The following is a 139,270-nucleotide window of genomic DNA, read 5'->3' as shown; positions in this document are numbered from 1 at the left end:
TTAAAACTACAAAATTTTTCTGTAGTATCAATGACCTATTCAGGAGCAAGAACAATAAGAAGATAGAGTGCACTTCATTGATAATCTACCAATAATTTAACCTTAGTGGGAGGGCAACCACTCTAGGAAAAATAGCTGATTATTTCCCTCTTTGTAAGTTATAGTGACTTTTAAATACTGTTGTGTTAATAATGGGCTGCTCTACCTACTGAAGTTTATCTAACACGTTTTATCTGCCTGTCATCTATTTAAATGAATAGCTGGTACAGAAGAATATGACCTAAAATTTTTCATCAAGGGCTGGGTTTGTGGCTCAGTGGTAGAGCACTTGCCTAGTATGTGCGAGGCCCTGGGTTTGATCCTCAACACCACATAAAAATAAATAAAATAAAGGTATTGTGTCCAACTACAACTAAAATTTTTCATCAAAAGAATGTTATTTTCAGCTCCCATTTTTTAATACTTATCAGTTAGCATCACCCTATATACATGGAGGGTTTTTTTTTCTCTTCTTTCAACCTAAAATGCCTTTTCTCAGTACACATGCACATTAATTTTCCAAGTATACAGTAAATTCAAATTGGCTAACTGTGTACATTATGTTGAATCCTTATTTAGCGCCTCTAGTTCTGGACAACAAAGGCAACATGTGTTTCTTACAAATCAAATTGACAAGCTGTAGCATTTGTAGTGTATGAATTCATCATATGTAAGTCTATCTTATCATAATCACCATAAGTAATTAGTTTGGGTTAAAAAAAAAGTGAACTGCATAAATGCTATGATTTGAATGTGTCATTCTAAATTAATGTGTTGAACATTTTCCCCAGTGTGGTTCCTTGGAAGGTGAGGCCTTTTGGGAGGTGTTCAGGTTGTGAAGATGTGATATTAAGGATCTAAGAGAGTAGATTCTTTCTCTTCTGCTCTTCTACCATGTGACGATGCAGTAAGTTGGCCCATCTCATATGTTGGCACCTTCATTTTGAAATTCCCCACCAGGACTGTGAGAGAATAAATTTCTGTATTTCATAAATTTATTAAAAAGACTACAAAATTAACAGTTTTAAAAATGGGCAAAGAAGCCCAGCGCGGTGGCTCAGGCCTATTATCCCAGCAGTTTGGAAGCCTGAGAATCACAAGTTCAAAGGCAGACTCAGCAACAGCAAGGTGCTAAGCAATTCAGTGAGACCCTGTCTCTAAATGGGGCTGGCCCAGTGGTCCAGTGCCCCTGAGTTCAATCTCTAGTACCCCCCACAAGAAAAATGGACAAAGAATCTGAAAAAACACTTACCTAAGATATTCAAATGGTAAATAAACACTTGAAAAGATGATCATTATCATTTAGCCATCAGAGAAGTGCAAATCTAACTACAAAGACTAACCTGTTTAGACCCACTAGGATGATCATTTTTTAAAAAAATAGGAAATAATTGTCACAATGATGTGGAAAAATCAAAACCCTCCTATGTGCTGTTGGGAGGTCAAATGATACGTCACTGAGGAAAAGAAACCAGACGTTCCTCAAAAGCTTAGACATAATGTCACCATGAGACTCAGAAATTCCACTCCTAGGTATAATTCCAAGAGGTCTGAAAATGTGTCTCTCAAAAACTCTGCACAAATGTCCATAGCAACATTTCTCTCTGGACTTTCATGACTCTCTGTTCATAACCCCAAAGTGGAAATCACCCACATGCCTATCAACTGATAATGGATAAATAAAATGTGGTGTTTCCATACAAAGATTATTTAGTCATCAAAAGGAATGAAGTGCTGATTCATGCTACAACATGGATGGGCCATGAAAACATGGTGCTAAATAAATAGAGGCAAAGTCAGAATAACCACAGAGCATAGGATCCCATTTATATAAAATACTCAAAAGAGGCAACTCTATGAAGACAGACCAAATATCACCGTCTGGGGCTGGAGGGTAGGTACTGGAAGGAAAAGGAGAGAGACTACTCATGGACATAGGCTTTCTTTGGGGAGTGATGAAAATATTCTAAAATTGTTGGAGGTGGTGATTACATAACTCTGAATACTGAAAACCAGTGAATTGTTCACTTGAAATGAGAGAGCTCACACATGCATGACTTAACAACGGGGATGCATCCTGAAAATGCCTCGTCAGGCAATTGTGTCACTTGTGAACATGATGGAGTGTATTTATCCAAACCCAGATGCTATAGTGCACAGCGCCCCAGGGCTAGATGGAACAGCCTTTTGCTTCACTGTCCAGTGTGTAGTTGGTGGTTAACTGAAACGTCATCATGCAGCACAAGACTGTGAATTATAACTCAACAAAGCTGTTTTTGAAGAAAAGATTACATTCACAAATAGATTTTAAATAGATTTTAAGGTCTTTGCTGCATAGCTTACACACACCAGCTACTCCTTCCTGAGACACAAGGCGTAGACTTGAAATCATGGAAGCAGCCATATGGACTAAAGCAATTCCCTCAGGTCCCAGGACAGGCCAGCTAGGAGCCAAAGACTGGATACTCAGTGACTCTCTGCATCCCAGCCTTGGCCAGAACCAGCAGGGAGTGAAGGGTGCACAGAAACTATTTGGACACAATGATGGTGGGTCTGTCCCCTAGGTACCTTGCTTAATTGCTCACGCCTGTCTCCATGGCTATTGGCAGTGGTTTTACTATATCAATGAAAGATCTGCATAGGTCATGCTTTCGCTAAACAACTCAAATGTGTATAAGGGAGTTATCGACATCCTGCATTTGATTTTGGCTGGAAACACTCCTGTCCTATTTCTGGGACAATTCTCCCAAGGCTCTGGGGAATTGGAGGAGGGGGGACATGTCTTTACTTTCACTCCTCACTACCTTTTTACCATCAATTTACGTGCCAGAACCTGAGCCAAACTTAACGCCCAGAACCTTCTCCCCAGAGTCTGAATGAAATGCCTCAAAGCATCATAAAAGCAGAAGGGCAAGACTTTGGCTGATTGAATAAGGAGACTCCCCCTCGCCTCTCCCAAAGCTTCTTCCTTCCTGTGTTAGAAGGCAGGGATGCTCTAACACACTCCTCCAGGGGACAAGATGCACGTAGTCAGTAGTCATGGTTCCTGTGCATGTTGCCCCCAGGAGAGGAAACTCTTGGGGAAGAAAAAAAGCATCCCATGTTCATCTCCATCTTCATCACCATGATCCCCCCTCTCTGCCTCCCAAGAGCAGCACTGACCATGCGGCCTGAGTCAGTGGGTAATCACTATCTCCCCAACAGGATTGTAAACCAGTTGAGGACAGGAAGGACAACTTACTTTTCTTGGTATCTTCCACACAAATAGTTAGAAAACAAAACTTTGGACACATGGAGTGGTAGGATAAATGATGACCCCCAAAGATATCTACATCCTAATCCCCAGAACCTGTGAATATTACCTTAGATGGGGAAAGAGGTTTTGCAGGACCTTGAGAGGGCAAACTATCATGGGTTATTCACCTCGCCCCAGTTCTCCTCGCCAAAGTTCTGAGATGAAACTCGATTCCCTGCTTCTGCCTGCAGGTAAGACTGGAGTTTCTCTGCTTCTGCTGGTGGGTGGGGTCTGCCTAAGGTTGCAGGCCTCAGAGAAGTGTTGCAGCTCTTAACAGTGAGCCAAGCCCCCCAGAGCTGCAGCAGACCCCCCAGGAGCTCAGCCTCGATTTCTTTTTGTTATGTAAATTCAAAGAATGAAATCCATGGAGCAGGATGAGCCAGTCTAACAGTGAGATCTACTGATGACTACAAACTGATGACTACAAAAGGCACTCTTTGCAGCCACAGGGCCAGAAAAGACCCAGGTGTTCTCCCTCTGAATGCACTAGTCTAGGGGTTTATATAGCCTTGGGTCACTGCCATTGGTCCAAACTTACGTTAATTAGGGTTTTTAAAAAGGACCAATGCTATAGACCATATTTATGCTAATTAGGATTTGGAAACACACTAAGGCTATGCGTCAACTCTCAAGTCCCAACTTCCATTCAGGTCTGCCCTACTTCCATTTGTTCTTACAGATCAGGAAGTGGGAGATTGAGGTCATGGGATGGTCTGTGTTTGCAGGTTCCAGACTGCAGGGCTGTACAAGCTGTGCACAGACCTGGCCACCAAAGGGTAACAGGTTCATGTGCCTTGGCTTTCAGCATAGTGGGCTCCATGCAGCCCAGGCCATGCTTGTCCCTGTGCTCAGCCCTTCAGGCCACCATTCTGGGGCTTCACTGCCGGGCTGCTCCACTGCTTCTCGGCAGGGAACAGTAGGCCAACTGCAGGCTTGGCAGCCAGGGAGCCTGTCACAATCACAAGGATTGTAAGAGGAAGGAAGACTGCTCAGAGTCAGAGGAGGTGTGACAGTGCTTATGATGTGGGACCACAAGCCAAGGAATTGAGGCAGCCTTTAGAAGCCAGAAAAGGCAAGGAAATACATTTACTGCCCCAGAGCTTCCAGAAGGAACACTGCCCTGCCAAAGGTTTGGACCTCTGACCTCTGGAGCTGTAAGAGAATAAATATGAGTTGTTTTAAATCATGAAGTATGTGATAATTTGTTATGGTGGCAGCAATCAGACATAAATACAGATTCAGAGAGGCTACATCATGGAAATACAGTTGCAAACAGAAGAAAATAAGTCTAGCTAAAGCAAGCCAGAAAGCTGGGGATGTAGGGAGGGTGACCACATGACTGTCCAGTGACTCTCAGGTCCCCCAGTACACCTTTCCTTTGAGCATCTACTCTCGTTAGTGAAATATTTGTTGAGAGTCTACTGCATGTGAAGCACTGTGCTAAGTGCTGAGGAAGCAAAAACCTAGACAGGATTCTTGCTCATGTGATGCCTGATGCCCACAGCCAAGGACGAAGGCACAGCCATCAAGTCTTCACCCTGAAAGAGAGGCAACTCAACTGCGCTGAGGACTATGAACCAGAAATGACATGAGTAGAAATGACAGGCAGCAGAGGTGAAGTGACACATGAGCAGCAAGCCAGGGTCATGGGGTATTCAGAGCTGGAAGGAGAAGGTCACTCCCTCCTTGCTGGTGTCTCAGATGACAACAGAAGTTTCGTTCCCTCTTGATCTCCTGGCCCCATATGTAGTACGGCTACTGGGAGGATCATACAGCCATACCACGTGGGCTTCCAGAAGCACCCAGTCTTCTTTGGATGACATTCTGTTATTTTTTTTTCACTGTAGTAAGATAGGTAGGTAAGTAGATAAATAGATATTTATATGTATATGTCTTATATAATATATATATATACAAATATATGTATATAAAATACAACAGATGCAACTGTATACACAAAAAGTATCTGATATAATGTATGATGATTATTATTTTTTAATATTTATTTTTTAGTTATAGTTGGACACATTACCTTTATTTTTATGTGGTGGTAAGGATTGAACCCAGGGCCTTGCACATGCTAGGCAAACATTTTACTGCTGAGCTACAACCCCCACCCAAATGATTATTAAATATGCATATAATATAAACATGTATATAATTATATCTGTTATATTTTACTAACATAATATGCACATACTATGCAATGTGTTAATATATAACATGTATACATTAATAAAACAGTATGTGTATATTATACATATCATATGTATATATGCACATATAACATGTATATTGTATAAAATATGTAACATGTATATGTTGCATTTATAACATGTATATATTACATATACATATGTATATTGCATGCATATATTTGTATATAACATTATATTTCTATAATTATGTTATATGTATGTGTATGCATATATATGTACATGTAATATGTGTATATATTATGTGCACATTATACGTATATATGTACATATCCTCTGCATATTATATGTATATGTCTATATATAACACAAAATATGCCACTTTAATCTTTTCCTTTTTTCTTTTTGGCAGTAATGGGAATGGAACCCAGTGTCTTGCACATGCTAGGCGAGTGCTCTACCATTGAACTACACCCCCAACCCCATTTTGGCCATTTCTAAGTGTACAATTTGGTAGCATTAATTACAGTCACAATGTTGTATAACCATCCCCACTATTTTCAGAATTCTTCATCACCCCAAACCCATTAGACTCCAAACCCACTCAACAACTTCCTGTTCCATTCTCTCTTCAGCCCATGTAACCCCTAATCTCCTTTCTCTATGAATGCACCTGTCCTAGGTGCCTCGTGACACGTGGAGTCATGCGAAGTGTGCTTGGGGTCTGGTTTACTTCACTCAACACAGGGTTTTCAAGGCTCATCCCTTCCGGAGCAGGTGGCAGAACTTGATCCTTGGTTAAGGCCCAGGAGTATCTCATGGTCTGGAGGATGACTGCATGGCCTCATCCGCTCAGGCGCAGTGCTGGTTCCAGCTTTGGACAAGTCCCTCTGCTTGTTTCTCCTCCAGATTCCCCATCTGTAAATGGGAACATTTCTCCTTTTATCCAGATGCTTTTATTGGTGTATTATAATTATATATAGTAATGAGATCTGTTGTCACATATTTGTACATGCACACAATAATGTAATTTGGTCAATTTAAAAAAAAAAATGGGGGGGCTGGGGATGTGGCTCAAGCGGTAGCGCGCTCGCCTGGCATGCGTGCGGCCCGGGTTCGATCCTCAGCACCACATACCAACAAAGATGTTGTGTCCGCCGAGAACTAAAAAATAAATATTAAAAAAATAATAATAAAAAAAATTTTAAAAAAATGGGAACATTTCTTAAAAGCAAGGAACTGCCCAGAAGCCAAGGCTGGCTGATGGTATTTTAAGGCCATGGTGTAGATGGAGCAGAAGAGAATGAGATATGGAGTTCCAGGTGTAAGCAAGGCACCACCTGCCCAAACACCTCCTACAAAACCACCATCAGAGACCTGCAGTTCTCCAGCCCAGGGCTGAGGCTAGGAGGCCAATCCTCCTAGGATAGGCAAGCAGTGGAGTTGGCTAAAGCAAGGCTGAGGCAGGAGGATCTCAAGTTCAAGGCCAGCCTGGAGAACTTATAAGACCCTGTCTCAAATAAAAATAAAAGAGCTGGGGATGTGGCTTAGTAGTACAGTGCCCCTGGGTTCAATTCCCAATATTAAAAGAAGAAACAGGAGAATTAGAGGTGGGGGAAGAAGGAGAAGGGAAAAAATAAAAGAAGTGGCTAAAGCCAGGTATGGTGGTGCATACCTGAAATCCCAGCAGCTTGGGAGGCTGAGGTAGGAGGACTGCAAATTCAAAAACCAGCCTCAACAACAGTGAGATGATAAGCAACTCAGTGAGACCCTGGGGATGTGGCTCAGTGGTTGAGTGCCCCTGAGTTCAATCCCTGGTACCAAACATAAAAACAAATAATCAAAAATAAAGGTATTGTGTGCAACTAAAAAATAAATAAATAAATATTTTTTAAAAAAGAGGAATTAAAAAAAAATTGTCCTCCTTTAAGGCTCTGCCCCAGAGGGAACCCAGCTAACAATCTGCTTGGGAATTTGTGTGTACAAGCAGAAGTATATTTTTAATTGACAAATAAGAATTTTATACATTTATGGCATATTATGTTTTGATATATGTACACACTGCAGAATGAGCCAATCAAGCTAATTAACATGTCCATCTCCTTACACATTTTTTGTTGATTTTTTTTTTTCTTTTTCATTGTAATCTTTTTTTTTTTTTTCAGTATTGAGACTTGAACCCACGGCCTCACACATGCTAGGCAAACGCTCTACCACCCAGTCCCATTCGTTTTCATGGCAGTAAAATATGCACATAATTTACCATTAGTGACACTCAGCGCACTCTTATGTTGTGTAACCATCTCCACAGTCTAGTTTCAGAATATCTTCAACACCCTCAACAATCTGTCTCTCGTGTTCCCAAGTTTCAGGGGGGAAAAATATATCTTTTTAAAAATCTGATTCAGAATAATTCTAATATTCTGAATTCATTCAGTTCATTCTAATAACCCACATGGAGAACTCCCAGCAGCCTCTTGGGTTGGCAGTTCCCCTCCCTGACCTACCACACAGCCAGGACAAGATCCAAGAGGTCTTTGAAAGAGGGGACTCATGCATTCATGAGTCCCTGAGGATTTGATTTTGGGGAACCCTTGCCTGTACCCCTTGACCAGCTGATGACATCAAAGCCCTGCACATGCTGGCTGGGGGGTGTGGCCCCATGGCGGGGTGCTCACAAGTATCCCAAGTAGGTGAGGTTCCATGCAAGAGGCCCTGGGTCTGATCCTCAGCATTATAATAAAAATAAAAACAAAACCCTGCACATTATGACCACAGATGATCCAAGCCCAGTTCTCATTAGCAGGAAGTAGTCCACACCTTCCTTCCTCTCCATCCAGTGGAAAGGCCAGCCCTCTTCCAAAATGACATTATTAGGATGTATATGCTCTTTTACGAAATGACATTGGAAGGAGATGCAACATTTGGGTCTTGTTTTAATTTGGCCAAAATGAAAAATGACTTTGTTCCTCACCTAAAATTTTGGAAGATTCACTGATCTGTGAAATTAAATTCGGTGGAAACACCAGCCTATTTGTGATGAAGAGCATCCCCTGAGCGGACTGGGGAGGGGAACTGCGCAGGCAGGACAGTAGCACTGGCCTCTCCTTTCCATGGTCAGTTATCAAGCAGGTCAGCGCTGCAAAAAGTGAGGATGTTAAATAAAACCTCACGCCCATCACTCAGCCTCCAAAATGGTCACCCAAGGGCCATGTTCACATTATCCTCACCACCACCCCTACACCATTTGGAAGCAAAACCCGGATATCACATGGTCCCCACAGTAAGTATTTCAGGATAAATCTCCAAAGGCTAAGAAACATAATTGGAATTTGATATTATACCAAGAATTTCTTTCTTTTTTTGGGGGAGGGGTACTAGGCATTAAACCCAGGGGTGCTTAATATGGACCCACATCCCAGCCCTTTTTTGTTTTTTATCTAGAGACAGGGTCTTGCTGAATTGTGTAGGGCATCGCTAAGTTGCTGAGGCTGGCTTTGAACTTGTGATCCTCCTCCCTCAACCTCCAGAGCTACTGGGATTACAGGCATGTGCCATTGCACTCAGCCTACAATAATTTCTTTTCTTTTTTAAATACTTTTAGTTGTAAATGGACATAATACCTTTATTTTGTTCATTTAGTTTTATGTGGTGCTGGGGATCAAACCCAGTGCCTCACACATGCTGGGCAAGTACTCTACCACTGAATTATAACCCCAGGCTCCAATAATTTCTTAATATCATCAAATACCCTGTTAGGATTTAGGGGTTTTATTTTAATTTATTTATTTACTTATTTGTTTATATGTTTATTTATTTTTTGCAGTAGTAGGTGCCGTAGTCCGGCTGGGCAAAATAACCGAGAGGTGACAAGCAACTTGAAGGTTGAAGCGGGAACTACTTTATTGCAAGTGAACTCAGCGAGAACTGAGTGAGAACTCAAAGTAGCGGGCACCCAAGGTAGCAGGAGCCGCTTCTCTGCCGCACAGCAGAGGTACATATACCCAAATAATTACACACAGCTTAACTTAATTAACATCATCTAGATACACCAGTCAGTCCTTAAGGAATCTTCATCATCTTAATGGCTCCCTGGTGTTGCTTCACAAACCACTCCTCCTGGCAAAGTGCCAGGCGCCATCTTGACTTGATTTGCATCCCCAACAGTAGGGATGAACACAGGGCTCATAAATGCTAAGCAAGTGGTTTACTACTGAACTACACACACAGGCCTTTTTATTTCTCATTTTGAGACAGGGTCATGTTGAGTTATCCAGGCTAACCTCAAACTTGGGTTTCTCCTGCCTCAGTATCCCAAGTAGGTGGGGTTCCATATGTGTGCCACCATACCTGGCTCTGGTTAGGATCTAAATTTTCTTTCTCTCTCTCTTGTCTATCAGTTTGTTCAAATCAGTATCTAAATAAGATGCAGCCATTGCAATCAGTAGATATACTTCTAAAATCTTTTCATTCTTTCTTCTCTTCATCTGTTTCCTCTCCCTCTCATTTATCTGTTGAGGCACTGGGTGATTATAGAGTCACTTTGCACACACCCCAGTCCTCTGCACTTCCTATGGATGAGTAGTTGCATCAGTAGTCTTATTTATATTTGGGTTCAATATTTCTGACAAAAAAATAAATCCAAAGTGGTCCTCTGTGTGCCTTCCTACAAGACATGCAGCAACCCATCGACCTTCTGTGCTGTCACCTGCCAGTGATGCTCCAATTCCTTGGGAGCACTTCCGTCTCTCTCCCTGATGAGGTCATTGGGTGGCCAAACCCTCCCTGTTCACCTGGGACTTTCCCAGCTTAAACATATCAAGTTTTACATCCCGGGAGACCACTCCATCCCAGGCAAACCGGGACAGTTGGTCTCCACTGGGGGAAGCCAGGTTTTCAGGAAGTAATTCTTCCACATCCCCTCTCTCCTTGTATCATACTGCACAGAGAAGCAGGAGTCACCGTATGGACAACAGGTCCGAGAATTCAGCATCAGGCTGTGGTCCCAAGCAGACAGTCCTGGGTGCAGCGGCAGCTTGGTGGCTGCCTGACTGGCATCCCTTCTACCAGCACTATGCTGATTTCCTTAGGCAGCGCCCCCTACCCACAGCCCATGTGGGACAACAGCCCCAGATCCAGGGATGGGAGCCCAAGCTAGTTGGTACCTGCCATCCCCCAAGCCATAGCCTGGCCCAGTGGATTACAAAGGTGGTTTGCTAGGGACATTTTAGAAAATATTTCCTCATTTTTCCTCCTCCTCCTCCTTCTTCTTCCCTTCTTTTTCATCTCCACCTTCTCCTATAGCATAAATTTTCACTATTTTAAGCCTAGACGTCAATGAGTTTTAGTAAATTTACTGACTTGTGCCACCACAACACAATCTTGGAACATTTTCATCATCTCAGTAGGGTCCCTCCTGCCTGTGTACAGCAACTCCCCAGCCCCAGGCAACAACCAACCTACTCTTTCTCTATGGATTTGCCCTTTCTCAACATTTCATGCAGGTGGAATATGCAATATATGGTCTTTTATGACTCACTTCTTTTCTCTGGCCCATCTTCATCCATGTTGTCACTGCTATTAGTTCTTTATTCCTTTTTATTGTTCGGTAATGTTACATTGTATAGATGGATCATGTTGTATGTATCCATTCATCCGTTGAAGGACTTTTTTTTTTTTTTTTTTTTTTTTTTTTGGTACTAGGGATTGAACTCAGGGGTAGTTTACAACTGAGCTGCATCCCCAGCACTTTTTATTTTTTATTTTGAGTTGAGTTTTTAAGTTGCTAGGGCTGGCCTCAAACTTGAGATACTCCTGCCTATGCCTCCGGAGTAGCCAGGATTACAGGTGTGTGCCACTGTAATTAAAGGGACTGCACCCTTTTACATTGTTATCAGCCATGCAGACAAGGATTTCTGTTTCTCCCCATCCCCTCCATTTGTTATTCCACCTTTTTTAATGAGAGCCATACTCATGGATAGGGAGTTGTATCTCATCTCACTTTTTAATTTGCATTTCTGTAACTAGCTCTGTACACGACTGCACCCAGGGTAGAGGGGGACTCCCCCCTCCAGGAAGAGGTCCCCTCTAATCTGGGTGTGTGTGGGGGGAGCTCCCCACCATACCCAAAGTAGAGGGGGTCTCTCCCCCTCCAGGGGGAAGATCCCTCTAACCTGGGGGGGGGAGCTCTGGACACCACCACACCCAGGGTAGAGGGGACTCCCCCTTCCAGGAAAGAGGTTCCCTCTAACCTGGGTGTTCGGGGGGGAGCTCCCCACCACACCCAGGGTAGAGGGGACTCCTGCCTCCAGGGGGAAGGTCCCTCTAACCTGGTGTCATGGGGGAACTCTGGACACCACTGCACCCAGGGTGGAGGGGACTCCCCCCTCCAAGGGGGAGTCATCTCCTCTAACCTGGGTGTGTGGGGGGAAGCTCCCCCCACCACCACACCCAGGTTAGAGGGGACGACTCCCCCCCTCCAGGGTACAAGATATACCCCGGACATGGGAGGCGCTATGCCAACCCGACGGAAAGGTTTTCCAATTTCTTAATGCAAAATGAGAGTTGGCTTTCCTATCCAACAGGAATCCTCGGCAGATAAACTGGACTGTCCTCTACAGAAGAAAGCACAAAAAGGGCCAGTAGGAAGAAATTCAAAAGAAGAGAACCCAACGTGCAGTCAAATTTCAAAAGGCCATCACTGGTGCATCCCTTGCGGATATCATGGCCAAGAGGAATCAGAAACCAGAAGTTAGAAAGGCTCAAAGAGAGCAAGCTATTAGAGCTGCCAGGGAAGCAAAAAAAGCTAAGCAGGAATCTAGAAAGACGGCAATGGCTGCTGCTAAGGCTCCCACAAAGGCAGCAACCAAGAAAAGATTGTGAAACCGATGAAGGTTTCTGCTCCCCAAGTTGGTGGAAAACGCTAAATTGGCAGATGAGATTTTAAAATAAAGATGTATCTATAACTTTAAATAAATAAATATTTTAAAAAAATAAAAAATAAATGCTATCATAATTAACATATTTGCATTAAAGGCCACACTGTATATATTAAGTTATTTCATGATGCTGTACTATTAATACACTATTAATAACTAAACACCATAAGTACATAACATGGATTTTGTTATATACAGTACAAAAGACCACAAGGCAGTCACACTATTCATTTTTTAAGCTATAATATGGATACTGTATCAGTATTGAGGGCCACAAGGCAGCATGCTTATCCATTTTTGATGTTGTAATGTGGATTTCACATGAGTATTAAAGTCTGTAGGGCAGCTATAATGTCATTTTTATTGACATAATTTGGATAACATCTCAGTATGAAAGGCCACAATGCAGCTATTTTATTGGTTTTTGAAGCTATTCTATGGATATAACATTAGTCCTGAAGACCACAGTCCTGTAAACAAATTGTTATTTTAGTACAAATGTCTACAAAGCATCTCTTTTCTTAGATTTTGATATTATAACATGAATATTATATTAACATTAAAGGTCTGAGGGAAGCTATGGTATTAATTTAACTTGCTTCATATTGATATCAAAGTATTACTACAACCAGGATAAGTTATTAAATTAGTTTTACTTGCTAAAATATGAACATTTCATCAATATCAAAGCCACAGGGAAGGTATTGTATTAGCTTAGATTCTGTAGTTTGGATATTGTATTAATATTAAAGACCACAGGAGAGCCATAATAATATATTTAGAGGTCACAGTATGAATATTACATTAATAGTATAGCCACATTCTAGCAGTTACATTAGTTTATACTACTGTAGTATGAATATTATATTAGTATTAAGGACTACAGGCAGGTATTACATTAACTTTATATACTACAATATGGATATAATATTATATAATATGAAAGGCCAAGAGTACCTATTATATTAATGTTAGACGCTATTGCATGAATATTATACAAGTATTACAGGTCACCATGTGGTTATTTTATTAGTATTAATGGCCACCAAGTGTGAACATTATATTAATCTCAAAGTGCACAGGAAGCTATTAAACTAGTGATAGACGCTTCAGTGTGGATATTGTATTAGAATTAGAGGCCACAGTGTAGACATTATATTAACATTAAAGACCATGTGGCAGCTGTTATATTAGTGTTCCAGGTCACTCTATGGACACTGTACTAGTATCAGAGGCCACCTGTGGACACATTAACATCAAAGGTCACTAGAGATAATGCATTAGCATTAGAGGCTACATATGGATGACATATTGGCATTATCTCACCACCATATTCGTATTATTACACAGCCACGTCTGGGAAGATGGTGTGCACCCTCTGGTAGTCATTGGAGCTCAGCACAGGATGCTGCAGTTCAGTGGTGCACATGCACCCCATCCTAGCATTCCTGAAAAATGAATGATATTCAATACTGTATTTATTTTATTTAAGACCATGATTTTGGAAATTCAAACTGAAATGAAATGCATTATCCATGATTTTTCAAATAGTGGTGATTGAAAAAGTTTTTGAAAACTATTGAATGAAATTAATGTATACATAAACTGAAATTCCTACAAAAATTGACTCATAGTGGCCCCAAAATTGACTCATAATGGCTCATTAACAAACTAAGAGAAAACTGAAAATTTTCTAAAAGAAAATCTATGTAATCTTAGACTTAGTGATGAGAGTGTGTTTGTGTGTGTATGTGTGTGTGTGTGTGTGTGTGTGTGTGTTCTGGTACTACGGATCAAATACAGGCCCACACACATGCTGGACAAGCTCTCTAATACTAAGCTACATCCCCAGCCCTTAGTGATGAGTCTCAACTCACAATACCAAAAGCCAATGGACAGAAGAAAAATATTGATAATGTGGACTTTATAAGTCTTTATTATTAAATATTTATTTAAGTGGGGGTGTTGCATGCCTATCATACCAATTGCTCAAAAGGCTGAGGCAGGAGGATTGAAAATTTGATGCCAGACTGGGATGGGTTATAGGTCAGTGGTAGAACACATGCCTAGCATGTGTGAGGACCTGGGTTAAATCTCCAACACTACACACAAAAAATTAAATTTTTTATATTCCATGAGAAAGAGAACAAAAAGATAAGTCACGGACAAATACATTATTTACAAAACACATTTCTGAAATGGAATTTTTATTCAAAATACACAAAGAATTATTAAAAGCCAACAACAATTATTAAAAGAATTATTAAAAACCCAAATAAAATTGGTAAATATCTGAACAGACATATAACTAAAGAAAACACAAAGATGGCAAATAGTTATTCAAAATGATGCTCAGCATTGCATATCATTAGGGAATCACAAATTAAAATAATATTGAGGTAGCATGGCACAGCTGTTAGAACTGCTACACTCCAAGAAATGGCAGTGCATCAACAGCTGCAGGATGCAGGACACCGGTACTTTCAGGCATTGCCAGGAGAATATGTGGCACAGCCACTTGGGAGAACAGTGTGCCAGTCTTTCCAAAGCAAAAGAAGTCTAATCTATGACCCAAAATTTTGCCTATAAAATTATAGGCAAATTTTGCATTTAAACAAGTACTCTGAAAAATCATGTCCAAAAAAAAAAAAAAAAACAGGATTATGCACAGCAGCTCTGCTGATGCCAATCAGATCAAAAATCAGAATGTCCCTCCACAGCTGAATGCACAATCAACATAGAATAGAAAAGAATGAATCACAAACATACACATCCTAGCTAGTGTGCTGCTAAGTGAAATAAACCAGGCTGAAGAGGCTGTATGGCCCACCTTTTATGACATTCTAGAAAAGACAAAATTACAGTCAGGATATGCACAGGATGAGGCCCAGGAGGGTTCCCGGTGCAAGAGCCTCTGTCCACATGAAGTTAGGGCGCACCAACCTCCCTGTGCATGGAGGTGTTCAGCAACTCAGAAACTCCATAAGTCACTTTTTTTAGAGAATTTGGTGGAGAAATGGATGAAATCATGTAGATATGATGGATTATTAACTCAATCTCTAGATTCTTTCCCCAAAGGGTGGGGCAGGGGACTCAAAGTTCCAAGCTTTTAATCATTGCTTGGTCTTTCTCATGACCATCCTACAACCTGAAGCTGTTTTAGAGCCCACCAAGAGTCCTTATTAGAGCAAAGATCCTTCTCCCACCCAGGAGATTCTAGACAATTTAGGAGTTCTGTGTAAGGAACTAAGAACAAATGTTAAGACAAAAAGATTATTTTCATACCCTTATTACTTGGGGAATATGAGGGTTTTAGGAGCTCTGCACCAAGAACTGAGAACAGATACCAAATGTGTGTTTCTTATTATGTCACAGCCTATAATAGGGAACAATAATGAATTAACTGCTCATAAACAAACAATGAATTAATTACATGGCAGAAGCTAGGACCCAGGTTTCTCACTGCTGGAGTGAGAAGTTACAGATAAGTAAGGAGTGAAGGAAGAGGGATCTATGTCATAATGGATAAGAATCCACTTACTGCAGATCAATATAAACTCATGTTTATCTTAGTACAAACACAGATGGTTCCATATAAACACCTTTATAATGCAGGGGAGGATTATAACACACATACGCTTCCTTGCATTGCACTGAAGGTCAAGATGCAATGAGCATATTCAGCTGCCAGATAAAAGCTTTTAAAATCACTTTCTAATAAAAGGAGCTAAGGCTCTTTACACAAGTGGCTGATATTATAACTGAGACAGTAAATATATGAGTCAGGGTAATCTTCAAGTATAAGAAAGGAATTTGGGACAAAAACAGAAAATATGTTAAAAGACAACCAGCGGCAAAGGAAAGAACTCCCAATGGCTAAAGCAGGAAAGAACTGAGCAACAAAATACTATAGAATTTGATAACAAATGACAGCTCAAAGTAACTATCCAGACATCCACCCTGGACTGAACACATAAACAAATGGGGTCACCTAGAAACCTCGTGTGCAGAAGAATTCCAGATGATTGAAGCAGATGCTTGTCCACCGAGGAGATGAAGCTAACTCCCTACTCTATAAGTGTGGGCACTGCATAGGGACGTCCTCCAGAAAACACAGATAATATGGATATGTAGAGAACAGTAATTTCATAGTGAGAAACTAGTGAAAGACACAACCTCAGCCAATTGAGCACAGTCAGTTAACATGACGTTAACCTTGAGGACATGAGATAACAGAGCAGTTCTCCACCTCTGTGTGACCTGCTTCCTCCAACCCACAAGCCAGTCTAAATATGGAAAAAAAAAAAAAAAAAAAACAAGGAAACCCCAATGGAGAACAATTTTAAAAAATACCTGACAGGTTTTCCTCAACACTGTCAAGGTCATTGGAACAAGGAAGGTCAGAGAAACTGTCACCCAAGAGGAGTTATGGAGACAATGATGTCATGTGAGGTCCTGGATAGGGTCCTGAACAGGAAGCAGCAGAACTGAGAATCCAAAGGAAATACAACTTCATTTAGCAGTAACATACCAGTATTTGTTCTTCATGACAAATCATCTAAGATGTTAACACGTCCAAGATAGTACACATAAGTCATAAAAAGGGAAAAACCAGTTGAAGCTACTGGGGAAATCTCTGCATTTTGAATTTCTGCATAAAGATAAAACTAATGTAGGGGCTGGGGTTGTGGCTCAGCGGTAGAGCTCTCGCTTAGCATGGGGGAGGCCCTGGGTTCCATCCTCAGCACCACAGAAAATAAATAAGTAAAATAAAAGTATATTAAAAAAAAATAAAGCTACTCTAAAATAAAACCTTAAGATATTTTTTCAAACACCTATTGTTTAATTATTTATACAGTTAATTACAGGTAACTGACACTCAGCCAATTCTATATTTTATTATGAACACAAAGTTTAAAAATTTATGATGACACAAAATTAAATGACTCAAATATTTAATTCAAGATATGTGCCTGTTTTATATGTTTTATGTTGAAGTAATAACATAAACTTATTGAAGTAATGTGCAAACTGATTATTTTTTAATGCTATCACTAGGTCCTGGGTGTGTCTTTTAAAAACCTGATCACTTTAGAGAAAAAAAATAACATTATAGACACTTTTTCCATTTATGGCTAAACTTTCTCAAAAAGAGGGACTGTTAAAAAAAAAAAAAGTTCTAATTTTAAATTGACTCACTGTGACTTTGGATCCCTTATCCCAAATAATCCTTGTCTTTATTTTGTTTCTATGCATAGTATTTAGCAATAATAGAATCAAATATTTGCCACTGGGACAAATAGTCAAAGACAAGAAAAAAGTAAATGGAAACTGCAACTACCACGAGTGATGCCTCCCAAGCAGAAGAGTTCAAAAGGACACCAGCGTCCATCTCTTCCATGATGTTCTGCAGAAGTGGTGAGCCCAGAGAAGGAGCCCGGGTGGCAGCTCAGTCCAGGAGCGACCTTAGATGCTGCTATGTTGTGGGAAAACGCTGCACCTTCTAGAAACCACAAAGAACTGTATACCCAAACTCTTGAATGATTCCAAATTTAGTTGAATTTCTAAGTGATTTTGTTATCACCATAGCTTGTCATGAAGTTAATGATAATTAAAGGATGGATGGGACTTATTGGAAGAGTGCTTGCCCAGCGTGTAAGAGACCCTGGGTTCAACCCCCAACACCATCAAAAAAAAAAAAAAAAAAAAAAAAGAATTAATTTGTGCCTTATTTGTATAATCAAATAAAAATTTAATAATCATTGCTCCTTGGAAACATGTTGACCTAAAACACAGTTCAGACTATCAGAATCAAAATACTCTTTTTCCTAACATGAGCTAGCACAGCTAGACTATCATGAATAGCAGTGTCACGTAAAGTAAGTTCACATTAAGCAAACCATCAAAACAACAAAAAAGCTTTATTGACTATTGAAAAAAAAGAAAAATGAACATAGTTTAGCTTATGAAATTATTTAATATGTTAGAAACTTATGATATTAACATCAAAATCCTCCAGGACAAGCCAAACGCTTGGACACACAGCTATAATTCCAGGTATTTGGGACACTAAGGCAGAAGGATCACAAATTTGAGGCCCTCCTGGGCAATTTAGCAAGAGCCTGACCCAAAATAAAATGTTAAAAAGGGCTTGGGATAAATGTAGCTAAATGCTTGCCTAGCATGTGCAAGGCCCTGGGTTCATTCACCAGTGTCAAAAAATTCTCAGGACAGACATCTGATCATAGACCATTATAGCAGATGTAGAACAGGGCAGAAACCATTATGTCAACCTCATCAAAATAATTAAACTAAATCTGCACTTTGTTCAGCTTACAACACTAAAATGTCTAATCTCTGCTTCTACTCATTCAAATATAATAATCCTCTGAATATGGTAAAAAGTGTATATACTTTTCCACAATGAATCCAACAAATATAAGATACACTCAACTCTATTTTAAAAGCCACTTTATAAGCACATAGGGGCACCTATGTTAGGATATAATATAATCATGGCACTTCCCACATGAAATAACCCTAAGTACTAATAAATACATAATCTCAAAAGAAGAAATTCAAATTTTTGAAATCATAAGCATGTTGGTACATGTTGGTATATTTTGAACTTAACAGAGCTCTTCAACAATAATTCCTGACAATATATAAAGCACCATGCTCATTAGAAGGTCCATTCCCCTTGCCTGCAAGGAATAAGATAAACTAACTTTCTGATGAATGTACAACTTTAAAAAGACACATGATTATGCCTCCTAAATTTGAAAAATAGAAAAAGAAAATGTCTGTTTAAAAAGTTTATTTTAAGTAAATGTCTTGAATTACTAAAAAGCAGCTATGACTTATCTCTTACATTCAGTAATGATTTGAGTCCTCAGGAAATTTCATCTATAGTGGTTTTAAGCACGCAATATCAATAGTTGGCATTAAAAATATTACTATTCTGTTTCTATCTTCTAAAATTGATTTGAAAATTTTGGTTAGAACAATTTTATCAAAATTTGAGAGAGGGCTGGGGTGGTGGCTGAGTGGTAGAGCGCTTGCCTAGCACACATGAGGCACTGGGTTTGATCCTCAGCACCACATAAAAATGAAATAAAGATATTGTGTCCACCTACAACTAAACAATAAATATTTTTTTTAAAAATTTTGAGAGAGGTATATTGTGGTGTATGTGCATATTTATAAATACATAATCTTTAAAAATAATATCTCTGGATACTTCTGATGCTTAGGTCCTGTCAAAGACATCTTCTGTGTGGGGGATGGAGGGGTGTTGGGATCCAACTCAGGGCCTCTCACATGCTAGGCAAGTGCTCTGCCACTGAGCTACACATCCAGCCCCAAAAGATGTCTTAATAATTAGAAATTAATTAAAATCATTTAAGATTATCAAGAGAAATTTCAAATAAGACAATTCTCTCAATCAAAAACAAAGTAAACTAAGTATATTTTAAAAATATTGCTGATAAAAAAAATAGCAAAAGTTCACAGGATTAAGAATTTTGTGGAAATCTAGAAAAATGAGAAATTATAAATTGAATAGGAGGGGCTGGGGATGTGGCTCAAGCGGTAGCGCGCTCGCCTGGCATTCGTGCAGCCCAGGTTCAATCCTCAGCACCACATACAAGCAAAGATGTTGTGTCTGCTGAAAACTAAAAAATAAAATATTTAAAAAAAAATAAGTTAAATAGGAGAAATCTACTGCACAGAACTGGAAACTGGGAAGACATGGAGGATTTCCTCCTAAATAAAGACATTGCAAAATGATGCTAAAATAAGAAAATTACAAATCAATCAGTTAGCATAAAAAAGTTTGGACTGGTACTTAGAGATCTCTAGTTGGAAAAGACTCCAGGATCACCAGGGTTCACAGCTAAGTGTTACCTGAACTTCAGCAAATTCTGATTTTATTTCAAATGTTCATGATCTAGAGAAAAAAGAAAGAGGTAACTTTCCTAAATTCAGTTTATAGTATATCAAAGCCTAATACAATCAAGATATTTCATTCAATGTAAGATGCCAAAAATGTTTATACAACAGATATTATACCGTTACAAACATACTGCCAATTAGCTCACTGAGGGTGGCAGTGGGAGTGGGGGGTGGCAGCGGGGGTGGCCCCTTGTAGTAGCCCAGCAGAGAGCTGGGCCTAGAGAAGGGGTGGATCTAGATGAGGGGGAGGTCCAGATGAGAGGCCGGTGTATACAAGGAGTGGGGTCAAGAAAAGAGATGGGGGGGGCTGGGGATGTGGCTCAAGTGGTAGCGCGCTCGCCTGGCATGCGTGCTGCCCGGGTTCGATCCTCAGCACCACATACAAACAAATATTGTATATTGTATCCCCGGAAAAACTAAAAAATATTTAAAAAAAAAAAAAAGAAAGAAAGAAAAGAGATGGGCCTGGAAGAGGGCAGGCCCTGAAGGAGGGGTGGGAAGGTCAGGTCTTAGAGAAGGGGTGGAGTCTGAAGGAGGGTAGGGCCTGGAGAAGTGAAGGGCCTGGCAAAGTGCCAGGGGTCTGAAGAACAGCAGGGTGTCCAAAAGGACAGGGTCTGGAGGCAGGGGGTCTAGAGGGGTTCTAGAGGAGGAGGCTGGAGGAGGGTCAGAGGGACCACAGATGGTGAGGAGCAGCTGCCTTGATGGTCCCTAGCTCAGAGCCCTTCAATCTCCAATCTTCCATCACCATATCCCACCCAAGGGAAACAAGCTGGAGCTGGGTAGAGGCAGTGACAGCCACCCACCATCACACTAGTCACCAGCAGCCAGCCTGAATCTGGAGATAGTAGTCCCTGGGCCATCCACCACCACTACCCGCTCTGTACCAGCTGGCCTAAAAATGCTATGGAAGTGGCAGGTATTTATTACATAATGCTAAGAGGAGAGGAGCCAGGCGTGGTGGCCCACACCTATAATACCAGCTGCTAGGGAAGCTGAGAAAGGAGGATTGCAAATTTGAGGCCAGCATGGGCAACTTACCAAGATCATGTCTCAAAAAAGATTCAGGGAGGGGCTGTGATTGTGGTTCAGTGGTAGAGCGCTTGCCTAGCACATGCAAGTCCCTGGGTTCGATCCTCAGCACCACATAAAAATAAATAAATAAAATAAAAGTATTGTATCCAACTACAATTGAAAAATAAATTTAAAAAAAAAAAAGAAGAATCAGGGATATTCAGTGGTGGAGCACTTACCCAGGATACATGAAATCCTGGGGCCAATTCTCAATACTGCAAAAGAAAGAGAATGCAGTGTTTTTATAAAACCCATTTCCTTTTATTCTACCTTCTATGTCATTTTAATGCATTTTTTTTGAGAGAGAATTTTTTTAATATTTATTTTTCAGTTTTCGGCGAATACAACATCTTTGTTTGTATGTGGTGCTGAGGATCGAACCCGGGCCGCACACATGCCAGGAGAGCACACTACCGCTTGAGCCACATCCCCAGCCCATTTTAATGCATTTTTTAAATATTTATTTTTACTTTTAGGTGGACACAATATCTTTATTTATTCATTTTTTAACATGGTGCTGAGAATCGAAGCCAGTGCCTCACACATGCTAGGCAAGTGTGCATCCCCAGCCCTTAATGCATTTTTTAAACTATTTTTATTTAGCTACTTATTTTTATGTGGTGCTAAGGATTGAACCCAGTGCCTCATGCTTGCTAGGCAAGTGTTTGCCACTGAGCTACATACAGCCCAGCCCATGTTAATGCAGTTTCATATCCATGAACAATGAACTACTTGGCAAAAGCTATAGAGCTCTTAAACACTAAAATGTAAAGTGCTATTTATTATAGATCAATCAATCCAACATAAAGGATTTCTAAAATGAAGATGTAAGTCAGTGGAAAAGCTGGATTGGAAAAGCTAGAAAGCTGACTTTCCAGTATATTGGCACAGACATTGACTTCCTTAATAAGACCCATACAGTTCAAAAAATAAAACCGACAGCAAGTGGGAAAACTTCAAATTATAAAGCTTCTGAACAGCAGAGGAAACAGGAGTAAGAAGAGATCCCTTCGGAACAGAATAAAATCTCTGCCAGCTACTCTTCCAACAAGGGATTATTATCCAAAATAGATAAAGAACACAACACACTTAACAAAAAATTAATAACTCAAAAAATGGGCAAAAGAACTAAACAGACACTTCTCAAAAGAAGAAATAGCCAACAAATATATGAAAAAATGTTCAACATCCCTGGCAATCAGGGAAGTGCAAACCAAAAATACACTGAGATTTTATCTCACTCCAGTTAGAAAGGCAAACATCAAGACTACTAATAATAAGTGCTGGTGAGTATGTAGGGGAAATGTACACTCATGTTCGTGGGACTGTTGACTAGTGCAACAACTCTGGAAAGCAATATGGAGATTCCTCAAAACACTAGGAATAGAACCACAATATGATCCAGCTATCCCACTCCTAAGCATTTATCCAAAAGAACTAAAATCAGCATACTATAGTGATATGGGCACAATTCACAATGACCATGTCATGGAACCAGCCCAGGTAGGTGTTCATCAACACAGAGACAGATAAAGAAAATGTGGTATATATACACAATGGAGTTTACTTAGACATAATGAATTAAATTACAGCATTTGCTGGTAAATGTATGGAACTGGAGAACGTCATGCTAAGTGAAATAAGCCAGATTCAAAAAGGGTTAAATGTGTTGTCTCGTACATAAAAACTAGAGAGAAATAAGGAAATATAAAAGGGTATGATCCCATGAAGATGGAAGATAGGTCAGTGGAGTAGACAAAGGGGATAGAGGAGGAGGAAGGAGGAGGGATGGGAAAGGGAGAAACTGAGGATCAAAATTAATCAAATGATGCTATGTACATATATAAACAGACCACAATGAATTTCACCTTCATGTATAAAGCACCAATCTAATAAAATAATAAATATACAGAATGAAGACCAGTAAAGAAGGGGTAAAGGAGAGTGAGAAAGAGAAGAACGTAGAAGTACTAGGGATGAAATGGAGCAAATTATAGTCTATGCATGTATGCATACATCAAAATGAACCCCACTATTATGTATAACTGAAACCTGCTAATAAAAACATTTTTACAAGAGGGAAAAATATACATGTACTGCTAATTAAACTGACTTTACCAACCAAAGAAAAATCTGGTGTTTAGTTCCATAAAAGCCTTGAAATAAATTTTTAATAAATTCTAGGTTAGAAATAATACATTTACTTAAATAACTTTGTGAGCTTAACATAATTACTTTTAAATTTTTCAATATTTTCCCTGCTCCTTTAATACTGCAAGACAAAATGAACCATTAAAACATTAAAAAAAAAAACAAGTAATGTGGGGTGCTGAGGCCCCCCTCCCATCAAGCTCAGGACCTTCCCTGAGCGTTCCTCCTTTCTCCCTGCCAGGTTCCCCAGAAACTACCCCTGGGTCACTATGTTAAGATGAGGAGGGTCAAAGCCTAAGGAAAGAGCGCTTCTGCACAGTGAGCCTGGATGAAATAGTGAAGGAGAAACAGATCGGAGGCCAGGACAGAGCTCTCTCCACAGCCTCTCCACCTGTACCTAACCTGCCACCTGTTCCTCCAGAAGCTCCTAGAACATACCCCTGAGGCTGGTCTGAGGAAAGGGAACTCCCTGTGGCAGGGAAGAGGCATTCCTAGAGACAGGACCCAGGAGGGTCCCCAAGCCAGGCGTCTCCTAAGGTTGCTCTGAGAAGAAAACCCTGGACATCTAGAGACAGAGCTCAGAGGGGTCCCCAAGCCAGGCGTCTCCCCAAGGCTGCTCTGAGAGAAGAGCTCCAGGCAACCCTAGAGACATGACCCACAAGGGTGCCCACGCCAGGCACCTCCCTCAGGCTGCTCTAAGGAGAGAGGAGCTCCTGGTGTCCCTAGAAACATGACCCATGAGGGTCCCCAGGACGGGAGTCTCCCCAAGGCTGCTCTGAGGAGGGAGCTTTGCCCCTCTCTGTGGGGTGACCTACCATGTCCCTAAGCCTGGGCGCTCCAGGGTTGGTCCTGAGGAGGAAGCCAGCTCCTCACCCCAAGAAGAGGGCATCAAAGATGGCAGCGAGGCCCCACCCTTTGTGGCCACACCCCTCTTGGCCACGCCCAGCGCAGGGCGCTGTCTACCGCTCTTTGGCGGGTTCTGCTCCTGGCTCCAGGGTGAATCTCAGCTCCCTCTTCCACCCTCAGCTGTTAGTAAATAAAATTTGTTCCCACTGCTGTAACTAGGTCTAACAGTGTTGTCTGTGGCACATGAGGAGTGGAATCTCAGGAGAGGAGAAAAGAGAGTCCAGGAGATCCCCTCCCCGCTCCCCAGCCCTGCACTCCACCAGGCCAAGCGCTGCTGCAGCCAGGAACCAGGCCGGCAGCAGTCCAGACAGGCGCAGGTGACACTTCACTCATGCGCCCAAGGGCAGAAGGCCAGAAACAGACCACCACAGAGGGCCTTGGGAAGTGTGGGAGACAGAGGGACTTAGCCGGGGACTGCCCCCTTTTAGAATCAGGGGTTTTAAGAAAAGCTGTTAAATCCCAGCCCTGGGTGACCACTGTAGGGGGTTAGGAGAACCTGAGCTCAGTCCAAGCCCCCAGGAGCTTCTGGGAGTGTAATACTGGATCTGGGGGACCCAGAAAGACCACCAGCAGCCGAATCCGATGCACACACACAAGAGTCTTTATTGCAAGCTGGAGTCTGGACTCACAACCGTTTCTGACGCAGTCGTTCCGAGGAGCGAGCCCTGGACCTTTGTTCAGTGAGATTTTATAGGTTTTGGGGATACTGTATGGGTCACAACGTCACACAGCAAATCATTTCATACCAAGGGAAAATCAAACAACAACTCTTAACATTGATTAGCACATCCATTGGCGGGAACAATTCAGGTAAGTTCAAGAGGTGGTTAGTTCAAGAGGTGGATACGTTTTAACTGATTGGTTTAGGCTTCGAGGGGGGGTTGCAAGGTATACATGCTAAACTACATGGTTTCCTGGCATTCCAGGTATCTTTCCTGTCTTACGCTGATTGGTTGTTGCTAGGGGGTTGCTATGGGTCATCAGGTCATGCCTTAGGCCTCAAACATTCTTTGGTCTTTTCAGGAACTAGCGTTTCTGAGTCAGGGACATCTGGTGCCACAGGTCTTTCCTATTATTTAGCCAGGTACCTAGGAACGCTCTGTGGGTTTTCCTAGAACAAGGGTCACCCCCCACCTTGGACAGGCCCTGCCCTAAGGTAGAGGCTGGTTTTTCCAAAAATGGAGTCACATCAGTTTCTCATTTCCCTCTTGGTCTGGAAACTTGGGAACCAATCATGGTTCCCTCAGTTGGAGGTTTATTCGGGCAGGCCCTACATCTTGGTAGAATTCTCCTTCTGGGTCTAGGGCTTGACAGTGGGTATGTAGAACCATCATCTGAACTCTGTTCACTCTGTCCTTGACGAAAGCTACTAGCATGTTAAGACTACATGGGCTGAATGGAGGCGTGGGTGAGTTCAAAGCACGGGCAGGCATTCCAAGCAAGTTTAGAAATTGCACTAATTTATATAGTAAAGTCAAAATTAACTTTTTAAGCCTTTGTGACAAGATGGCTCCCAATCTTAAGAGGGAATTAGGCTGGAGATATAGCTCAGTTGGTAGAGTGCTTGCCTTGCAGGTCCAAGGCCCTGGGTTCAATCCCCACCCAGCACTACAAAAAAATAAATAAATAAATAAAAGCACTCAGGAGCTCAAATCCTTTGTCAAGGAGCTCTCCTGGTTAGCTCAGACCTGAATAGAGCCGGCAACATCTGCAGGTCACAGCTGGTGTCACTTCATCCCCTTTGCAGGTCTCTTGGGCCCTGGATGTAGCTGGGGTCACCTCAGTCCCCCTGAAGGTCTTGTTAGCCCTGGAAAGAGCTGACCCTCTACAGGCTTCTGCCTTTATTCTTGTAGTCTGACATCCCTTGAAGTCCCACCCCAGTGCAGACTCTGTTGATACAAAATCTACTTGGTCCATTGGAGTAGGAGACATAAATACCACCATTTTAGCTGGAGATTGGTTTGGTCAGCTGTCACTGAAGCCAGATTTAAAGATAGGTGTTAAACCACGACACAAAGAAAAGACCACCAACTCCAATTTAAATCAAATTAAAGCAAGCTTGTAATTCCGACCTGCTGGGGCTGTCTCTCCCGAAACCCATGGGAATAGAAGACAGCCCCGCAGCTCTCGAGGAGGGCAGCTTTATAGCACGGAAAGTTGCAAAAAGTGGGGGTATCTTGAGAACTCACAGATAACAGAATTTTGTAAAGCATAACACAAAGGCAGATAGTAAATTAATGGTCCAGCACTTAGGGAGTAAATTTAGATCCCAACATCAGAATTTATGAGGCGCCACTAGAGTATCAGAGAGGATTGTTATCTGGTCAGGGAAAGCCAGGCATGGGTAAGTCCAAGGAACAGGCAGGCATTCCAAGCAAGTTTAGAAATCGCAATAATTTATAGTAAAGCTGAAATTAACTTGTTATGCCTATGTGGTGAGATGGCTCCCAAACTTAAGAGGGAATTATGCTGGGTTTATCAATAGGTAGTTAGTATAGTTAGGTAATTTAGGTATAATATCAAGTCTAATAAAGAAAATGGGTGGGCTGGGGTTGTGGGCTCAGTGGTAGAGCACTTGCCTAGCAGTGTGAGGCCCTTGGTTTGATCCTCAGCACCACTATATAAATAAATTAAATAAATGTGTAGGGCCAGCCTCGACCTAAAGGAGGCAGATTTTAAAAGGCTCAATAAATTGAGATTTTGCTCCCAGTGGAACCCTTAGACCAGCAGAGTGGGTCTAAGGAGAAGCCCGCTGGGCCTGGACTGGACTGGAATTTTTATTGGGCTTAGGGCAGGAAAGGGGGTTTTTAGAGTGCCTGGTCCTATTGGAGTTGGGGTAAAGGGGAGCTGGCTAAGACCCAGGATTGGCCAGGAGAACCTGCTGATTGAAAAGCAGTTCCATCAGTGCCTAATTGGTGTTTCTTTCTGGCACACGCGCAGGTTGCTTGGTGCTTTGTTCCTAAGTCACCACCATGGACCTGACAGCTACCACATCTCAAGCTAATATCAGGCACTGTGTCCCTTAATCCTAATGTAATATTCATAGGATACCATCTCGAACTAATATAATAGGTGCTGTGAGATGAGTCCTTGCTTCCCCGTATGCTGAAGTATAACACCAGAGAAGCACGCCGAGGCAAATGGAGAGTGGAGAGAGAAAGGCTTTATTACAGGACAGCAGAAAAGACTTAACCCCGGAGCAAGAAGGGGACCTGAAAGGCAGAATCCGGGGAAAGGGAGGTCTTTCCTCTTTTAAATCTAAGGTCTTCTTTTGTCCTCCCACATTTCTGTCCTTTATTTCCCTCCATCCTACATGTGAGGGGGGATGCTGGTGGGAAGGCCAAAAGGTGAGAAACAGGTGGACTATTGGGCAGGGAGGAGGGATCTGGGCGGGAAGGACCTAGGGTGGTTTGATTGCTGGGAGCTATTCCATTAACAGTTCTTTAGGACTGGGAGGGAGGAAAGGAGGGGGAGGGAAGGGGAGAGGGGGAGGAGGAGAGGGATGGGAGGGGGCGGGGCCTTGGGGACTTTAACATTTCAATTCCCCAGGTGTTGTTCTGGTTCCCTCCAGAACTCAGATGGAACTCCATTTTCTTTATGGACTCCATTTTTTATATGGTCTCCATTTTCTTTATTGGACTCAATATTAGACCTGATTTACCTAACTACACTAACTACCTATCTTTAAATCTGGCTTCAGACTGACTCAGTTTCATAGGCTTCACTCCTAGTTCCTGGCTCTTGGCGTGCAGTGAGGCAGAACATCGTGTGGGAGCATGTGATTGAGCAAAGCCACTCTGCTCACAGCATGGAGAAGGAGAAAGGAAGCGTCTGTGGAAAAAACATCCCCTCATGGACACGCCCCCAGTGACCTCTTTCCTCCCACCTGGCTGTACTTCCAACAGTTCCCACCACCTCCTGCAGCGCCTCCACCTGGGGACCAAGCCTGCAATGCACAAGCCTTTGGGGAATATTCCAGATACCAAACTGATAAAAGAAAAAGAAAGAGCGAATTTGAAGTGCAGTGACAGAAATGATGCAAAGTGACCAACAGAAAGAAAACAAGTGAAAAAAAATTAACAGCTCATTTTAAGTACAATTATTCTTTCCGAAATCCTTCAGTGCACATATATTCTTCGTTCAGACTTGACTGACTCAATACAGCTCAGATGAAAGTCTCCCAAGCTTGATCTGTAGATTCAGTGCAATACCAAATTCCCAGAAAACTGCTTCTGAACCCAGAATGGGTGACGCTGACTGCAAGAGGACAAGCTTGACAAACTCCACATCTGGATGCCAGAACCAGTCAAAAGGCTGACACCGTGAAGAGAATGTGACACCGGTGAAGGAAGAGACAGACTCCAGTGGAGATGAACAGAGAGCCCAAACACATGCTCATATGGTTCATCTGACTCCTTTATCTCAGTGTCAAAGTACTTGGAAAAGGTAGAAAAGTTGGTGTATCAAAACTCAAACATGCTCAGTGTGCACACCTGTAATTCCAGCAACTTGGGAGGCTGAATTGGCTAGTATGGGCTACTTAGCAAGACCCTGTCTCAAAATTCTAAAAAAAAAAATGGGCTGGGGCTATAGATCAGTGGCAGAGTGCTTGCCTCACATGTGTGAGGCACTGGGTTCAATCCTCAGCACAACATAAAAATAAAATAAAAAATAAAGGCATGTTGTCTATCTATAACTACAAAAAAAATTTTTTTTTAATTAAAGGGCTAGGGATTCAACTCAGTAGTCAAGTTCCCCTGGTACTGGGTTTAACCCCCAGTGCCCAAACAAACAAACAAACAAACAAACAAATGCAACAATAAGAAAATAAACCCTCCAATTACAAAGAGATACAGATTGGAATAGAGATCTCACCAAAGAAGATATGCAGGGCTGGGGTTGTGGCTCAGTGGTAGAACACTTGCCTAGCATGTGGGAGGAACTGAGTTCAATTCTCAACACTGCACTAAAAAAAAAAAAAATACCATGTCCATCTACAGTTAAAAATATTAAAAGGAGGAGGAGGATGAGGAGGAGGAAGAGGAGGAGGAGGAGGAGGACATGCAGATGGCAAAGCATGGAAAGTAATGCTGAGCTCCACTTGCCATGAGGAGAAAATGACAAAAACAGCAAGAGGGCACTGCCATGCAGTCTCCACTGTGGAGGATGTGAACAACAGGGGCTCATGCATTCTGGGGGAGGGCACAGAAGTTGGCCACTGTGAAACAGTTTGGCAGTTTCTTACCATAGGGCTCAACACTCATGATACTAAGAATTCAGACAACTGCCTTGAAAACCCATGTCTAAATACAGCATGCAGTGGCACACAGCAGTCGTGTTCACAATGGTCGAGAACTTTAAGGAATCAGGATGTACCTCAATAGGTGGGTCAATAACAGAACTGCACAGCATCCATGCCATGGAGGCCTGGGGACTCTGAGCTCCCCCAGGCCTCTGCTCTGGCCCACACCTGAGCCACCTGGACTCCCCTTGTCTTTGTGCCTCACAGTGAGGCAAAGTGGGTTCTATATGGAGACACCTGTAGATGCAGAGGATAAACTCAGGAGAATGCAGGGACAAACCCAAGTCTGCATCTTTGCCCACAGAAGCCTCCTGGGGAAGGACAGCCAGACCTGGAGGCAACCCCAGGAGCCCCATAGGACCGCACCTACCAGGTAGAACCTGGAGGCAGCTCCTGGACCCACCTCTGATCAGCTTGGAAGACCTCATACCATACCTTCATTTCCCCAAGCAACTTCTGTTTATCTCTTTTCCCAGGCATCAACTGCCTCCTGAGCTTGGATTCTGTTAGTTTGTTCAGTCTGTGCCACAGGCTAGTCCTGATGCAGAACCTCTAAAATTCACTGTTCTGATTATTCCACAACATAATTTGGGGCGTTTAAGCTAAAATGGAGCCTGCCATCCCATGCCTTGATCTGAAAGCATGGCACCGTGGTCAGAATGTTTGCCTTCCAGATTTCATGTGTTAGAAACATAATCCCCAAAGTCCTGAAGCCCAGAAAGCACAGGGCTGGACAAACCACCCCTCCCACCTCCTCCAGCTGCCCCCCTTGCAATTTGAAATAGCCAAGATGTCCTTTTTAATCTCAGCAGGGAAGGTGGCTCAAGAAGGCATAGAAGAGGATGCTCCACGTGGTCATGGAGTCTCACCGGTGTCCACTGGGCCCAGCTGGCCCTTTATGGGAGTGAGGGTAGAACAGCTTGGGTCTACAACCCTCTTCTGAGGGAAGACTGGGACAAAGCCAGAAGGGTGGAGGGAAGGGACGGGCTGGCTGTCAGGATGCTGAGGATGAGGCCCCTCCCCACAGGAGCACAGAGGCTGAGAAGGGCTTCCTGCTTCCAGCTAGTCTCTGGCCACTACACAGGTGCCCCTTCCCAGGAGGTCCAGTTGAGCCAAGGGTCAGCTCCAGGGACTTTAGTCCATTTTCGCCAAAATGGACATGATGCAATGGAGTCACAGTTCTAGAACTTTCAGGACTGAGCCTGCGGCATGTCCAGAGTAGAAGGCAGCTCCTCCTGCAGTCCATGACCATGACCAGCTCCCTCACAGGTGTCTCCCTGCTGGGACTCTGCACCCTGTTGGCTGCAGGAAGGGCCACAGGCTGAAGCTGGGATGGGCCACGTACTCTGTATGTTTCCTGAGAGGGCTGAGGGCTGACACCCCCTGTAGCAGGCCAAGGCACAGTAGTCACTACTTCTGACCTGGGAGTCCGGGGGAGCTGGCCTGGTGAGGGACACAAAGGCCCAGTCCTCCTGTGGCAGGTAGGCTGACTGTTCCCCCAACTCCACACATCCTGTTGGCTGCACACTCACTGAGCTCAGGGCTTCTGAGAGACCAGGACCAGTGCCCTCCTGCTCCTCCAGGCTTGAGGATTGCCTGGAGCGTGCCAGGCCATAGGTGAGCAGTGTGATGGCCTCCCAGATGCTGGACTCTGAGGCTCCTTGCAGGGTGTTGACACAGTCCTGAGTCAGCTGTAGGCTAGCTCCATGGGTCCCTATCCAGGTCTGGAACAGAGCACAGGGGGGAGGGAAGGGCTTAAGCAGCAGGTTCAGAGCTCACTTTGGGGCAGCTACTTTACCCTGGGCAGGCCCAGCCTTCCTCCTTCTCCAGGAAGCTCTCCTGCCTTCCACCATGGACCAAGAGCACCTGTGCCCAGAACATTCCATCTTTCCCCATGTGCCAGCCTGGCATCAGCACAGGACCTTGAGTGCTCCCTCAGTACTCCCCAGCCTTGAGCCCTGCACTCGTGGCAGCCTGAACCAGGGTAAAGTTGATGACAGGTGCTAAGGACAAAGCTAACCTCTGAGAGCACACTGCCAGGGTCTTCCAGCAGCTACACAGCCTGGGCATCCCCAAAGAACCCCACTTACACACAAGGCAAGAGATGCAGTCAGGACCCTCTCTGGAACCACTGGAAGCCCTTACCTCCAAAATGAATCTGTTCCCTCAGTGGAACCAAAGCCTCCACCAAATGCACCACACACTACACCCTCCATCTGCTTCCTGGAGAGCTGACCTATAGCACATACCTGTACCTGCACCCCATCCCTGTAGTCTGAATAACGCCTGGCAGCTGCCATGGTTCTGCAGAAAAGGGGTCAGTGCCTATAACTGGGATGACATAGCCCAAGGGCCAACTATTTCTGCCTGCTCAGCTTGTCCTCTTGATAGGACAGCTGCCTGGGCTCTTGACAGTCACATCCACTGGCTTGGGGAAGAGTGGAACTCCCTCTAGAGCCAAGTGCCCAGTTTTGAGCTACAACTTACACTTTTGGACAACAGAAAACTAGTCTCCCTATTGAGAGAACAAAGGATGTTTTTGCATAATAAGCTGGAGACCGTGTGAAGGGGACATCCCTGGCCACAGGGTGGAGCAAGACTCTGGGGAAGAGCAGGCTCAGCTTGGCCTGGACCCTAGGGAAGAACTCAGCACTGAGAGGGGAAAAACAGAGACCACCAAGGGAGACTTTCCTCTCCCGACCTCCTCTCAGGGAGCATGAACTGCCAATCCAACAGAGGTAGGGGGTACAAAAGTGATCTGAGGCTCTCCCTCCCAGGCCCACAATAGGGAAATACAGGGTGCACTCATGTGCAATGGTGCCAGGGAGATACCCAGGGGCCCATAAGGTACCAGACACTTCACAGTGGCCACCAAAGAAGAAGTCAGGGGTCCTATTAGGGCCAGGACAGTGGTACAAGCCAAAGACCCTTCCCCATAGCCACAGGACAAAAACCTTTGGGGAAGAGGAGGTGAGAAGAAGGAATGAGATGGGGTGGGTGCAGACATCCCATAATATGCACCTTGAACTGAACATTTCCCTCAGTAGCAGAGCAGACAAATGAAAGTTTAATTTTCCCATCAAGAATGGAACTGGGGGCTGGGGTGGTGGCTCAGTGGTAGAGCGTTCACCTAGCATGTGTGAAGCCCGGGTTCGATCTTGAGCACCACATAAAGATAAATAAATAAAGGTATTGTGTCCATCTACAACTAAAAACTATTAAAAAAAAAAAAAGAATGGAACTGGAGCTAGGGTTATGTGTCAGTGGCAGAGTGCTTGCCTAGCATGTGTAAAGCACTGGATTCAATCCTTAGCATAGCATAAAAATAAATAAAAAACAATTATTTTTTAAAACATCATCACAAAAAAAAGAAAGAAAAAAGAAAGAAAGAAAGGAAGGAAGGAAGGAAGGAAGGAAGGAAGGAAGGAAGGAAGGAAGGAAGGAAGGAAAGAAGGGGAGGCCAGGGAACAAAATAAATCATCAGTGAAAATACAGTTAAATTATTGCCCATTTGAGACAGTGTGTCAATTTGGACCCACAAACTATACAAAAAAAAAGACCAGACCAGCCCCCATCCAAGCCCACACCTGCTCAGGTCAAACCTTGGAGCCATATCTGCCCCCATGCCCTGCAGTGCCCTCTGCACACACCTGGAAATTCCCGTTGTGCACAGTGTAGAGGGGCTGGAAGAACACTGCTGGTGAAGGCACGTTCTGGTGGAAGGTTTTCTTCACCCTGAGGCCGGGAAGGGACAGTCAGAGCCTGCAGAGACCCTAGTACAGGCTCCTCCCAAGGCCACACTCCAGAAAGTCTGAGGTCACTGCAGAGACGGAGCTCTCTTCCAGCCAGAAGATGTCAACCTGCCTCTCCCAGGCTGCTGCCCCTCCCTCCCTCTTGCTCCTCAGAGGACTGGGCATGATGGTTCACTTCTGTAGTCCCAGCTACTCAGGAGGCTGAGGCAGGAGAGTTGCTTGAGCCCAAGAGTTCAAGATCAGCTTTGGCAACATAGTAAGATTCATTCTCAAGAACATACCAACCCACCCACCCTATGGACAAACCCACTCTCAGGGCAAAACACAAATGGCAGGCTGTGACCTCTCTGGCTAATGCCCCATAGAACTGATTTATACCAAGGCATATGTCTTTTCCAGGTGAGCTGCAGCCACAGAGTCATTGCCTGGAAGTGGCCAGTCCTGCCCTCAGCCCTCAGAGCCAGTAGCTCCAGGAACTGCATGTGTGCTGCTGGCAGATAAGCCCAGCTCCCAATCCACCTGATCACCCAGCTGCCTGCCCAGGACCCACATTCCCTCAAGAGGAGGCCATGCAAGGCTCCAACCCCACAGGGCCAGCTCAACCTCCCTGACCTCCCAGGGCCTAGCCCCTGGAGTTCACCTCAGGGATCACCACTCAAATCCCATCTTCTCTGCCTAAGACCCTGGCAACCCCTCCAAGGTGTTCTGTCTCCTCACCCTCGCTCAAGTCCAATCACCTGTATATCAGTGGTCCATTCTAACCACCTGAACCAAATGGTGTGGCATCACATGCCGCTCTCTTCCTGTGCTCTAAGGAGAAGCTGGCACCCTCCCCACGCCCTCCTGCCCTGTGTCCAACCCTCTTGTTCTCTCCATCATTTGTCTGCAGCTGAACAGTCTCCTCCTCAGTCCTAGATAAGGTTCCTATGACCTCGAAACCTGACATGTGGTTCATAGGTGTGGGGGCTTATCTTGCTCTCTGAGGTGTCTTTAAGGGATGAGAACAGGGTCCTGTGCACCCCAGTTGCTCAAAATCGCACTTCAATACAACATGTGAATAGATGGGCAAACCAAGCAACATCCCCAGTGCCAGGAGACAAGGACCTCAAGTTCCTGAGTCCCAGGAACTCTGGGTCTTTCCACAGTTGGTGGGGACCAAGCATATCACATGTTCAGGTTTACCACAGCACTCCCTCCCTTCTCTCCCCTGTCAACTTGGGGACACACCCACAATGGCCCAGTATGGACACTTGAAAACCCAACTCCATTCAGCACCAGACAATGTAGAGGGGAGGAAAGGAGCAGGGGGGTTGGCCCTGTGTCCCAGACACCACATATCTACACATGCACACAACTAAAACATGCATACACTAAGACATTCACATGTACACACTCACATGTACATGCTAAGACATTGTGTGTGCATGCACTGATAGTCAAGTGTACAGACTCACGCACACACAGTAGCCACCTACCTGGGTGACAGCTTGAACAGGAGGTAGGTCAGGCCAGTCAGAAGCAGAAAGACAGGCACAGCAATAAAAGTGCTGTCTATCCAGCCCCAGGATGGGACCAGGAGGCCTGTGGGCAGGAAAGGAGAGGTTCCCCCCAAGCCTACCTGACAAAGGGTTCCTATCAGTTCCCTGGGCCAAAGAGGAAAGAATCTGGGATGGCCTCAGAGGTTAGTGCAAAGCCTGCTGAAGTCCCTGGGGTGAGTCTCACTCTTGGTCCGCCCCTCCATCTGCCACACGGCTGGTGGTCAGGTCGTTGAGCCTTCCCAGCAGCACTGTGCACAGGGTCAGCCTCACCCTCACTAAAGAGACTGAGCCCCGTCTGGCATAGAGTTCCAGGTCACACTCACTCCCAGTGGTAGCCACTAGATGCAGGCTCCTAGGAGCCCAGGGTGTGTTTCCCCTTGCACATCTCAGACTGCAGGGGAAGGGGCCTTGGGGTGAAAAGTAAAGGGGTGGGATGGACAGAAGAGTGGAGGCCAAGCTGTGGATGAGCAGCCGCCATGTGGACCCACCTCCTCGCTGGGGCGAGGGGAAGCACACAGATTGGCTCCACTCACTCCACTGGCCCTCATGACGCTCCTCCTCAGTCACGTCGTCCTCCAGCACGGCCATCCGCACACGCAGCCTGGCCTCATAGGTAGACCCAGGGTCCAACTCGATGGCTTCAAGGATGAGCCAGGTCACCCCCACAATGCGGTCCTTGTGCCGGGCCTGCTGCAGAGCCAGGGAGAGTGAGCAGGTACCAGGTGTGGGGCTGGGTCCAGCTGGAGAGTGCACACAGCAGACCACTCACACACACACACACACATGTGCACACTCACACACAGACACACCCCTGCTCACACCCACACACATCTACAGGCACATTTCACACTCACACACTCAGGCACCCCAGTACACACTCACACATGTAGACACAAAGCACAGGCACACACATGTACACTCACATACAAACACACAAACACGTCCACACACAGGCATGCTCACCACCTACTGTGTGCACACATACACACGTACACCGGCATACTTATATACATGGGGATGATGCATGTACACACACACCGGGCTCTGGCCTCCTCCCCTCCTCACCATTCACGGCAGCCACTCTGGGGAAGAAAAGACCCAGGGGAGCAAGCCAAAGCGTTACCTCCCAGGCCTCTTCCTGCCTCTTGAGGGCCAGCTCATAGCTGAGAAGTGTGGTCATTGGCTCCAGGGCAGGGCTGATGGTCCAGGTCAGGACACAGGAGCCAGAGCTGATGTTGCTGTGCAGGTCAGAGGGAGGGTCCAACTTAACTGAAACAAAATGGATATGTGAGGTCTTCAGCATGCCAAGATCCAGGGCACTAAGATTCCCGTGATGCATGGTGAAGGCCCCTTCAGACTAGGGGAGTCACTGGAAGACAGGGACAGAACAACTATCCTAGCCCCTGTAGCAAGGAGGTTTCCCGATGCTGCTCCCCTTTCCTTCACACTCTGCTGCTGGACTCCTTCCTGCTCTGACTGGAGAACATTTCTAGTGATGTGAACCCAACTCAGCCCCCACCCCAGCTGGCCCTGCATCTTCATCCTCTGCCCATACCCTGGCCCTGCAGTAAGTAGCACATGGCCATCCCCTCCCAGGGTCACCTGCTTCCAGCCCCAGGTCTCCCTTGGCAAGGACTCAAGACCACAGGGGTCACAGGCTGAGGGCCCTGCCTCCACCTGCCAAGCAGTAGGCTGGCCCTGGGAAGGCACCCCTGCTCACCATGTCTCCGGGGCAGGTACTGTGGGTCCACCAGGCTGACCTGCTCCTTCCCAGAGACACAGCGGTGGAGAGTGATGGTGAAGTTGTCAGAGGGCAAGAGCACCTCCTCAGGGGGCAGCTCCAGGGTGCAGGCACTGCCTTGGAAGATGCACTTGTGCTTGCTGCCAGGTGCCTGGTTGCTGGAAAGGCCATACATCAGCACCAGGGCAAGATGCTTCCAGGGATGGGGGGCTGCATTCCCACCACCCTTCCCCTCACCTAGTGAAGAGGAGCCAGGGGCCAGAGACAGGACCCAGGTCTGGGGCAGACCAGTGGCAATCGATCCTGAGGATGTTGTTGGTGAGGCAGGTGAAGGTTCCAGCCCATGGCCCTGGGGATGAGACCATTGGAGCCTGTACCAGGTGCTTCTGGGCAGAGCTGATGGGGCAGGGGCAAGAGAGGGCCTGACAGCTGAACCCTAACAAGGCAGTCTCCAGAGAATGACCAAGGAGAATCTGTCAAAGGCAGGTCTGGGGGGCCTGGGGGTAATGGGCTCAGTCCATGTACATAGGGAAGTCAGGACCAAGACGAGGGCACAGGAAGCCTAGGGTCAATGGGACCCCGGAGGACAGGTCCTAGCAATCTGGGTCCATTCTTCTCCCAGGGATGCCCCCACTTCCAGTCCCTAACTCTCCATCCAGCTGCCCCACACAGACACAAGTGCCCAATACTCACCTCCTCCCTCCTCAGGGACAGAAACTCCCCAGCAGGCACAGGTACAGAATAGGAGCCATGTGCCCAGATCTCGAATCAGGGCCTCACTCTCCAAGGTCCAACCTGCAAGGGACTAGACTGAGAGGCCTATGCCTCTCTGGGTGGGAAGTTCCCTGAGATTCCACTTAGCAGAGGCTCTGAATGGGATATCACCTTCACCATCACCATTTCCAATGAAAGAAACCAGGCATCCCTGTCTAATCTTCACTGGTAAGAATCCGCAGCTCAGAAGGATCACTTGACCCAACCAAGGACTGTGGCTTCCATGTGCAAGACACAGCTTCCTGGAGTCTGAGAGCAGCATCTCCATGTATGCCTACAAGGCCCTCTCTGAGACCGCCATCCTCTGCCTGTCCTTCCCCCTAGGCCAGGCCCAGGCCCACACTGAAGGGCAGTCAGGATTGGGGAAAACTGTCAGGCCCACGGAGCTCCTTCCTGGGTGTCACATGCTGTGCCAACTGTGGAAACTGCACTTTGTACTTTGGTTTTGACAATCATGAGAAAGGCTGTTGGGTTCATAACACGAAAGCAGATGCCAAGGAGGGGAAGGGCCTTGACCCAGGGGCACACATTAACCTTCAATCATGCGTAGCTAGCCGCCCTGCCTTTTGCTGCCCTAAATGAAGACCTGTTGTAGCTCTGCCTCAGTAACATGGTTGAGGGTGGCAGTAGGTGTCCATGCAACAGATGGCACTTGCCAAAATGCCCATCATCTCTCTATTCCCAGGTGTTCTACACCCCAAGAAGGACAAGCCCCTTTGCTGAGGATCCCTGGGGGAGCCAGAGATTGACTACAGACAGAGGGATCAGGAAGCTCCTGGCTATGGGGAAGCTGCTGACGCCCTATCACCCCATTTGCAGTTACAGATGGCTCGCTGATAGCCCCTAAGCAGGAAGCAGGGCCAGCTGGGTTACACAAGCCCGATTAGTGATAAGGAAGAAAAAGGAAGCAGACAGATCAGAGCATGCTTACCCCCCAGAAGCCTCATCCCTCAGCAGGTACCTACCCACCTTAGCACCCCAGGGACAAACCACTGATAAGACCCAATCTTCCCTGGAAAGGAGTATGCACTCTGGCACTACCAGCAGCAGCATGAAAGGCAAGTTCTCCATGGTAATGTCTGGAAGCTGGGGATGTAGCTCAGTGGTAGAGCACTTGTCTAGCATGGCAGGCAGGGTCTGTCCCCTCCTGTGATACTTACTGGCACTGTCAGTCCATTCAGGGTGGGAAGGCACCAAGGCCTGGTAAAAGCTCATCACAGCAGCCACTTCCTGCTAAGAGCTGGCCCAGACCCCTGTGGTGACTCTGTTCCAGGAGAGGCACCCACCCAGCCCAGCCACAGGTTGGCCCAGGAGCAGGTGGCTGGAAAGCAGGCAATCAGGTATCTCTCAGCTCCACAGTCCCCCTCTATAGACCAGGTGGGAAGAATAGTGGGCAGAATGCATACAAGAGGAGTGACAGAGAGCTAGGTGCCACCAGCAGCAACCTGGGGAAACTGAGGCCCAGAGAGACCAGAGACTTGCCCCACATGTAGCACATGGCAGCTCTGTTCTTAGTAGGGGTCCTCCTAGCTCCCACACAGACACAGCCTGAAGCTGCCTGAGGGCAATGTGTGAGTCCATCAGTACACACCCACTGAGAACCACACAAAGGGGGTGAAGCCTCAGGGCATCACAGATCTCCCTTTAAGTCACTGCACACATGGGATGAGACATTACAGAGGGAGGCAAACCCTGGGCCAGCTAGTCAGCATAGTACCCCTTGGTCCTCCAAGAGGTGCCAGGTTGGCTCCAGGGAAGTCTCTCATAGCAGGTCACAGGATGGTGTGAGAACAAGAGGGGAAGCCAGAGTCTCCATCACCAGACAGAGGTGCTTCCTGACACCCTGGCTGACACCAGGGACTAGTATGGCCTTCCTCATCAGGTCTGCAAACACAACACAAAGCCCACTGGTCCACATCTGGCCCAGATGGCCTACCTATCCTGGATTTCTGAGATACCATGAATTTGTGGGATGCCCTGTAGCTGGAACCCTGGCTTTGACCATGGGGTCTGCCAGCCCCAGGGAAGGGTATCCATATAGGCCCTGCATATATGGTATCCATATTGGCCCTCAGGCCCCACTATTCCTCCCACTCCAGAGCAAGCCACCATCATGGGGGATGTCCAGGAGGCTTTGGACTCCTTAGTGCCTTGCAGGACATGCTCCAAATTGGCTCCACTGGGGACCAGTCACTGTATTCACTTACTGTCACACAGAACCTATTATATATTTTGTGTGTGTGTGTACGTGTGTACGTGTGGTTCTGGGAACGAACCCAGGGCCAGGAGAGTGCTCTACACTGAGCCACACCCCAGCCCTGGTTTTTATCTTAATGGGGGAAGACATGAGATTTTGTTTCTCTTGCCCACATCTAAAGCTAGAGGATGTGGAGGCAGATGGATGGAGGTTACTATTTAAATAAACCCTTGTCCAGCACTGTCTTCTCTCTGCTGGAGGTGAAGAAAGAAATGCAGATTCTAGCTGCCAGAAGCAGCTGCACCCTGGGGCACATGGAGGCTATGCCAGGAGATAGGGCTGAAAATGGAAGCAGGAGAGAACTCCCTCTTTGGGTCACACAGGATATGGCCTTCTCAGGCACCAGGGGAACTCCCAAAGCTGTTGGGCACAGGTTGGTGATCCTGATGGGTCTGGGTATACATAGGGAGCAGAAGGGACAGTGTGGGCAGGCCAGCTGCTTGAGGACAAAGATAACAGACAAGAGGGGCCAGACACAACGGCTCACACTTGTAATCTCAGTGACTCAAGTTTGAGCAGGAGGATTGTGAGTTTGAGGGCAGCTTCAGCAACTTAGAAAGACCTGTCTCAAAGCAATAAATTTAAAAGGCTGGGGATGTAGCTCAGTGGTAAAACACTCCTAGGTTCAATGCCCAGGTGTGGAGGAAGGAGATACAGGGAGACACAGAGAAGGTCAGGAATCGGGGAGGGGTTCCTAGAAGCATCTTGCCACACATTTTCTGGCAGGGAGGGTGCATGGGGGTCAGGGGTTTGGGGGCACACCAAGCTGAAGTTCAGGAGAGAAGAGGGCTGGACCAGAGATGCTGGGTAGATAAGGGCACAGACCCAGGATGTGGGGGGAAAGGGCAAGGACAGTGCCCAAAGAGCACGGGGGTGGGAGGGGAGGGGTCAGAGAGCCTGCACGGGTGAGCACAAGCCTACCGCCTGGCCCCCTTCACTCTATGCCCTGGGCCTGGCTTCTTCCCCATCATGGTGCTCTCTGCAGCTCGCCTCCAGCCCCCAATCTATCTCCCCAGGCAGAGTGTGCCAGGGCACAGTGCAGGAGCTGATGAGGTTCTCCTCAGGGCCTGGGGAACTATGCCCACTACTCCTGCTGCCTCAGTGGAGGGCAACCCTCTTCCAGCATCCCCCTCCCAGTCCAGCAATCCCCCTGAAGGTGAAGCTCACTGCTCTGTGGAGTCCCAGTAGGGACCAGGCTCCAGGGTGACCTGCAGATTTCTGCTATCTTCTTCCCAAATGTTCCCCCACCTTATACAGAGGCCACCCTGGTCATCCATGAAGGCAACAAAGGAACGGAATTTGAACTCACACCAGGAGGGTTTCCACTGACCTCACAAGGCCAGAGGGGAGCCCAGAACAGCAGGCCCATTTCCTCAAGCCCCTCATGAGAACAGCTAGCCCAGAGCCCCAGGGGATGCAGAGGGCATTGCTTCCTCAGGAAAGCACCCTCTTCCCTTCTGCCTGCTTGGCTGAGCTGACCCTCCTGGAATCCCACCTGCACCTGCTGCCTCCCAGCTCCTCCTCTGCCCTGAAGCCCCCAGAGGCCTGGGAGCTCAGAGGGGCTTTACCTGCCCCAGAGCCTCACTTATACCTCATGGCCATGACAACGCCATTTGCTCTCATGCCCACAAAGGTCAACTCAGTCACAGAAGAAGTTTCTTCCATAATGAGAAGCACCCTTCCCCTGTCCAGATGGAGCATGACCACACAGACCACAATGGTACCCATGCCGCCTGAAGGCCTGGAAATTGCAGTGTATGATTTTATGGTCAGCACTGCAAATTCTACAGTCTCAGATATGCTAAGGCCAGAGCACCAGAGGACGAAAAATTAGGAAGAAGCTCCCAAATGCCACGGTTGTTCCCTGGGCCCAGGGATAGAGGACCACTTGTCTCTCTCTGCTTCCTGAAGTTCATGCTACGGTCAGAGGTTGATGAACCCAGAATACAGACTCACCTTCCCAAATGCATCTGCCCAGTGCCATTGAGTCTCAGCATCACCAGCCCAGAGGCAACCTGCTGTGACAGTCCTTGATGTGCAGCAAAGCCCCTCACCTGATCCAGGAGATAACCACAGCGGCAGTGACGTGGCCTCATGACAGGCTGACACAGGCCACCCACATCTTAAACCACGGCACAAAGCAGAGTAACCCTCATGGAGCTGAGAGATGCCTGTCACTGCTTACCACAGGCCCTGTGACACTGAGTTGCCAAACCTGGGTGTTAGTGATCTGTCTCCTGACTGGCAGATGGGAGTCTACTGTGCTTCTCCCGAGAACCAGAGCACCACCGTCAAGATGCACTGAACTAGCAGAGGAAGCAAGGACCCTGACAGCAGAGTAGGGCCCTCACCCCTCCCAGGTTTTTCCAGAACCAGAGGTGCAGTTCTTCCACCAACAAGACCAGCTGTGAGCAGCAGGGGCAGGGTGGGTGCGAAACATAAAGGTCAAACAAACTCAGTCAAGGAAAACAAACAGCACAGAGGGACTAACTGAAATGGGAGATGCCTACTTAGCGTGCCCAGAGGTGGCCCTTGCCAGCAATTTAGCCAAAATCCTTCTAGACACCTTTTAAGCTCATTCAAATAAGCACATATTCTTAACGGACTCAGACTGTGCTATTAGCAGGTGGCTTCCTTGTACTTCTGGCTATTTGCAACCTCTTTCTAGGTTGTCACAGGCAAATCTTCCTCATGCATTGAATGGCAGTATATGTCATGATTTAATAGTTCCTTAAATGGACTTTTGCACCATTACATACAGTATTTTACATGGAGGTGATGCACAATTCTAGGCATAGATCTCTAATCAACAGAAGGAGTACTTCCATAAAAATGTTTGCTAACAGTGGAATCAGGGGGCCTCAAGGTTGACATTTAAAAACACTCATAGATACCCCAAGTGGCCCTACAAAAACAGGGCACCAACTTCCACTCGCACCAGCACTGTGAGAACACTCATAACCCTTGTTTACAGCAAACATTATCAGTCTTTTTAATCTGTGCTGGTCTGATAGGCAAAGATATTTCAATGTTTTTTTAAATTTTGTACTTCCTTGATAATTAGTTAAGAGAAGCATCTTTTCATGTACACATTGACTATATGTTCTTTGTTGTGCCACATAAGATCATATTTCAGTGTGTGAGAGTGTTCATGCACACATGTGTGCTGTGTGTGTCCTGTGCAGCAGCTCTCTGAAGAGACAGACCCAAAGGCTCAAGTCATGAAACAGCTTAGCAATGACTGACCAGAGATATATCATATTTATCTGCTTTTGGTTTTTTTTAGATTTTTGATAGCATCTTTATCCTGCTAATTCCTTGCTTATATGATACAAATATATAGTAGATTCCACAAAAATACATTTTTTTAAACACAAAAGAGACTTTGTTCAAGACTATTGCAGTAGGAGACAGGCCCAGAACTCTGTCTAATAAGCTCCACTCCACAAAAACAAAGTGCTGGAGAGTTTTTGAGAACTAAGGGGGAGGAGGTTGAGGCCACCAGGTTTGCTAATTGGCCTTACCAAAAGAAAGTGTGTTCTCCCATCTTTACATGTGCAGCACAGGCACTTCTGAAGTCAAGCTCCTGTCCTGACATAGAGACTGGGGGATGAGGTACTGTCTTCCTTGACAATTACACTTCCGCAATGGCTCCCAGATCCTTGAGAAAGACATTCCTGGATTAGAAAAAGGTCAAAAAGCTTTTAAGAGAGTTTTACATCTGGAAGGGGCTGGAAATTTATAATTAGAATTTATATTTAGAATTTTTCTAAATGTTCTAAGAAAAGAGGTCAGGAGCCAACAGCCTGTTTCAAAGTTGGTTGATCTGAGGTTGGTTGATTGGTATAAATGATCATGGTCACTTGCAATAATTCTATAATATAAAGGAGATGTGTCATTCTCCCAGAGGTCAAGCTCCTCTACTTATCCCACTGCAAGGTATAGGTTACCATGCACAGTGAAGTGAGAAGATGGGGAGCAGAGACTCAGAGCTGGTGAACACAGTGCTTTCCAGGAGGCAGACTCTGGTCTTGGAGGTGTGTTCACATTCCACGGGGATTCCAAAGCTAACTCCCTTAGTTTTCTGGTGATGCTATGTAGAGTTTACATTTGCTCCCACAACTAACAACTGCCATTTTCTCCTGAGTTTCTCTTTTTTTTCCCCTTTATGTATGAACTCTCTTGATTTCAGAGGTTCAGTCCACAACAGGTAGGCCAACTCCAGAGCTCTGGGTCTGAGGCAAGGCAGGACATCATGATGGATGGATGTGGCAGAAGAGAGTAGCTCAGGTAGTAGCCACAGGAAGGAGAGAGGGGAAGAGAGAGGGAGAGAGAGAGAGGATGGAAAGGGAGAGGGAGTGGGAGAGAGAGAAAGAGAAGGAGAGAGTGTGCAAGACAGCACAAAAGTACATCTTCACCAGTGGATACAGGCGTGAGGTCAGTGCTTCTTCCCTTAGAAAATGCACGAATGGCACACCCCTGATCGCCCACCCTCTTCCACAGCACATGAAGGTACCCAGAAAACAACATCCACAGACAGGCAAGGAAGCCACAGTTATGAAGAGGAGCACCTGGCCGGAGTCACCATGGAAACAAGTCACCAAATGAGGGAGAGGCATGTTGCCAGGGTCGTATGCTGATTGGACTACAGGAGGTAGAACAGGGTCAGCAAACCACACCAGTCAAGTCCAGACTATGATTTTTTTAAACCTGTGAATTTAGAAAGATTGATACTTCTTTTTTCAGTAGTGGGACTGAACCCAGGGCCTTCTACTGAGCTACACCCCCATTCTGCTTCATACACTTGTAAATGGTTTGAATTCTTTATGAACTGCATTAACACATAAAAATCAGATGAAATTCAAAATTCAGTGTCCATGGAGTTGTGGAGCCTTTTGGTGTTTGTTTTGTTGCTTTTGAGACAAAGTCTTGTGGTTTCCCAGGCTGGCCCTGAACTTGTGATCCTCCTACCTCAGTCTCCCAAGTAGTTAGGTTACAGGTGTGCACCAACACACCTGGCTAGAGTTTTTTTTTTTTTTTTAATAAATGTGCTTACTGTATTTTAAAATACACACAACATAAAATTTGGCATCTTGGCCACTTTTCAGCATTCACACTCAGTCGTCATGCTGTCCCCACCAGAGGCCTCAACATCTGTGCACAAAGGAAGCTCCACACCACTAAACAAGGCCACACCCACCTCTCCCCTCACCCTACCCAATAGAGAGCAGCAACTACCCTTCTACTTTCTACAAGCAAACTGACATAGTTGGGGACCTCCATGAGAAACAGGACCCCCTTGGGAATAAGGAAAATAAGACAGACAAGTCAGCTCTCTATCTTATGGGGTTAAGAGCCACACCAGGAAATTAGGAGTCAAAAGGTAAACTAGCTTACCAGGTGCAGTGGTATACACCTGTAATCCCAGCAGCTCTGGAGGCTGAGGCCGGAGGAAATCAAGTTCAAAGCCAGCCTCCACAACAGCAAGGGACTAAGCAACTCAAATTTACCAGTCTGAGCCTCCAAATTTTCTGATAAGAAGTCTGCTGATAATGGTATTGAGGATCCCTCATATGATACAAGTCACTTCTGCTGATTTCAAGATGGTTTCAGCTAGGTGTGGTGGCACACTCCTATAATACCAGTTCCTCCAGAGGCTAAGGCAGGAGGATTAAACATCTGAGGCTAACAACTGTGAGACTCTGTCTCAAAATAAAAAGGGCTGGGGATGTGGCTCAGTGCACAAGGCTATGGGTTCAACTCCCAGTACCAAAAAAAAAAAAAAAAAAAAAAAAATTCTCCCTGGTGAAAGCTTGATTATATTTGGTCTTATTTGTGTTGCCATGGGTCTCGGAGTTCTATCCACAAGTTCACTGAGCCCCTTGGATGTTTTTATTCATCCTTTGTCAAAGGTGGGTCATTTTTTTTTGTGTGTGTGTGGGGGGGAGCAGTGTGCTGAGGGTGCTTTACCAGAGAGCCACATCCCAAGATCTTTTATTTATTTTGAGACAGGGTCTCACTGAGCTGCCTCCACCACCTGGGTCTCTGGGATTACAGGTGTGTGCCACCATGCCCAGCTTCATTCTCTTCATATATTCTTGCCACCCCTCTCACCCCCTCCAGGACTCCCAGAATGCATGTTGGTCCACTTAGTGTAACAGAGGTATCTTGAGCTCTCTGTTCACTTTTCAGACTCAGTAATTACTGAGTTACTGGCATAACTTCACAGATTTTCTCCTCTGCTCAAATCTACCTTTGTGTCACTCCAGCAAATTTTCATTTCAGTTATCAAACTTTAAGCTCCAGAATTTTTATTTATTTTTTTGTTTGTGGTGGTTTTGTGGTGTTTGTTGTTGCTGTTTGTTTTGTTGTGTTTTTTTTTTTTTTTTTTTGGTCTATTGACATTTCCATTTTGTTTGTGTATGTGGAACCCAGGAGCACTCTACCACTGAGCTATGCCCCCAGCCCTTTCTATTTTTTGTTTAGAGGCAGGGCCTTGATAAGTGGCCCAGGTTGGCTTTGAACTTGCAATCTTCCTGCCTCAGCCTCCTGGATACCTGGAATTGCAGGTGTGGCCACCAGACCTGGCCATGCATTTTTTTTACTTGTCCACATCTTCTCTTAGTTGTCCAAGCATCTGTTAAATCAAGTGGTTAAAATCTTTTTCTGTCAAGCCCACAAGCTGGTCTCTCTCAAGAACAATTTCTGTTGGTATTGCATTTGAAGGGGCCATCCCTTCCTATTTCTTTCTAACCTTTTGTGATTTCTTACTGAAATCTGGTATTTGCATCTAATAATAACATTATTAGAAATCAGACTCTCTCCTCTGAGGGTTTACTGATCTCTTCTTTGTTGGGGTAAACAGTTGTGTCAAGAGTCCACTAGCCTGAGATGCTTACGTCTCTGCCCTACTCTGAGCATATGTTGTAACCTCCTCAACTCCCCCATATGTGGTTGGTTTTGAAGGTCTAAGACTTTAAAGTTTCGCTTACAAAAATTGACAAAGAGGGACTGGAGATGTGGCTGAAGCGGTAGTGTGCTCGCCTGGCATGCGCACAGCCCTGGGTTCAATCCTCAGCACCACATACAAATAAAGATGTTTGTTGTGTCACCGAAAACTAAAAAAATTTTTTAAAAAATTGACAAAGAGAAAAATAAGGGATACACAATTGCTGGCTCTCCAAACCCCCTGGGAGTTCTTCAGCTGAAAGGGGTGGCCTGTAGGGCAGGCTAACAATGGCTGCCTGCATGTGCCTGCACCTCAAACCGGAGAGGCAGCAATCACAACACTGGAGGACAGAGCCCTCCTGCTCAACCTGGCCCCTACAGGTGGTAGATGCGGGTATCAGGGCTGGGGGCTGGGGAGCTGCTAGGAGCTCAAGCAGACAAGAGAAAATTTTGGCTTACCAAAGTTAATCACCATCAGTCAACAACCAAGGCTTCATCTGGAAGTTCCAAAACAGTTACATCAGGCAGATTTTGCCAGTGCAGCTGCTGCCTGGGGAGACAGACTCTATCCTCCCGGAACCCCAGGTGTGAACAGAGCCCTACTGGTGCCCAGTGGCACTCACTGGCCAGTGTCCATCACTGTTTCCACAGCACTTCACCATGGTGCTTGGCCTGTGGCACCTAGATGGTGCAGTTACCAATGAGGGCTTCAAGGACTGCCACACTGCCACCACATAACATCGGTTTGCTTATTACTAGTGCATAAGCATCCTGTCAAAATAAGAAAGGTGAGCTGGTTGCAGTGGCACATACTTGTCACCCAGGAAGCTCAGAAGGCTGAGCAGGAGGATTGTCAAATGCAAGGTCACCTGAGCAACTTACCATGACCCTGTCCCAAAATAAAATAAAAAGGCGTGGGGACGTGGCTCAGTGATAGAGTGCTTTCCTGGCATGGGCAAAGGCCTGGGTTCAATTCCCAGCACTGACAAGTAAAACTGTGACTTGGGCTGGGGCTGGGGCTGGGGCTCAGTGGCAGAGCACTTGCCTAGCATGTGTGAGGCACTGGGTTCCATCCTTAGCACCATATACAAAAATAATAAAACAAAGGCTTGCTATCTGCGAGGAGGACGAGGCTGCGAGCCAGTGACGTTTCCCTGTGGCTCCTTTGTCAGCCAAGCAAAGAAAGCCCTTTACTGTTGGTGGCTCAGTGGGAGGCCGCAGCAGAGGAAGCAGAGGAAGCATGCCAGAGGAAGCAAGTCTAAGGCTACTGGCCTTTTAGCACAAAGGTGTTCTGAGAGAGAAGAACTGAGAACTATGACAGTCCATCAAAGCAAGAGAATGGCTGGAAGTCGTTTCTGGGGCTCTTGCTGAGTAGACAGATGCTACTGCTGATCTGAAGAGTTACGCCCTTAAGACTGAGCTGGGCACTGCAACCAGCCCCAAGCAAAGGCGGCAGAGAACTACAGCTGCAGGCAGGAAGATCTGCACAGTCAGCAAGAGCCATTCAGTAGAACCTGAAATGTTCTACTAGCATGCACAAGGCCCTGGGTTCAATCCCTGGTATGGCAAAAAAGGAAAACTAAAAAAGGTTTATAAACCTGGAAACCACCTATTACCATCTCCATTGTACAGATGAGGAAGTACTATCCACCAAGCTAGCTTCAGAGTCCATGATCTATACAACTGATCCCTACCACCTCCCAACAACCTTAAACACAAGAACTGGAGCCTAAGGAAACAACACTAATGGCCCAGGCAGAAGACACTAAGGATAAGTGCCAGGCACAGCAGCATGTATCTGCATCTGTAGTCCCAGCTATGCAGGAGGCCAAGGTGGAGACTGGCTGGAGCCCAGGAGTTCTACCCCAGACAACATGGTGAGAACTAGTCTCAAAAAATAAACAAAGTCAAGTAGCACACACCTGTAATCTAGCAACTTGGGAGGCTGAGACAGGAAGATGGCAATTTTGAGGCCAGCCTCAGCAACTTAGTGAGACCTTGTCTTAAAAAAAAAATAATAAAGTCTGGGTATGTGGCTCAATGGGAGAGCACCCCTGGTTCAATCCCCGAAGTACTGAAAAACAAAACATTTAGGTATAATGGGCTCAGGACCTGGTCAATGTGTTATAATAATAGAAAATAATCACAATTCCATGTAAAGATGACATCATTTCTGGAAAAGATACCAGTCTCAAAAAAGTATCAAAGGCAGAAATTTGAGTTTCATGATTTTATAAGAATTCACTATTAAGAGATTTGGTTATATCCCATCTGATTCAAATGTATGATATGTCAAGGTCATTATACTGACATGTGTAATTAAAACAAATAATTAAAAAAAAGAGAGATTTGGTAGGAGGTGAAGATTTAGAAATAATTTAAAGAAAGGGCCCTGGGGGGATAGGAAGGGCAGCAGAATAAAATAGACATTATTATTGCTGTATGTATAAAGGTGACTGTATGACCAATGTGATTCTGCAACCTGTACAATCAGAAAAATGAGAAATTATACCCCATTTGATTCAAATGTATGAATTGTCAAGATCATTGTACTGTCATGTGTAACTAATAAAATAAATAAATAAAAATAAAGACAGGGCCCTGAGCAAGATTCAATCTATCAACTAGATCTTGTTTCCAGCTAGTCTGAGGTGTCCTTTTTCTTTGAATAGAAAGATTAACATAGAAACTATAAAAGCACGCTAACACATTTATTGCAACCCCAGGAAGCGATTCAAGGAAAGTTTAAAAAATGAAATAAGTCCAGTGTGGGGCTGGGGACATAGCTCAGTTGGTAGAGTGCTTGCCTAGCATGCACAAGGCCCTGGGTTCAATCCCTAGCACCACAAAAAAAAAAAAAAAAAAAAAAAAGGAAGGAAGGAGTAGTGACTAAGAAGACTGAAGCAGGAGGTTCACAAACTCATGGACAGCCTAGGCAATCTGGTGAAAGAAAAAAAAGAAAGAAATTCATATCTTAGCAATTCTATAACCTGTTTAAACTTAAGCATAGGAGTTGATGTGGAGAGATCAATGTGCTTTGGGGTTTGGTATTTCTTAAAATATTTAAAACACTGGGGCTAGGATTGTGGCTCAGCAGTAGAGCGCTCGCCTAGCACGGGCAGGACCCGGGTTCGATTCTCAGCACCACATAAAAAAATAATAATAATAAAGCATTGTGTTGTGTCCATCTACAAAAAAGATTCTCTCTCTCTCTCTCTCTAAAAAAAAGAAAAAAAAACACTGAGAAAATAGTATTAAACTTCATTTTTATGAGACATTCAAAACAAGTTTTGGTTACAGGCTTATAATTAACAGTTAAATATTTAGGAAAATTTAAAGTACTAAGTTGTGCAAACAGTGGAGTATTCATTGGTGGTGAGAAAATGTCATCTGCCTAGTGAATGTAAAAGGAGAATGAGCAGGACTTTAAACCCAGCACACTTCCCTGTGGGTCTCCTCCCCACACACAGCAACTCCCTGACTGGCAGGCGGGCTCCATTTCCTGACACCCTGGTCTTTCATCCCAAGGGGCGAACTTCCCACTACACCAGCGAAGACCCTCAGAACACATGATTCGTATCCCGCTGGGCGTCAACGGTGTAGCTGGGCCTAGTCCCTCCAGCGGTGTCCGCACTGAGCATTGCAGCACTTGTAGAAGGTGGTCATGGGTTCGTCTGCAGAGCGGGTCTGGAGTTGCATGAAGTAAGCTCGAGGATGTTCGCATTTGGGACATGGCTCTGGCAAGGAGAAGAATCAAGCAACCCAGTTATACAAAAATAATGCTGGTGAAGAACCTACCTCTTAAGAGGAAAAAATTATGTTAAAGGTGTGAAGCCTCCCTGCTCATCGGGCCTCCCTTGCAATAATATGTCTATAGACATCATTTCCACAACGTACTAAGAGTGAGGAGTCAGAAAGACCTTGAAAACACTCCTCCCAAAGGCACACATCTGCAACCTGGGTGACTTGAGAGGCTGAGGCTGGAGGATTGCAAGTTTGAGGCCAGCCTTGGTAACTCGGCAAAACCCTCAGCAACTTAGTGGGACCCTGTCCCCAAAGTAAAAAATAAAAAGGGCTGGTAATGTGGCTTATTGATAAAGGACCCCTGGGTTCAAACCCCAGTACCAAGAAAAAAACCTCCTTCCCACTCCCTGGATCCTACTTTTCTTCTCAATCTGGCTGAAGACTGGTTGGAGACTTAACTTGCACCATGACTATTTTGTGCTACTGTAACAACATACCTGAGACTGGGCAATGAATAGATGATGGAATGTGTTATGGTTTAGACTTGAAGCATCCCCTAAAAGCTCATGAGTGAGATCATGCAAGAAAGTTCAGAGGTTAAATAATTCAGCTATCAGAGTCTTAATTAATCAGTGCATTAATCCCCTGAAGGGATTAACCAGGTGGTAACTGTAGGCAGGTAGGGTATGACAGGAGGTGGGTCACTGGGGGTGTGCCTTTAGGGTTTATATTTTGTGGGCTCTGCTCTCTCTCTCTCTGCTTCTGGTGGTCTGTCCTAACCTCTTTCCTCGACATCCTTCTGCCATCATTCCCTGCCTCACCTTGATCCCAAAGCAATAGCTGACCACCTATGGACTGAGAACTCTGAAATGATGAGCTCCAAATAAACTTATTCCACTCTAAAATTGTCATCAGTCTTTTGGTTGCAGCAGCAAAAAAGCTTACTAAAACAGAATAGTTTTATTTTTATTTTATTTATTTATTCAATTACAGACCAGGTCTCACTATGTTGCCCAGGTTGGCTTTGAATGCTTGGACTCAAGTGATCATCCTGTCTCAGCCTCCCAAGGAGCTGGAACTAGCTTGGCCTGGTGGCACATGCTCTATAATCTCAGTAACTGGGGAAGCTGAGGTAGGAGGATCTCAAGTTCAAAGCCAACCTCGTTAACTTAGTGAGAAGCCCAAAACAACTCAATGAGATCTTGTCTCCCCAAAAAATAAAAAATAAATAAAAAAAGGACTGGGGACATGAGCTCAACCCCCAGTACCAAAGGAAAAAAAAAAAAAAAAAAAAGAAGACAAAACCAAGTAGCTGGGATTACAGGTGCAAGCCACCACACCCAGCAAAAGCTGGAAGTTTTTAAGTAAATGCTAGAAAAAGCCTGTCGGGCCATGAATGGAGCATTAAGGGGATTCTATTAAGGGTTCAGGAGAAAACAAGAGCTGTACGGAGGGGGCTTCTTCCTGGAGACTGCATACTTGTTGTGAACAGAATACTGGTTGTGGGCCAGGCCCGGTGGCCCACACCTTTGATTCCAGCAGCTCTGGAGGCTGAGAGAGGAGGATTGCAAGTTAAAAGCCAGACTCAGCAATAGCAAGGTACTAAGCAACTCAGTTAGACCCTAGGCTTGGGATGTGACCCAGTGGTCAAGTGCCCCTATGTTCAATCCCTGGTACCAAAAAAAAAAAAGGAATACTGGTTGTATAGTGGCACCACCTACGCCACAGAAAATCTTAATTAAGCTTCTCCAGAAATCTTCCCCATAACTGACCTTAGGAATATCAGCAAAAGAATCTCTAGGAAAGAGTTCAATATAGTTAAGTTTACTATTTCTTGGGCTGGGGATGTGGCTCAAGCGGTAGCGCGCTCGCCTTGCATGCGTGCGACCCGGGTTCGATCCTCAGTACCACATACCAACAAAGATGTTGTGTCTGCCGAGAACTAAAAAAAAAATAAGTATTAAAAATTCTCTCTCTCTCTCTCTCTCTCCCTCTCCTCTCTCACTCTCTTTAAAAAAAAAAAAAAAAAAGTTTACTATTTCCTGTTGCTTAACTTACCTGGCCACACAAGATCAGAACTCTAGATGCTAAACACCCCTTTACTAGTTTTTCACAAACATTTATGACCTATCTAGTATAGTAACAATATTTACCACAGTTTATAGAAGTATGTTTGCAAATGCAAAGTGTAATAAAAAAGACAGATCCTTTAACCAGGCTGGTGCTTCACAGAGATGTTTACATTTCAAAGAGAAGAGAAGAGGTTACCAATTGGGCTCCTTGGTAACAGCTGGCAGGGGGAGGGAAGAAAGGCGAGAAGCTCTCCCCTCCTCAGGCACTGTCCTTAAAGGGTTAACCTGCCTAGCTAGAACAGTGAAAGAAAAAGCTGCTTTTGTATGAACTTCTGCAGATTGTGAACTTCTGAGCCCCTCCCCTTACACACTGGGTATAAAGTTCTGAAACTGCCTGAATTTGGGGTTCAGGGGGAATGATGATTGATCACAGCAAAAGCTTTGCCCTCTGAACCTGGCTGTAGCCAAATAAATCTGTTTCCTGCCGTCTTCAGTGTCTTGCCTAGTCTGTCCCAACAACAGTTGAAATAGACTATTCTGACTGGATCTTACAAGGAATGAGCCGCATCTTGTTGGAACAGGGGTACATGTAGGTTGGGGTGGGGGGCACCTGTGTTACAAAGTAGCAAAGAACTTGGCAGAATTATATCCAAGCCCTAGGACTTCATGGAAAACAGAATTTAAGAGCTATGAGGCCCATAGTAAGGGGTTCACTGCCCAGGGCTGCCTTGGGTCTCTGCTTCCTGCATTCTTACTGCCAGACCTCCAGAGGACATTGAACCTGCCAGCACCTTGATCTTGGACTTTCCAGCCTCCAGAATGATAAGAGACAAATTTCTGTTTTCTATAAATTACCCAGTCTGTGGCATTCTTCTACAGCAACACCAAGGGACTAAGATAGTGGCTTAAGGCTGCTGTGCACTTTGGGGCTCATGCCACACAGATTCTCCTTGTTAAAAGAATTGGTTCCCCGGACAGTGGACGCGTGCCTTATCTTCCCATTGATGGCTATGTCCAGGGGACATTTTGGCAGCAGCTGTTCTTAGCTCAGGAGCTGTTCTTACCCATATCTTACCACATCCCACACCTTTTCAAAATGCCCAGGGGCACAGATATACCTTGGAATTGATTTAATTCGGAGAAAATGATCCTATTCTCTTGTTTATGTTTTCCAGTGCTGGGATGTGGACCCAGTGCCTCACACATGCTAGGCAAGGGCTCACCACGGAGCCTCACCCCAACCACACAATCCTGCTCTCAGGAAAACACCTTTATACACTCTCTAACATCAGGTCCAGGTCCATAATCCACCTTTTAATGACAAATTCTACCAATGCTAACTTTTTTTTTTTTTTGCTACTGGGAATTGAATTCAGGGGCACTTGACCACTAAGCCACATCCCCAGCCCTATTTTGTATTTTATTTAGAGACAGGGTCTCACTGAGTTGCTTAGCACCTTGCCACACCATTGCTAAGTCTGTCTTTCAACTCATGATTTCCTACCTCAGCCTCCCGAGCCACTAGGATTACAGGCATGCACCACTGTGACTGGCCAACGCTAACTTTTTTTTTTTTTAATATTTACTTTTTTGTTGTAGTTGGGCACAATACCATTATTTCACTTATTTATTTTTATGTGGTACTGAGGATCGAATCCAGGGTCTCGCTCATGCAAGGCGAGCACTCTACCGCTGAGCCACAACCCCAGCCCCCTCAATGCTAACTTTTACCATAACATACTTATATGTTCTACGGGTGAAAAGACAGTACTGACCTTGAGTTAGCTGTTACCCCTCAAAACAGGCTGTATTGAGGGTCCTTCTCTCTGCTTCCCCAATCACATCTATGTCTACCCAACATGAATCAAGTCTTAAACCTCTATTTCTGTCCAACCTGCACTTGAATACTCCCTGACATCACCTTCCTAAAATCCCTATTAGAATAAGAAGACAATTTATTGTAGACTCTTATTGCCATCATTCCTGCTGCCTTCAGAGCCATCCCCTGAGCGCCTCCTATTTCCCAAGCACTGGACAACTCACTTCTTGCTCACAACCTACAAGTATGAGTTGGCCAGAGAGGTCAGGAGAAGCCGCTGAGGTTCACCAACAATAAGAGGTTGCCCCAAGAATCCAACCCTGGCTTGTATCATTTCAAGGCTTGTATCAATATTTTTTGGGGGTGACAAAATTTTAATAATAACAAAATAATAAAGAAAAATACCTTTCCTATTATTATTTTTTTCAGTTGTCAATGGACGTTTATTTTATTTATTGATACATGGTGCTGAGAATCCAACCCAGTGCCTCACACATGCTAGGCAAGCGCTCTGCCACTGAGCCACAACCCCAGCCCTATCTTTCCCTTTCTTAGACATGGACACCATTGACTCAACATGGAGTGGCATAGTCCGCAACCTCACAGCTATCCACAGCTCAGCAATGGAAAAGGTCTCTCACCTGCCGTAGAGTCAACATTCTCCCAGGCAGCTGCTCCCCCAAGCACATCATCCACTTCTTTCAGCTTTGGATACTTCCTGTTGGTTACCTAGACAACAAACAAAAACAGCCTTCACACTCCAGTAAGTGAACAATATAAACAAGGACCACCAAACCACAGCAGCCCTCAAGTGCCCCCGACTTCCTTCCCTGAGCTCTGTGGATGCCAAATATAACACAATTCCTGCCTGCACAGAGCAACACACACCAGGGGAACAGGAGGTCCCATGGCTGGGTTGTCCTCCAGGCTGGGCTGTCAGAGACCTCTGCAAAGACTGGAAGCTGCAACTGAGGATGTGGAAGTAGGGACAACAGCTTAGATGGAAGTCAACCAGTAGCACTTAGCTAGGTAACCCAGTCACTCCCCCAGGCAGCCAGCTTTTAAAGCAAGCTACACTTTGTTTCTTTGAACTTTATCAGACATTACTGAAATGTCAGGATTAAGTTGAGGGATAAGGAAAAAAAAGTCCAAGAACATTTTTCCTAAGCTTTTGTGATTTGAAATCCCAGGCCTCAGCCAGTGCAAGGCCTCAGCCAGTGCAAGGAACACAAAAGGACATACAGGTGACTGACACCCCTCGCTAATGGGTCAGTTGATCCCAAAAAGCCACAGAAAATTCCCTATTCACATTCCTGTCCCACCCTAAGGGATCGGCAGGACTCCTACATAATGAACCCCAGGAATTACCTTCCTGTCCCCCCCCAGACCCCCCCCCCGCTTCAGCCCGCCCCATTTTCCGCCCCAGAATTAAGCCATTCCAGGTTTCCACCAGTTGACTCCATCGCTAAATACTTAATAAAAGCTTGGAGATCCGAAGTTTGCTTCCCGTCTCCCCCCTTCGTCCAGTGTGAGTCATTTGTTTTAAATAAGTAGACTCTGAACTCAACGAGACCTACCTCCTAAAATTACTTTTTAGCTGAATTATCAAGGGAAAATAACAAGTCATAAGACAGTGTACACCATTCATTTGCCGTACGCTCAACTGTACAGTAGACTCCACTCGGGGCATTCGGATTAAAACATACACGGAACAAAGAAACACCCCTGCCCTGCTGAGAGTGTGTCCCAGGATTAACAAATACAGCACATGAGCAAGCTACAAAATATATTTGACGGTAATAAGTCCCATGGGGAAAATAAAGCAAGGCAACTGGAAGAGCCTCAGGCCTCTCCCTCGGGGACGCCAGATAGGGGGCAGCCCGAGACAGCCGGGAGGGGAGTGACTGCGTGGGCTCCCGGAATACCGGGACCTGCTCAGGCAGTTCTGGACACGGCTGTGAGCATCACGCACGGAGCAAGTGGCAAAGAGGTCCCCGGGAGGATCCAGGCCGCAGCCCGGCCAGGGCGATACCACCGGGCTATGGGAGCGACCAGGGGAGAGACGGCATCCAGGGCCCACCTTGCGGGTGACGTTATGCACGTAGGGGCAAGTGTTGCAGGCGAAGCGGTGGCAGCGCTGGCCCTCCTCCACAATCAATCCGTTCCCGCATCCCGGACAGAAGAGGAGCATAGCTCCGACTCCGCCACCTGGGCTCCGCGTCTGCGCGTTCCCGGAAGCAGGAGGCCTCGCATTCCCATTGGTCACCGCAGCCGCCCCGCCCCTCAGCCCAACACTAGTCACGTGTCTGCGCGCTCCCGGTCCGCCCCGCAGCAGACCGCCTCGCACCCCTCATTGGTCACCGCAGCCGCCCGCCCCTCCGGCTTACCAATGGCTGAGCTGCCTTACTTGCGCATGCGCGCTCCGCCTCTCCAGAGGTAACTGACGGGACTCTCCGAGCCCCGCGCGCTTGTGGCAACCCTGGAGGAAGTCGAGGCCCCGCGTCAGCCGGAGGAGCAGGAAGACGATGAGGACGAAGAGGAGCTGCTACCGCACTCCGAGGCCGTGGACGTGTTCCAGGAGGGTCTCGCCATGGTAGTGCAGGACCCGCTGCTCTGCGATCTCCCGATCCAGGTGCGCGCGGGCAGCGCCCGGGGCGCGGGTGGGCGGCCGCGGGCGGCCCAGGACAGCACCTCTGGGTGTAAGTGAGCTTTGCTTGGCCAGGCCGAGGCAAAAGAACACTTCCTCACAAGGTAAAAGGTATTTTAACACAATATGTTTAAAAAGTCAAAGTTGAGGGCGGGGGATATAGCTCAGTTTGTAGAGTGCTTGCCTTGCAGGCACAGGGCCCTGGGTTCAATATCACAGGAAAAAAAAAAAAAAAAGTCAAAGTCGATGCGGGAACCTCCGTGGGAAACAAAGTAACGTGAAGACTAGGTCGTTGTTACTTGATTTTTCCATTTGCCTCAAGCGTCAATATGCTTTAGCACAGACAGTAGTCTACCTAATTTAAAAAAAAAAAAAATTGCCCATCATGGGTCTTTAAAATTAACTTCTACCCCTATAAACAAACACACACACACACACACACACACACACACACACACACACACGGTGCTGGAGACTGAATCACAGGCAGTGTGCCTGCGGGGCACATGCTGTGCCACCCAGCAGCATCCCCAACCCAGTTTGTACTTTCTTAGGTATTCTGTTAAAACACTTGTTATCATTATCATTTTTTGGTGCCTGCTAAGTTTTGCACACCTGTCTCACCCTAGTCCTGAGGCCCTAGCCTGGAACTTAATGCTCAGGGTTCTAAGGGAGAAATATTGGGCCCAGTATTCTTCTGCCTACCAGGCCCCATCCCCATATGGATTTATTCTCCCTGCCTGTTTCTTCACTCCTCTAAAGATATGAATGAAACATGAGGTTGGGGTGCTGAACAACTAAGTAAACCCTAAAATATAGGCAAGAGCCCCTTCTTACCCTTCATAAAATGAGACACCACTTTCTGGCCACTATCAGCTTGTTTTTCTTTGTTGTTCTTTGGGGTGGTAGAGAGTCAGGATTCCCATGTTCACCTTTGGTCTCCTCTAGGTTACGTTGGAAGAGGTCAATTCCCAGATAGCACTAGAATATGGTCAAGCAATGACAGTTCGAGTGTGCAAGATGGATGGGGAAGTAATGCGTAAGTGCCGTCCTCCTCCCATTAGGCCTATACATTCATGTGGACAATGTTAGCAGGACTGGTCAGTGAGAACCTTGGGGGCCATGCCCAAGGATATTAGGGCAGCCACAAACCCGATCTGCAGAGTAGAGCCTGACAGTTCTGGGTTCTCTTGTCATCTGAGGCTCTGTCCCTCATGGATCTTTTCACACTGTGTCCATGGCTGCAGCTGTGGTTGTAGTGCAGAACGCTACTGTCCTGGACCTGAAGAAGGCCATCCAGAGGCATGTGCAGCTCAGGCAGGAGCGTGAAGGGGGCATTCAGCACATCAGCTGGTAAGTGGAACAGCAGCTTCTTCCTTGGGCTTCTGGGGGCTGGTATGGGCTCCACAAAGAAGTAGTTCTCAGCCACACATGTGCACACTCCCACCGCTTTGCTGCAGATTCAGGCAGAGAGCAATTCTGTGTTGGGACTCCTGCCTCATCTGCTTCTAGACTCTCATGAATATCACCCCACCCAGATATCTTCACTTGTGGATACTTCTGGACCTCAGTGTTGGAAAGTGGTCTCCCTCGTTGAATGCTTCACTTTTCAGTGTCTCCTGCCAGTCCTCACCTAGGTCCTGTCAGCCCTCATGCTCCTATGGATCAAGTGCCCTATAGATGTGTCTAGCACTGTCCCCAGTTTCATCAGTGAAGTGTTTGGCCAGTGCTCACACGTTACCTCCTCACATGTGCATTGCACAGGAAAAAGGCCTAGAGGGAGTGCAGGTGCCCTAGGTGCCCTAGGGCTGAGTGCTGGAGCCTGTCTTATCTGCAGCTCACCTCATCCTGCTCAAGGCAGCACATGGTTTACCTGAGCCCCCTCTTATAGGTCTTATGTGTGGAGGACATACCATCTGACCTCTGCAGGAGAGAAGCTAACAGAGGACAGGAAGAAGCTCCGAGAGTAAGTTCAGACCACATCTTCAGCTGTGGGGCATCTTGCCTGGTGCCCTCTAGTACCCTATGTTCTGCCAGAGGGCTATAGCAGCAGGGTTCCTGCCCAGACTGACACCTTCCCACAAGTAGCTTCCTTGGGGCACTCCCCATTAGGAGAGTAGCAGGCGGAGGAGCAGCTCCAGACAGCTCCACCCCTGCAGTGCAATGGGAGTGTCTGGGAAGGTGGCCACACAGCCTCTTGGGCTAAGTACCACATTTATCCTCTTTGATTCTCACAGGCCTGGGGGGCAAAGTGGGGGGAATTACAAGTGACCCTTCTATAGGTCAGACACTGTCTGTTTCCTTGTCTTTCAGTTATGGTATCCGGAATCGGGATGAGGTTTCCTTCATCAAAAAGCTGAGGCAAAAGTGACCCCAGGACAGGGACAGCTCTGTTCACTGATGGTCAGTCCTTTCCCAGCAGGATGGAGCCCTCCTTCCATCCTCTCATCAGAAAAGATTTGGGCTCACTGTACTGTCAGCATGAGCCCTGGGGTTCTCAGGACCAGGACAGAGTAAACCTTTGTTCCTTGCTTTCCTATGAACTTGGCCTGGGCTCAAAGACCTTAAAACATGGCAGTTCCCACAGGGCTGTGGGCCTGGCCTTATGTGCAGAATAAATCTGTCTGTTCGCCTCATTTTTTGAATAGTCAAAAAGGCTTAATAGAGAGATCTGTCCCATCACAGAGGGGTGTTTAGGGCAGAGAACTGGTATAGGTAACTCCTGGCATCCAAGATGCCACACCTAAGCCCTGTGGCCACATCACATGGTCTTCATAGCTCTTTGTTTGTTTGTGGGGAAGCAAGAACCCACACCCCAGAGCCTGCAGTAGCAGTCTGGAGACAGATGTGGATGGGGCCTCTACCCACAGGGTCCCCTACAGCAATGCCTTCCCCATCCCATTGTGGGGAAATGTGGCAGCACATCCCTAGGGTCCTAGAGCAAAGTGCACCCTCCTGAGACTGGGGGGCTTCCCTGGGAACTGGAACAGCCTATGGGTGTACTCAAAACTTAGTTCCCTGTGTGGCAGAACTGTGCTGTCAGAGGCCAGGTACCTGCAGGGTCTTCTCCACAGCACTTAGCCAGAAGCCAAGAAGAAGGACACAGCCCTGGTCAACTTAGTGGCAGCTAAAACGCTCCCGGTCCATTTATTGGCCACATGAGGTGGTCGTCAAGGGTCTAGTTAGAAGGTTATCGTGGGAGAGTGTGATAAATGCCCAACAAGATAAAGTCAACAGGAGTGAGCAAGGCACAGGAGGTCTGTCAGGGAAGACAAGTCCCTGAAGAGCAGGCAGAGTCCACAGGCCCCCAAGTCTCAGGGTGGTTGTGGCCATCAGCACCCACAGCTGGCTCAGTGGAGCTGAGCATCCAGTTCGTACTTCTCGCAGAACTTGTCGGTGAAGGGGATACAGGTGAGGAACTCGCACCACTCACAGCGGACAGGATAGAAGTAGAAGAGGACCACCAGGCCGGCCAGCAGGCCTAGGAAGACCACCTGGAAGATGATGATCTGGCAGCGCTTGCGGTACAGGTCAAACTTGCCGAAGCTTATGTAGGGCAGGAAGGCAAAGGAGAGGAAGAGGCCGCTGATGAAGCCTGAGATGTGGGCGAAATTATCAATCCAGGGCAGCAGCCCAAAGGCAAAGAGGAAGAGCACGACAGCCAGCAGCTTGAAGAAGGCACGCCAGGGCCGTGCCAGGATCTGCCAGCTCTGGAAGAGCTCCACAAAGAGGCAGGCCAGGATGCCAAACTGAGAGCCGGCGGGGCCTACCTGTGGGTAGTGGGGTGGCTGTAAGCTGCAGGAATAGGCAGCTCAGCCTCATCTTCCTGCCCCACTCCCAAAGGCAGGAACACATCCAGTGCTCAACACAGGGCGAACCCACAGGCACACAGGGAGGGTCCCTACCCTGGAAGGCAGTTTTACCTCTGCCCTATATGGCAGGAAGATGGCACTGGCCAGGTTGCCAGTGACGCCACTCAGCAGGTAGATGATGGCTATGCGGTGCCAGCCTGCCAGCTTTTCCAGGTCTCGTAGCACAGTCATCTGGAAGCAGATGGACACCAGGCAGTGCAAGATCCTGTGGGTAGTAGGGTACACTCAGAGAAGGTGGCTTCTTGCCACCTTCAGCCAGCCATTCTGAAGTCCCTGAGACTACCCACCCAGCCCACAGATTCACTTGCCCAGCGTGCAGGAACAGGGACAGCCACAGGCGGTAGAACTGGTCAGGCACCTCAGGGTTGAGGAAAGGCAGGAGGCCACACACATCGTCCATGCAGTGCACCTGTGCAGAGTGGCCAGTCAGCACTCACAGTGGCTAGGGAGTAGGGGAGGGACATGCCCTGAGGCCTACCTGAGAGCAGAGTGTGGCCTCCTCGTGGAAATAACCCCTCATGAAGTCACAATACTCCCGGGAGGTGATCTCGCACCTGGAAGGTCAGGGCCCAGATTTGGAGGAGACTGCTAGGTCCAGGGACAGAGGCACCACCACCCTCCCATTGGCCCTTTCTCCTTGTTGGAGCCTTGAGTTTGGGAACTTGGTGGGGGAGAAGGCACAGCCCTGGGCCCAAACTTGTGGCAACTGCATGCTCACCTGCCCTTGGTGCCGACGCAGCAGGGTCGGCCAGTTATGACACAGTCCATGTGAGGGTGGTTGGTGTGGTTCCCGGCACTGCTTTTAGTGCAGATCTGGGTCACAAACAGGGGAGAGCCAAGTCAGCCCCACCTCAACTCTTGCTCTACACCTCACAAGGTAGAAGACAGGACTTCCTGACTTTAAACAGATCCTCACATCTGAGCCTCAGCAGGGCCATCTGTCAAACTGGAATGTCATCAGGCCTTCCAAGTCTATCCAGCCCTCTTGCTCTGAGTAGACACTCAGAGAGACAGCCTTAGGTGATGGACAGGTTGGGCAAAGGCCAGGGGGATGGTATCTGAAAATGGGATGGTCCCACCCAGAGGGGCCTCTGGCATCACTGATGGGTGAGGTGTGACAAGTTGACTTCCCAGCAATTCCCCACCCCAGCTTACCGGCCACTTAGTGATGTCTTCTGGCCACTCATGGGGGTCCTCAGAGGAGGGCTCATCACACACCCTGCGTGAGTCCAGTATGTGGTCAGAGCCTGCTTTGAGCCCCTGGCATTGGCACCCTCCCATTTGAGTCAACAAGGGGATACCTTCACCCTTCTGGGAAAAGCAAGGGCAGAAGAGGGGGCAGCCAGGAAGACTCACCTGGGGTCCTGGTGGCAGACAGAGCCAAACTGCCTCTTGTGGCCGGCAAGGTCTGGGGCGCTGGGATGGACAGGCCACTTCACCCACACTGCTAGGGTGGACTGTAAGAACACAGGGTCAGCCCTGGTCAGAGCCCATTCCTTGCCAAGTTTAGTCAGCAGTGAGGGCTCGAAGCCAGAGTCACAGGCACAGTCCCCACCACTCTACCCCTAATCATTCAGATGCTTGATTCAGTCATCGAGAAATTCTGGCACTAGGAGCATAATTGCCAGTTGCTTTTTATATATTTGTTTGTTTGTGAGGTAATGGGGATCGAATACAGAGGTGCTTTACCACTGAGCCACATCCTCAGCCCTTCTTGTTATTTTGAGACGGGTCTCAAGCTAGCCCTGAACTTGTCATCCTACTGCATCCATTTCCCACCTAGCTGGGATTACAGGCATACCCTACAGCACCTTGCTCCTATTAGCTTTTCAAAAACAGCCTCTGCATCCTTAATCAGGGGACTGGTATAAACTATGGTACGGCCACAAAAGATGCGGGGGGGGGGGGGGGGGGGGACAAAACACGAATGCCTCTTTTTTTTTTTAAAACAATATCACTTAGTGGAGAAAATTACAGCACTGCCATTAAGGTCAACTTTAAGATACCTGCACGCAGACTAGACAGGTGCTGAAAGAGTACACCCAAACCAAGGTCGAGTCAAAAGTCAAATGAACCTCCTGGTTGAGGAACCAGGGATGGAGGAGTGAACAGACATCAAAGTGGCAGGAAGGGCCTCGTGTGGGCAATGCTACATGCCAAGAGCGGGGGTCGAAAGAAACTCAGTGGGGCCTGAGTCTAAAGGTAACTGCGGACACAGCATACACAAGGAGCTGTGCGGGACGCACCGAGCACTCCTCCTCTGAGGTCTGCACACAGCCAGATCGGTCATTTCGCACGCAACAGGCCGAGTGCTTCTCACGCTCACGAGCAGCACTGATGAAGCTGTGCACCTGTGGGTCCTGGCGCATGCAGGGCGAGAACTTGGCACCCAGGTGAATAAGGGCCTCCTACAGTAAGGGAGATGTACAGTTGCAACCCCAGGCCCCCTGCCCACCTCAGGAACCCCAGGCTTCGCCCCCAGCCACGTCCTCACCGAGCTGGGACCGATCCAGAAGTTTTCTTGCTGCACATACTTGACATTTTCGTAGACACCACGGTTCCGCAGCACCTGGAAAGTCAGGAAGTGGGATTAGACCAAGTCCATAGGGCTCTCTCTTCCTGGAGAGGAGCACAGGGGGTCCAGACCATCTGGGTCCCGGGAGAGTGCCAGGGGCTCACCGAGTCCACTGTCTCATGCTGCGAGAAGCCCACGGGCGCGATGCCATAGATACACACTGCTAGAATGGTGACCAGCGAGTGCACGAAGGTAAGCCAGTAGGTGAAGAAGGGCCTGCAGGGCGGAGCATCAGCGGGCGCATCCCCAAGGCAGAGCCCAGGAATCTGCATCCCAACCCCAAGACTTACTCACAGGGCTGCAATCCCCTGACCTACCTGTGGTCGTCCATGTCCTCGATCTGGCGCTTCACATAGCTGTCAATTCGCTTGCGGTAGGTGCGGTTAGTAAGCCGGCCCACCATGCCCAGCCCATATGGCCGCTTCTCCCTGGCAAAGAGCTTGCGCACTGGCACTGCAATGCGCTGGCCCCGCCTGGGCCCCACAGCGCTCACCACCTCCTGTCGAAGCCGTACCTTGGGCTGCGGAGCTGTGCCACCCTCCTTCTGTTTCCGCCAGCCTCGCTCCAGGGGCCTGCAGGGAGCCAGCTCATTCACCTCCTGGGCTAGACCACCACCTGCTGCCATCCCTCCTGATGCAACCAGAGCTAGTCAGTCTTTATCCCACCCTGCACAGGCCTTGGCTTTGATGAAGGGGGTAGGTGTCAAGTCCCAGTTTTAGCCTCTTTCTTACCAGTAAAGGAGCAACCTCAGGCCCCTCCCAGGATGGCAGGAAGGGACCCCAGATTCAGCAAAGGTTCTGTACCTCAGCAAAAGGTCACACTCCTCTATGCTGGAATCACCCAGCCACCAGGTCTTGGGACTCCCCAAGTGGGCAGAAAATACTGGGGACATGTCTAGCCCTGGGACCCCCACCATAGTTGCCAAGCTAGGTTCCCACTGCACTAGGCAACTCACTCTAGGCAGTGAATGCTGGTGCACCATGCCCTAGGGTCCAGCTGCTCCTGACGGACAGAGGTCCCCCCCACCATGTACCCCACCCACCAGCTGCACTCACAGCATCAAGTGGCTGCGCTCAAGCTCACTGCGGTCCAGGGCCCCACCCGTGAGGTCGGCCTGCTCTGGGGCTTTCTCCCAGTCTTTGAGTGCAGCCTCCGATGGGGACTCAAACACCTCATCCGGGTATGTGGACAGCTCCTCATGGAGGACACCTTCCTGAGCAAATACTCAAGATCAGGTTGGATACAGAGACCGAGGCCATGGGTGAGGCCTTGCGCTTTTCTTACCCGAGCAAAGAAGGATGTGTCTAACTCCTCAGGGAAATCTGCTGTGTCCTCCTCCAGGAAACTGGCAGGAGTGAAGCTTCGTCGGTGTGCCCGGCGTAAGGTGCCATCCTTAGCAGAGCGGCCCTGAGGGCAAGGAGGTGACCTTGGGACCTAATAGCCACTGGGCCCCCACCTCCACCCAGGGGCCTATGCCTACCTTCACCAGTGCTGCAGCCGCCCTGAAGCTCATCTTGGCCACAGATTCACGCTTGCGCCGCCGAGGAAGCCGGTTAAAACCTGAGCGGGAGCTGGAGAAGGAGCAGAGGGAGGCAGCACCTGGTGTGACCGGAGTGTGCGGGGCGCTCAGGCCATCAGCAGTGTCATCTGCCATGCGGAAGGCCCGGCCGCGGGCCAGAGGGTCTATGATCTGGCAGAGGCAAAGACACAGTGGAGTCAGGCTAGTTTGGTGCCAGGGGCTCTCAACACACCAGAGCCATGCAAGCCCCAGAGAGGGCGCCACTGCTACTGCTTTCACTCCTGCAGGCCCAGGGCAGCTGTATGGGCATCATCCCGACAGCCACCTAGTGGGGCCTCCTCCTCTCCCCTTGCACTGCTGGTCCCCCTGGTATGCTCGCCTATCCAGAGGCTGCCCCTGATATAATGCCAGGGCCCTTCACCTCACCCAGGTGGCCCTTCCCAGAGCATCTTACCTCTTCCATGGGATCACCTGACTGTTCTCCCAACCATGAGCTCAGGTAGACTGTGCCCCAGCCCCCACCAGGGAATCAGAATGAGGGGACAGGGGACAATAGCCATAGGCGTACCTTCTGCATGCCCAGCTGGCATGGCCCCACGTACAGTGGGGGTGGCGTCTCCGTGCTGGTCAGCGACACATTGTCCTGGCTAGGCAGATCCAGCTCCCGAATGACCTGGGGTTTCAGCTTCCCATAGCGCTGGCTGCAGTGACGGATGCTTTTGCGCTGCCACTTCTGGGTGCTGTCACTGTCCTTGCTCACTCCAAACCAGTCAGCTGTCCCCCTAGCATGGAAAGGACTCAGCAAGGGGCAGCTACATCTCCCCCTCCTAGGCAAGGAGCCTCAGAGGCCATCCTCCTGGACAGCAAGCTCTGCCCCAGCCTTCAGGCCCTCCGGGGGCTGAATGGAAATAGTCTAATTAGGAGGACAAGTGGGTTCCATCCCCTGAGTCTAGAGAAGAAGGCTGGCCCCAGGCAGCAGCACAGGAGACCCCAGCAGGTTGTCCACAGCCCTCGAACATGCAAACAACACATAGCTGGCACTGCCCTCAAGGGCCAGGAAATGCCAACATGGCAGCTCTTAAGAAGCCACACATAACATGCACACACCAGAAAACAGCAACACACCCATGACCTGCCTGAAGTACCTGAGCAGGGACCAAGAGAGGGACTGGCGCTGTGGGGGCGGCCTGCAAGCAGCCCGGGGACCTGAGAGGGGCAGAGTATGGACTCGCCCAAAGCGCACCTGTCGGCTGTGAGGGACCAGAGCATTAGGGTGCGGAGACAGAGAAAGTGAGTGCTGGGCAGCAGAGAAGGGTAGTGGGGTGACAGCAGTTCAGTCCCCAGGACAGGAGGACCACAGCAGAAGAGAAAGCTGAGACAAGACAGACCCTTGCTCCTTCCCAGCCCCAATACCCAAAGGGGACCCTGTGTGCCTGCCCCTGGGGAGTGGCCAGGGCAGTACCTGCGGATGGTCTGTGTGATAGATGTCTGGCGCTGGAGCACAGGCCGCCGGGGCTCATGGTGGGGCGAAGGGACGTGGGCCGTCTCAGCTGGCATACTCACACTCCGCAGGAAAGTCTGGCACCTCAGGGGCTGAGCAACAGGGTCACAGTGAGGAGTCTGGATGGGGCATAGCCATAGCCCCGGACACTCAGCACCTACCTGCAGGAAGCTGGGCTCCTCTGCTGGTGGCGGCATCACAGCCGGTATGTCCAGCTTCAGCCAGGGTGGCTTCTTGCGCTGCAGACTGCTTGTGCTGTCCCTGCGGCCCTCACTCATGGTTCCAGGTGGAGTGAGGCAGGCCTGGAAAGGGGAAGGTGCTCAGTAGTGAGGCTGGCAAGCCCCTGAAGATCCACTGGGCCCAGACCCGGAGAAGGCAGAAGCAGCGATATGCCAAATGGTGGTGCTCACAGCTCTGCAGCTGGAGCCCAGATAGTGCTCGGCACTGGTATGTCCACACCTTCCTGGTTCCCCTCACAGTCCTCGGACAACCAGGTCCACAGGCAGCACTTCCAGCACCTCCAATGAGCAAGGCACTTGGAGGTGCTTGGCACATGCTGGGGGAGACACAAGACAAGGCCTGCCCTCTCAGAGTTTACACTCTGGAAATTATCACCCTAAAGAAGTAAGTGCCAAAGGGATGCTATGTGTGATGGGCAGAAAACAGCAATGACAGCTGCTTGGAAGGGACAGTGAGGTTCCCTGTGGCTCAGACCTTGAAGGGGATGAGGACTGAGCCTGGCAGGGACAGCCAGGCTCCCTGTGACCTGGAGCTAAGGCTTGAAAGGGGGTCAGTGTGCCCCTAGCCTGTCTTATCTACCCCTTGCCTTCTTTTAACAACTATGGCTTCCACTACAGAGTCAGAGGCATACTACACACAGAACAGAGAGTGAATCCTACCCATTGCACAGAGGAATCTCCACATTCAGAGAAAGTCATGGTTTCCCAGGTGGCAGAGCAGCAGCTGGGGCACTGGGTGTTTTTCTACAAACCATATTCACGCATTAACCATGATGACCAGCAGGTGGCGTCATATGCCCAAAAAACAACAGTGAGGCGCCAGAGCAGGGACTTGTTGGGGGACTGCATGCCTGACAACCCCCAACCCACCAACACAGGGGAAGACCCAGAGCATAGAGACCAGGGGACTCTATTACCCACATCATTTGTACAAAGGACAATTGTGAAGATCTGCACCCAGGAGGGTCTGGAAAGGCCCTCCGTTATTAATACCTCCTTTATTAATCCCAAGTTCCTTAGCCTCTTCAAAGTGTGCAAACCTCAACAAGCTGCAAGTGGCTGGGTGTGTGAACCGCCCACTGCTGCCTCCAGGAATGGATTCCACTTGGGAGTCTCCCCCTCAACTGTTTGAAGGAGATCCAGGGCTTCCACAGGGCTATGTCCACCATATGACACTGCATATGGCCCTGGTGGGCCCTATACTGCCCAGTAAAAAAAAGGCCTAGGGTGCCAGTTGCAGCTCCTGCTGGCCCTACAGAGGCCAGGAACAGAACAGATAGCAGAAGGGAGTCTTCCTGGCTCCATCCCTCACATTCCAACCCCTTCTCCAAGTTGATCATGCACTGCTGGGCCCAGGTGGTGGCTGGGGGGGCAAAGGTAGGGGGGCCCCCCTACCATCTACCCAGGGGTCCCTCCCTGTCTGACCTCAGCACCGCAAGCCAGGCAGCATTTGTCTCTGCATCCCTGGGCCTGCCTATGCTGAGCCCCTGTTGGTGGATGGAGGCCATGTGTGACACAGGCCATTCTGACCAAGAAATGGGTGTGGCAAGGTCCTTCTAGGAGCTAAAGCAAGCCAGCCCTCAGCATCTGACCTGTACCACATGCCCAGCCCAGATCTGGGTGCCAGGCATCAACTGGTGCCAGGTCAGCATCCTGGGGGTGGATGTCTTCCTCTTCATCCCACAGCCATCTTTCATAGACAGCCTAATAGGATCACCTGTTGGCTAAGGAGTGACTTGGGGGCCACCTCTGCGTCTTGGGCACACTACTCGCAGAATCTGAGACACTTTCTGATGTGCTGGGAAAGCAAGCAGAGCACAGGGAAGGGCTCCTGAGCCTACAGAGGGGCCTCAGCACCCTCCCAGTCTGTCAGCCTGCTCCCAAGGCTGTGCTATGCCCATGGGGCCTAGGAAGTAAGGAGCCAGACATCAGACAGGATGAAGACACCTTTGGCATTCCTGCTTAGTTCACCCAAAGGACCACTCCAGCCCTGCTACACAAAGCAACATGCCTTCAGTCTTCTTACTTGGAACACTGATGCTGCTGGTGAGACTGTTATAGGGTCCAGAGAGGAGCAGGGCCAAGAGTACAAACAGAGCTACTGCTGCTGCTGGGAATCCATGGGTGAGCACCAGGGACTGGTCTCTCCAAGAACCTGCCCAGGTTTGCCCAGCACCTCCAGGTGGCATCCAGCTGGCACCTACTCAATAGTGCAGGCCCCCTTTGCCACTAGATGATCCACAGGCATAATCCCCAGCAAAGTCTGTCCTTGAGCTCAGTGCCTCCCATCTCAGGCGTGCACACATTCCAGGACCTGCATCCTCAGTCAGACTGCCGTCCCCCAACAGGAGCCCCCTGGCCTGGTTCTCCCAGAGCTCATGCACATGAGTGCAGTCCTCTGTCCTGTCACTGCCCAGGACTGACTTGTTCTAGAGCAACCACAGGGTATACACATTGACAACTGCAGAGCAAGGCTAGCACGAAGGGGCCAGTCCCTGAGACCCAAAGAGCAGGGGATTCCTGAAGGAGATGACCCTCAGCCGCCCTGGAAAGAGGAGCTGACTGTTGGGAGCAATTATGAGTGAGAAGGGCACAAGCTGTGAGGGGAGAAGAACTGGGACCATGCACAGGCAACTGGACCCCCAGCCCTTGCTCCAGATGGGCTCACATTTGGCCCCAGGAAGCACCAAAGACCTCAGCTCACAATGGAGGCTCCAGCCCCTATCTAAATATCCAGGACAACCCCTCCTGTGCTGAGGGGAGGCAGGAAGGTGCAGGAGAATGCATGTGGTCCAGCAGGCAGGGAGAAGACACCCACCCTGCCCCACCAAATGCCGGGTACCCCATCTTGGCCTCAAGTGTGTGAGATTCACAAGGCTTGGGGGAGAAACAGGCCCAGACCAGACTGGCCAAGGAGCAACACACTGCCCTCCCACAGTGACCCACTATCCAGGCCTCCTCCAGGCACACAGTGGGCTCTTGTTCCCAGACAGCCTCAGGGGACTCTGCTCGGCTGGCCCCTCAGTGCAGGGGGGAACCCCAGCCAGGAGGGCATAACTTCCAGAGGTCACAGCATGAATCATTCAGCAACATCAGGAACTGGCCATATGCACATGGGGGATGAAGTGGAAAGTGCCGGGGAGCAGCACCAGTGGTGAAAGAGGGTCAGGAAGGGGGGGTGCCCCTTGGGCACACCAAGCAGCTTAAGACTAGAAATGAGCCTGAGAGAAGAGGAAGGTCAGGTTCCACAGAGACTGGTGTGGAGGGATGAAGTGTGGCTGCAGCTGCCAGGGCAGAGGAGATAGGCAGGGGACATCAGAGTCCTGCTGACTAGGGTGCAAGAGTCAGGAGCCAGGTACAGTGGCACATGCCTATAATCCCAGCAACTTGGGAGGCTGAGGCAGGAAGATTGAGAGTTCAAAGCCAGCTTCAACAACTCAGCGCAGTCCTAAGCAACTTAAAGAGATCCTATCTCAAAATGAAATACAAAAAGGGCTGGGGATGTGGCTCAGTGGTTAAGTGCCCCTGGATTTAATCTCTGATACCAAAAAAAGAAGAGACAGGAGGCAGGAAGGAAGTAAAAGGGCCGGAGCCAAGCTGCTGACCCATACATTTGTCTCCATCACCAATAGCCTTGAACAAATCCATTTTGCCATCTGAAAATATGGCCATGGCAGTACCCAGCACACAGTAGGTGCTCAATAAACAGCAGCTGGATCGGCAGCAGAAAGGCTGGTGCTGAGGACTCTGAGGTGGAACAGGACAGCCAGGCAGCTGGCAGTTTGAGAGGCCCAGAGCATGTGCAATGAGGACCATGAAAAACTGGAGGACCAGACCCTTCAGAGGTGCTGCGTTTAGCAAGGTATGGCCGAGGCACAAGGACACTGGGGCAGGTTTGCCAGAGCCAGCATGAAGCTGTAGCCTAAGGTGTAAGCAGCAGCCTCCTCTGCACTCAGGCCTGCCCTGGACACTCACAGGGCAACAGGAAGCAGAAAGCACAGCCAGCCAAGAGATGGCCCACTACCAAGGTCAGCTACAACAATAGGCCCCACCTAGGACATCCAACCAGTCATGTCCTTAGCTCACCCAAGCCTGGACCCAAAGAAGTTGGCTCCTCCAAGATCCCCCTCAACCTCTCTCTGACCCCTAAACTGAGGCCCCTGATCCCCCTTTGAGAGAAGGGTCTCCAGCTATCTGCAGCCTAGATCCCACTCCTCCTCCACTGTCACTGTGTAGCAAAGGGAAAGTCACCTGGCCTCTCTGCCTCCTCTGTAAATGGCACCATGTGGAGAACACTTGCTAGGCTCTTTGCAAACCACAAAGTGCTCTTCAATCCTTCCAGTGATCCCTCCCTTTTCTGTGGAAGAAACAAGTTTCCATTTGGAGCAGGGCAGGCCTGAGATGGAGCCAGCGGCCTTCACCATACCCTTTTCCTGTCCCTAGGAAGACACACCAGCTCCCTGCCTCCCCACATCACCTATCAGCCACCATCACCCCAGACAAGCAGCCAGACAGACAGTAACAGAATAAGGGCTTCCTTCTATAAGCCATCTGTAGGGGCAGCCTGGTGGCACATAGGAGAAGAAGAGGCCACTCAGGGAAGGGCACTGCACCACGGCTAACCCAGCATATGTGGCCCAGGGGTCACATTCCCTGACCCACTGGAGCTGACAGGACAGACACACCTGGAGGTTAGGGTACCCGTCCACACCAACCAATCAGAAAGTGGGGACAAGGACTTGGTTGTACCAGATTCCAAGTGTGAACTGCTCCCTTAAACTGGACACATCTAGTCCCCAATATAGGATTTGGCCAGATCCCAGGAGTTAAGTGAAAGCATAGCACACACTCCTGGCTGGTGGGGGAAGGGGTCCAACACGCCTGGCTGGAAGGCAGATGAGCAGCCAGTCACCAGTCAGAGTTTCCCAGAAGTGCCCCTAACTGACCCTACACATGTGTTCCCTCATGCCCAGGAACCCTCAGGCTCAGAAAACCCCTGCTGGACCCACTGGATGCAGGCTAAGCCTGGAGTGCTCCTGGAGGAAACAGGAGCCTGGCACACCTGCCTCAAGCATGATCTTAGCTGACCCCACCAACCTGTCATAGCATGTCCATCTTACAGAAAAGGAAACTGAGCCTCAGAAGGGCCAGTCACTGCCTAAGGTCACAGAGCACCCAAAGGGAGTCCAGCACCTTGGCCAGGTCTACCCAGGAGCTAGGGTGGGGGTCCCTATCTGCTTGCCCAGCTACAGACCAGCTGTGGTCTTCAGCCCCGAGATTTTGAGGGCTATGGGGCCCTGTATGCAACCTTCTACCACCCAGAGGCACCGGGGTGGAGAAAGGAGAGAGCCACCACTAAACACAGCAGATCCAGGAACCAAGAAATGGGATCCTAGGGCAGAAAATCTATCCTGTCAGACACTGGGGAGAATAGGGATGGGCTGAGACCCCACACACACTGGAAGTGCCTGAGCAGCAGCTGGAGTCAAAAGGATGCTGAGGGAGATCCCTGGTGGTCCACAGAGGGTAGGAAGACCTACAGATCCTGTTGGCCAAGAGGTCCTGGAAAAGGTCAGCTCCCTAGGGTGAGGACTGGCTGGTTCCCGGATGCTGGCCTCAGTGGACCTGTGCAATGGAAGCGTGTGTGGTCAGACTGGAGCCCAAAGGCCAGTGCCTTCAATCTAGAACCACAGATTCCCCTGCCCTTGCCCCATGCTCAGAATTACCCTGATGGCAGGGGCCTCAGCTTCAAGGACCCTTGGAAACCTAGTCTTCTCCCACCTCCCGGTAGGGGCAGGGGGCTGGGGCTGGCTCCACAGGGGTGGGGAGATCCGGGCCAGGGACAGCCCAGGCTTCTAACTGGGCTAAACCTGAAAAGCCAGTTTCATCCTTGAATCTCCCGGCTCCAACAGGAAGTGGGGGGGGGGCTTTCCCTGCACCGAGTTAGGGCTTCCAAGCCCAGGCCCCGCCCACCCAGGCAGACACACAACCCAAGCTGCACATTAAGGAACGCCGGTCAGGACCTTTCGGGCCCAGGACAGATCTGGGTGGGGAATCCCCTGCCCATTCTCCACCCAGACCCACAAATGTGCCCCCAGCGGGGCATAGCCAGGCCCCCGCGCAGCGCCCGGAGCACCCGTCCGGCTATCACCCGGACCGGAGAAGGCCAACTTCCAGGAACTCGGCAGCGGTCGGCTCAGCCCCAGCCCGCCCCTCCTGGCCACCACGAGGGGGGTGGGGGGCTGTCTTTGGAAGTAGCTCCCCGCCGGCCCTGGGGCTCCCGTTTTACAGACCGGGAGACGGCGCTGGGAAGTAGCCGGAGGGGTCCGGCCCTACCCCGAGCGCCGCAGTCCACAGCTGCTGCTGTTACTCCCTGCCCCGGGAGCGCGCCGGGACAGGGACGATCCCGAGACGTCCCGCCCTCCGAGCTGGAGTTTCGGACACCACCCGCCGGAGGTGGCGAGGAAGGGAGGCGCAGGCGGAGGCCCAGGGACTGAGTCCCCGGTCCGAACCCTTGGTACCGGCGGGGCTGGGGCCGAGACATTTCAGCCAAGAGCCATTTTTGCGGTGCGCCGGGCCGCCTGAGCCGGCGCTCCGAAAACTCCGCGGAGAAAGTCGGCGGCCCAGGCGGGCACGCGTCCGAAAAAGTCCAGGCCCGGCTCGGGCCCCGCCGCCTGCCACTTACCGCCGCCGCTGGGCCGGGGTCCTCCGAGGGCGTCCGGAGGCGCCGGGAGGGCGCCCGCGCCGAGTCCCCGCTGCGCCCGCCCGCGCGCCGCTCCGGCCGCCCGCCCGGGAATGCCATGGAGCGAGGGGCGTGCGTGCCGGGGGCGGGCCGGGCCGGAGGGGCGGCCGCGCTGACTCAGGGCTCAGGAATGCGCGCCGCCCGCGGCCCGCCGGATACGCCTCCTCCGGGAAGGCCACAGGGCTGCGCTCTCCACAGAGTCCGCTTGCCGAGACACCTGTGGCCTGGGTTTGGCATCGCCTCCGCCAGTGTGGAAGAGACTGAAGGATCCGGATCCGGTGGTCAGCGTCAGTCCTGGGCTCCGCGACTTCTCCCAGATTCCATTGAATCCTGAGTTTGTTCTGCCTCCACCCGTGCAGGGCGCGTGGGGGATGGAAAGGGTCCTAGGATCTCTTGAAAACGGACTGCAAACTCCCTCTAAGATGGCACTGACAAGCCACTTATCCCAAGGTCAGAGTCCCACGTGAGCATTCACTCCCCTTACACACATTCACTATGAAAAAACATTCCCGGCCCAGCGCGGTGGCACACGCCCATAATCTCAGCTACTCAGGCCGCCGAGGCAGGAGGATGGTGAGTTCCAAACCAGCTTTGGCAATTTACAGACACCCTGTCTCAAAAAACTAAGAGGGAGCTAGGGCTGTGGCTCAGTGGTAGAGCGCTTGCCTCGAATGTGTCGGGCACTGGGTTCGATCCTCAGCAGCACATAAATAAATAAAATAAAGGTCTTTTTACAACTAAAATTTTTTTTAAAGAAAAAAAAATTAAGAGGATTGGGAATGTAGCTCAGGGGTAGAGTGCCCCTGGGTTAAATCTCCAGTATGGGAGGAAGACAGGCAGGCTTTCTCTGATCACTGCAAGTCATACAAGAGTGCTCCTTGCATTCATTTGCTTACAGACACACATGTTCACACACACTGTTTACGCACACAGACTCAGGGGCATACACCAACTCAGACACACACTTGCATGAGTACATACTTATACCACTCACACATTTGTACTTGCACATGCTCATGTTAACATGTTGACACACTGATGCACATACAGTCCATCACACATCCAGGTCAGAGCAGTTAAACCTTCCCTTGGCCCAAATCCTGTTACCTCAGCAGGTGCTGAGCCTGGCTGCAAACATCACCACTGAGATTATGCCTGCACTGTGAGACACAAAATGGCCTATCTACTTTCCTTGGAGGCTGCTGGTGGGGGTTTCCCAGCAAGCTCTCTCCTGACACTGCAGACAGCTTGTGCCAACAGCAAGAATGGGAAGCGTGTTCCAGGGGTTTGGTCCAAGCTTCCCATGGGTAGTGGCTTGGAGGTCTCCCTTCTTCCCACAAATTACTCAGACCCACAAATGTGTCTTCAGACCCTGTGATGGTCACAAGGCTATTGCTCCCCCAGCCACATCCTTGGGGACCAGGTGGTATCAGGCCTCTGGGAACTGAGTTGCTGCCACCAAAAGTCAGCAAGCTGCATCCAGTGCCCAACTGCATGGATTGGTCTTGAACTTGTGATCCTCCTTCAGCTTCCAGAGTAAAGTTGACCACTTGAGGGCTGGGGATATAGCTCCTTTGGTAGAGTGCTTGCCTTGCATGCACAAGGCCCTGGGTTCTATCCCCAGCACAAACACACACACACCACACACACACACACACACTTGACCACTTGGACTAAAGGTGCTGGTGCACTTACCGGTGAACCCCAGAGTCAGAACCAGGGGCAGAATCCTGTCTGTATTCCCATTCATCAAAGGGCATAGTGGTATCCACTTAGTGAGCCCTCTACAAAATCCACTTAGTGAGCCCTCTACAAACACAGGTGGTGTCAAACAATTCTTGCACCGAGGGAGACAGTGGAAATTTGGGGGGGTGGGAGATGGAGGAAGCTCCTTCACTGGGGAGAGACTGCTGGTGCATCACGGATAAGCAGTGCCTGCGCGTGCCACTCTTCTTCCTATGCCAGGCTCAGAGACAGGACAGTCTCCATTCCTAGCATTCTTGACCCCTGCCAGGGATAAGCAGGTCCTGCAAAGCCTGGATGCCCAGACTGGACTGGCTGGGCCAGCAATGATATCTCTCTGGAAAGCCAGGGATTGGGCTTGCCTCCAACACATGCCACAGCTGAGCATCTGGTGTCTGTGGGTCCCCTCCTGTAGTGGGCACTGTAGGCCCCATCCAGACCCATCTTGGAGACCAAAAGACTCCCTAGCTGCCAGGAGCACCAGTCATAACTGAGACACACCCCTAGCCAGAGTCACTTTAATGGAAGAGAGCACCAAAAGGCAATGTACATCCAGCAACAGGTAAGGAGCTTTCCTCTGTGTTCATTCCCAGGAGATGTCTCTGTTCCCAAGCTCCAGTGGATCTTTACCATTGAGCTACATCCTCAGCACTTTTTATTTTGAGACAGGGTGGTCTAAGTTGCCTAGCCTGGTCTTGAACTTATGGTCCTCCTTCAGCTTCCAGAGCCACTGGGATTACAGGTGTATACCAACACCCCTCATCTTCCCAACCCCAGCTGCAGCAGCCGCTCTTGTTCTCTACCCACTCCATATCAGGAGCAGCCCTGCAGGCATATCCCTATTTCAGCATCCATGTCCATGTCAAGGCTGACTGACCAACCTTGGCATCCTGAGTGAGGGCACCTGAAGGACAGCATGAGCAAAGTAAGGTGGACACGTATGTGTTCAAGCCACCTAGACATGTGTCTGAACACACATGTGTTCTACCTCATGTCTGCTCTACTGACCTATACTCTAGTGGAGAGGCTCCTTAAATGGAATCCTAGTCCTTGGTGTTGGGGTTTCTCTCTGGGGTATGGCTGCTGCTCACACTTTTCCCAACACTTGGCCCCTCTCTTTCCCCTTGATCCACCCTGGAGAAATGGAAATCAGCTGCAATTGCCTAACATACCCAAGGCTGTGGGTCAGCCTTCTGGTGATGGACCAGCCTTGTTGTCTACCCAGGTCTTTTTTTTTTTTTTTAAAGAGAGAGTGAGAGAGGAGAGAGAGAGAGAGAGAGAGAGAGAGAGAGAGAGAGAGAGAGAGAGAGAATTTTTAATATTTATTTTTCAGTTCTCGGCGGACACAACATCTTTGTTGGTATGTGGTGCTGAGGATCGAACCCGGGCCATACGCATGCCAGGCGAGCATGCTACAGCTTGAGCCACATCCCCAGCCCTACCCAGGTCTTATGGAGCTCACTCCAGGACATGAGGGGGTGGGGACACTGACCAGTAAGAAAGTCCTGGCAGCCACACAGGAATCCTCAGTTCAGCCTCCAGGCCACAAGTAATCGCCCCAGGGGGCCAGCCCTTGGGCTTTGGAGGGCCCTTGAATAGATCAAAAGAAACTGCCCCTCCCTGGGAAGCAGAGATGCAGGAATGGGCTTAGGACCAGGGCCTGGCTATTTGAGGAGGAGGCGGAAGTGGGCCAGGCTAGCAGGAGGCCTGAAGTCATAAGCTATTTATGAGGCAGCTGCCCCTTCCCCTTGACCCTGGGCTTGGCAAGAGGGTCCTATAAGCTCAGGGCTCAGGGCTTTGCATCATTGGCAGTACTCCCTTCCTAGGAAGGGAGGATGCAGCCCACACAAACCCCATTTGACCTGCCCAGTGGCTGCCCTCTGTACCCAAGGAATTGCCCCCATCCCCAAGCCCACAAGACATAAGGCCACTTAAGGCAGTCAAGGTGGCAGCCATTGTGCTGAAAAGGAACTCACTGGCTAGTCTCAGTTACAGAAGACTAAGCCAGTGTCCTGGGCTCCTGGGACTGTGAGGCTAGAACCTTCTCTACATCCTTTAGTGCCAACAGGAACTGACAACCACATCCCCCACAGCTGGAGGCAGCTCCAACCCTTCCACAATCTTTGGGGGGAGGGGCAAGGGGGCAGAGCAGCTCATGCCAACACTGACCCCAGCCTTAACCTTTTCAGAGCATCAACACCCATGCATCCTCACTGATATCCTTGCCTTCCCCAACAAAGCAGCAGGGCACAGCGGGGACAGGAGGCCCCAAGCTCCTTTCTCTCTCTTGGTTCCACCTCCTCTCCCTCCTGGCCAGTTTGCCAGCCAGCCCTGCAAACCACAGTGGGAAAGCCCAGCCCACCACTTCCAGCCTTCAGAGGGAGCCTTACACCACAACCAGGAAGTAGAGGGCAGGGAGGGAGAGACTGCATACCCCCCCCCCCACCACACTCAGGCCAGAACATCTGGAGAAGTGGGATGCTGGTGCAGGCCCCACCTCCTTCTGGGGCAGAGTCCAGGCTACCCACCAAATGGAATGAGCCTCTCTTTCATCCTGGATGAAAGGATGAAAGGAGAATCCTTCAGAATGCCCATGATTTCTACAACACCCACATCCCCATGCTTTCATCAGGGAGAGAGGGGTCTAGCTGGGGCCTCAGTTTCCCTCATACATTGAAAGGGAAAGGGCTGTGGGGGTTGTTCTCACAGGAAGGGGGAGTCTTTGGGCGGAATGGCTGCAGGGGATAAGGAGGAAAGGGGGTGGGAGTCACATCCAGGCTTGCCTCAATAGCAGGGATTTATAACACATTGCCCCCACCCCCACCCCCGGAAGCAGCTAGCAGTGCCACAAACAGCTGGGTGGCTTCCAGCAGGCAGCAGGCTGAGGCTGCCCCTCCTTCCACAGGAAGTCCCGGTTGGGGCCCTTGGGGGTGGGATGGGATGGCTGAGCCTCAGCCTGGGTCAGAGTTCAGCCCCTGAGCTGGTCAACAGAGAAGCAGCTGGATGTCAAGTGCCTTGTTCACCTGAGGGTCACAAGAGACATGGTCTATCCCTTTGTCCTATCCAGTACCTTTCACACTGCATACAATTGCTCTGAGGCCTCTATGGTACCAAGGTCAGAGTCACAGAAATCAGAGCTCAGAACAGTCCCCTCAAGGATTTTTACAGGACAGAGGTGGGTTGTCGGGGCGGGTGGTGTTGGTGGTGATATTGTCTGCATAAGGGCCCAGCAGACCCAGAGGATCCCTACAGGGGCAGAGTGGGCAGTGGTAGCTATGCTGGTGTAGGAGCTGCCCCTGAGGGTTCCCTCTCTGGGTCCAGCACTGCCCTTCCCAGAGGCAGGGTGGGGAGCAGGCGCTGGGTTATGCGGAGGGGAAAAGTGTATAGGGCAGCTGCCGCCCAGAAGGGCGGGTGTTCACGGGTCTCCACAGCCGTGGCCCTGGCCTCAGCCCCTTGAGGAGGCTGGCTATTCTCCAACCGGCCCGCCCAGGACGTGGGCGAGCTACTGTCCACATGCCTGGGCGCTAGGAGGGGTGAGAGCTCCGCTACAGAGACAAAGATCCCGCTGCTCCCCCTTTTCTTCCTCTGACCGGCTGTAACGACCCCGGCCCAGGCGTCCATTTCCTGCCCACTACACTCAAATGCCCCGAAGTAGAGGTAGGCAAGTCCGGGTCGAGAACTGGGCCGCCGCCTCCCGGCGCGCTCTCCATAGTGCCGACCTAGCCCCAAAGCAGGGGCTCCGACCCGGTCCTCAAGGGCCCAGTGCCAGCTGCCCGGAGTAATGACTATTGGTAGGGGCGGGCTCTTTGGAGGTCGGCGACCAGGGGCAGCCGAGATGCAGGGAGGTCCCAGCCGCCTCCGGGGACTGCGGGAAGCGAAGTCTTCACTGGGCCGGGCTCTGCCCCTCCGCTGGCGCGGCCACCCCCGCCGGGTGCATACTGCGCAGGCGCGGCCCCGCCCAGCTGCTGGCGCTTCCGGGCGGCGGGAGGCGGGCGCGCTGCGGGTCCCAGGGATGTAGACTCCCGGCGGCTGCGAGGCCGAACCCCATGGGAACTCCTGAGAGTGCGGCCGCTCCCGCGGGCCCTGATGAAGCCTCCATTTCCCGAACGAGCCCGCCGCCCATGAGCCCCCAAGTGACCGGATGCCTCGGGGCCGGCCACGGGCCAAAGCGGGTGAGAGCAAGACCGCAGCGAAGCGGAGGCTGAGCCCACGGCGAGCTGGCACAGTGGGCCGGGCTGCAGAGACGGTCACGTCAGCGTCCATTCACGGCTGACTGGCGGCCTCTGCCCGACGTGGACGTCAGCACTGATGTTAAAAATAATGGATGTCTCGAGGGGCAGGGCGCCAAGGGTACCGCCGGAGACCAGCGGCCCAGGAAGGCGCGTCCAGGCCCCGCGCTCACTTGCTGTCTTCCTCTCCAGCTTCCCGAGGCCCCAGACCCGCTGAGGATGCGTCTTCAGGTTTCCCGGCCATGTGATGGCGGAAGGGACCTCTCGCCCCACTTGCTCCTTATTTTGACACCCTGGGCAGTAATGCAGAGTGCAGTTAGGGACTGGCTGGGGTCACGCTCTGAGCATTTGAGGTGGGGTTGGGCAGATTATCAGCCTCATTTTCACCCAGCTGTGTGTTACGGGCCTCCTGGGCCAGAACAAGTCTGGGACAGTAGGAGTCTTGCCTCCATCAGCAGCCCGTGGGGAAAGAAGCTCTGTCTGAGTCTGGGCTGGTTTTTTGGGACCGAGGGTGCTCTACCCATGAGCTACATCCCCAGCCCTTTTTATTTTGAGACAAAGTCTCAGTTGCACAGGCTGACCCACAAATTGGAGTCTTCCTGCCATACCTCCCTAATAGCTGAGATTGCATGCATAAATTCCTGCACATGCATATATACACTGTAAATTCCTGGCTAGGGTTGGGTACAAAGAGCAGGGTTCCAGAAGCAAACTCAGAAGGTTCCCTGGGGTCAACATGATAAATGGGATCATGAGGGTCCTAGCTCCTTCTCTGTAGCCTCAGACATCCCCTCCCAGGCCTGCAGCCCTTGTCACCAGGGTGTGCATCTCCCATGTGTGAAGGGCCCAAAGGGCAGTGCCACCTACCACCCAGCAGCCTGTCATCACTTGAGGTTGAATATGTCAGCCTTGGCATTGTTTGTGCCTCAGAGCAACCCATAAGGTCGGTACCACAGTTTGCAGATGAAAAAACTGAGGCAGACAGAGCCCTTGAACTCCCAGGGCCTGTTTCATCACATAGTTTTCTGTTGCCTCCTACTCAGATACTTTTGTTTTCCCATTGCAGCTTTCCCGAAGGATGGGGCAAAAAAAGCGAATAGCAGAGAAAGAGTTGCAGCAGAGCCCACTGGACACAGCCCAGTCGCCTTCCCCAAAGGAGCCCCACTTGAGACCAGCCTCTTCCCTGGGCCCACAGTGCAGCATCTATTTCTCCAGCCCAAAGAGCCACCCTGCCCGGCTAGGAACAGAGTTTTTTGACCAGCCAGCCATCCCCCTGGCCCGCGCCTTTCTGGGACAGGTAATATCAACCTCGTCTCTGCTGAGGTTGCCATCATGAGGCCCTCACCACTGTTCTCAGCCTGACCTGGCCCTGCTTTCCCATCCTGGTCCCTGAAGAGCCTTATCTTAGTTGTCTGGGGTTACTGGGAGAAGGAGGGCTGTTTGCCTCAGATGGAGGAGGGCTGTCATCTCCTTCCTTTACTTGCAAGGAGAGTAGCAGTTCACTGCCAGCTTTCCCACCTGGGACATGGACGCTTAGTCCCTATCTACTTGGGACCCCTTCAGGGTAGGTCACTTGGAGGTACTATAACACTGTTGGCCCTGTATCTTTGAGGGGCTGGCCACCTTTGCCTGCCTTGTCTCCTGACAATCAGCACTCGTCAGGATGACATTTCTGATAGTGTGTCAGATTGCCAGCATCAAAATTGCCTTGGGACAGCTACCTTCCTACCACATGACTCACAGTGGCAGCTCTGGCAGCCCAGTGGCCCCTATGGCTCAATGTAGATTCAGGATCTGGGCTCTGGTGGACATATTGGAGTGGAGCAGGGACCATCCTGGGGTGGCCTGCCATGCACCCTGTCACCACACATGCACAGCCATGGAGTCTTGGCCAGGTCTGTCTTGAATACCATCTGGGTATTGTTCCTGGGTATCAAAGTCCCAGAACTGGCTTGCTGGCTCTCCCAGAGATTCCTTGGCCTACCCTTTGTCCTTTAACAAGCCTACTTTTAGGTTGAAATGGCCAAGAGAGCCAGTTTCTGTGACTAATAGAAAAACCAGTGTGTTGGGGCTGGGGTTAGCTCAGCAGTAGAGTTCTTACCTCACACATGTGAGGCACTGGGTTTGATCCTCAGCACCACATAAAAATAAATACAATAAATAAAGATTAAAAAAAAATCCCTGTAAAAAAAAGAAAAGAAAAACCAGAGTGTTCAAGGCCCTGGCTCAGTCTCCAGCACTGAAACAAAAGCTAATGAAATAAGTCACCCTCTGAGCTGAGAAGGGTGCTGCCTCCCCGAGGAACATGTACCAAGAGTCTGGTGCTAACTCAGGTGTGGTGGTGCACACCTGTGATTCCAGACTCATGGACCATCCTTGTGCTGAGGCAGGAGGATCACAAGATTGAGGCCAGCCTCAGCAACTTACCAAGGCCCTAAGTAACTTAGCAAGATCCTGTCTCAAAAAATAAAGGGCTGGGGATATGGCTTAGTGGTTAAGTACCCCAGGGTTCAATCCATGGTACCAAAAAACAAAACACAAACAAACAAAACCCGGGTGCTAAAAAAAAAAAAAAAAAAAAAAAAACTAGCTTCGTGGAGAAGGGATGAGATTCTGTTCCCATGAAGATGCTTTCAGCTGCAAGGGCCAGAGGATCTTTCTGAAAGTAACTTAGATATTGAACATTTATGACATGACAAACAATATGTGGGGCAGGTGCACCCCAGGATTGATGGTCAAGCATCAGAGTGCATCCACCTCTAGCCAGTGTCCTTGGCATGTCGTTTCCTTTTAGGCCTGTATCACACCTACTGGAGTCTGTTGGTGGACAGGATGATGTCTAGCAGAGAAGAGGGTGCTCACCCTCTGTCCCTTTGGTCGGGGAGGACAGCCTTTTTGATAACCTCCCAGTGGGTGCCCTTGCAGACCCCTCAGCAGGGTCACACTTTTATCAAAAAGTTCATTTCAGGGCTGGAGATGTAGCTCAGGGGTAGAGTGCTTAAGAGTGCTCAAGGCCCTGGCTCAGTCTCCAGCACTGAAACAAAAGCTAATGAAATAAGTCACCCTCAGAGCTGAGAAGGGTGCTGCCTCCCCCAGGAACATGTACCAGAGAACTAAGGTGTGCTCCCTGCAGAAGGGTAGCTGGGCCCCAGGGTGCCAAGAGGCATGGGGGCAGGCCTCCTCAGAGTCCTAAAAAGCTCTCCTCTGGAGATGATCAGGCCAAACCCAAGGTACTCATTCCTGTCCCCAGTGCTTTGGATGCCTGTGGGCATTTCTAGGTTCCAGGACAGTCATCATTCCATCCTGTCCTGTGATACCGACCCTCAGGCACCACAGCTGACCCTAACCTGAGTTCAAGGTGGCTGGCCTTCCAACTGGTCCCTCTGACCTAAGGATGAGGCAGTTGCTGTAGATTTGGCTAGTCCCTGCAGTTCTGCTGTGAACCCTGGTTGAGTCAGGCCTAGGTCTGGGTCTTCAAGCACAGGGGCAGAACTGCTGGCCATTCCCAAGACAGTGGTCCAGGCTAGGGAACTGCAGGCAGCTGGTCCTGCTATTCAGAAAAGCTTTAGAGCTGGTTGGTGGGAGCTGAGTGTGAGGGTCTTTTGTGATTGCTTTGGAAGGTCACTCCACAGGCTCTGGCATACCCCAGGAGGCCATGTATGGATATCCTTGGGAGCCTGTGCCTTCCACACTGGCCAGCCTCGTGCTGATATAGTCCTCTGAAGGGGAATGGGAGAGGAAGTAGGGAGGACTTGAAGGTCAGCCTACATGGTGGTCATCTAATAGGGCTTGTGGCCTCAGTGGTGGCTTTTGGGATCTAATTAGGAGACACGGTGCAGGTGCCAGGTGAGAGGGCCTGGCTGAGTCTGGCACATTCTGAGCTAGTGAGAGGTTGCACAGGCTGGAGACTGTCAGGGTGGGTGTATCCCTATCCCTTCTGGCCCTGAGCAGACTACCCACACACAGGTCCTTGTCCGGCGACTTGCTGACGGCACAGAGCTCCGTGGCCGCATTGTGGAGACTGAGGCATACTTGGGACCAGAGGATGAAGCTGCCCACTCAAGGGGTGGCCGGCAGACCACCCGCAACCGCGGCATGTTCATGAAACCCGGGACCCTGTATGTGTACATTATCTATGGGATGTACTTCTGCATGAATGTCTCTAGCCAAGGTTAGTAATGTTGGCAATGAAGGAGCAGGACTGGCACAGCCCCCTTAGCTAGTAGTTGGGGGACTCCCAGGAGGACTGGGTTGGCAGGCATTTGAGGAAGGTAGTGCCATTGCCAGGGCCAAGTCCAGATTTCAGGAGCTCTGGCTGCATTGATAGGGCATGGTTGGCTAATGGGACTGGGCCCCTGTGGGATAGAGGCTATAGGACACACCTGAATGCAGAGCAGACAGATTCCATGAGGTTACCACTGATCCCAGAGCTTGAAGCTGATGGCAAAGAGCACTGGGGTAGATGTGGAAAGAGTAAGGTGTAGGGAAGCAAAGGAGAGATCAGTCTAGGCTGAGCTGAGCAATTGCAGGAGCCTATCAAGTGGACTATTGTGGGGTCTGATCAGTTGTTCTCAGCCAGGAGCAATTATGCCCCTTAGGGGACATTAGGCAATATCTGGAGACGTTTTTGGTCATTTTATAGCTGGGGATGGTACTGGCATCTACTGGTTGAAAACAGGAGTGCTGCCAAACCCCTATAAGGCGCAGGACAGCCCTCACCACACAGGAGCCTCTGTCACAGTGGAGTTGTCACAGTGGAATTGCTGGCTTGGTGCTCTGAGAGAAGCCCTCACTTGTGAGTGTGGCTCTGGTGTAGACTCTGCCCTTGGTGAACTCAGAGCACCATCCTGTCAAAGCCACTGCTGACCAGACAACCAGACTGTTTGGGGAAAACAGTAGGGGGTCACAGTATGCCATGCTGCAGGCCATGTATGTTGGACAGTGCAATGACGTGGGGATTTTGGTTGCCCAGAGCCTACAGCCAAGGATATCGAGTGCAAGAGCCTTGGAGACTGGGGGACACAAGGACTGCAGGACCAGCCCCATAGAGGAAAGCTCTCAGTGATTAGTTATCCAGGAGGGTGGGAGCCCTTCCTGGAGAGCCATGATTACTCCTGAGAGCTGGGTGCAGAGCTCCTTGTTAGCAATAACTAAGCTCAGGAGGGGAGGGCTGGCCTCAGGAGAAAGGCTGAGCCTAGAAGTGCTTGGTGCTATGGCCAGTGGAATGGTGGCAGGGATGTGACCTATTCCTTTCTGAACATGTGACCAAGATGCCCCAGGAACGTACAGGTTGTGGGGGCAGGACCCCCACATGGGTGAAGACAAGGTTATGATCATCCAGATAAGAGTGGTGGCTGAGGATATGGTTGTCACCTGTGCAGGTGGAGGCAACACATGGAAGTTCAGAGGGGCCAGGTTCAGGAGGAGGAGAATAGCCAGACTGCCAAGGCTGGAGCCACTGTGCAGCAGAGCAGGGGTGAGGTGGTGGAGGCTGGGCAAGAAGAGAGTAAAGGTGTTTCTGTCATTATGTGAGACTCAAGTACATTCTGTGCAAGAGCCAGGAAAGAGGTGTGCCAGAGTGGAGGCTGAGCTGCTTTTCCTTTATAGGTGGCTCTGGCTCAGCAAGGGGTCTGCCTACTCCCTGCAAAAGTGACTCAGGGTAGGGCTGGGAATATAGCTCAGAGTGCTTGCCTTGCATGCACAAAGCTCTGGATTCAATCTCTAGCGCTGCCAAAAAAATTAAAAAGTGAAGGTGGGCACAGAGGGTGAGCAAATAGCAAGCTGGAAGTAGCATAAGACTCAGAGGGACTGGAACCTCCAGGCTTTGTTTTGAATCTCTTTGAAAACTGGCTGGTTATGGGGCTCACAAGAACCCAGCACTTGCTGGTTGCAGGCTTTGCTGCAGGGCATGGCTCCATTCACTTGGACTGGCCCTGAGTGCTGACGCAGAGCAGAGGCTGGGAGCAGACCCACCTGGCCAAGGCCCAAAAGTGGGTACTAGCTTGGCCACACTTGGGCCAAGCCTGACTCCCAGGTGACTGGGAGTCCAGGTGCATAGGTGAGCAGCTTTACCGGAGGGTCAGAGCTGTCCTGGCCTGGATCTAGGTCATCATTGTCCAAGACCAGTAATAACAGACCCAGACATTCAGGTCTAGAGGAATTTGGATATCTGTGCCTTCTTGGTGGGTCCCTGAAGTAGCCTGGACTGATAGGGCAGGGCAGGGATGGGCTGGAGAAGACCTCCAAGGGAGGTCTTGTGGACATCTCCCGACATGCTTACCAAGAGGTGGCGGACAGTCCCTCTACTGAATCATAAGCCACAGCTGTTCTAGCATCCTGTGCCCAGGCCAACTTCCAGGCTTGGCCAACAGGTTGCTGAGTGGCAGACAGATGGGGAGCCATAGTGCCTGGCTAGGAATCTGGGCTCGTCCTGGGACTGCCCACTTCCTAGCAGGGTTATGCCAGTCCAGGAGCACCAGCTGCTGGGGCCTCACACTTGCCACCATATACAAGATGAAGGGAAAGGGGCTGTGGTTGTAGCTCAGTAATAGAGGGCTTGCCTAGCCTGCGTGAGGAACCGAGTTTGGTTCTCAGCACCACATAAGAAAATAAAGTTATTAAGAAGATGAAGGGAAAGCATGTGCTTTTGTGGTGGCAGCCAAGGGGTCCCTACAGAAGGAACAGCTGCCTTGTGGATGCAGGTGTGCAGAGGAGTCTAGACACAGGGAGGGGCAGACCCAGAAGGCAGTGAGCAACCATGTCAGCACTGTGACACTGGAGGTGCACTGGAGCAGGAAGGCAAGGGCCAGGGAGGCTCTGCTTCCAAACTGTCTATCTGTCCAACAGGGGATGGCGCTTGTGTCCTACTGCGAGCACTTGAGCCCCTTGGGGGTCTGGAAACTATGCGCCAGCTTCGCAACAACCTCCGGAAAGGCACCCTTAGCCGGACCCTCAAGGACCGTGAGCTCTGTAACGGTCCCTCTAAGCTGTGCCAAGCCCTGGCTATTGACAAGAGCTTTGACCAGCGGGACCTGGCCCAGGACGAGGCCATGTGGCTGGAGTATGGTCTGCTGGGCCCCAGTAGACCAGCCGTGGTGGCAGCAGCCCGTGTGGGCATTGGCAACGCAGGGGAGTGGACCCAAAAGCCCCTGCGCTTCTACTTCCAGGGCAGCCCATGGGTGAGTGTGGTGGACAAAGCAGCTGAGCAGAAGAACACACAGACCTGAGCAAAGAGCCCACTTAGGCTTTTTTTAATTGTTTAAAAACTAAATAAATGTTTTGCTTCTAGGGAACTGTTTTGTCTTTACAGAGCCCCTGGTTGATCATCACATGCCTAAAGTCAGTCCTTCCTCCAGGGTTAGGGTCAACAAGAGAGCCACACAGTACATGCACATTCTGGGGCAGGGTTCTGGCAGGAAGTTGAGCTGCCACCCACCACAAGGGTGACCTATGTGGTGCTGTGGTGAGGCTGGGCCAGGAGAGGATCGTAGCTATCTGGGAGGGATGTAGTGCATGGTGAGCAGAGGTGGTGCTGGGTGAGGTGGCCACACATGCTGATGCCATCAGAAGGCAGGAAGGAATATATCCCTCAGGATAGCACACAAAGTGGGGCAAGGCAAATACGGCCAGGGCTAGGACGAGGGTCAAAACAGCCTATGTGCATGTGTAAGGACACAGTCCTCACCAGATGCGAGTCTAGAAGGCACCCTTCAGCTTTTGGTGATGGTAAGGCTGTTGCGAGGACAAGTGAGAGTTAAAAGAGCACAGAGGATGATGGCCTCACAGCTGCTGCTGAACCAAGGTGCCTGTGGTAAGGATAAGGACAAGGGCTCTGCAAGCCTTCAGTCATGCCAGGGTTGGCCACCCATGCAGTGCCCACCCTCACACCCCATTCTCTCTCTGGCTCATGTGAGCAGAGCCTGGAAGACAGCAATGACAGGGTCCTCATGGGTGGTCACCACCAGCACACTGCGGAACTTGTCGAAGAGCATGAGCAGCTGGGAGCGCCGAGTGTTCTCGTTGTACATGATCTCCTCCAGGTGGTGATGGCCACGGAAGTAGTGAAGGAGCCTGGAGGAGGGGTGGCATTAGCCGAGACAAGGCCCGAACCCCGAAGGCCTCTGACAAACACTGGTGGGGGTTAGCTCAGCATCCTGGACCCAACGCCCACTGGAGTCCCTGGTGACCAGCAGTGGGCATGAAGTGGTCCTAACAAGAAGCACAGCTGTCTACATCTAGAGCCACTGAAGACTGCACCCCAGAGCGGGAAAGAGGCTGCCAGAGGCTCCATTCTCCCATGCTGCTGTATGTAGCAGGGAGTCCCTAAGCAAGGCTGCAGATGGTCCTTTCCAGGGTCTAGAGTGTGGCTCACACTTAATGCTGGCAGCCTTACCTCTCCCAGGAAACCACACACTTCCAGTCAGGGTTGGGGGACAGGCTGTCAGGCCTATAAGATGCAGGGGTCCTGGGCAAATCCCTGCCAAGTCCTACTCAGGTAAGAACTTGTAGGGGATACTTCCAAAGAAAGGCATATAGGCCCCAGACCTCAGTGACAGTGCTGAGATGCCATCTCGCCCTGGCACATGTCATGTCAGGTATGCCCCTTCCACTTTCTGTACAGCTCCACCCAGCCACCAGCCCCCACCTGGCAAACATGCGCAGATCCTCAGGGTTCTGGGCAGCGGGTACACTGAGGATGGCTGCCCGCTCATGCTCTGACAGGCTGGCCAACAGGCTCTCCGTCATCCGCTTGTTCAGTGGTGAATCCCCACTGGGGAGCAGCTCTGCACTGGAGTTGTCCATGCTGGGGCTGGTGAGGGTCATGTCATCACTGCTGGCTGTGGGCAGTACAGGTCAGGGTGGATTCCAGGATGCCAAGGGAGCAGTGAGGGCAGAGCCAGCCCCCACCTAGGGACACACATAGGGTTCCTCCTGGTTCCCCGGCTGCCCTACCCAGAAACTTGGCTGACACCCATCCCCTAGGTGTGACATTCCCCCTTGTGGGTCTGACCTAGAACGTGGGAGCAGCCCAAGGACCCTGAATAGGTCCATGGCATACCCCCTGTATCCCTAGGCATATCTGGGCATTGTACCACCTCACCCAGCTTGGAAGATGGAGCACCTCGCATGAAACCCACAGCCTGCCCCTAACCTGGGACCCAGCACTTGGCAATGGATTTCCACCTTTAGGGATCTTCCTAGAAGTGACCATGACAGACAGTCTCCTCATGGGCCCTCAGGCACAGGGGTTTCAACTATCCTGGTGAAGTGAAATCCTGCTCTGATCCCAGGCTGGGGCTGCTTCTGGCCAGCAAGCTCCTGCTAGAGAGGCCCAGGATAGCCATGGTGGGCAGAGAAGACAGGAAGGGTCTCCATGGGAGACATGGAGGCAGACACACACGTGTGCAGCCATGTGGAGGTACCTGTCACACTTCCTAGCTGCCACCCCATGTCTCCAGATGACCCAGGTGAGGGAACCTTACTTGGAGAGCCAAAGCTTAAGGCGTTGGGTGTGCTGAGGCTGCGGCCGCCAACCCGGGCAGTGAAGGGGACGTCCTCCTCCCGCAGGCGGGGCTCTTCCTCACTGGGGGAAGCCATCAGGCAGACATAAGTGTGCAGCTGGATGAGGAGCCGGTGCTGCAGCATCCACACCACCATCTGGATGAGCTGGGTCTGTGGGCAGGCAGTGGGTAAGGCCAGTTCCCCCATCCCAGTGCCAACCTCCTATGGCCATGGCCCCAAACGGCTCAGCATACTCTGGTGCTGAGTCCTTGGCAGGAAAGCCCCTCACCTCAGAAAAAAGAGCCCACAGCTGCTGGGAAGCTCTGCAATGCCTACTTGCCCCAAGGGAGGTCCCGAATCACACCACACTGGCTCCTACCACACACCTGGGCTGTGCTAGTGTCTGGCGAAGGAGCAGGGCCTGGGATGCAACCCTCCCTTTTCTGAGCTAGAACCATCTCTGTTTTGCCTCCCTCAGCCTCAGATAACTGGGCGCTGCTGCTGGTCCTAGTGAGCCAGTCCACCCCTGGGCAAACCCAGACACCGTTTGGAAAGAGGTTGTTGGCAGAAAGTCCTCTTTCTGGATACACCTGAAGTCTGCACTGGACACACAAGTAGACCCAGAAGGAAGCCAGGAAAGGGTCCCCTGCTCAGGGTGGAGCCAGTGCCCATCTCACCATACAACAGGTCCAGGCCAGGCCCTCTGTGGCTGGACCTAAAACAGAGCAATGTGCCTTGTGCAGGTCCTAGACCCAGAGCAAGGTGTATGTATGGACAGTCTCTTCCTTGAAGGCCTGCAAGGAACTGCTGACTAGGGTCACCTGGGCTAGGGTTGGGAGGGGAATGGGGGAATGTATGTGCTAATCCTTTAAAAAACAAAACTCAAAAGGACTGCAAAATATATAAACTTAAAGTGAAATTAAGAAATAAAGGGGGAGGGGGGCTGGGATTGTGGCTCAGAGGTAGAGCACTCACCTAGCACGTGTGAGGCCCTGGGTTCAATCCTCAGTACCACATAAAAATAAAGGTATTATGTCCTTTTTTTTTTTTTAAATTTTTATTTTCTACAACTAGAAAATAAAAATTAAAAAAAAAGAGAAAGAAAAAAAGGGGGACTGGAGTTGTAGCTCAGTGGTGGATCATTTGCCTAGCATGTGTGGGGCACTGGGTTCCAATCTCAGCACCACATAAAAATAAATATATAAAGATATTGTGTCCATCTAGAACTAAGGAAATATTGAAAAAAAGAAATAAAGGTATGGTGGTGCAGACCCATAATACCAGCACCTCAGAAGCTGAGGTGAGAGGATCACAAGTTGGATGCCAGCCTGGGCAACTTAGCAAGACCCTGTATCAAAATAAAATATTAAAAGGGCTGCTGGTGGAGTACCAGTGCAATCCCCAGTATTGGGGAAAAAAAAAAAAAAGAACAGCAAGGGGCTTCATAAGCACTAGAGCATGCATCCCAGGGACTTGAGGGAACCAAACCTGGCTCCGCCTGAGCCCCTACAGGGTCTGGGGCAGCCACTAGGGAATGACCTGCAAAACCCACCCCATCACACGATACTGGGAAGCTTCTGCTGGGTGGGAGCACTGCCAGCCCTTGCCCAGGACGGAGGAGGCAGGGTACAGATGCAGAGTGTCTTGTTCAGCTGGAAGAAGCTGGCAGGGCTCCTAGAAACCATGTTCCATGAAAGACGGTATTTAGAGCTCTGTCACGCTCAGCCTCTAAATGAGCTGAAAACACCAGGATCTTACTCTCATTCACAACTTGAGAAGGGAAAGGGCTTGATTTTAAGCATGGGTTTTGCCTGGTAGATCTGGATTTAACTAAAACAAATACTTGGCTTTTGGAAAGAAAGCCATGAGAACACCCAGCCTATCTCAGACACCTGTCCTATCCCATCTGACCAGTGAAGGGGCAAACCTGCCTGGCACCTATGAACAGTGACACCCTACAGTCCACACAGGAAGCCACATACCATCTGCCATGTCAGGAAGAAGCCTCCCCACACCCAACCCAGGACCTTGGATAAGAAGATTCCAGGCCCGGTGGCCACAGGACCCCCCTGAACACCCAGGGAAGTGGGCAAGAGGCCAACTCACTTGGAGGGGGGGACACCTTCCATCTGTGGGCACCCCAGACAGCCAGTGCTCACCTGCCACATGGCACCTGCAACAGCAAGCCCCCAAAACAAGGCAGAACGGCAGCAGCACTGAGGGTCTACAGCTCCTGCAGCTGCCACGACTCACCTCCTGCGCAGGGGGTGCCAGGGGATTCCTGAACTCGGACAAGGAGACAGGCAAAGAGAACTTGGCAAGGATGGACGGCAGGTCGCAGGATGGGAACTGGCGGGAGAACTGCTCAGCCAGCGGGGAATACCTGGGGATAGGCGAGTCCAGTGGTGGGCACAGCAGACCTGTGGGCAGCACCCTCAGCACAGGCCCTCAGTGGGCAATAAGGAATCTGTGCTGGGTGGGCCAGCCGCTGTGAGGACAGAATGAATGTAAGGTGACACGGCAGAGCTGGGCAAGCCTTCAGGTGGACAGAGTCCTGGCACTTGCCCTTAAGGGGTAGCAGAAGCCACAGGCACCAGCTACCCCAAACCCCTCTCTGATCTTGGTCAGGAGGAAGTGGCCCTGATGCAGGCAGGGCCAGCCAGACCAGAATCAGGATGGGCACAGTTGAAATCAGTCACTGGGTGGGAGTGGGAGCCTAGCCTCGAGGCCTCCAGTGCCTCTGGAGCCTGGCAGCCCAGAGAGCATCCCCAGAAGGGTTGGCGGGACTCACCCTCCCTGCCATGGGCACTGGCAGTACTCACAGACACACGCTGGCATTGGGAGACAGCACATAGACGTTGTTCTCACACAGCGGGTAGATGATGACAGCTTTGCCCCAGTACACCAGATGAGCCGCAAGCTGGAACACCTGCAGGCCACAGATGGCTGGGAGGACCAGGCCTAGGATACTATGGTCTTCCTGCTCTGGAGAAGCTGGTCCAAAGCTCATGCAGCATAGACCCTATGGCCATGGCCCCTGGAGTCCCTTCCCTGACTTGGGCAGCACCTCCCACCAGGTGGCAGTTCCCACAGTGTCTCCTGGGACCAGAGCCTTTTCATCACTGTTGTCTGCACTATCTACCGCTGCCACTTCCTGGCCAGACCCTGTGCTGCTGCGCTCTTGCTGAGGAACAGTACTGTCAGGCCCAGGCTTCAAGCCCAAGAGCATGGGGACATTTGGAATGTTGGGTAGTGCAGGTGGACCCAGCGAGGCAGGGGGCTTGGCTGGGTGTCCCAGCAGAGGCACAGCCCTATGCACACCCACCAGGACCCCAGCTCGGCTCCCCAAGAAGGAGTAGATGTGGAGTTACTAGCCTAACATCCCTGCACACCCAAAGGCCCCAGATTTGTTCCTGTGGGCCCTACCTTCCCCTAGAGAACATCCTGCCACATTGTTCTTCTGGGCCCTCAGATATCAGGAGTCCTTTCCAGGAACCTCAAGCACCCCAGCTTCTCATGGAGGAGAGGTCTGAGAGCAACAGTTGTGCTCCTGCCTGTGTCTCTCTGGATACATTCTGTCCTTGGGGCAGGTGGGCCTCCAGTGTGTTGAACCACCCCTACCTGGACAGAAGCCTGCTGTGCTGCACAGGACACATCTACTCAGCTCAGCAAATGGGACCCCCAGCGGTATCAACACGGAGGAAACAGCAGGTCCATCACTGCCCCTCTTCTCTCAACCCAAATGCAGAGCTGCCCATTTTCCCTGTCTCCACTCCTCTCTGCTGCAGCAGCTGGCCTGGTCTCTGCTTCTTCCAGGCCATCTCCACAAACAGAGCACCATGCTAGAGGCTAGAAGTCACAGGGCCAGAACCCAGCAATGCTCCCTCTGGATTCCAGGACAGAACCTGCCCTTGCCTCCTCCAGCTGCCAGTGTCCCTCAGCTGGTGGCTCCATGGTCACTCTTGCTTAACGGGGCCCTTGTGATTACATTAAGGTCCCACCAGGAAAATCTCCCCATCTCAAGATCCTTAACATCCTAACATCTGTGAAGTCCCACAAAAGGCCACACCCACAGGTGCTGGGGTTCGGATGTAGATCTGTGAGGGTCAATATTCAGTCAGTCATAAGGAACATACACTCAGAAGGCGGAGGCAGGAGGACCACAAGTTTGAGGCCAGACTAGGCAACACAGTGAATCTCTGTTTCAAAATTAAAAATAGGACTAGGTTGTGGTTCAATGGTAGAGGGCTTAACTAGCATGCATGAGGCACTGGGTTTGATCCTCAGCACCACATAAAAATTAATAAATAAAAAGGCATTGTGTCAATCTACAACTAAAAAATTATTTTAAAATAAATAAATAAAAGGGCTGGGGATTGACTTAGTGGTAGGGTTCAACTCCCCATACTGAAAAAAAAACCAAGTAATATACAATGTGACCATAACTTTATTTCAAAGTTTTTTTTTTTTTTTTTTTTAAAGAGAGAGTGAGAGAGGGGAGAGAGAGAGAGAGAGAGAGAGAGAGAGAGAGAGAGAGAGAGAGAGAGAGAGAGAGAATTTTTAATATTTATTTTTTAGTTCTCGGCGGACACAACATCTTTGTTGGTATGTGGTGCTGAGGATCGAACCCGGGTCGCACGCATGCAAGGCGAGCGCGCTACCGCTTGAGCCACATCCCCAGCCCATATTTCAAAGTTATGTGCTTTTTTTTTTAGGGCACAGTGGCATGCACGTATAATCCCAGCTACTCAGAAAGCCAAAACACAAGGACCCTTGAGCCCAGGAGTTCAAGACCTTGGGCAATATATACAGACCCCATCTCGAGTTGGGCTGGGGATATGGCTCAAGCAGTAACGCGCTCGCCTGGCATGCACGGGGCGCTGGGTTCGATCCTCAGCACCACATAAAATAAAGATATCGTGTCCACTGAAAACTGAAAAATAAAAAAAAAAATCTCTCTCTCTTTGTCTTAAAAAAAAAACTAGATGGATCTATGGGTTCTGGAATATTAGATTATATTAGATCTATAGGTTCTGGAATATTAGATTAGAGGGACTTCCTCTTTCTGTCTCTGTAATACCTGTAACATTTCAATTTTCAATAGAGAATATATGTATTTACTTATTTATTGGCTCTGGGGGTTGAACCCAGCAGTGCTTTACCACTGAGCAACATTCCCAGTCTTTTTAAAAATTTTTATTATTATTTTTAAATTTTTAGTTGTAGATGGATACAATATTTTTGCTTATTTATTTTTATGGGGTGCTAAGGAACAAATCCAATGCCTCACATGTGGAAGGCAAGCGCTCTACCTCTGAGCTACAACCCCAGCCCCTTTTTTATTTTTTATTTTGAGACAGAGTCTTACTAAGTTGCCCAGGCTGGCCTAGAACTTGCAATCCTTAGGCCTCAGCTTCCCACATCTCTAGGGTTACAGGTGTGGCCACTGTGCCCAACTGAGTAAGAATATACTGCTTTTACCATTGAACACTATTTGCACTAAGATGGAGCATGAGTGATGTTAAAACATCTTGTGACATTCACACCTGAGGAAGATGCTCCCCAAAGGACTGGCGCCACCTGGGGGCATGGCACCCTGCTTAAAGGCTGGCCTCAGGGTTTCCACACAGCCTTGCTGCAGCAAGAAAGGGTGAGGTGCAGGCTCAGCAGGGTAAAGACTGAGTGCCAGGCTCCTTTCAGCACTTACAACAGGGTATGCAAAGCTTCAGCCTTCCCCATACTGGCCCTGTCCAGCAAGTGTGGGAATGGTGAGACCACATGGGTGAACAGGATGCGGTCCTCACTGGGTCCTGTCCAGTCCAGGAGCCAGAGTGAAGCACAAAGCCAGACTACAGTGCGTGCTCTAGCAGAGCAGATAAAGGTCAGGGCACACAGAGCACATCCAGAATCACACTGAAGGAGAATTTGAAATGCTGTTTTGGGAAAAAAAATAGGCAGAAATGTCACTGCAGGAACTTCATAGGCCAAGCTGAGCTTAGGGACCTGGGCAAGCAGAGCCCAAGTGGCCTAGCCTTGGCATCTGCTGCCCCCTGGTGGCCATGTGGTGCATACCAACACCAGACACCCTGGGCCACCCACAGGCACTCCCAGTCCTCTCCTTGGATGGTACCCACCCCCTGGCCAATGTCACCCCATCAAAAGCTGGGTCCTCGCCTGCCAGCTTCTTCTTGTGCCCTGCCCACACTCCAATCATATCCACCCTGGCCAAGGCTGAAGGTCCCTCCCTTAGAGTGCATGCCCCAGCAAGAGGGTGGCATCTCATACAAAGAAGAAGCAGCACAAACGTACAGTGTGAAGGCCACAGCTCAGGCTCTGGCTCAGCATGTGGCGGGCCCATGTGCAAGCTTCTGCCCTCATGTCCCACGCGCTTGTTGCTGTGCCTCTGGGAGACTTCATGCACTGGCCAAGTGCACTATGTGCCACCTCCCCCGCAAAGCCAGCCCTGGGTCCTGTCCTCCAGACCTTTGCCCAATGCTGGGAGTTCCTCCCTCCTGTCTCCCATAGCACTCCAGGAACTGGCCTGGTCAGGGCATATAATGCAATAGCTCTCAGCTGAAGAGAGGGCCTGGGAGGCAGCATGGTGAGCAACCTGCTTTCCTGGTGCCTCCCACCACCACCCTGGGGCTGCCTGCTCTGCATGCAATCCAAGTCCCCCAGGCCCTACCTGCAGCAAAGCCAGGTCAGCATCCTGGGCTAACTGCTGTAGGTTCTTCACAGCAGATGTGGTCTTGATCACCCGCACCAGAGCTGGGGAACAGTCGACGGGGAGCTCACTCAGCAGGGACTTCTCATCACTGAGCAGCAGCAAGGCATGGTAGGGGCTGAGAAGCAAAGTCATGTCAGTGGGCCTGTGAATCACAGGGCCCCTGCACCAGGCAGGCACCCGGAACTCACTGCACTGTGGAGAAGTGGGATGAGGGAGGAACCAAAGAGAAGGGCAGCAGTGTCCAGGAGCCTTCATAAAAAATCTGCAAGGCTCACTGCTGCCCTTGGGAGAAAACAAATTAGACCAAAACTGAGTGGGCCATACTCTACCTCTGGGGTGCCCAGCACAGGTTTACTGATTGAGTGAATCAAAGAATCTTTCCTAAGTAAATGGTCTCAAACATGGGAAAAGCGAAATCCTCTCCACAAACTACGAATAGAACTACCTAAAAACATATTTAGCAAGGCACTGGAGGGAAGGCGTCACTTGGGACACGATGGGGGTGGGGAGGGTCCAGGAGTGCTTTGCTTTCCCTGGTTTCCAAACACTCAAGAATGCGTCCAGATTTCCTTTCTTTTCCTTTTTTTTTTTTTTTTTGGTGGTGCTGGGATTGCACACAAGGCACATTCTACTACTAAGCTACAGCCTTAGCATACCAGGTTTCTTTCCTCCTCTCTCTTTTGTTTGGGGATCAAACTCAGAGCCTCGCATAGGCTAGGCTAGTGCTCCACCACAGAGCCACACCCCAGCCCCCAAGTTTCTTTTTACTATTTAGATAGTACTCAAGGAAATAGGGGACTTGGTGTAGGCGCATGTGTGCCTGTGCCACAAGACTGGGTCTAGCTCACCCTCAGAGAAAATCAATGTAGCCGAGAAACTGGGGTCCACGTCACCATGAGATGACATCTGCCCTGGCCCAGGACTGGCTCCTCCTCATGCTCAGCCACACAGCCCATCAAGGCCCACTCACCCAGGCTGGCTGGGAGGCCCAGGAGAGAGGGGATGGTCATTTCTGAACAGAACTGGACACAAAATCATGGTTTACTAAGAGCAGAATTCTACCTGCCAACTTTTAGAGGAAAATATATTTTTTTCTTTTTTGGCAGTACTAGGGATTGAACTCAGGGGGTGCTCTACCATTAAGCTACACTCCCAGCCCCATTTATCTATCTATCTATCTATCTATCTGTCTAAAATTTTTGAGATAGGGTCTCACTAAGCACCCAAGTAGCTGGGACTACCTGCATCAACACAACACCCAGAAAATAGTTTTAATGTTTTTTGTTGTTGTTGTTGTTGTTTTTTGAGACAGGGACTTGCTAAATTACTTAGGGCCTCACTAAATTGTTGAGACTGATTTTGAACTTGCAATCCTCCTGCCTCAGTCTCCCAGTGCCTGGGATTACAGGTGTATACCACTACACCCAGCTCAGAAAAGAGAATTTCTGGAACAAGTCTTAGGCAAAGCTTCAGGTGGTGACCACAGGGAAGGGCTCTCACCGGATGGCTTTCAGGCTCCGCTCGATGGCCTCAGGGGGAATCAGGCTGGAGGCAGCATAGTGGATCTTGTGGGGCAGACAGAAGCTCACTTCCAGCCAGCTGTTGATGTGGAGCCGCACCACACCAGATGTGCACAGGCTGCAGAGAGTGGAGCCAGGACTGTTCACACAGCAACACTCTAAGTGCATGCACAGATCACAGCACAAGACCCAGTGTGGCCCCAGCACACTGCTCTGCTGGGTGGAGGAAACTGCAGGGGAAAACTTCATGGACCAGAAAGCATCTTTTCAGTGCATGTAAGAAAGCTTGTTAGGAACACACACAAATGCATCTCTCACTAGAAAAGGGGTGTCTGTGGCCCACTCAGCCTACTAGGGTTTAATGGAAGCTTCTTCTACCTCTAGGGCATCTAACCTGGCCCCTTGCCTGCCTACCTGGCACACACAGCATGTCCATCCTGTGAAGGGGCCTGCCATGAATACCTCGTGTTGGCCCTCACAGGTTTGCCAGGCAGGGTGTAGGCTGTGTCCCAAGAGGAGAAGTGAGTAGGAGAGGGAATGTCAAGGTTCCTAGAAAGTTATAGTGGTGGTATGTGTCAGCACCTGGGGAAGATGCTCCCTGGGCTCCATCCTGACTTGGCTGAGGTGAAAGTCAATGGCCCTCCTGTGTCCCTCTATGGAACAACTCAGTTCTCAAACAGAAGCAAAGCTCAGGACAGTTCTCCAAACCACCCACTGAGACAGGGCCTCCTTCCATCCTGTTTCCACTCAGGAGAGTAGCCAAGAAGTGCTTTTCCCATCACCTCCAACCTGCTCTGCTGGTTCTAACTCCCCCTGGGGTTAAGCCAAGACATCTACATGGAGCTAAGTGTGGAGCTCAGCAATGCTACACACAGGTGACAATCACCTGAGAGGTGCTGAGGCTCCAGATCAGCAGCTCCAGGAGGGGTAAGGAGCTCAGCCCGACCCAGGTCAGAATGCACAAAGCCCCTCAGATCTCTGGAACACACTAGCATCTAGAGCTGAGATGGCCAGTGTGTAGGCAGCCCCACAACCTCCTGGCACCTGTAGAACATTCTTACAGCCTTGTCCCCGAATCCTCAAGAAACAGACCAATAGCTCAAGTTTCTCTCTCAGGTTCTCCATAGGGTTGGTATTCATGTCAAATCCTGAGGAACAGCCTGGCCTCTTAAGGAATCAAAAATGACACTGTGTGAGACTTGCCAGGGGACCCAGGTGTTAGCTGCTTAATGTGAGTAAGCAACAGTTAGGATCTCAGTATCCACAGCAGCAGGAGAGAGGAGCGAGAAGGAGGTCCAGTTGGCTGCTCAGTGGCCGACTCCATGGGAACTACTGGCCAGGCTCCTCCACTTCAATGGTGGTCAGATGGTGAAAGTAAAAAGTTCTTCTTTTTTCTTTCTTTCCTTTTTAGTGGTACTAGGGATTGAACCCAGGGCACACTTCCACTGAGCTACATCCTCAGCCCTTTTTATTTTTCATTCTGAGACAGGGACTCCCTAAGCTGCTCAGGCTGGCTTTGAACATTGGCTCCTCCTGCCACAGTCAACCAGAGTAGTTCATGGTTGCTCTTGGCCAAGAATCAAAACTGAACACCAAGACTCCTACCATTTCACTCACTGCTATTTCCTGCTCAAAGAGCTCAGCAATGCTGCACACAGGTGACAACCACCTGAGAGGTGCTGAGGCACCAAAAACTGTTTCCCACACTGTTCAGAGGACAGAACTACTTACAGCCTTGCACTTTGGGGGCTCAAAGTCAGCAGCACTAAGGAAGATGAACATGACCATAAACAAGTTGCACAGCTGTGAAAAATACTAGAGAGCTACAAGACAGGTGAAGGAGAAGAGGGTACAGATGCGTGCATGGCGTAGGGGCCTGGGGCGGGGAGAGCCAGACAAGTGCCCACTGTGGGTGCAAGGAAATCTGGGACACAGGATTGGCCACCTTACACTGCTGACGGAATGGGGCCTGCTTATGTGGGTCACCTGATTTCCACGTGGACTCAACTCTATTCTCCTGAGCATCTGCTCACCTGCAGCCGCCTTGCACCTCTGAGCACCAGGCACTGAAGCTGCTCATTTCAGACTAACAAGTTCCAAGCTCTGCAGTGTGGGGCACAGTGCCATGGCCAGAAGCACCCAAGGCAAAGCTCTACAGCAGCCAGGGGACAACAGTCCTAGGAAAGGGCTTGTGGACTCTAGCCTCCAACTCCAGGGAGTCAGGAGCCTCAGTGAAGTCTGCCAGGAGGAAGGAAGAGAAAGGTTTGTCCCTGGTTTGAAAGCCCAGTTTCAAGAACAGAACTATGGTTTAGGTCCTAAAAGGCTTGCTGCTTAGCTTGTACTTCTATCTTCAGGGTGTTTAATGGTCTGGCTGAAAACACAGTGCCCCAGGCTTATCCAGCTCTCACATTACCAGGAGGGCCCAGCCCAGTCTGCAAGGGGAGATAGATGACCCTGCCACAGCCTCGAATCCACGCAATGACTGTGCAAAGGCAACATGTTAGTTATCTTCCACACCCAAGTTGGGTGTGCCCAAGCCAACCTACCCCCTTCACGCTCAGCATCTGGAAGGGGATGCCAATTCCCAACCGTTAGCTAACAATTCAAAGGTCATTTTGTGGTCTCATTCTGGTCATGTTCCTACCCTAGGACAGAGACCTGTAATGCTATCCCAAGCACTGCATCCTCTGGCCCCATACTCAGGTTGGGCTATGCTCCACGTGGGGGGCACTGTGCAACCCAAGAAGTATAAGCGCACTGCGAGAGCCCAGTTGGTAACGTCATGCAGAAGCCCATGCACAGGAAATACACACTCCTTTGCAGGCCTTCCTTGCTCTGGAAACCAGCAGTGTGAGGCCCAACACCACGTGCCTCCTATCTGGCCAGGCCCCCATAATGTCCCCAGGCTCTGCCCTCCCAGGTCCACCTCAGGCCCTTGTGCCTGAGAGAACTCCATAGGACACTTCCACATCACTGTCCCTCCTGCTGTTCTAGGTTCCTTCCACCAACAGTGGAAGAGCAGTGTTCCTCCACATGCTGAGCACTAGAGCTGCTACTGACGGGATGTCCCTGCCCTCCTGGGGGACACAATCCAGTGGTCACATGAACAAAGCAGACGTTCTCACTGAAGTCATAGCACTGCCCAGGGAAGCATGTGCTGGAACAGTCAGGGTGGCCTCCTGAGGGAGCCACACTCCCAGCCTAGATTCACAGGCATAGCAGGTCCCAGAGGTGACCAGGATGACCAGGTTACTCAGTTATAGCACAACCCTAGCTCTGGATGAAGACATCAACTCGGGACTAGTCTCTCTGAAATGCCCCAGTCAGATCCACAGTCTCATTAAGCCTCACAGCTTCTTGTCTTTCAAATCTGCTCTGAGAAATTCCCTGGGGATCTGGCAGAAAGCCACTGTCAGAAGAAAGGAGCTGTGTTGTGTTCTCAGCTACCTGGTTGATTCTATACACAGCCTCTCCTATGGGCACGGTCTCAAGATCCACCATGGACCAGGTAAGATGAGGATGGATGGCAGGCCACAGGCCAGAGGATGTTCAGGCAGTTCCAGAGGTATGCAGGCACCAAGTGGGGGTGGGAACTTCTCCCGTAAGAACAGTGCAGCTCCCAGCATCTCTGGGGCAGGACTCAGGGCCAGAACTCCCAGTACATAGGGTGCCTGGTCAAGGGAAGAACACCAGGGCTGAGCATTCTCACCTGAACCTTGAATGTGTGTGCTCCTCGAAACTGTGCCCCCCAGGTGGCCCAGGCCACCTGACCCTCTGAGCTGTGGCATTACAGTCACATAAGCAGTTGGTGGACAAGTTCCAATCTCCCCACTCCAAACCTAAGAAACCACTTCCCTTCTTTCTCTAGAAACAGGAAGCCACAGGTTTTCCTGTGCTTCAGTCTCAAGCTGGAGGTGTTGCAGATTCCCACTCAGAACAAGCCACCAACTTCCAAGGAAGGGATCTCCAGCTCAGCCAACTCAAGACCAGAGGGCAGCCATTCTCTTGCCACAAAGAAAACACCTGTGCAACCTCAAAGGTCCTGCTCTAGTCAGGATGTGGCAGTGGCTGCTTGCAGATGCTTTGAAGTCCTCTGACACATGGAGGCCCTCACCCAGAGGTTACCAGGTGACATAAGTGCAAGTCCAACAGGTCACAGAGAGCACAGGTGCTTCCCCCTTAAAGAAACCTGCGTTTACCAACCAGGTGAGGGATCCAAATAGCACTCAGAGAAATGAAAATGAGACAACTCAAACATGCAAGAAGACTCACCACCTCTCCATAATTTAAACTGAAAAATTTACCAAGCTCCCTGGCAAATCCAGGGAGAGGCGCCTGGCACGCTGCCGCTGGTGCAAGTGCAAATCAAGCAAGCACACATCCCAGAGGAGACGCATCAACCATGTGTGATGCTTTCCAGGATCCACCTCAGGGACAATGAGGCACAAGCACAAAATGACATCCACAGATGACTGGGCAGCACGAGTCACAGCAGCCATGTAAAGCATACAGGGAGCCGGGTGTGGTGGTGCACACCTGTAATCCCAGCAACTCAGAAGGCTGAGGCAGGAGGATTGCCAGCCTCAGCAACCTAGTGAGGCCCTAAGCAACTCAGTGAGACCCTGTCTCTAAAAAAAAAAAAAAAAAAATATATATATATATAAAAGGGCTGGGGATGTGGCCCAGTGGCTAAGTGCCCCTTCTAAGTGGTTAAGAGGAAGGAAGGAAGGAAGGAAGGAAGGGAGGGAGGGAACACAGGGCCCTACATCAACCACAGCTGCTCATCATGAGGAGATAGGAGGAGGCCACAACTGCAGGGCAGGCAGAGGCACCAGACCCACCCATGCTGCGCAGAAAGGTGTGCCAGGCAGCATCTGCCGGGCACTGTGCTGGCACTGTGTGGGCCCTGCAGTGACAAGGCAGCATGTGAATGGGTGCTGCAGGTGCAGGAGCAGGAAGGCAAAGCTCTAGGAGGGGTGGCAGCTGGGTATACACCTCTCGCTGCAGCTTCAGAGCCAGGGAATATCTCGGGGCCACAGAAGCAGTGGTCAGACAGAAGACCTTGCAGAAGAAATGGACGTCATGCTGGTCCACATTTAATAGAGCTGGTGCTCAGCCACCAATGTAATCAGATGGTGCAGGGTTTCCCTGATGCCCCCCAGTGTTTGCTGCCCACAGACACTCCCAGAGCAGGAAATAGCACAGCCAGCCCCACCCAGCTCTGTCCACTGAGCCAGTTTCTTCACGGGTGAAAAAAAGTGGAACCCACCAACCAAGGTGGGACCAGAATTCCACTGTCCCCCTCAGCAAGAGCACCTCCAGGCTCTCACACACAGCTTCTGGCTGGTTTTCTGTGTTAAGGAGAGCCCAGAGGTGAATGCTCCAACTAGGCGCATGCTACCTAGCAAAGGGGCTATCATTTGAAAATGGCTACCAAGGTCACTTCTCATAAGAGTAGCCACAGTCTTTGTGCTCTTGCCCCATCTCAGTGGAGCACCAGCATCCAAACACCAGAACAGTGTCCAGCATCAGGGACCCAGATGCGGATAGCCCCAGGCCCCTGGAGAGCCAGAGAGCATGCCCACCTGCCTACCTGTCATATGCCTCCTTGAGGTCCCTTGCCAGCTTGCACTTGGGCAGGATGTGATGGAACGGGGACTGTGGGCCTTCATTTGCTGTAACAATCACAACAAAGAAGATTTCAAAGCTTCCACAGCAAGAAACTATGCACAGGCTGGTCAGAAGCCGATACTCCAACTGAGTCACTTAAAACCACCCATTGGGAACTCCCTGCTTCTCACACAACCTGCGTCCTGTGAACTGAACACGGGCTGTTTGTCCTACCACTTCTCATGGAACACACTAGCCCAAAACCTTTGCCCTGTCCCAAAGGTCTGTGCCTTGCACTGTCAGGCCACTGCCCTGCTGACTGGTGTGTTCCAGGCCCTCCTCTCACACATGTATGCTGATGCAGCTTACTTACTTATTTTGGGTACCAGGAATTGAACCTAGGGGTGCTTAACCACTGAGCCATACCCCCAGCTTCTTATGTTTTATTCTGAGACAGACTCTCACTAAGTTGCTGAGCCTGGCCTCAAACTTGCCATCTCCCAAGTCACTGAGATGATGAGTGTGCACCAGTGTGCCCCACGCTACATCACAAGTTTTGACAGCTAATTTTCTTTCTTTCGTATTTCTTCTTCTTCTTCTTTTTTTTTTTTTATGGTCGGCGAGGGGGGTGCTGGGGATTGAACCCAGGGCCTTGTGCATGTGAGGAAAGCACTCCTCTAACTGAGCTATATCCCCAGCCCTTGCCAGTGAATTTTCAAACGGAGTGAAATTACACCAAAGTCCGGGCCGCTCTTGCTGCCAGTCTGTGCATGACATTCACCAATTCTATTCAGAGCTACCAAGGCTGAGCCTGACTGCAGCTCTGTTCCACCTGCATCTTCCAAATGAGCTGCTGACCTTAGGAAAGGAGTGGAGTTTATCATCATGTACCCCATGGCTTAGCACTATGGGTATACCAAAAGTTATATGGTGGCCTGCCAGCAAATACTATTTTTTTTAATATTTATTTTTTAGTTTTAGGTGGACACAATATCTTTAACTTATTTTTATGTAGTGCTGAGGATCAAATCCAATGCCTCATGCATGCCAAGCAAAGCACTCTACCACTAAGCCAAAACTCAGCCTGCAAATACTTTTTTTGATAACTGGTTAGTGCACAATTCAATTAAACCCACCTTCAGTTTGGCTAAAGGCAGGGAATGGAAACCACTCACCTTAAGACTGGACATTCCTGCCAGCCTCTCCCCAACTCACACCCATGACCAAGGTTCTAACAGGGGCAGGGCCAGGCAGAGGTGTCAGTGCTAACTGAAGGGTGCTGCCGCATGTGGGGAAGGGAATCCTTCCAGTTGGGAAGTCAGTCTGGGCACATCCATTTGAGAAAGCAGACTTAATCTGAATGAGTCCCTTGGGAGTCTTCATGTGCCCTGGGCTCACCTGCCCAATGTTAAGCTCATACAGCCTCTCCACAAAAAGGGGACAGTCCCTGCGGCACAAGGCTGCTGTGAGCACTTCCTCAGCCATGCCCAGTGCACTGAAAGCCCGGAGACTGCAAGCACCCAAGTGCTCTGACGATGCTAGTTGGGAAACCTGGAGCTGTCCACATCAGAAGATGCCATCAGCCAGCCCAGAACCACTCTCACTGCTGCTCACCGTCAGCCACAGCGGACACCTCGTCCTGCAGCGCCAGGATCAGCTTGGCCTCCCGAGTGAGGTACTGGCAGCGGCGCTCCTCATGCTGCAGCACCGTAGCAATGCGCCGGGACAGGGTATGCAGACAGTTGATCACAGAAGGGTCAGCGTTGGCCTGCAGGGGAGAAGCCACATAGATCTAAATGTGCCACAGGTGCAAAGGAAGTAACAGGCCAGGCACAGTAGCACTTGCCTGTCCTTCCAGCTCTGGAGGCTGAGGCAGAAGGATCCCAAGTTCAAAGCCAGCCTCAGCAACTCAGCAAGACCCTGTCTCAAAATAAAATAAAAAGGGATGGGGTGTAACTCAGTGGTTAAATGTCTCTGGGTTCCATCACCAGTGCCAAGAAAAACAAAAACATGCACAGCCAAAATTTAGACCATGAAAGAAACCTTCTCTATTCCTCTCCTCCAGGTGCCTCTGGAAGCCATGATTGCCAGAAATTCCCTATGCCCCTCCAGAAGCACTGGCTGGCAGCCCCCATTCCCTGCTCCTGGGAGGGCTGCATGATGGCTGCACAGAGGGGGCTCCATACACATTTTACCATGCCAGGATGGTAAGCAAAAGCAGGCTGTGGCTAAGGGCAGATTCCACCCACCCACCTGCTGTGTAACCCTGAGTGGTCGGACAACAAGGGCACCTCCCTCAATGAGGATCAGACACATTAAGCACTCAGACAGAGCCTGCCCTAAGAAAAGCCCTGCAAGTGTCCACACTCAGCACTGTCCTGATGAGTATGCTGGACACGCCTGGCTACGTTACAACAGGGCACATGGTACTCTTCTGTCCTCAAGCATGAGCAGCTCTCCCCAGCTAACAAGAGGACCAGCAGGCCCCAGGCCAAGGCCCCTGCCCAGGGCTCCTTCTGCACCCACACTGACTAGGTGGAGGGAGGGTGAGGAGGCTCTCAGGAACAGAAGTGGACCCCACCCCATCTGGAAGCTATCAGGGGCCACAGCTGGCCAGGCAGATGTATCCACCCAGGACCAGGGTGGAGTGCACAGCTGTGAGATCTGTGGAGCAGCTCCAGAGGGCAGATAACTGGGCCAAGCATGACCTGGTGGTTCTGGAGACCAACAGCAATGCTGAGTCAGCCTGGGGAAGTGGAGAGAGGGCGCAGGACTGATTAGAAATCCCTGTTACCAGCAGGCAGGATCAGACCCCTGGGTTCAGAGCTGGGTTCGGGTGTGGGGACCTTACTTAGACATTAGCACTTGGTTCACCTGCAGAATTCTAGACTCCCAGCAGATCCATGTTCACACACAGCCTGCATCTGGGCAGACTCAGAGAGGTAGCACCGCCCTCTCTCTCAAGGGTTAACAGCATCCCTGATGTGCAGTGCCAATTTACAGGGCATAGGCCATTACCTCAAAACAAAGACACACTCAGAATCTGTGTAAAAATACACCAGCAAAGCAGGGGGATAGAGAATGATCCTAGACATACGACACTCCCTTCCATCACCCCAAGAGTTCAACCCTCTGCTGCCAGTGCTGCCAGAGAAGGCACACTGGCCTCCCCACCAGGATCCCTGATGTGCTGACCAGGTGCTGCCCCAGGTGAGGTCCTAGACTGCACTGCGGGCATCTGGTGTCCTGTCTGCTCAGTCTTGAGAGCACCTGAGGCGTATGTGGGCCCAGCCGTGCAGGGACACGTGAGAAGCCCTCCACCTGACACATGGCTGCCTCGAGGCTCTCAGAGTACTACCCAGCTCACGGCAGTACCACCAACAGGCTTCTCATCCCAAAAGTACCCCAGCTCCCAAAACAAACTTCCAATTTACAGGAAACAAGAGGCAGAGAGCAAGCCTGATGGTCTGCACAGGGAGCCAGCTCCAAATGTGGAACCTGTGCTGGACCAAGGGAGGAGCTGGTAGAGACGCTTGCCCGGGCCATAGACCAAATGGAAAGCATGTCTGGCTTGGGAGCCCCAGCATGCCAAGTGCCAGTAGACACCAATGTGAAAAGTAGACACAGTAAAAAGGCGCTGCGGCACAAGGTGGGCGGACACATTGTAGAGAGGCCTTCACAAGTGTGTAGGAATGAGCAATCATGAGGTCGGACCTTTCTGTGAAACACAGGGGGAGGAAACAGATGGAGCCAAGTGCAAAGGCAGCGACTATGGGTTCCGGGACAGGTGCACGAAGCTGTCAGAATGTTAGGAGTGTTTTTAAAACTCCTCAAGGTGAACCAGTGTGCTCCCTGAGTGGCAGGAGGATCATAAGTCCAAGGCTAGCCTGGGCTCCTCAGGAAGACCTGTCTCAAAATAAAATGACAAGGGCTAGGGATAGATCTCAGTGCTAAAGCACCCTTGGGTTCAGTCCCCAGGACCAAACAATGAATAAAGAAGCCAATCCTTGCCTAGGGGTACATTTCTATTTATTTGGATCCCTTACTTTTTTTTTTCTTTTTTGTACCGGGTTTTAAATCCTAGAGCTTTCAACCACAGAGCCACATCCCCAGCCCTATTTTTGTATTTCATTGAGAGACAGGTCTCTCTGAGTTGCTTATCATCTTGAACTCTCGATCCTCCTGCCTCATCTTCTGGAGCCACTGGGATTACAGGTGTGTGCCACCGCTCCCAGCTGAATCCCTTACATTTTGACAAGTTTAATACAAAGGTATTTCCTTAACTAGTGAAAACAAACTCAGAAAGAACTGGTAACTGCCTTAAGAAACAATCAGGCTTAGCCACGTGCAATGGCCACACTTGTGATTCCAGCTACTCAGGAAGCTGAGGCAAGAGGATCACAAGTTCAAAGCCAGCCTCAGCAACTTAGCAAGACCCTGTCTCAAAATAAAAATAGGACGAGAATGGTAGTGCACGCCTGTAATCCCAGCAGCTCCAGAGGTAGGAGGATGGCAAGTTCAAAGCCAGTCTCATCGGGCTGGAGATGTGGCTCAGCGGTAGCGCGCTCGCCTGGCATGCGTGCGGCCCGGGTTCGATCCCCAGCACCACATACCAACAAAGATGTTGTGTCCGCCGAGAACTGAAAAATAAATATTTAAAAAAAAAAAAAAAAGCCAGTCTCATCAACTTAGCGAGGCCCTAAGCAAATCACTGAGACTCTATTGCTAAATAAAATATTAAAAAAGGGCTGGGGATGTGGCTCAATGGTTAAGGGCTCTTGGGTTCAATCCCTGGTACCTAATGAATAAAAATAAAAAGGGCCAGAGGTGTATCTCAGTGTAGAATGCCCTGGGTTCAATACCCAGGAAAAAGGAAAAGAAAAAAACAATTAGTTTTAATTTAAAAAGGAAGGAAGGAAGGAAGGAAGGAAGGAAGGAAGGAAGGAAGGAAGGAAGGGAAAAAAAGAAAAATAAAGAGTGCTGGTGAAAATGTGTAGAAGTGAGAACCCTTGTACCTTGCTGGTGAGAACGTAAAATGGTACAGCCGCCACAGCATACAGTTCAGAAGATCTTCAGTCTCAACAAGGACCAGAGGACCCAAAACTTTCACTCATAGATGTGTATCCAAGAGGCATGAAAATATGAACAGGAGCCAGGTGCAGTGGCGCACTCTTGTAATCCCAGCAGCTTGGGAGGCTGAGACAATTTCAAAGCTAGCCTCAGCAAAAAGCGAGACGATAGGGCTAGCTGAGACTATATAGTTCAGTGGCAGAGCATTTGCCCAGCACATGTGAAGTACTCAGTTCGATCCTCAGCACCACATAAAAATGAACAAATAAGGGCTGGGGATATAGCTCAGTTGGTAGAGTGCTTGCCTTGCATGCACAAGGCCCTGGGTTCAATCCCCAGCATCACACACACAAAAAAAGAACAAATAAAATAAATGTATGCTGTTCATCTACAACTACAAAAAAAAAAAAGCAAGGCACTAAGCAACTCAGTGAGACCCCTGTCTCCAAATAAAATACAAAAATAGGACTGGGGAAATGGCTTAGTGGTCAAGTGACCCTGAGTTCAATCCCTGGTACCAAAAAAAAAAAAAAAAGGAAAAAAGAAAATGTGAACAGGAACACCCCCAGCAGTATCCTTCATTGCAGCCAAACACCCCCACACCCTTTAGTGCCCAGAAATGGGTGAAGTGTGGTACAGGCACAAGTCACTTGTGATGGCCACAAAGAAACATGGCTCACACACCACAGAACCTGCCAAGTGGACCAAGGCCAGAGGCCAGGCCCCAGACGCACGAATCCCTCTGTACGCAATTCAGCAGTGAGTCCACAGAGGCAGACCATAGCCTGACTACCCTGGACAGAGCAGAGGAGGGGGCAACAGCTGGTAAGGACACAGGGGTCTCTCTCTGGAGAGTGAAAAGCATATGGATCTGGACAGCGACCAGGAGCAGGCTGAGTGGCAGATAAGAATTCAGGTCCTCTGATGCCACTAACCTGGACCCTTAGAAATGGTAAATATTCTCCTTTGTATTGGGAAAAAAGAGGACCACACAACAAGGCAGACTCTGCCTGCATGCCAGGGAAGGCGAGCGCAGTGCCCACCACAGTCTGAGCAGTCATGACACTCACCCGAAATGGGCTGCTTCCTGCTCTACCCTCCTCCCCACCCAGGTTGCCTACACCAACACTCACCCTCAGGGCGAACACCACATTAAAAAGAATCATGGTAGGCGCTTCCCTCTTCGGGGATGGATCTGTTTTGGAGACCTACAAAAGAGGCATGATTGCAATAAATTGAGAGCCATGCATGGGAAAGACCCCAGAGACTAGCAGAAGAGGAAAACAGCTCCCAGGTCTTTGAGAAGTGACTGGTGCCTTCCTTTCTGAGGAGCACCTGCTGCACAAACAGCTGTGACAAGAGTGGGGCGGTCAACAGAAGGAAGCAGAGTGACAGGATGCAGAGGGACCTGGGAAGTAGGGGGCCCAGACCTTCTCTGATCCTGAACTCAGACTTTCCCACTTCCATTCCGCTGCCAGCCCCAGGGTCCACCTGACCTTCCCAGCTGCTTCTGCCAGGCATGACAAGTACGCAGGCCCATTTAGGGACAGGACAATGCTCAGGACCAGCAGAGGCCTGAACAGGCTCAGAGGAGACACGGCAGCTGGCCTCATACCAGAGCTCAGTCCTCATCTCTGTTCCCAGCTCTGTATCCACAAATGCAGAAGCACTCCTAGGGCATGAAGGAACTCTGCAAAGCCAACCACAAGTGACACCACAAGGGGGAGCCAAAGCCCCAGACTCCCTGCCAGTCACTCCCACAGGCTGGCTGCCAACTCTCCCACCCACCACCCACAGGCAGTTCCTGGGTTCAACCTCCAGGACCATCAAAAACAAAAAAAGAAAAAAATAAATAAATGCTTGCACCATTTTTAGAAAGCTCAGGGGGTGGCAGATACTAGTCAAATTACTCTCTTGGATTCCCTAGAAACAGGTAACCTGTAAACAAAGAAAGCCACGTCCACAAAGACCCAGAGTGCGAACAGCAGAAGCTGACCACAGAGGGGAGCTGGGGGCCGAGTGCAATGCTCTGGGCTTGATGCCAGCATGGGGCAGTGGAGACAGTGGCAGAGACAGAAGCACCAGGTGCCTTGTGCCTGCTAGCCAAGCACAGACCACTGGCAAGGGCTCCTCACTTCTCTGCTGGACCCCCAGGGTCTACAGAGGTGCACACTCACGGCAAGTGCCTGATCAGGTCTGCTGCCTAACAGTCACCCTCACTAGAGCCAGTGTCAGCACCATTCTGAGCCTCATGAGCCCAGGATGGGCCAGGCCTACCTAGGGAGAGCCCTACCTGCCTGACAAGGATCACAACTGACCAGGGAGGGACATACCTGCCCCAGAGCATGCTGCAGCAGTGTCGGGTGCCCAACAAACCGCACATTATCTATCTTCAGTTCAAATTTTTGGCCACACATTTCAGATTTGGTTGCCAAAATTGTTGCCAAAATAACATCTGAAAACCTTAAAGATGAAAAAAGGTAAAACAGAAAATAAGGTTAACCAAGGATCATGACACCATGCCCTATACCTCCAGAGGGGAGGTCTTTGTGAATGGCAGTCATGTGAGCTGCTCTGCCCCAGTGGCTTTCTTGTAGCAATCCCAAGGTTAAGGAGGCAAAATCACCAAAATCACAGATAAAAGGCATGAGAAGCAGAGGTTGGAGGCACATGCTATCATCTCTACATGCTCTATGAAATTAGGAGAGGAACAGCTGCAGTCTGCATTTAAGAGAAGGATCGGCTGGAGCTGGCACTGTCCTAAGGAACAGTTCAATAAGCCTCACAGGAATAGGGGACCCTCCCAGCAGCCACTGGGCTTGCTGGCCTGCACCCTTGACACGGAGCAGGAACTGTGCTTTGTGGTGCAACTTCTCTGATCCTGAACTCAGACTTTCCCACTTCCATTCGGGAAGGACAGTGCAAACCCATCCTGTCACGGGAGCACCGGGATGCCACAGGGAGGTGGGAACAGCCAGGGCATGGGAGCTTAGCCATTGCAAGGCACACCTATACCCTTGTCTCCCTTCTGGCAAACTGGCCCCTCCTGCCTGGGGACTTGGATAAGGGAGATGGTCTGCAGGGAGGGGCACCTGGGGTGCATCATTGCCGCTTATCTCAGAGCCCAGGGCCTGGCCTCTGCTCTGGAATTGGTGTACTAGACTATTGCTCCCACTGCACCCAAGAGTAGAAAGCACCTGCACTCTTCTACACGCCAAGGAAAGCACTTCTAACGTCCAAGAAAGAGGGCATGGTGTCTCAGGGAAGGCTTTTCCTGCTGCCCAAGAACATGTTCTGCCCCTGGGCAAGGAACACCACAGTCCTGACAGGGTACTGGACAGACTTGCAGTGTGTACCTCGTCATGCCCTCCCAGAGTGGGGACCATCGTTGTAAGCCCTCTGTTGCTCCAGATAAAGATCTGGGGGCCATGGATTCCAGGAGACCCTGGACCAAGGGCCTTGCTGTGGCCAACTGACCCAGGATGACATGCAAGACAAGTACCTGTGTGTTCTCCCAGTCTCCTGGGCCAGGGGCATTCCACTGCCAAGCCAAAGGGCTCATGATGTTTCCAGCCTTCCCTCCAGAACTGGCAAGACCCTGTGGCAGTCCTGGGTCACCCTGAGCACACCAACACAGAACACGGGCCAGAGGGCTGTATCGAGGTTCCCAGACTGATCTTGTTAGAAACATCTGGGGCCCAGACGTGGTGATGCACACTGTAATCCCAGTGGCTGAGGCTGAGGCAAAAGGTTCATGAGTTCAAAACCAGCCTAAGCAACTTAGGAAGACCCTGTCTCTGGGATGTGGCTCAGTGGTTAAGCACCCCTGGGTTTAATCCCAAATTCAATAAAAGGAGAAAGAAAGAAAAGGAAGGAAGGAAGGAAGGAAGGAAGGAAGGAAGGAAGGAAGGAAGGAAGGAAAAGAAAAGAAGAGAAAAGAAACACCCTGGGACATGCAGGACCCGCACTGGCATGCTTGGTCTCTGCTTCATTGAAACATTATTCTCTGGAGCAACTAAAGCAGACACAGCAGAGGCATGTCTCAAACCAGAGGCATCACAGGTTTTCCTTAAAGACTCACTCTTCCCTGTAGCTCCTGTCTGAGGGACAGTGATGTGGAAGGGTTCAGAGGATGAAATCCCTACACCACTCCTGCTTGAGTAGCTGACCCAGTGTCAGCACATCATGTCCCATCTGAACAAACACCCTCCACTGGGTGGTAACCCAAGGACTAGGGACTAGCAGACAGAAAAGCAACCCCTGCCACTCCAGAAAGCTCACTTCTTCCTGCAATAGCCTAAAATCTCCACTAAAAGTTGTTGCTCTGTTATTAAGAGCTACAGGCACACAGCCTGGGCCCTAGCCCTCAGGTACCAGTCCAGGGACGCAAGCTACATGGCTGAGTGATGATGGGTCCTGGGATCCTCAGGCAAACAGGAGTATTTCAGCTCATGTCTATAAAACCCAAATCCCAAGTGCCCTGCAAGAGCCAAATCTGCAAGAGCCAAATCCTGGCTGCCAGGGTCCACAGAGAGTACCAACTGGAAAGTCCTGTGAAGCCTAAGTTAAAAGTCACACTGCCCTAAGTGGCTGTCTGGGGAGACCCCTCAGATGGCCCACAGGATGACAGCTGGCCACTCTGCTCATCTCAGCAAGTTTGCCCCCCACAGAAACCCACTTGCCACAGCTTAGCACCCATGTAGATGAGAATCTGTGTGGCTTCATACCTCAGACAGGGCCTGGTGCAAGGAGCACAGACACAGCAGTGTAATGAGATTGGGGGACAACTCACAGTTGCCACAAGCAAGTGGCAACAATTGCTTGTTGCTTCCAAAAGTTACAAAATTCTTGCCTGTAAAAGCTGGTAAATGTAATACATTAAAACTATTGTTAGGGGCTGGGGACATAGCTCAGTTCATAGAGTGCTTGCCTTGCATTCACAAGGACCTAGTTTCAATTCCCAGCACCACCCAACAAATAAATAAATAAAAATTGTTACAAAAACTAAGGACCTCTGGACTAACTTGGAAACCCAAGAAAAGCAGGCTTAGGAAGCTCTACCAGCCCAGCCAGATGACAAGCCAGATTTTCTCTCCTTGCCAGACATTCTGGAGAAGGGCTTGCTCTCTGACTGGGCTAGAAAGGAGCAGGCAGCCTGGAAGGGATCTCAGCTCTGCTCCCTGCCTCCCTGCTGGGAGTTCACAGACACTAGAGTACCTCCAAGGCACAGGAGGGACGCACTGTCAGGGGCACAGGGCCGTCCCATCTCATCCCTGCCCTCCTGCAGTAATTCAGGATCACTCCCAGGAACGTCTTTGCCTCTTTGGGGCTCAGCCAATAACATTGAAACCCAAGCATCACACCTGACACCCAGACTTTGGTAGAGACACTATTAAGGGCCCTGAAAACCACAGATTAGAAGCCACAGCCACAGGTCTCAGTGTGGCAATAGGCAGGGAGGTGAGAAACCCCACTCCTGCTCACCCACCACCTCCACAGGACTACTGGCTCCTCCTTGAGGGAGGAAGAGGTTTGAAGGCACACCTGGTCCCAAAAGACTCTCTGGTGCCACAACCATGCCTTGGCCTCTCAGACAATGTTAAAGAGCTAAATAACTCTGGGTGGAGAAAGGGCAGGGACAGTGGGGAAGCCTGGGCTCTTGTGGGAGGACAAGCTAGGGCCTGTGTGCCTCGTTAGTGATTTTTTTCAATGTTGAGTGAAAACAGGAATTAAGCACAATTACAAGAAGAGAGGGCAGCCAGAATCAAGACAGAAAGATGGTGGAGAGGTCTCGGTCTTACCCTGCAACCAACTGCTCATCGGTTGGAGGACATGGCTCGCTGAAATGGGAACAGGACCATCAAGACCAAACAAAAGCACTGCTTTACAAAACCATGAAAAGTTACAAGATTATTTTTACAAAAACAGTATTAAAGTCTAGTAGAAGCACCACCATAAGCATTAACTGCTAATGTCAAGACCAGGCAGCTTACCAGACAAGAAAGGGGACACAGGCACTCCTACTTACCCCAGGGCATTCTCCCTGAAGTTCAAACTCTTACACGTGTGCGCAGGCTGTGGGGAACAGGAGTCTCTTCCTTTCTTTCTTTTTTTTTTCTTTCTGTGTGTGTACAGTACTGGGGATTGAACCTAGGGGCACCCTACCACTGAGATACACACCCAGCCACTTTTATGTTAACTTTGAGGCAGGGTCTTGCTAAGGTGCCCAGCCTGGCCTTGTATTTGCAGTCCTCCTGCCTCAGCTTCCCGAGCAGCTGGGTCACAGGTGCCCACTGCACCAGGCAAGAGTCACTAGCCTTTTTTTTTTTTTTTTTTTTTTTGTGGTGCTAGGGGTTAAACCTAGGGCCTTATGCCTGCTGGGCAAGTACTTTACCAACTGAGCTACATCCCCGGCCCAAGAGTTGCTTTTTAAAAAGAAGCTCAACACTGGGAAACGTATATCAGACACCAGGGCCATAAGAATTAGCCAGACACCTGGGCACAGTATCTTATCTTTCCAAAAGTGGACTTCTCCTTTGTATGACAAGAAATTATCTGTAGAGGACAAAATGGAATCACCTAGGTAAAGCCTTCTGAAAATTGAAGTACTAGGTGAATGTCAGCTCCCTGAGCTTCCTTCCACCTGGAGAGCCAGCCGGACATGTTAGGTTCATTTGTGCAGAAAATATCTGGAACTTCTGCACTACCCAACCTGAGCTTTCTAGAAAGAGTTTAAGAATTTATGTTCCTGGACAGAGATTTTTATTCTGGGGCATGCTGTTTTCCAAATATCCTAAAGATAGAAGACACTCACACCTGGGAGTGGAAGGGCACCATGCCCACAGTGCTCCCTGCCACACACCACACTGCCAGGGACCCACCCAAGAAACACAACAGTGAAGCCACACCTTAGCTCATTGGGCTACGCAGTGCAAGAGGTTACGATACCTTCTGAAGGCTGACCAGAAAACCAGAATCCTACCAGATCCAGTCTGACTCAGATGGACCTCCTGCAACTAGACAGGTCGCAATGCTACCTATACCTCCAAAGGCACAGCAGCAAGCAGACAGGGCTTCGGGTGTGGGCAAGGTTCCACTTCCTGACAAAGGCAGGATGCTCCCATGCCATCCAGACCAGTGGGGGAGAGCAGGGCCCAGCCACCCGCAGGAAACTTACAGAAGACAGACAAAGACTCAACCTAAGGAAGGTGCCCAAGTGTGCAAAGTTGGAATGGTACTTGGAGCCTGAACTTGTCCCCAGCAGGTGCCCTTTACTGTGAAACAAGTAGCCAGAACGGGGGAGAACGTGGCTCTCTTCTAGCACCTCAGCACACTGTGGGGCAAAGCCACCAAGAGCCACCAAAAGCCTGGTGGAGCTTCAGGTGTGCCTGAGGTGAAAGCAGGTATACCACAGGCCAGAGAGTACTGGAGCTGGGCTACCTGGTGACAGCCCAATGGCACCCAAGGCTGGACTTGCTGCTGTGGGGCCAGACTCAAGGAAGGCAGAAGTACCAGCTGACTGCACCCCACCGAAGGCACCCGTGAGCTACAGGCACTGATGGAAGCCCACCACAGCTGGCGGGGGGGCGGTTCTTCTGGACAGTGTCTAAAGCACAGCTTCCAGGAAAATTTCACACCAAGAGGCCCAGTCTCCTCCAAGTCCCTGACTCCCCAGGAGGGAGTGGCCAGAGTGCTGCCGTAATCTCAGAGGGCCAGAAGACACCACCTCAGGAGGGGACCTGCCCACACCAGGCTAGTGGCTTCCCCAACCAGTGTGGGGCCCCAGGGAACACGGCAGCATGAGCACCCCAGCCCCTGACACCCAGTCCACAGGAACACTGCCACTTTTATGACCTTTAACTGCAAGTCTCAAGACACAGGATGGTCCCCATTTTCTTCAGTTCCCACTGAATTCCAATAGAGGGTTTTAAACAAAGGAGTAATAGTTAACTCCTACCCCTGAAGCCCATCCTGATGGTACACCTGAAAAACCAGCACCTGAAACAACACCAGTGCTTCTGAGGAGCTGGAGTTTTTACTCTATTCAATTTCAGCAAATCTCCATTTAATGCCTGTGCTGGTCATGCTGTGATGGTGAGCACCACTTTCTGTACTCTCACTCCCCTAAGGCCACGATCTGGCAAACTGACAAGCAGGAGCATTCCAGGGTCCCAGAGAGAAAAGCAACTCCAAGTGACAGTTGACAAGGACAGCGGGTGGATTTGTGGAACTGCTACGCCACCTCAGGAAGCTGCTGAGCTATGATAGGAAGGAAGAGCAGGGGCCTGGCAGGTTCTGGAGGAGACCATGCAGCAGGGACTGGGTGCCCAAAGGACTCACCCTAATGCTGAGAACAGGAGGTCAGCAGACCTGCATGTGCTACATCACCAAGCAAAGCCCTTCCTTTTTCTCTCTGGTAGTACTGGGGATGGAACCCCAGGTCTTAAGTGCACTAGGCAAGACCCAACCACTGAGTTACAGCCCTAGACCTAAATGAAGCAATTCTTAAGCTAATAAAGAATCTTCTGAAAAGAAGCATTCCGCTCCAGGGGTTTCCCTTTTCACTATGTTAAACACTGAATGAACTCCCTAGAAAACATCTTTATGGTTATTATAAGTCTCTGAAAATTAACTGCAGAAATTAGGTGTACTATCTTCTGAGGAAATCCCTCCACCCAGACTGTTCCAAGATCTCTGCACCTTCAAACCAACCCTTGTGCTCAGTGAAGTTTGTGAGGAGAACATGAGAGAAGTGTGCACAAGAAGCACCTATTGAGTGTGCAGGAGTGAGAGCTTCCCATGTGCCTGTAACACCTGAGTTTGTTCCAGGCCATCACCTTAAAGAGCAGGACAACCACAGGCCTCCACATGAAGGCTCCCTAGAGAGCCCACAGTCCACTACCCAGCAGCCCCAGCTGGCCAGTCCCTCTTCCAAAGCTCACGCTCAGGTCATGTCATAGGCCCCCACACCCTCATGGAGGGTGAAAGACTCTCGGAACTGACCTCACCATGCCAGTGTGCGGCACTGTCAGAGAACCAGAGGGAGTGGTGCTAACTCACCGCACAAGGTCTCAGAGGCCCAGCCCTGCACTCCACACAGGCCTGTCTGTGTCTAGGGAGCTCAGGGTAGGTACTTTACAACCCTGCCTCCTGCACCTGGGAGCTTCATTTTAACTTTTAAAATGAACATGAGAAGGCAGAAGTGGTCATTTATGAAGTTTCTACCCTAATAGTGCCTCTCAGAAAGAGCAGCAAAGCAAACTTGGGAAGGAGCAGGACCCACCTTTCTGTAACCCTAAAGAAGTATTGAGGGTCAGGCCAGCCCCAGGTCCAGCACCAAGAGGGACCTGGCTGGCTGTGCTGTACCTGAGTGCCTACATCTGAACTCAGGCAAGGACTGGAGGAACCAGGTGTGCGGACAGCAAAGGGGTCTGCTTTCCTCTAATAGGAGACAAACATCCTTCACAGACACAGCCCCACCCATTCTCAGACCTACTTTACCAGCCACACAGCCATGACTGGAGCAGGTGCCCAGAGTACCCAGCAAGCCAAAAAGATGGGCAAAGTAACCATCAGCTCTGCCCTAGCTGGAAGCAACCACCAAGCAGAGAGGATACCAGACTTCTCAGAGGCCAACGTATGCATCAGAGGGAAGGCAGGGCTCTGCCCATGCCTAGGAGCAGGACTCCATTCTTGCCCTCAGCACCTTACCTGGAGTCACCGTCCTGGTCATCAGCATGGTCACTCGCGTTGTTAACAGCATATCTGCTACGGGGCTTATCTGAGTGAGCAAAAAAGGAAGAATGGCTAAGAAAGCAGGATCTTACCACACTCAACTGTGGATTCCCTAAGATCTATGGTTTCCAAAACACAGTGCATCCATGCAACAGAACAGCATGCAGTCATGCAAAGGAATAAGCATATCTGAATCTTGCAAACATTATGCCGAATGAAATAATCCAGATACAGAAGGATGAATATTGTAATTGCACAGAATATTGAGAATAAGTAAATCCAGAGAGACAGAGCATAGGTCAGCAGGGGCTGGGAGCAGGAGGCAGTGACTCACTGCTCAATGATTACTGTTTCCATGTAGAGGCTGACAAAGTTTTAGAAACAGAAAACAGGAGAAGGTGCACAATATAACAAATGTAATTAATGCCACTGAATTATACATTAAAAATGGTTAAGGTTGGGCTGGGGCTGTAGTTCAGTGGTACAGCACTTGTCTCACATGTGTGAAGCACTGGGTTTGATTCTCAGCACCACATATAAATAAATGAATAAAATAAATGTTCATCAACAACTAAAAAAAAAACATAAAATAAAATAAATGGCTGAAGTGGCAAATTTCATGTTTTATATATATTATACCATAAATATTTTTTCAGAAAAAAATGATGGTTTCCAAGAAATTATAACAATATAGGGAGATATTTTTGCTATGATGTTAATTCTTTTTTTTTTTTCGGGGGGGGGGGGCTACTGGGAATTGACCCAGGGTGCTTTACCATTGAGCCACATCCCCAGCCCTTTTCTTTTGAGACAGAGTCTGCTAAGTTGCTGAGGCTGGCCTCCAACTTGCAATCCTCCTGCCTCAGCCTCCTAAAGCACTGGGGATAGCCTATGTTCCCACCACACCCAGCTATATGTTAACTTTATAAGAAGGACGAATACATTGCATATGTGTGTACATATGCACACTCTCAGTGCAAGATGGCAATTGTGTTGAAAAAAAAAACAAAAGAACTTTTAAACTACATTCAATAACCTTCATATTCACAAACAATAATACTTTACTAAAATAATACAGTTTAAACATAGTAACAAGGGGCTGGGGATGTGGCTCAAGCGGCAGCGCCTTCGCCTGGCATGCGTGCGGCCCGGGTTCGATCCTCAGCACCACATACCAACAAAGATGTTGTGTCCACCGAAAACTAAAAAATAAATATTAAAATTCTTTCTCTCCTCCCTCTCTCTCTCTTTAAAAAAAAAAAAAAAAGGATTTTCTTTAAGAAAAAAAAAACATAGTAACAAGCAGAAGAGGAAAGATGTTAGGACAGAGGCTACAGCAGGCATACCCTTCTCTGGAAGATAAATATGAAGATGCCTTTTCTTCCCAGTTAATCAACAGGCTAATGGCCACCTGCAGAGGCCAGGCCTGGCACACACCTGCCAGCCCAGCTACTCAAGAAGCAGAGGCTGGAGGATCTCAAGTTCAACACCAGCCTGGCAAACTCAGGCTCTGTCTCAAAATAAAAACAAATGGGGGCAGTGGGGAGGCAGCTCATGACAGAGCACTTGGTTCAATCCCAAGCACTGACAATAAATAAATAAATAAAGCTTGGGAGTAGGGCCTAACACAGTCAATGCTTTCGGTGAAAAGCTTTCAGTGAAAAAAAAAAAAAAAAATGACCAGGACAACAGTGAAAAGGAAAAACAACACATGACAGACCCTGAGAGTATAATATAGCGGAAAGTTACTGAAAGAAGCTAATCAGCCAGGCACAGTAGCCACGCCTGTGGTCCTAGCAGCTCGGGAGGCTGAAGCAGGAGGATTCCAAGTGGGAGGCCAACCTCAGCAACTTAGTGAAGCTATAAGTAACTTAGTGAGTCCCTGTCTCAAAACAAAAAATAAAAAGTGCTGGATACAGCTCAGTGGTGGAGCCTTTGTGTGAGGCCTTGGGTTCAATCCCCACTACCACACAAAATAAACAAACAATAAGAGACAATAAATATCCAAGGAAAACTCGGCAGACTTTTTTTTTTTTAAGTTCTTTTTGTAACTGTAGATAGACAGCATGCCTTAATTTTACTTGTTTATCTTTATTTGGTGCTAAGGCTCACATGCTAGGCAAAGTCTCCATCACTGAGCTAAAGTCCCACCCCTCAGAAGGCTTTGATTAACAATCTGAGTGAGCAGCAGTCCTCAAGCATAACAAAACTTAGATTAGACTGAAAACCTGACTCTATAAAATCAACACTCTGTCAGAAGAGGAAAGATGTTAGGACAGAGGCTACAGCAGGCACACCCTTCTCTGGAAGATAAATATGAAGATGCCTTTTCTTCCCAGTTAATCAACAGGCTAATGGCCACCTGCAGAGGCCAGGCCTGGCACACACCTGCCAGTCCAGCTACTCAGGAAGCAGAGGCTGGAGGATCTCAAGTTCAACACAGAAGCAAACTGCGTACATATTTACAGCTTTGCCACAAAAGCCTACTTTTATTTTAAATATGTAAAAGCTCCTTCAATTTTCTACAATTTGAAAAAAAAATCAAAATCAAACAATTCCAAGAGAAAATGAGGCAAAGGATACAAACAGTTCATTCACTGGAAAGGAAATGTAAATGGCTCTGAAAACAGAAAACACATTCACTCTATCAGATTCAATTCTTTACCTATTAGATCAACAAGAATTGAAAACTTAGTGTATTAAAACTAAATGTGGCTGGGAGCAGTGGCACATGCCTATAATTCCACGGTTCTGGAGGCTGAGACATGAGGATCAAGAGTTCAAAGCCAGCCTCAGCAACTTAGCAAGGCACTAAGCAACTCAGTGAGATCCTGTCTCTAAATTAAATTCAAAATAGGGCTGGGGATGTGGCTCAGTGTGCCCCTGAGTTCAACTCCCAGTACCAAAAAAAAAAAAAAAAAACTTAAATGTGGGGGCTGGGGTTGTAGCTCAGTGGTAGAGCGCTTACCTAATGTGTGAGACACTGAGTTTGATTCTCAGCACCGCATATAAATAAAGGTCCATCGACAACTCAAAAAAAAAAAAAAAAAAAAAAGAATCCACAAGTGCCAGGTGCAGTGGCACACATCTGTAAATCCTAGCAATTTGGGAGGCTGAGGAAGGAGGACCTCAAGTTGGAGGCTAGTCTCAGCAACTTAATGAGACCTTAACTCAAGTTAAAAAATAAAAGGGTGGGAGGGATGTAGCTTAGCGGTTAAGCGTCCCTGGGTTCAATCCCCATTACCAAATAAATAAACTCACTCTCCCTTAGGCTACTTCTGGAACTGGCTGCTACAGATATTCTACAAAATGATACATACGAAGAACTTGTGTAGTGTGTATCAGCGAAAGACTGAAAACGAAAACGGCCCTGAGCAGAGGACCAGAGTAAATAGTCAGAACATTCACCGGGCGGAACTGGCTCGGCCTTGCAAAGGCGAGGCCGCGCCAGGGGTCGTCCAGGGTGGAGCTCCGGGGCACTGTGACAGCGGGGCGGGACGTGTGTGTCCAGAGTGCTTGCACTTGTGCTTAGACTGGGCAGCGGGCCCGCGCTCGCCCTCACGCAGACAGTCGGGAAAGGCATTGCAACAGCAGTTGCCTCCGCGAGGGACCCTGGAGGCCCGGGTGCGTCCTCCACCGTGTGTGGTTTTAAGGCTCGGTGCCACTCTGGCCGGCTGAGCAGCGCTCCACACCTCGGCGCCGGGCGGGGCCCCGGGGCTCGGTTCCGAAGAGACTGAGCCCGGGCCCCGGCGCGCACGGCCACCGCCGCCGCAGGAAGAGGCCGTCCGCGGGCAGGGGCAGCAGCGGCGGGCCGTGCGGGCGCCGGGGTCCCCGCGGCCGCGGCCGGCCCACTTACTTGTCTGCGCCGCGGGGTGCTCCCGGCTTCTCTGGAAGGGGTACCTGAAGAGCAGCTTATTGCCCCTGCTGCCCGAGCTCACCAGAATCACGCTGATGGGGCTGGTGTTGTCCCCCATGCTGCCTGGGGCCGGGCAGCCCGACAGGACGCGCGGCCAGGACACGCCCCGCGCCCGCCGCCGCTGTTCCCGCGCCGCGCTCGCGAGACTTCCACCAAGTCCCGCGCGGGCGGCCGTGTGCGCACGCGCGAGTGCCCCGGGGCCGACGGCACTGCCAGGCGTTTGAGCTGGTGCCAGCGGCGCAGGTTTCAGCGATGGCAGAGTAGCCCACCGCGGGGGCGGGGGGCGCAATGGCCTAATCCTAGCGACTCAGGAGGATGGCAGGTTTGAGGCCAGCCTGGGCGATTTAGCGAGGCCCTGCCTAAAAAAAAAAAAAAAAAAAAAAATCCAAAGGGCTGGGAATGTAGCTCAGTGGAATAGCGCCCCTGGTTCAGCCCCCAGACCGCGAAGAAAACTAACGCATCTCTTTGGCAGGAAGTTGAAACGTAGAACTATAAAATTACCCAGGAACAGTAGTGAACACCTTGTAGGCACGGTAGTGAACACCTGTAGGCACAGTAGTGAACATCTGTAGCCCCAGCTCCTGGGGAGACCCACGCGGGACTGCTGGAGTCCGGGAGTTTGGGTCCAGTCTGGGCAGCATATCCAAACCCTGTCTCAAAAAATAACCATAAGCAGCCAGGGCGGTGGCACACACCTGTAATCCCAGTGGCTTGGGAGGCTGAGGCAGGAGGATTGCAAGCTCAAAGCCAGCCTCAGCAATTTAGTGAGGCCCTCAGCAACTCAGTAAGACCCTATCTCTAAATAAAATACAAAGTTGGGATGGGGATGGTAGTTCAGTAGTGAGCACTCCTGAGTTCAATCCCCTGTACCAAAAAATGCATTTTTAATTTTTTTCTGAAATTTAAAAAAAGGAAAATAGTGTCTTTCTTTGGTTTTCACTGAGAGAGAAAATGGTACCAGCTGGTTATTGGCCACTGGCGAGCACTGCCTTCTTTTTCTTGGGGGTTTTGTCCTCTGATGGTGTGAATGAGTTCTTAGCACAGCCTTATCCCATCTCAGGTCTTGATGTAAAAGGAGGCCTGAGGTTCTCCCACGCTTGTCCCCAAAGTCCCTGGAATGGAAACGAGGGTGCAGGAGCAGGAGGCCTGTGCCTGGGATGATGGCCAGTTGTGGTCATAGGGGCTTTTTGCCAGCCATGTGGCAAGACTATGGCTCAGGGCTCCCTCCTCTGATTTCCCTGGTGGTGCTGCTCATTGGACAGACCCTTGGGCTCCAGCCCAGCAATCTCTGGACTAGAAAGAGGGCCAGACATGGAGGAGGCCATCATTCCCCCAGTTATCCTCTCAGGGCCTACTTCCTGCCTCAATCTTCACAGCACTATGGATGGTTTACTTCAGAGTAGTAAATGGCAAAGATACTGGCATTGGTGCCAAATGCAGGAAGATCATGAGCTCCCATCCCACAGAAGTCTAGGGTGCACCCTCCCAGGCTGCCTCCCAGGGCGCAGTACAGGACCCGTGCTGCTTGTTGGAAGGCGCCAGCACCTCCCTGGCAGCCTCACCAGCCCGACGCTCATGTACCTCATCAGCTGTTAGAGACGTCATGAGAAACTAATGTGACTCCATTTTTGAGAAACCAGCCTCTACCTCAGAGAAAAGCTTGTCCAAGGAAGGGGGCGTTGCCCTTGTCCTTGGAAAAACCCACAGAGCACTCCTAAGCACATACCCACCCTGCTGAGTTGTCTGTAAATAACAGGAGAGGTCTGAGGCACCAGGTGTCCCTGACTCAGTTAGGCTAGTGAGGACCCATAGCAACCCCCCTAGCAACCTCTAATCAGCAAGAGACAGGGAAAATACCTGGAATGCCAGATGACCCCCAAGTAGTTTATGGTGGTTGATAACATGTTGGGAAACCATGTAGTTCAGCACGTACACCCCTTGTGGCCTAAACCAATCAGTTCAAAGGAATTCCCCTCTTGTGCTAACCAATCACCCCTACCAAACTTGTTCCCACCAGTGAATGTGCTAATAAATGTTAAGAGTTGTTGTTTGACTTTCCCGAGGTATGGAATGATTTGCTGTGTGATGTTGTGACACATAGAGTATCCCCAAAAACCTATAAATCCTCACTGAACAAAGGACTGGGACTCAATCCCTGGGACTGCTGCGTTGGGAACAGTTGTGAGTCCAGGCTCAAGCTTGCAATAAAGACTCTTGTGTGATTGCATCGGATTCGGCTCCTGGAGGTCTATTGGGGTCCCATGAATCTGGCATAACAGTCACAGCTCAGGACAGTGCCCTGGCTTGAGGGGCAGGGACCCCCCACTTTGGACTGCAGCTCCTCAACCAGCAAAGGTTTGGAGTAAATGGTTTTGAAATGCAGTCCTTACTCTAAGCTCTCACATTGTTTCCTGGATAAGAAACTGCAGGGCAGTAGGGTACACCCTCAGAGTCTTCTCTGCTAAGGATAGACACCTCTAGAAGTCTTCCTTATTTTAAATTTAAATAGTTGTGATAACCTGCTTCAATGAAAGAAACCAGAAAGAAGTGCACTTTTGGAAACTGAAACCCCCAACCTTCCTCCTAGCCTGGGTGCCCCTGGGGTGGGGTAGGAGGCCACTTAGAAGCTGGGCCTTATCAGTCTTTATACTTGGGTTGCCAGAGGGATAGGTGGGGCAGACAGACATATCTGCTACAGTCTTTTCCACTGTGGTGTTCCTACCCCACCAGAGAAGAGCTCAACAGTGGCAAGAATAATGTTAAATTCTGTACCCTGTCCTGAGCTCCTGCAGTGACAGATGGCCCTTCCTAATGCTGACTATAACCCCCAACATGAAGGTTAAAACAGTGGAGCTGGTACAGAGCAATAGTAACAAAAACAGCATGGTACTGGTACCAAAACAGGTGGGTGGACCAATGGTACAGAATAGAGGACACAGAGACTAATCCACAAAGTTATAACTATATTATATTTGATAAAGGGGCTAAAAGTATGCATTGGAGGAAGGATAGCATCTTCAACAAATGGTGCTGGGAAAACTGGAAATCCATATGCAACAAAATGAAACTGAATCCCCTTCTCTCGCCATGCACAAAAGTTAACTCAAAATGGATCAAGGAGCTTGATATTAAATCAGAGACACGGCATCTGATAGAAGAAAAAGTTGGCTATGATCTACATACTGTGGGGTCGGGCTCCAAATTCCTTAATAGGACACCCATAGCACAAGAGTTAATAACAAGAATCAACAAATGGGACTTACTTAAACTAAAAAGTTTTTTCTCAGCAAGAGAAACAATAAGAGAGGTAAATAGGGAGCCTACATCCTGGGAACAAATTTTTACTCCTCACACTTCAGATAGAGCCCTAATATCCAGAGTATACAAAGAACTCAAAAAATTAAACAATAAGATAACAAATAACCCAATCAACAAATGGGCCAAGGACCTGAACAGACACTTCTCAGAGGAGGACATACAATCAATCAACAAGTACATGAAAAAATGCTCACCATCTCTAGCAGTCAGAGAAATGCAAATCAAAACCACCCTAAGATACCATCTCACTCCAGTAAGATTGGCAGCCATTATGAAGACAAACAACAGGGCTGGGGATGTGGCTCAAGCGGTAGCGCGCTCGCCTGGCATGCGTGCGGCCCAGGTTCGATCCTCAGCACCACATACAAAAAAAAAAACAAAGATGTTGTATCTGCCGAGAACTGAAAAATAAATATTAAAAAAATTCTCTCTCTCTCTCTCTCTCTCTCTCTCTCTCTCTCTCTCTCCTCTCTCACTCTCTCTTTAAAAAAAAAAAAAAGACAAACAACAACAAGTGCTGGCGAGGATGTGGGGAAAAGGGTACTCTTGTACATTGCTGGTGGGACTGCAAATTGGTGCGGCCAATTTGGAAAGCAGTATGGAGATTCCTGGGAAAGCTGGGAATGGAACCACCATTTGACCCAGCTATTGCCCTTCTCGGACTATTCTCTGAAGACCTTAAAAGAGCGTACTACAGGGTTACTGCCACATCGATGTTCATAGCAGCACAATTCACAATAGCTAGACTGTGGAACCAACCCAGATGCCCTTCAATAGATGAATGGATAAAAAAAAATGTGGCATTTATACACAATGGAGTATTATGCAGCACTAAAAAAGACAAAATCATAGAATTTGCAGGGAAATGGATGGCATTAGAGCAGATTATGCTAAGTGAAGCTAGCCAATCCCTAAAAAACAAATGCCAAATGTCTTCTTTGATATAATGAGAGCAACTAAGAACAGAGCAGGGAGGAAGAGCAGGAGGAAAAGATTAACATTAAACAGAGACATGAGGTGGGAGGGAAAGGGAGAGAAGAGGAAATTGCATGGAAATGGAAGGAGACCCTCATTGTTATACAAAATTACATATAAGAGGTTGTGAGGGGAATGGGAAAAAAAGGAGAGAAATGAATTACAGTAGATGGGGTAGAGAGAGAAGATGGGAGGGGAGGGGAGGGGAGGGGGGATAGTAGAGGATAGGAAAGGTAGCAGAATACAACAGTTACTAATATGGCATTATGTAAAAATATGGATGTGTAACCGATGTGATTCTGCAATCTGTATTTGGGGTAAAAATGGGAGTTCATAACCCACTTGAATCTAATGTATGAAATATGATATGTCAAGAGCTTTGTAATGTTTAGAACAACCAATAAAAAAAAAAAAAAAAAAAAAAAAAAAACAGTGGAGCTGGGCTCAGGGTCCCCGGGTTGCATTCTCAGATACTAGTCTAGAGATCTCCATCCTGGGCTTTGACTGAGTGGCCAAATGCCCATCTGAGCTTGACCCCAGCTCAGAATGTGCCTGGAGCTTGGAATTCTGCCCGCAGACCTTAGGTCCCACCATCCTGGACTCACTGCAGAGACTCCAATTCCTCCCGCCACGGGAAACCAAGGCTGGCCCAGCCCAGCCAACATCCTAGGCAAATCAAACTACTGGGCCAGTTTCCTCCTCTGTTGAAACCCTGCACACGCACACGTTTCATAGTTTCCCCGAGCCTCTAATTCCTTATCTTTAAAATTAAATGATAATAAAATAAAACCCTCCCTCACAGAGTGGTTGTGAAGGTCCAGGGCCCAATGTGAAGAAAGTTTGGTGACTCCACCATCCATCCAGAATGAACTGTCACCTCAGACACAAGACCTCAAGAAAAGGCTCTGAGATTCAATATGGTCTACAAGTCCCTGTCTCCTGGGCATTTGGCATTTGTTCAACCATTTTAAAGCTGAACAATTCAGTGGCACTTAGCATATTCACAGTATTATAAACCATCTTCTAGTGATAGTTTAGGTTTTCAGTGCCCAAAGGGAATCCCCTGCACTAAGCACTGGCTCTCCATCCCCTTCCCCTGCCCTGAGAAGTACTCATCTACTCTCCGTGGATTTGTCTGTTCTGGGCTTCATATGCAAAGAATCATATGATATGTAGTCGCATGTATCTGGCTCAAGTTTCATCCGTGTAGGATTTGCTTTTGTTTGTTTGTTTTTGTATGCATGTGGTTTATTTTGGGGTTGGGGATTTAAACCAGGAACACTTATTACTGAGCTATATCCCCAGCCCTTTTTATTTTTATTTTTGTTTTGAGACAAGGTCTTGCTTAGAGCCTTGATACGTTGCTGAGGCTGGCTTTGAACTCATGATCCTCCTGTCTCAGCCTCTTAAGCCACTGGGATTACAGGCGTGCACCACCATACATGACAAGTTCCATCCATGTTGTAGCATCTTATCAATACTTCATTTTTATAGCTGAACAATATCTCATTTTATAGAAATATCATTACCATGATGCATTTATCTATTCGTCCATTGATGAACATTCGGGTTGTTTCCAACTTTGGGCTACTGAACATAGAAGAATATAACATCTTTAAACAGGATAAGAGAATCACTAATTTAATGGCACTGATATCACCAATGTGTTCAACCACAATCAGTTTAAGAGAGCGGAGGTGGAGCTGTGTGTATTGTAAGGGTTCTATGTTTGGGATCGGGGTCTTTGATGAAGGTCCAGGGCCCAGTGTGAAGAGAGTTTGGTGATTCCACTATCCATCCAGAATGAACTGTCACCTCAGACACAAGACCTCAAGAAAAGGCTCTGAGATACAATGTGGTCTACAAGTCCCTGTCTCCATGCTAGAGTCTTATCAGCCTACACCTTTAATGGCACTAATTTAATTAGTGCCATTAAATTAGTGATTCTCTTATCCTGTTTAAAGATGTCATATTCTTCTACGTGCAGTAGCCCAAAGTTGGAAACAACCTGAATGTTCATCAATAGATAGATAAATGCATCATGATGACTTCATGGATGTGGCATGCTTAGCTGCTAAGAAAGTTCCTGGGCAAAGGTACAGAATGCTTAGCTGCTGTGGCAATGCCCTGCATGAGGAGGCTCCATGCTAGAGTCTTATCAGCCTATACCTTGATCTCAGGCACTCAGCTTCTGGGAATTAAAGAAACTCTCTCATTAGACAATCACAATGTTTCACCAAGCTCCACTGCACCTAACCTGTCCACATAACAGTAACTTGAACAATGGACTTTTTGAGAGGTACACAAAGCTCCTAACATTGCACATTGCAACTATAGTATGTAACTGAGGAACAAGCTGCACAATGTTGCTAACTCTGTAACCTGCCAAAGTGACACAATGAACATTACTGTACTACTGATGCCAGTGACCTAATGTAACCTATTGATATAAATAAGGGTGGCAGCTTGGGCTAGAGGCCATTCTGTCCTTCTGCCTTTCTGACCAATCTACCATCCTGCCATTCTGCCACTTTGCCATTCTGCCACTTTGCCTCTACCTCCTTTTTTTTGGTTGTTGTTGTTTTTGTTTGTTTTTTTGTGGTGCTGGGATGGAACCCAGGGCCTTGTGCATGCGAGGAAAGCACTCTACCAACTGAGCTATATCCCCAGCCCTATCCAGAACATTTTAAAAATTCCTGAGGAATAGTAAGACCAGCAACACAGTAGAGAAATGGGCATCTCTGAGACCTGTCAGGAAAGAAGAAAGACAACAATAGGAGACACAGGAGCAAGGCACAGTCTCACAGATCGTTGGGAAACTGTGCACCGATTTGGTCTACAAGTCCCTGTCTCCATGCTAGAGTCTTATCAGCCTACACCTTTAATGGCACTAATTAAATTAGTGCCATTAAATTAGTGATTCTCTTATCCTGTTTAAAGATGTCATATTCGGGGCTGGGGATGTGGCTCAAGCGGTAGCGCGCTCACCTGCCATGCGTGCGGCCCGGGTTCAATCCTCAGCACCACATACCAACAAAGATGTTGTGTCCGCCAAGAACTAAAAAATAAATATTAAAAAAAAAAAAGATGTCATATTCTTCTACGTGCAGTAGCCCAAAGTTGGAAACAACCTGAATCTTCATCAATAGATAGATAAATGCATCATGATGACTTCATGGATGTGGCATGCTTAGCTGCTAAGAAAGGCCAAGCCCTGCACCCCACTAGAAAGGCGAAGATCAAGGGCATGGCAGGTGCTCAAGAACGCAGAGCCAAGGGAACTCCAGCTACTATGAACATCTCCTCGGCAGCTGCTCTGAAGACACCTGGCCCTGTCTGCTGAAGTTGAAAAGACATGAGGTACAACCAAGCAACTCCACTCCTATGCACACACCTCAGAGAACCTGGGTACCAGGCCACATGTGCAAGGATGAAAAAGCAACCCAAAGACACATTCACAGTACAATGGAGTGAAGACAGATCACTACCCTGTGCCTGGTAAATATCACAGACGCTAGTAGGTAAGAAAGGACAGACGCAAAAGGGGACATAGCCAGGTGCGATGGCACACACCTGCAATCCCAGCAAGTTGGGAGGCTGAGGCAGGAGAATTGGGAGTTCATTGCCAGCCTCCACAACTTAGCAAGGCCCTAAGCAATTTAGCGAGACCCTGTCTCTAAATAAAATATTAAAAAGGGCTGGGAATGTGGCTCAGTGGTTAAGCACCCCTGGGTTCAATCCCCAGTACCAAAAAAGCGGGAGCACAATGTATCATTTCATTTATGATGGCCAAAGCATCGCGCACGCGCACGCACACACACACGCACACACAGAAACGGCTGAAGGATTTAGATGCATATATGGGTGGCTCAAAAGCTATTAAAGCCAGGCATAGTGGAGTACACCTATAATACCAGCAGCTCGAGAGCCTGAGGCAGGAGGATTGCAAGTTTGCAGCCAGCCTGGGCAACTTGGTGAGACCCTGTCACAAAACAAAATAAAAAAAATGTCTGGGGATATAACTCAACAGTGGAGCCCCCTGGTCCATTTTCCAGAGAAAGGAAAGCCGAAGGTAGAGATCACTCTTGGGGAGTGCTGGGGTTGAAGGTGAGCTTCATTAAACTTAAACTGTCATGTGCTATATTCATAATGAAAAGAAAAGGAAAAGGAAATCTGCCCATGATGCTTTGCAGAATTTGGAAGTTTCAGAAACAAATAGCCTGCTGGGGAGTCCTGTCCTTGTGAGAACTCAGGATGGGAAGGGGCACATGCTCCCAGGAGGGTGAGAGGAGGCCGAGGGGTCAGTGTAGTTGGCAGCCATCATCCGCAGGACAGAGGGCTGCCTTGGAAGCAGGATCCTGGAATCCACCATCATTACCTCCTCTGTGAGGGAGAAGAGCAACCCTGGCCACAAGTCCTCAGACACTGCAGTGGAGAGGCCCTCCCAGTTACCTCACTGGGCACTGTCTGTGACTGTCCCTCAAGTAGCCAATTTCCCCCCTACCCCCCAGACTTGTCTCCCCTGCTCCATGAATCTCCGTCAGCTGACCTGAAGCTCCCTGTATAGTTTACTCATTCTGTCCTCTCTGCCCATCTATCCATCAGACTTCATATCAAACCTTGGCATCTTCCTCCTCTCTAGGAGTAAAACCTCACCTGCAGCCTTACATAGGCCCAAGTGCCCATGGGGGTCCAGCTGCCAGGCTGAGACACTCCAGGTGAGCATCCTGGGCCATCTGTAGTCAGCAGCACTTGCCAGGACAGTTAACAAGCAAATGTAAGGGAATGCGTGGTCGGGTACACCTCTGGTAGGTAGGACCCTTCAAGGAGATGGTGGGACAGTATGAAATGTAAGAAAGGCCAGGAAGAATTCCGATTTCTTCACATCCTGCCCAGAACTTATTTCATTTTTTAAATTTTTAAGTATTTATCTTCTGCTTGCTGCAGATGGAACCCAGGGCCCTGCACACACAATGCAGGTGCTCTCCCACTGAGCTGACCCCAACACTTGCCTTTTCAATTATGATCATCCTAGCAGGTGTGATGTGGTCTTTGTGATTTTGGTTTACATGTTCCTCATAACTGTTGATGTTGAGCATCTTTTCATGTACTTATTGGCCATCTGTCTTTAGTTTCTGAGCTGGGGATTGAACCCAGGATCTTTCTAAGTATGTGCTACCCACTGAACTTTACCCCAGCCCTGTCTCTACATTTTAAAGAGAGCCAGAGAATGGGTTTGGTTTGCTGCCTGAGACAGACACTCTCCACCTGAGACAGACCCAGAACAGTTTCCCTTATTGCTGGGTTAACAGGATCCTTGTTTTCTTAGAAGAAACAGAAACCAGAGACAAAGGGGGAAGAGGCTAGTACAGGCATCATGGTGGTGCATTCTGGGCCCCAGTTTGCAATTCTGAAGTGGATAAGGACAGTACGGGACTGAACTTCAAATGCAGGATGAGCTCCTGGGATGGCTGGGCCCCTATCTCTCCTAGATTCTGAGTCAGACTATGGCCACCGCCCCCTCTAAGGTCAGCAGGGGGTAGGAGTTGATAGCCCCTCACCCTCAACAGTCCCAGACTGCCCACTGTCACTCTGATAACAGACTCCACCCCCAGAACCCCTTTCCCTCTCCCAACCAATAGCCCAGCCAGACTGGGCCCCTGACTCTGTGCATATAAGGGGACCCTGGGGAGTAAGCATCACTAGGCTACTCCCAAGTGCACCCAGCTCCAGCACAGCCACCGACCCTCATTGCCATGTCTCTGACCAAGAGCGAAAGGGCCATCATCATGTCCATTTGGGACAAGATCTCCATGCAATCTGAGATCATTGGCACTGAGACTCTGGAGAGGTGAGTACCATACAGGGTGGCCTGAGTGACCAGGTCAGAGGCCAGGGAGAGGTGGTAAGGAGAGGTCAGTGAGAAAGGGTGGGTAGCACGAGTTCCTGAGGAAGGGTCACTAGGAGTGTCAATAGGAGACAGTGTGAACTGTCTCAGTGGTAAAGTGCTTGCAAAAGGCCCTAGGTTCAATCCCCAGCACTAAAAAGAGAGAGAAAGAGAGAGAGAGAGAGAGAGAGAGAGAGAGAGAGAGAGAGAGAGAGAGAAAAGGGGAGGGGAGGGGAGGGGAGGGAGAGGGAGAGGGAGAGGGAGAGGGAGAGGGAGAGGGAGAGGGAGAGGGAGAGGGAGAGGGAGGGGGAGAGGGAGAGGGAGAGGGAGAGGGAGAGGGAGAGGGAGAGGGAGAGGGAGGGGGAGGGAGGACAAAGATGAAGATGAGTGGCAGTGAGGAGGGGGTTAGGGCCAGCCAGTTGAAGAGGAGGTGGGAGCTGAAGGCAGAGCTGTCTCAGTCCTCAGCAGCTCAAACATCTGTTGAATGAATGAATGAATGAATGAATGAATGATGGACACTGAGGGAGAGGCAGTGTCTTGCCACACTGTATCCTGGGCAATGGGAAAAATCAGCAATATAGACCTTTTGTTTTATTTTATTTTTGGTACAGGGGATTGAACCCAGGGACACTTAATCACTGAGCCACATCCCCAGCCCTTTTCATGTATAATTTTGAAACAGGGTCTCACAAAATTGCTTAGGACTTAAGTTGCTGAGGCTGGCTTTGAACTCATGATCCTCCTGCCTCAGCCTCCTGAGCTGCTGGGATTACAGGCATGGGCCACCGTGTCAGCAATGTGGATGGTTTTGTATTAATTTCTCAAAACACTGCGTTAAAATGTGATTTTCCTGAGTTTTGATTTTGGGGGCACCCCTGATTTGATCCACTGCAAGTACTGGTTAGTCTCTAGTTTGACGCCTCCCCAAATCACTCCCCCCGACCTTTTGGCAGGCTGTTCTCAAGCTTCCCGCAGACCAAGACCTACTTCCCGCACTTCGACCTGCACCCAGGGTCCTCACAGCTGCGCACGCACGGCTCCAAGGTGGTGGGCGCCATCGGCGATGCGGTCAAGAACATCGACAACATCGCCAGCGCCCTGACCAAGCTGAGCGAGCTGCACGCCTACATCCTGCGCGTGGACCCGGTCAACTTCAAGGTGGGCAAGGGGTCTGGGGTCCCGGTTGGGCGGGCCACGGGGGCGGGACCAAGCGCGGGCGGGGCCTGGAAGGGGCACGCCCCGCCTACGTCTACCGGAGCTTCACTGGCCCCCGCAGCTCCTGTCCCACTGTCTGCTGGTTACCCTGGCCACGCACTTCCCTGCCGAATTTACTGCTGAGACCCACGCCGCCTGGGACAAGTTCCTGTCTATCTTGTCCTCCATCCTCACTGAGAAATACCGTTGAGCACCGCCGCCGGGACCCCTCCCTTGTCCCTGAGCCCTCCCCACCCCCGCAACCCCCAATAAATTAGATGAGAATGGAACAACCTGAGTCCTGCATTCTTAGTGGAGGGGAGGAGGGGAGGAGGGGAGACGCTGGGGGATGCGTCGACACTGGGGTCATCCTTGCCTAGAGGACACTCCCAGGGTGGTTTGGGGAAGGTCTTGGCCCAGAGCACCCCAGCACTGGGAGCACAGCATCCCGTGTGGTCTCCTCAGGTCGCACCTGCATTTGCGACTCTCCCTGCCTTCCCAAACCGACAAGAGATTATGGTTTTGCTTCGCCTGGTGGGTGCGGGTCTGCACTCCTGATGTCCCAACTCCCACCACCCTGGTGGCGGTGGACTTGAAGCCTTTCCCTCTCCCAAGCAGGCATCGGCATCTCTATTCCTTTATGTCTCCTCTTCTCCCTACTGGAGGCTCCCTCTGCGGCAGACTTTGCCCTGCGCCAGTTTAGTCCCTCTCTCCGAGAATCTCATGGCATGGGGGTAGGAGTGGAAGTGGCCACAATTTGGCAGTGCAGGTTTGAACTGACAAGCTGTGTGATCTGCACTTGCCTGAGCTCTCTGAGCCTCATGCATAAGATGGATTCACTAGATCTTTGATATAATTTTTGAGATCATAATGCAGGGTCTATGCCCAACAGGCTCATGAACACCCTACACCCCAGCACTGCATTTCAGACTCTGCAGCTTGCCTTTCCAAGGTTTGTGCTCATCCAAGACTGGTCTCCACACTCCCTGGCCAACTTAGGGAGGGCAAGAATCTTAGGGTCCAGCCTTTGCAGTGTTTCCCAAGCTGAGGATCCCTCTATGAAGCTGCACAGTGCCAGGCCTGAAGAGGGATGCTGGAAGATGAGCCCTGGCTGTGGCTCCGTTTAGGCCCCCAAGAATTCAGTGCCCAGAATCAGGAAGAGAAGGGAACTTGGAGGACTTGACCCACCATGGTCAAGCTCTAGGTCCCGGGGGAAGTCTAGTGTGAAAGCAGCTGGTATTCCGTTCTGGAAAGGATTGCTTTCTCCTTCCCATCCCACCAAACAGGTACATCAAATGTGCCCTGGGTCTGGGCCACACCTAGGTGCATTATGAGATTAGAAGGGGTCTCAGGAACTCATGCTAAGAATCACAGGATGGGTGAAGTTGCAGTGCAGAAAGCCAGGTCTCTAAAGTAGCATGGAAATACAGCTAGGACCCACCCACCCCTATGCCCCTCCCATATGGGCACCTCCTAGTGGGGTTGCCAGCCAGTGAACTCAGCCCTGGGACATGACCCTTCACTAGGCTATAAAAGCTCTGACTTCTAGCGGAGCATAGAAGGGCACACCTGTAATCCACATGGCTTGGGAGGCTGAGGCAAGAGGATCGCAAGTGCAAAATCTACTCAGCAACTGAGCAAAGTCCTAAGCAACTTAGCAAGACCCTGTCTCTAAATAAAAATACAAAATAGGGCTGGGGATGTGGCTCAGTGGTTGAGTGCCCCTGAGTGCAATCCTCAGTACCAAAAAAAAGAGAGAACCCAACATTGCACTGTCTCCTGCTGACAAAGCCAACTCAGAGCTGTCTGGGACAAGGTTGGCAGCCATGGTACAAGCATGGTGTGCATACCCTAGAGAATTGAGGACCCTTCTCCCATCAAGCCTCAGGTCCAACGCCTGCCCCATCGCCAACTCCTAACTGGCTGGCTGCACTTCTCTGACCCCAACTCACATGCCGCTTCAACCCACAAGTTGCTAAGGATCCTCCCACCACCAAGACCTGCTTCCTCCAATTTGATCTATCCCATGGCTCTGCCCAGGTCAAGGCCTAGGTGAGACGGTGGCCAAAATGCTGACTAACACACAGGCCACATAGATGACCTGGAATTGGCCCTAAGTGATCTGAGGGATGTGCATGTCCACCAGCTGTGTGTGGATCTGGTCAATCTCAATGTGACCACTAGGACGTGATCTGGCAGCCACAGCCAGCCTTGTCACAGGACAGAGAACTCATGGTTCACAGGATGTAGATGTCTGTGGCCTTCAGTCTCTACCACTGCCACAGTCTCTACCACCACTAATGGCACTTTCTCCACAGCTCCTGAACCACTGCCTGCTGGTGACCATGGCAACTCACCACCTGGAAGAATTCACCCCTGTGTGGATGCTGCTCAGATGATGCACATCCAGCCTGTGAAAAGCCTAGGATCAGGGGAGGTGGTGTGGGCTGGCCTTTGCCAGTGCTCACAGGAGCCCAGCCCCTGGCTAGGATGCTTGGACATCTGAGATGGCATTGAGCTCATGCACAGCAAATGCCAGCAACCACCCACCCCAATTGGCAGGCTGCTGCCAAGGAAAGGCAGAGAGTGGGGAAAAGAACCTCTGATCCGCAGGTCCCTGTGTGGGTGAGGCCCGGCTGGCCAGGCCTGGCTGCTCATTCACCCGGTGCCAGCCAATAAGTGTAGCTAGGCTGGGCGGGTCCCAAACACCCGGGCCATAAAAAACACTGCGTTCTGTTGGTCCAGCATGCTTCTGGTTCTGACACGGACTCAGAAAGAAATCACCATGGTGCTGTCTCCTGCTGACAAGACCAATGTCAAGGCTGTTTGGGAGAAGATTGGCAAGGTTGACACGTATGGCCCAGAGGCCCTGGACAGGCGAGTGCTCTTCTTTTTTTTTTAAATATAATTTTTTTTAGGTGAACACAATATCTTTATTTTGTTTCAATGTGGTGCTGAGAATCAAACCCAGTGCCTCATGCATGCTAGGCAAGCGTGCTACCACTTGAGCCACATCCCCAGCCCCGTGAGTGCTCTTCTCTGCCCTGCTAGGTCCCCGGGTACAACACCCAGTGACCAGCTGGCACCCTACCTGTTATGCCCCCACCCTCCTTGACTTCCCCCACCCACCACTTTCTCACTGCAGGATGTTCATGTCCTTCCCCACCACCAAGACCTACTTCGCCCACTTTGACCTGAGCCCTGGCTCTGCCCAGATCCAGCAGCAAGGCAAGAAGGTGGCTGATGCTCTGGCCCTTGCTGCAGCCAACATGGACGACCTGCCTAATGCCCTGTCCTTCCTGAGCGATCTGCATGCGCACAAGCTGCGTGTGGACCCAGTCAACTTCAAGGTGAGTGCTGGCACTGGGCCAGGACAGGTGGGACAGGTGGAGGGCGCAGGTGGCAGGGCAGAGAACATCACTGTTAGGTGAAGCACAGATGCCAGTGGCCCCTACCACCACGGACGGCCCTTCCTCTCTCCACAGCTCCTGACCCACTCCCTGCTGGTGACCCTCGCTGCTAACTACCCAGAGGAATTCAACCCTGCGGTGCATGCCTCCCTGGACAAGTTCTTGGCCTCTGTGAGCACCGTGCTGACCTCCAAATACCGTTAAGCTAGAAACTTGATGGCCACACCCATCCATGCCAGCCTTGCCTCCCGGCCAGGCCTCCTCCCCTCCTGGCACCTGCACCTCTTGGCCTTTGAATAAAGTCTGAGCGGGTTTGCAGCCTGTGTGCCCTGGTTCTCTGTGTCTGCTGCATGCCAAGGTTGGGGTGGTTCCACTTATCTTGGACCAAGGACCCTTATGGGGAGGGGAGGGGTGCTGAGTTGGACCTACTCCAGAGAAGGCACTGAACCACGCCCCAGTCCTGAAAAGCACCAGACCTCCCAGGGTCCCTCAGAGGGGACAGGGGAGGAGACTCCAAAGTCAACACCCTTTTCTGGACTGACCGATCCCTGTTAAACATACAACCTAGGCCAAAACCAAAGGAGCTGGCCTCAATGGCACATGCCTGTAATCTGGAAGTTACTCTGGAGGCTGAGGCAGGAGAAGTATTGCAAGTTTGAGGCCAGGGTGAGTAACATGGCAGGACCTTGTCTCAAAACACACATGCAAACAAAAATAGGCTGCTCCGGATGCAAAAGCAGGTGCCGGAAAATCTGACTCCCACTAGAGGGTAGGTGTGCTAAAGTGAGTGTGCTGTTCCCAGCTGCCCTGTCACAGTGACCCTCAGAGAGCAGGTCCACAGTCAGGCAAGGAGAGGGTGGGCTGGCTGGAGCAGACAGGGTGCCCTCGGGGAGCTTACCGGCAGAGCAGAGTGTTGCTCCCTCCCTGCAAATCCTAAGGCATAGTGACAGATCAGGTATCCCCAGCCCTGTGCCCCCCTACGCCCTGGCTCACTGTCACACATTCTCTGGCCCTGAGGCACTGAGCCATCCTGGGATCTCCCTGAGGATCTACCCCTCCTGTTGTTGGCTGAGGTCAGGGATGCCCCTGTCCCAGATGCGGCATCTCAGGTTCCACCCTGGGATCCTGAACACCACGCCTGGCTTCACTGCCCCAGGGCCTTCAGGCCAACTGCCAAAGTGAGCGTGCTCACACTGCACTGGGCAGAACTTGGGAGGAGAGCAAGGACCCCATTCACCACATTCTGGTCATGGGCCTCTCGGAACCGCTGGGGTGTCCCCTTTTTCCTCTCTCCCATTCACTCCTCTGCCTCTTAGCCAACCCATTTTTATTCAAACCTTGAAAATGCTTAAGGAATAAACTGACATCCATCAATGCTTTCTCTCTCCCTCTCTCTCACACCCCCACCCCCCTCCCACTGCAGCCACACACACAACATATATATACACATTTTTTTTTGCATTATCCAAAGCAGGAAACTAGACCCTCTACCCTGTCTCCCTACCTCACAGAAATCAAAGTGAACATCTGGGGACTGAGTTAGGTGGCTTTCATCTGTACCAAGAGGACACTGGTATGGCTGATCCCTCATGTACCTTCCTTTCTTTCTCTCTTTTTTTCTTTTTCTCTTTCTTTCTCTCTCTCTCTCTCTTTTCTTTCTTTCTTTCTTTCTCTCTTTTTTTTTCTCTTCTTTCCCTTCCTTCCTTCCTTCCTTCCTTCCTTCCTTCCTTCCTTCCTTCCTTCCTTCCTTCCTTCCTTCCTTCCTTTCTTTCTTTCTTTCTTTCTTTCTTTCTTTCTTTCTTTCTTTCTTTCTTTCTTTCTTTCGGGTCTCCTAGTTTGCCCAGGATGGCCTTCAATTCCTGGGCTCAAGAGATGCTCCTGACTCAGCCTCCCAAGTATCTGGGAATGCAGACATTCATCATAAAGCCCAGCTTCATTCCAGTTTGCTGATCATTTCTCTTAACTTTCTATAAATATTTTTGTCACCTGTTCTCATAGTCATTTTTATTTTATTTTGGGGTTAAAAATTTTTCTTTCAGTTGTACATGGACACAGACCTTTATTTTATTCATTTATTATTATTATTTTTTAATGTGGTGCTGAGGATAGAACCCAGTGCCTCACACATGCTAGGCAAGCGCTCTACCACTGAGCCACAATCCCAGTCCCTAGTTTTTTCTTTCTTTGCAATACTGGGAATTGAATTCAGGAGTACTCTGCCATGGAGCTACATCCTCAGCCTTTTTAAAAAATTTGAGACAGGGTCTTACTCAGTGACCCAGGCTGGCCTCTAACTTGTGATCTCCCTACTTCAGTCTCCAAGGTAGCTAGGATTATAGACATCATGGTGCCTGGTATCTTTTTTTCTGTCTCAGGACTGGGAATCAGACCCAGGGACTCACCCATGCTGAGCACAAACTACCACAGAGCTCTATCCCAGCCCTTTTACTTTCTGCCTGGCGGGGGTTTTGTTGATGGTTTGTTTCGGTTATGAGATGGGGTCTCACTGTGTTTCTGAGGCTGCTCTCAAACTCCTGGGATTGAGTGATCTTCCCATCTCAGTTCCATCCCCCTGAGTAGCTGAGACTACAAGCATGTGCCACCACAACTGGCTCCCAGCCCTCTTTCTTATTTACACACAAGGGCTCTTTCCACATGAAGAATGCAAGTCAGGTCTGATGTGGTGGCACACACCTGTAAATCCCAGCTGCTTGGGAGGATGAGGTAGGAGGATCACAGTTTGAGGCCAGCCTGGCCAACTTAGTGAGACCCTATCTCAAAGGAACAGATAAAATGGGATGTAGCTCAGTGGTAGAGCACCTGGGTTCAATCCCCCGTGCTGCCAAATAAATAAATAAAAATAAAACATGCAAAATGTGCAAAA

At 49.6% G+C, this 139,270-nt stretch overlaps 8 protein-coding genes and 1 pseudogene across 18 annotated transcripts; 5 read left to right on the top strand and 4 right to left on the bottom strand.

The window, feature by feature from the left end:
* Positions 1-10,455: 10,455 nt before the first annotated feature.
* On the top strand, positions 10,456-12,416 carry LOC113180393 (large ribosomal subunit protein eL24 pseudogene; annotated as a pseudogene).
* An 18,585-nt stretch (positions 12,417-31,001) lies between these two features.
* Positions 31,002-41,857, bottom strand: Il9r (interleukin 9 receptor). The gene is made up of 9 exons (XM_026385291.2): positions 41,830-41,857; positions 37,536-37,637; positions 37,080-37,191; positions 36,822-37,000; positions 36,225-36,370; positions 35,590-35,791; positions 35,039-35,144; positions 33,462-33,546; positions 31,002-31,535 (listed from the first exon to the last, which is right to left on the bottom strand). The coding sequence occupies exons 1-9, from the start codon at positions 41,855-41,857 to the stop codon at positions 31,002-31,004; spliced, it is 1,494 nt and encodes a 497-aa protein (XP_026241076.2).
* An 8,218-nt stretch (positions 41,858-50,075) lies between these two features.
* On the bottom strand, positions 50,076-56,694 carry Polr3k (RNA polymerase III subunit K). Its single transcript, XM_026385536.2, has 3 exons — positions 56,537-56,694; positions 55,098-55,185; positions 50,076-50,558 (listed from the first exon to the last, which is right to left on the bottom strand). Exons 1-3 carry the CDS (start codon positions 56,645-56,647, stop codon positions 50,431-50,433), a joined length of 327 nt encoding a protein of 108 aa, XP_026241321.1. The 5' UTR covers positions 56,648-56,694; the 3' UTR covers positions 50,076-50,430.
* A 191-nt stretch (positions 56,695-56,885) lies between these two features.
* On the top strand, positions 56,886-59,739 carry Snrnp25 (small nuclear ribonucleoprotein U11/U12 subunit 25). The gene is made up of 5 exons (XM_026385523.2): positions 56,886-57,088; positions 58,052-58,142; positions 58,351-58,456; positions 58,995-59,069; positions 59,417-59,739. The coding sequence occupies exons 1-5, from the start codon at positions 57,047-57,049 to the stop codon at positions 59,472-59,474; spliced, it is 372 nt and encodes a 123-aa protein (XP_026241308.2). The 5' UTR covers positions 56,886-57,046; the 3' UTR covers positions 59,475-59,739.
* A 476-nt stretch (positions 59,740-60,215) lies between these two features.
* Positions 60,216-73,575, bottom strand: Rhbdf1 (rhomboid 5 homolog 1). 3 transcript variants are annotated; one of them, XM_026385347.2, is made up of 20 exons: positions 73,495-73,552; positions 72,350-72,434; positions 66,732-66,872; positions 66,532-66,662; positions 66,215-66,319; positions 65,638-65,851; positions 65,031-65,240; positions 64,835-64,957; positions 64,606-64,763; positions 63,868-64,122; positions 63,655-63,766; positions 63,470-63,544; positions 63,222-63,383; positions 62,332-62,432; positions 62,131-62,194; positions 61,694-61,788; positions 61,454-61,529; positions 61,284-61,384; positions 61,027-61,180; positions 60,216-60,873 (listed from the first exon to the last, which is right to left on the bottom strand). In XM_026385347.2, exons 3-20 carry the CDS (start codon positions 66,846-66,848, stop codon positions 60,454-60,456), a joined length of 2,673 nt encoding a protein of 890 aa, XP_026241132.1. In that variant the 5' UTR covers positions 66,849-66,872; positions 72,350-72,434; positions 73,495-73,552; the 3' UTR covers positions 60,216-60,453. The 3 variants fall into 3 exon arrangements, with proteins under 3 accessions (XP_026241132.1, XP_026241131.1, XP_026241133.1); XM_026385346.2 differs by lacking the exon at positions 72,350-72,434 and having other exon boundaries at positions 73,495-73,575; XM_026385348.2 differs by lacking the exons at positions 66,215-66,319; positions 66,532-66,662; positions 66,732-66,872; positions 72,350-72,434; positions 73,495-73,552 and having other exon boundaries at positions 65,031-65,121; positions 65,638-65,726.
* A 5,707-nt stretch (positions 73,576-79,282) lies between these two features.
* Mpg (N-methylpurine DNA glycosylase) lies at positions 79,283-86,751 on the top strand. Of its 2 annotated transcripts, none has more exons than XM_026385330.2 (4): positions 79,283-79,466; positions 80,590-80,820; positions 83,490-83,694; positions 86,370-86,751. In XM_026385330.2, the coding sequence occupies exons 1-4, from the start codon at positions 79,341-79,343 to the stop codon at positions 86,747-86,749; spliced, it is 942 nt and encodes a 313-aa protein (XP_026241115.2). In that variant the 5' UTR covers positions 79,283-79,340; the 3' UTR covers positions 86,750-86,751. The 2 variants fall into 2 exon arrangements, with proteins under 2 accessions (XP_026241115.2, XP_026241117.1); XM_026385332.2 differs by lacking the exon at positions 79,283-79,466 and adding an exon at positions 79,518-79,754.
* On the bottom strand, positions 86,747-121,705 carry Nprl3 (NPR3 like, GATOR1 complex subunit). 7 transcript variants are annotated; one of them, XM_026385324.2, is made up of 14 exons: positions 121,543-121,705; positions 117,663-117,732; positions 113,753-113,791; positions 110,285-110,414; positions 109,085-109,159; positions 104,496-104,649; positions 102,865-102,946; positions 97,252-97,389; positions 95,710-95,866; positions 91,847-91,953; positions 91,278-91,407; positions 89,006-89,195; positions 88,168-88,360; positions 86,747-87,593 (listed from the first exon to the last, which is right to left on the bottom strand). In XM_026385324.2, the coding sequence occupies exons 1-14, from the start codon at positions 121,658-121,660 to the stop codon at positions 87,428-87,430; spliced, it is 1,749 nt and encodes a 582-aa protein (XP_026241109.1). In that variant the 5' UTR covers positions 121,661-121,705; the 3' UTR covers positions 86,747-87,427. The 7 variants fall into 7 exon arrangements, with proteins under 7 accessions (XP_026241109.1, XP_026241114.1, XP_026241107.2 ...); XM_026385329.2 differs by having other exon boundaries at positions 121,625-121,705; XM_026385322.2 differs by lacking the exon at positions 121,543-121,705 and adding an exon at positions 121,095-121,339.
* A 7,151-nt stretch (positions 121,706-128,856) lies between these two features.
* Positions 128,857-133,187, top strand: LOC113180482 (hemoglobin subunit zeta-like). Of its 2 annotated transcripts, none has more exons than XM_077802731.1 (3): positions 128,857-128,870; positions 132,736-132,940; positions 133,059-133,187. In XM_077802731.1, exons 1-3 carry the CDS (start codon positions 128,857-128,859, stop codon positions 133,185-133,187), a joined length of 348 nt encoding a protein of 115 aa, XP_077658857.1. The 2 variants fall into 2 exon arrangements, with proteins under 2 accessions (XP_077658857.1, XP_026241291.2); XM_026385506.2 differs by lacking the exon at positions 128,857-128,870 and adding an exon at positions 131,652-131,746.
* Positions 133,188-135,746: 2,559 nt separating this feature from the next.
* On the top strand, positions 135,747-136,663 carry LOC113180472 (hemoglobin subunit alpha-like). Its single transcript, XM_026385485.2, has 3 exons — positions 135,747-135,853; positions 136,122-136,326; positions 136,462-136,663. Exons 1-3 carry the CDS (start codon positions 135,762-135,764, stop codon positions 136,588-136,590), a joined length of 426 nt encoding a protein of 141 aa, XP_026241270.2. The 5' UTR covers positions 135,747-135,761; the 3' UTR covers positions 136,591-136,663.
* The last annotated feature ends 2,607 nt before the right edge of the window (positions 136,664-139,270 follow it).

Source organism: Urocitellus parryii, chromosome 9 (genome assembly GCF_045843805.1).
Source record: "Urocitellus parryii isolate mUroPar1 chromosome 9, mUroPar1.hap1, whole genome shotgun sequence".
Taxonomy (NCBI): domain Eukaryota; kingdom Metazoa; phylum Chordata; class Mammalia; order Rodentia; family Sciuridae; genus Urocitellus; species Urocitellus parryii.
Note: the sequence above shows the minus strand (reverse complement) of the source record. Positions and strands in the feature narration are given on the sequence as shown.

Bases quoted from the DNA above. Each gene is read 5' to 3' on its own strand.
- Il9r (XM_026385291.2), bottom strand. From the start codon at position 41,857: ATGGCACTGGGCAGATGCATTTGGGAAG. The intron at 37,192-37,535 runs GTGAGTATTGGG...TCTCATCCCCAG, and splicing joins TGTCCCTGAGGAGGGAGGAG to GGCCATGGGCTGGAACCTTC. The intron at 35,145-35,589 runs GTGGGTCCACAT...TCCTGCCCACAG, and splicing joins CCCCTCGCCCCAGCGAGGAG to GCCTCCTGGTCCCATCCTGG.
- Polr3k (XM_026385536.2), bottom strand. From the start codon at position 56,647: ATGCTCCTCTTCTGTCCGGGATGCGGGAACGGATTGATTGTGGAGGAG. The intron at 55,186-56,536 runs GTGGGCCCTGGA...TTTGTTGTCTAG, and splicing joins TGCATAACGTCACCCGCAAG to GTAACCAACAGGAAGTATCC. The intron at 50,559-55,097 runs GTGAGAGACCTT...TCTCCTTGCCAG, and splicing joins GAATGTTGACTCTACGGCAG to AGCCATGTCCCAAATGCGAA.
- Snrnp25 (XM_026385523.2), top strand. From the start codon at position 57,047: ATGGTAGTGCAGGACCCGCTGCTCTGCGATCTCCCGATCCAG. The intron at 57,089-58,051 runs GTGCGCGCGGGC...GGTCTCCTCTAG, and splicing joins TCTGCGATCTCCCGATCCAG to GTTACGTTGGAAGAGGTCAA. The intron at 58,143-58,350 runs GTAAGTGCCGTC...CCATGGCTGCAG, and splicing joins GATGGATGGGGAAGTAATGC to CTGTGGTTGTAGTGCAGAAC.
- Rhbdf1 (XM_026385346.2), bottom strand. From the start codon at position 66,848: ATGAGTGAGGGCCGCAGGGACAGCACAAGCAGTCTGCAGCGCAAGAAG. The intron at 64,958-65,030 runs GTAGGCATAGGC...CCTTGCCCTCAG, and splicing joins CGGCTGCAGCACTGGTGAAG to GGCCGCTCTGCTAAGGATGG. The intron at 63,545-63,654 runs GTGAGCCCCTGG...CTGACTTTCCAG, and splicing joins AGCATGAGACAGTGGACTCG to GTGCTGCGGAACCGTGGTGT.
- Mpg (XM_026385330.2), top strand. From the start codon at position 79,341: ATGGGAACTCCTGAGAGTGCGGCCGCTCCCGCGGGCCCTGATGAAGCC. The intron at 79,467-80,589 runs GTGAGAGCAAGA...TTCCCATTGCAG, and splicing joins CCGGCCACGGGCCAAAGCGG to CTTTCCCGAAGGATGGGGCA. The intron at 83,695-86,369 runs GTTAGTAATGTT...TCTGTCCAACAG, and splicing joins CATGAATGTCTCTAGCCAAG to GGGATGGCGCTTGTGTCCTA.
- Nprl3 (XM_026385322.2), bottom strand. From the start codon at position 121,269: ATGCCTTTCCCGACTGTCTGCGTGAGGGCGAGCGCGGGCCCGCTGCCC. The intron at 104,650-109,084 runs GTGAGTGTTGGT...TCTCCCCTGCAG, and splicing joins ATGTGGTGTTCGCCCTGAGG to GCCAACGCTGACCCTTCTGT. The intron at 87,594-88,167 runs GTGGGGGCTGGT...CCCCTCCTCCAG, and splicing joins GATCTGCGCATGTTTGCCAG to GCTCCTTCACTACTTCCGTG.
- LOC113180482 (XM_026385506.2), top strand. From the start codon at position 131,652: ATGTCTCTGACCAAGAGCGAAAGGGCCATCATCATGTCCATTTGGGAC. The intron at 131,747-132,735 runs GTGAGTACCATA...ACCTTTTGGCAG, and splicing joins GGCACTGAGACTCTGGAGAG to GCTGTTCTCAAGCTTCCCGC. The intron at 132,941-133,058 runs GTGGGCAAGGGG...TGGCCCCCGCAG, and splicing joins TGGACCCGGTCAACTTCAAG to CTCCTGTCCCACTGTCTGCT.
- LOC113180472 (XM_026385485.2), top strand. From the start codon at position 135,762: ATGGTGCTGTCTCCTGCTGACAAGACCAATGTCAAGGCTGTTTGGGAG. The intron at 135,854-136,121 runs GCGAGTGCTCTT...TTCTCACTGCAG, and splicing joins GGCCCAGAGGCCCTGGACAG to GATGTTCATGTCCTTCCCCA. The intron at 136,327-136,461 runs GTGAGTGCTGGC...CTCTCTCCACAG, and splicing joins TGGACCCAGTCAACTTCAAG to CTCCTGACCCACTCCCTGCT.